Raw genomic sequence first — 144,179 nt, forward strand, 5'->3', positions numbered from 1 at the left:
CTTTTGATGGTTTTTGTTTATGTATTTTTTGCATTTATGCAACTCGTTACAATTCATTCACGGACTTGCCTCTTTAAAGGGTCCGAATTTGTGCTTGTCAATCCGTCATCCGTTTTTGTTATGATCTATTTATAAAACTGCTCGAACCTGGTAGAGAGCTACCCATGGAGTGAAATCTCCAGCCTAGACCGATCACAAGAAACGTGTTTTATAGCCCTACAGTTAATTAAATACAATATCTATAAGATATCCAGAATATGAGTAAATAGGCACTTAACATCTACATCAATTTCACGGGTCGGGTTTTAGGTTTTTGAAAAATTGTCGAATGTCAACGTAAATTTCGTGAGAGTTTATATAGATTTTTTATACCATCAATGCATGTTGCAAGCTTTGTGTTTATGTCCCATGCGTTTCCTCCTTTTTCTGATCTGTGTCTACCGGCGGTTGGAATATGGTTGACTACCTCGCATTCTGAATAACAATATATCACTTGTAAAGTGCGCAAGGCCGAACATACGTTCCCCTAACAATATACAATCTGACAGATGGAGTACATACTGAAGTAATTGTTGGTTGCCGCAAAGTGCACCTGCTTTTAGAGCATCGGCCAAAGTCTCCAACTCCACTATGCGTCGGCCCGTGCGCCATGAAGTGTCCTCTTGTTCTACATTGCCATAAATTGGGGATGTGCTAACCTCTTCATGACTTGATATAAATTGTCTCCGCCGAGACTGTAACTAACGTTATATGGTCGTCACACATTGGCACATTATGTGATACATCGGCGCTGTCCTTGTTTTCAATGGACCATCTTTAATTTATGTTCTCACTTCATTGGAAGCATAAGCCTCACCTAGTCTTTTAGTTTTACAAAACTGACCCCATTACCTCTTGACCGCATCGTGCTGTAGGCCTAAACATTTATCTCCCAGCTGACTTGAAAATTAAACCAGATGTAACTATTCGTGAATATAGTCAAGGGCCCGGATCGCCGGACACCGGATCGCCGGATCGCCGGACTCATGTCTGTGAGGTCACAGAAGGGTCGGTCTACCTTAAAAGTGTAAACATGAGTGTTACATCATTGTATCTTTTGAATATGGGTTCTCACTGCTACTTTAAAACGGTACTTGATGCCCCCCCCCCCCCCCCCCTTTTTTTTTTTTTTTTTTTTTTTTAAATATTTTGACAAATTCTCATTGGTTCATTATTTGTTACATACATGTATCTTGTGTTTTATTTGCTATTTTTTTGTTTTGTAATATTGAATATATATACATTTATTTGTAATCAACAAAATTCTACTTTAGTTTCATATACACCGGTTGTGTATTATGTATTGTAACTGGTACTTTTTTACCAGAAATGTATTTTGTATACACCGGTCAACCCAATCGGAACTCCTCGACTGTGCTAAACAGATGTTGCGTAGTTACATTCGAGGAGTTCCGAGTGCAAGTCATCCTCGTTTCAACTCGTCTTTTTATTTAGGTAGTTAATTATGTATTGCATTTACGTTATACTACTGTTAGTATTGTAAGGAACTCCGTGAATTGATTTATATTAACTCTGAGGATATCAGTCATTCATGTAATAAAATATCAAAATTTGGAGTGATGTAAGTTTGTTTATAAAGTTGAATTAGGTTTTCAGTTAACTGTGTATATGTAGGAGCAGTATTTAACATCTACTGATGTTATGCACATGAACAATAAATCATCAGCTCTAAAATCTCAAGGAATCCTTTAGCATGTTGTTTTATTTACGAGAGCTATTGAATGATAAAAAGAATGACCTACCTTTTGTTTCTGGTATGCTAACCGAACAGTCTAACTTTGTGTTACCTATTTCTCGAGAAGTACTGGATGGACATTTCTCAAACTTCAGAAGGAAGATAGGCATCCGTCTTGGATTTTGACAGCTGAAACTTTGTTATTAATACATTTCAGAATGTTCCACATTATCAAATGATTAAGAGGACAAGTTTAAAGAAGGGAAAATTATAGAAAAGATGAGTCTTTCGTAAGACTGATAAAGATCATTCAGTGGTTGGCACAAAGATCCCTCTAGTCTATAGTGCTATATTGTACTTCATTATTTTAATGATATTAATGGTAATGAGTATTAATATTAATTTTGTACATGTATAAGGAATTATCCTTCGCCATCTTGGGACATTCTATTATTATGATTCTTGTATTATGTATTGATATATACCTATATGTTATATGACATTTGGTAAATAAAAAACTTGAAACTTGAAACTAGGGGCTTTTATTTCTAATTGATGTGCTAATGCGACGAAAACATATGTTTCTTGCATCACCAAGTTCTGTTCATTACCTGATTAGGTTTTGTTGATCATCGGTCAAGGGCAGGCTGAAAGTCAAAAGTCACTGTTTACAACTTGAGATAAATAAAAGCTTGTGTTCCAAGATATCTCATAAAAATATACTCAAGTTCTTCTCCTATTTAAATGGTGGTCATTGTGGTCAAAGTTGGTCACAGATCACAGACTTTACTGAAAAGGTGCACTCCACTACATGGATGGGGTGAATCCATGCTCAATAAAACTTTACCAGGTGCCAGTTGAGTTATGTCTGTAGGTCAAATTTTGTCAAAAACTAGATGATGTTTTCTCTTTATTAGGTAGTGTGGAATAGCCACCTATAGCAATTATCGCCGTCTTTTCTGGAAACAAGTTCATTCGGGAATCTCAGGAAAATGAAAATGTCGCTGATCTCTATGATAAATCTCGATGAGTTTAGGATTTGACAGAAAATGTTCCTTTAAAAAAACTAACAAAACACTATCTCCTTCCACGAAATATTTTTGTATTTTAGTAATATGATTTACGCTTTAATGTGTTTTAAGACAACTGTTAAAGATAAATGAATTATTAAAAAGCGTAAAAACCAGACACAATGACTTGCTTTATCATTAATGATAATCAAACATGCCTGTTGCCTGGTGTGTGAAAGGGGAGGTAACTCGTTAACATTGTAGTTGATGCGACATCGGAAAGTCTCCCCCTGTGTTGATAATACTGGCCATCAACCGTCAATAACTTGCAATCGATAAGTGAAAACTCCGATTGATGTTACATTTGATACTTAAAATAAAAGTAAAATACTTCTGATTGGTTCTGGAGTCATTTCACAGATATAGGCCTACAAAAATGGCGGTGCTGATTGAGCTATTGAAAAGATTTAGACGAAACCTAATGTTACCTTATTTTGGAAATTTCGATAGCAATAAAGATGTTGCATGTTTTAAACCAGTCAATAGTGAAATGCTTGTACAATGCATATAAAATTAACATTTAGGTTTATAGTGTAATTAAAATGCCTTATAAATATACACATGCTCAAAATATCCTGCAAATTGGTGAGTTTAGGTTGCAAATATTTGATACTTTCTTTGAACAATGATATATTTCTTATGGAAGGCTGATATTTGTTTAAATGCACATGACTTTTTAGTGTTCTTGTTTGCCAGGAGTCCTCATCAATTTAGAAAGATGGAGTCTAGAATTACCTTCTTTACTTATCTAATCTCATTCCTTGTTCATTTGGTAATTTCGATATCTTTAGCTCACCTGATCTTTTCTGCCGTGCAGAGGCGTCTGTCTGCATGTTGCAGTGAAGGGTTACCAAAGTGTTCAAATGCTTGGTCTTTACCTACATTTAAGGTCACAGAGGTCAAATATACTTAAATCTTTAAACCACCTCTCAATAATCATGAGGCCTAAAGACTTGATATTGGGGAAGTAGTTTTTTTCGAATGACGGGTTACAAAATTAACTTAAAAATAGATAAATCTAGCCTATTCCTCTAGTTCCTTTAAGTGGTTATCAGTTAAGGATTTGCCTAAATGACCAATATCAACTTCAAAAGTTGCATTCGAAACAGGTGAGGCCCATTGGGTCTTTTGTTTGCTGTTTGATTCAATTGTGTAAGATATGAATAAACTTGTTGTTTATAAAAAAAAACAAAAAAACATTGGTACACAGTATAATGGTAACAGAAATCTTTTATTTCAATGTATTGATGTTGTTTCCCTTTAAGTCGCAAGTCTTTAAACATTTCAAATCAAAATAAAAGAGAATTGAAAGAGTAAATATTTGATTTAGATCTGTATTTTCCTAATTCAACTTCCATTTAATTTCATACAGTCGTGGCAGATTTGACGGTCTGTTCAAGATGAATTTTTCCAGCTTCCAAAGACTGTTTGACTTTGAATACTACCTTTGGAAAATATATGGACAGATACCTTAGGTCTTTATTCACCTAAGCCGAAGAGTTTGTCCACAGACAGTAAAAAGATATATAGAAAAGTGAATCAAGGATATACAGAGAAGTGGAAACCAAAACTTTATGAGCAGTCATCAGATGGTATGGACAAAATTATCAGTTTGTTCCAAATATTGTGTTCAAAGTAAATGTAAACATGTATGAATGATGTGTGAATGTTTATGTTTGAGTTATCTCCCTTAAATGTTAGTTATACATGTATTTTTTTCATTCCATAGTAAATTTATATATTGATTTTATATTTATACGATCCAATTGCCACCATAGGAGAAAATTTATATAGGCTTGGCCTGTTATTTAATCCTTTTGACTAATACCATCAAATGTCAATAAAATTTGTTGAAATGAAATGTAAACAATATGAATAAACAATTTATAACAAATTCTCCAGAATTATAGTTGGTCATGATCCAGTGCTCAACCCAAACATTATGCAGCAGAAACGTAAACCATTTCCGGGAGTATCTTCGGGTATTGTCAGAGAAAGATCAGTGGATTGATACCATGATCTGTATTAAAACAATATGTCAATACCAGAAAATCATATGAAATTGAGAATAAATATTTGCACAGTGTTGTCCCTTATTATCCTCTTAATCATTTGATAATTAGTTAAATGTTCATACGAAATACAAAGAAAAATGAAAGAAGTACTCTCGGAGAAATAGCGATATCAAGCTGCAGTACAAAGCTCGCCTCACATTGTAAATCATAACAAATAATGTACAAAACATGTATACAACCCCCCCCCCCCCCCCCCCCCCCAAAAAAAATCATTCAGTTCAACTACGGGATGTGATAGCCTAACCCACATGGTCCCTGTTGTCAAATATCAGTACCCTTAGTATAGTTATCAAGTGATGTGTTAATGCCTTTCAACACCTGCACCAAAAACTTTTGTTTTTATTTATATTTCTTTCACCATTTGCACCGGTTTGTTCGGTTTTGGAAGTTACTATGATATATATATATATATGTTGACCATGGGCTAGGAGTTTGTGCTAAGTTCTTGTGTTTTGATACGACGAATTTCACGGAAACTGTTCCTATATTTTCCCTAAAAGTCCAGAAGTTAATTCCCCCGAGCCCGTTGATTGGTTCATTTTTGTCAAAACTGAAATATATTTTCAAAATGAACAACAAGGTTTACATGGTTGTTAATTGTATATCTTGTTCTGTTGAATGTAAAATGTATATAATAATATCAACTTTGTTGGTTGTCCTTTTGAAGATGTTTCTTTTTTCCAGTTATGATCACATAACAAACACTCTGGATTGTTAAGAATTATCTACACCTTGTGCAGCTTCTTGCGATTCCTTCCTACTGAAATAATTATAGAGAAACACTCCCGGTACTATTATGGCTAGTCCTGCTAAAGTGAAGCCTGTTGTTGAGTTCATCACTGGACTCCAGCTCAGAATATCTGTGGCATCGTCATAGTGAAACAGTGTCCAGAAAATAGTTGCTGCTGGAGTGATGATAGCCTGTACGATGACCGCGAACACGGACCCTTCCGCGTACTGAATCAGTAAAAACTGAAACAGGTTTCCGAATACATAACCAATATTAAATATCCAGGCTTTTCCAGCTAGTCCGTGGCAAGAACTGGCTGAACTGAATAGACAGGAAAATCCTTTCCCGAACTTCGTGAAGAATTGAGAAGCTGAATCGGTCTGTAAAATAAAGACATTAAAGGCAATAACAAAAATATTAGTCTATGTTCAACAGTCTTGTTGAATCATATGTACGTACTGTTAAATACCAGATAATTAAAAGTCAATTAAGACATTTCTAACTTAGTTTATTATACAAATTGCAAGGCTGATTCTTTTTCTTTATTACGAAAAATAAACCAAGTAATGAGTGGTTTGTAGAGCGATGAGAATATCTCCCATCATTCCTTGCGCAATTAAGGAGCCCGCAATGCACTTTGGGCTGTATTAACCGAATATATTGCATTACCAAAATGTAATATAAATAACTGAATTGTCAAACTGATATAAATTATTAGTACAAAAACTTTTCCTACCATTCCAAATCCTGGCACAAAATCAGTCCAGAAGAAAAATACCATGGTGACGAATTGGAATATATTGGTCCATGTTATGAAGCCCAGAGACTCGCCCTGAAAGTAAACGATTTTTAGCTTTCCCTTGTTTGTGGCATCGCCAGTGTGCATTTTCTGGTCTTTGTTAACAGCTATCATTGTGCAATATATTTCGGCTAGGTACTTGTTAACATTCGCATATACCCAAATACTTAGTTAAAGTGACAGTTTCCTGTAAATTATAACTCTTTATATACAACGAAGAATCAGGGTAAAAAATCTAGAAAATGAAGTACATAATAAGTATATAAATCGGTCTTCTTTAAAAGGCCGACTGGTCAGGTTACAAATTTGTTGTATAAATATACATGTATATGCAAAGTAAAAGTATGATTTTTATAAAGTGGCAAACTGAACTAAAGGTCCCCCCTCCAATACACTCAATATTGCATGTACTACTTTGGTAAGTAATAGTTGTGATTTTTTCTGAACGAAAAACACGAAAAAGGAGTTAACATAGCGTTTAGGGAAGCGACAAACAATAACACAATGTCAATAATTATAAAAGATATGATTACAATTCTAAAGAAATTCTAAGACAGTATAAAAGAAATGTGTCGGTAAATGTCTAGATATTTTGCTCTCGATACACGTCTTCAATGTACTATTGGAATACTGTCTATCAAAAGGGAGGACATCCTACAGTAAGTCATGAGAAAGATTTCAGACATACGTGACAGACCAATTGCTCGGCTGATGCCTATCCAGTGAAAAAGGGGGGGGGGGGGGGGGGGGGGGGGGGGGATCTACATTTTAACAATACAGGCCAGTATTTTCATGATAGTGCCATTTGATATGATGTTTGACATTTTAACAATACAGGCCAGTATTTTCATGATAGTGCCATTTGATATGATGTTTGATGATCAAAAGCCAACTGGAAATAATCTAACAGGCAACCGCTTAACATCTGTATAATTATGTGTACGTGTACTGATAGTAAAACCTCTTTTCTTGCAAAATTGGCGTAGTTTGGACAATATAAGATAATTAACTGAATGTTTACTTTCAGATCATAAAAAGACGTTAAAATCAATTTTCGTGAAAAAAACGAGCTTTAAGTGAGATGCTTTGCATTTAACGCGGAGATAATTTGAGCAATACTATTTTTTTTTTGTAATTTTTTTTAAAGCATTTTCATTAACAACATATGATGTACATAATAAAATAATTCATTCAAATTCCCTTCCGTTCATCATCATCATCATCATCATCATTATCCAGCAAACAAATCATCATCATCATCGTCGTCATCATCATCATCTTTCATCCGGACACATCATCATCATCCAAAAACACATCATCATCATTATCCAAACACATCATCATCATCATCATCATCATCATTATCCAGCAAACAAATCATCATCATCATCATCATCATCATCATCATCATCTTTCATCCGGACACAACATCATCATAAAAAAACCCACATCATCATCATTATCATCATCATTATCCAAACACATCATCATAATCATCATCATTGTCCAAACACATCATCATCATATTTCATCCAAATACAAGCATTCTCATCATCATCGTCATCATCATCATCCAAACACATGCATCATCACTATATTTCATCCAAACACATCATCACCATCATCATCATCATCATCATCATTCAAATACATCGATCTTAATTCTCATTCATATGTTGCTTTTTTATGAGAGAGAGAGAGAGAGAGAGAGAGAGAGAGAGAGAGAGAGAGAGAGAGAGAGAGAGAGAGAGAGAGAGCAATACTATTTAATAATTTATTTGCTATTCCATTATTTCTTTACTATTTCATAATGTCTTTGTATTACATAATTATGGACCGGGAATTTTACATCGTAGAGAAGAAATCACAAGATTGACAGTCGGCTGTTCATAAGAGGTATACTTTTTGATTTTTAATGAAACTTGATAGATTGTTGTGATATACGATTATAAGGTGGTGGCTAGGTTATTTACTTTGTGACAGATAAAGGTGATGAAGTAGGTTATGTGACGGTGTCTTTATGTACCAATAAGTTATCTGACTGTTTACTATATGTATGCCTATGCTGTCATTCACTATGAAGCTACTTGATCTTTGTCACAGATACAGATATAGCTGGTGATCGATATAAAGTGATTGGAATCGTAATTAGGTGACCTCGTATCAAGTTAACATTGACAACAAGAAATTATAAAGCAATGAGAAATGAGAGCTTACAAAATCACAAATCTATTCTATCATATATTCTATTGCTGATAAAATATTAATAATTTGGAGTGTTATATATTGCTATGTAACAGCAATATTTCCGTCTTTGTTTCATCTTTGGTTATTGGGCATTAAGCAATCAGTCCATACAACCGGAGCTGCTATTTTGGCACTAACAGCTTACACCGGACATTTCTTTTACTGCTGAGTCGACTGGAACACAACGGAGTGTTTTGTTTTAAGGAAACAACACAGTATCTGTGCCGGGACTCGAACTAGTGACCCTTCGGTCACGTCACCCTGCGTCCTACCACTAGACGACTATGCCTAACTTTCTACTACATCTTACTCTCAAATTATAGCTAACCATGCAAATACAATTATAGGGTGTGTCTTTTGTACAAAACTTATAGAAAATTATATCTTATTATCAAGTCTACGTATTGGAATGTAAGTCTCTATCTAGACACTTATTGTAAGCCTTATTAGAAAAGAAGTTTATTTCTGAAGATTATTCCGGGAAGTTAATTTTAAGAGTACAGTAAAAATTGTTAATTGCTATTGTAATTGAAATGCTACACGACGTTACAAAAATCACATGAAACCCACTTAATTTAAATGCATCGTTATACTGCAATAGAAAAGCAAGATTACGATACACAGACATGAATACATGTTGGTTAAATTGTCATTTATACTACCTATAGTGTATACGGTTATTATTTAACTGAAATTTAATGATAGACTCTGTGTAGGTGTATTTTCATGTATTACTAACAGCTTAGGAGTATGAGAACGATGGCCGTCGAACATGTAGCAATCTGATTAATATCATATCATGATCTTGACTCAGGTTCAGTAAACTACACTCCTTTATGTCTTCCAGGTTGAAGGTGAAGCATCCGAAAGATGTCTCAATTATACATATAAAATGATGCTTCATCAGTACGCAGTTAAACAAGCTTCCTTACCTTTTGAAGGAAACATTATTGGAGTTGGGGAAGTCTTTGTAAAAACAATCTTTGAAACTTTAAGTTATAGAATGGAGTTAAAAATAAATCGGAGAGGATACTTGACTACAGATAGTCGTTGTTTCTGATCAATTCTGAATAAAAACATATGAAATATCTTCTTACCTCATCTTTCTTTAATTCCTTTTCGCAAAACACATTACTCAGACCCATAGGTAGGAAACCAATGGCAAAGCAAAGGGGCCAAAGGATTCTCTTCAGGACTGACGGTGACGATCCAGTGTCGCCGTTTCCAGATCCGTCTAGTCCGAACGTTTGTGGTTCAGTGCTTACGAACAGTCCTACCAAGACCACACACGTACATAACGCCTTGACAGTACTTATACCTAGGGCAAAACATATTAGTTTGGTTATCATATTCTGTGTATGTTGGACACAGAAGTATACTTATACAATATACTACTTTGTTTATTTGTTTAAAGAAGCCCGGTGCGTCTGAGACATGTTAGTGATGATAAGGGCCTAAATCAGTTTACATATTTGACATACAGCATAAGTAACAAACACTAGTTTAATGTCATGCATACGCAATAAAAATGCTTGATGGGAAACAAAACAAACAAAAACAAAAACAAAAAACATAAACATTATTAGAATTTTATCATTTCTATCCGATCAAAGTTAATATCTTCCAACTGAAACAATTCTACTATATATGAATAAACAAAACAAAAAATAAACAGTCTGGAGAGCTCCCAAGTTGGAGCGAAAGCGCTAATATGAGTCTGTGTCAGTTTTTACTATTTTCAATATAATGTATTTGGTGATTTACCTTTCCGAAGGATGATGAGACGACACACAACTGTATATGGAATGACTGTCGATGCTAATATCCCCTGAAGATAGGGAGGCGTCCTATCCGAGGGACTCGCATTCACAACCAGTATACCATTTAGCGTGGTGAATAAACCCATAGCTATAAGAACTTTCCATGATGACTTTGGTTTCAAACTGGCATTTGGATCGATCTTGGTATATTTCACAAGGAGGGTCAACACAGCAAATAAAATTGAAACCGTGAAACTTGTGTTGATAAGCAGAACAAAACTACCTCCTCCAACTTGATTCATTGTATCAGCATAGACTGGGAGGGAAACGTTCATCATTACATTGGTGATAACGTTAAGGACGGCTATTATGACGTTCCGAATGGTCGGTGATATTAAAGGCCGGTTCTTTGTTGGTGGTTCATATTGGTCTCTGGAATCATCGTAAGACCCAATATTAACCGAGGCTTGATTTCCTCTACCAAGTAAAGAGCGATTCTCATCAGTATCATTACTGAGGTGCGACATGGCGGACATACACAGTGTGTTACTCGTTATCATGTGAAGTTGTGTTTCTCTTTATATGTATAGAAACCACGTGGTTGTCCGTATTGAATGATATCCCATATTTTGACTCTATCACATGATCTATCGCACGTGAATGACCTACTAACAACGTGAAAATCATACACAAGATAATCACCATATATTTACTGATTACGTTGTGCATTTGTCTTTAATCCGTCTACTTTGAATACCTCTGATAAGATTCACTATCCTACACAGTAAAATGTATTTGTTCGCGTGACGACGCTGAAGTGGTTTTACTAATATGTATGATGTAGATATGATATGTTAGTCTGTTATGTATATGATGTATAATATATAGATAAAAATGATACTTGACATATTACTTGAAAATGACAAACAGGAAATGATCTGGTAATTTTTCCTACTTGAAATTCTTCACAAAGTATTAATGGTCCTTGATGATTATAGGGACAATTTAGTCGAGAATACTTTTTATAATTTAAGTAGAGTCGTTAAAATATATATTTAGGCAAAACAATCCGCAGTCAATAGTTATATCTGTTACGTAGCCAATGTCCATATGGGAATTTATCACACAGTCCGGCCCACGGTCATTACAACTAGAATAAATACATGTATATAGTGTAAACACCGATAAACGATATGGTCGACGTTCCTGACAATATATATAAATCATGGGCTTGGTTTCATCCTCATCCTTGTGATTATAATGATATTTCTCACTTAATAGAACATTCCTTTTAATTTCAGTCCAAGTGAATGCCAGGTGTTGATGTGCTGGAAAAGTTGTTTACTCATGAATTCTTTGTAACTTCCTGTTTACATATAACTTACATTTTAAATAATCAGATAAGACGTAAAAATGAGATAATACGTATGCTTTTATATTTCTGAAAAATGCGATGGTTCACGAAATTAAAAAGTTGGCCAGTCTATATTGTATACACACTAAAAACCCGAGGAGTTCCGGATGCTGTAGATCCTGATATCACGTAACATTTCGGCTAAATAAATTGTAATGAAAATGAAATGTAAATGTTGTGCAACTAGGTGTTGTGCAACCCTAGTTGCAAATCAGAGTAATATATCAAGGATTTTCGTATGGCTGATAATCCAATTAATCATTATCAATATTCGTATGAAGATACAAGGAAATCAGCGCACGTTTTCGATTCTCCTGAATACTTGAATGTTTTACCAGATCGATTTCAAAATCATAATTGCTGTACTTCTTAAATGTCAAATCTCAACATGAGGACGATGGTAAATCACTATATCAAATGTAGAGTTTATTGGACTTTTGAGCTACAAAGTCGGTCCACGGCGCAATATTACGATAATAATTATCATTTTCATATGGCAAGTGCTGGAAAATATAATTAAATAACAATATTTTAGGTCTCTGGCTGGACATCCATAGGAATTGGATGGCTTGTATCTTTATTATAACATGCATTTTAATTATCTGATTAGGTAACATCCAATTTCTGTGACTGATCTAAATATGTACATACATGAATCATGATTTTACCGAAATCATTTCTGCATTCTTTACAACCTGCGACAGTTTCTTTGTATATTCACAGAAAATCTGGAATCAACACGCTTTGTAAAATATTGAATTAAGATATAAAGAATCATTGGCGTAATATACTGTACAACAAGTTGTATCCAAGTTTTGTTTTATGTTTTACAACCGGATAACCAAGAGCGAATACCCCAACTAGCTGAAGTTAACAAGCCTTACATTGTTGTGTCCAATTTGTATTGTCTTATGCAAAGACATTGTTATTGATTTTGTACCTCGGCCTAGCGGCGATTATCATTTATCCAAGATGAAGGATATATCCCGTAGGTTTAACACATTTTCTATAATTTTATAATTTTACAACTTCATTCGCATCATTTATTTGCCCTTGTGGGCCTTTTCATTTTGGACGTTACGAAATAAATAGTGATGTCAATCATATTTGTTAATCTTATTATCATAATGTCAACACTGCAAAACTAAATTAGAGCACATTGTCTAGACACCTGTTGGAATAATCATAACCCCAATTTTGTCCCGACGGTGTCTTGTGAGTGTCTAGACGTGTGACCTGACCGTCATTGTCACCTTGTGAATATATCCTTACTTTATTGTTGGACACTAGTCTCTCTATCAAATAGCTAAATGACTTGACTGGCTCAATTTGATCAGTTTTCATGAGCCTAAAGCCACATACCACTTCGACAAACAACATTTTACAGTAACGTCAGGAAATGTATAGAGAAATCTCACTGCAGTAGCACTTCGCCAAAATCTTTGTGGAAACGTTTCGACATGGTTCGTTCCATTAAACTGTAGTTGAAGTTTGTCTTGTCCATGACGGTTTTAATAACTGACTTGTTTACGAATCCGCTTCCATTTGTTTATTGTTGGTTGGTTGCTATTGTTTATCTTGTTTAGGTAATTATAATTAAGTTGTAGTTTGTAGCGTCATTTTTATGACGTGTCGTGTAATGTCACAGGTATTTCAAAGATATTAAATGGTGATTTATTTTTTATCATTATTTTTTAAATACAAAACAGAGAGAAAAATCAACGCTTCGTAAAAAGCGGGAATCAGTAGCACGTTCCGTAACGCCATACCCTGATGACTCTACGCTTGAAAAGTAACCTCTCCCAGAATGCATTGCGGTTACCCTTCACAATATTTTAATGAAACATTTCCAACTTAATTTCAAAGTACAAATTCATAAGTTAAAATGTTCATAATGAAATATTATGAATTTCTTATATTTCAACACATCTGGAATATTCCCACTGGTGTATATAAGAAAATTCTCAGAGCTTGATCTGACAAAAGCGGATACTTAAAGCAAGGGTTACCATACAAGCTATGTATACAGTACCATGTTACTGCCTACATTTATTTTAAGTTTATGATGGGACAAAAAGTAATTTGAATCCTTTATTCTGTTCCAACGAAAAAAATGCAGATATACTAATGTAAAGGGCACCTGTTTCTCCAGCATGAAATGTGTACATTATAAAGAGCATGCATATATATGAACAGCAGTTAATGTTGGCACTGTGGAATCTGACTACTGTCGGTGTGTTGTTCGCTAATTATTCTTTATCTTAATTTTTTTAATAACGATAGTATATTCCGTCACACCTTCTCCGTTTTACTATATGCTAGATTAAAATTCGGTAAAAATGACACCCCTGGTGTTCATTCTGTATTTAAGGAAAACCAGGGGTGGCATTTTTACCAAATTTTAATCTAGCTCCCAAAAACGTCTCAAAATGTGCTATACACACTAGGGGAGATCCAAATACATAGAATTAACTAATTCTCAAATCCCTGTGGTTTCAATATGGATGATTAGTCGGTTCCTGTCTCTATACCCAAACATTTTGAAAATACAACTTGTAAGCTAATTTCGAAAATAAGCTAAGAATTTCAATACTGGAAAGCTATCTTAAATAAAAGGTAAGATAGTCTTCAAAATAAGCCATATGCTGTTTTGACAAGATAATAAATTCAATCTCGAGAGCACACATACAGTAGAACGTTTTTATCTGAACTTGTACCGAGGTTGGCGGCGGGGGAGTTGACAAACTCCATACAGATATCAGTTATCTAATCGCTTAGAGTAAATTTAGACCACGTGCTCTGGACCTTGTGTCAAAGTTACCACATGTGACCACTAGGGTGTCAATTATATATAGGTTATGAGTGGATCTTCGAGTCTACACTAGATAGGCTCTGTAAAGTATGTTAGGGGTATTACATTGTACATACATATGTAGTACACATTAATAAATATTACAACCGGGCTTTCATGTGGAGTCGACACCCGGCCGGTATCGAGAAGGACCACCTAGCCGCGCCCACGTTCCGGATGGATGACCAGACTCACCTGAGGGGGACACAGGCACCGGATGCACTCGACCACTGGCCCCCTCACGTCGCCTCAACACAGCAGCCGCCGTGAAAGTAGACGCAAAATTTGTAAACCAAACCAAACCAAATCAAACCAAACCAAAACCAAACCAAACCAAACCGCGCTTGTCACCTGTGGTCTGACCTGATCAAATCTTCAGCTTGGTCTACGTTGAAATTTACTGACAATGAATTTATGAAATACTTTATCAGAATTGATATTTGTTCATGTATTGTTGAACGACCCATCAACAATGAGAATACCTAAGGCAGAATAGGACCAAGCCACAATGTAAAAAAGGTAAAAAAACAAACAAAAAACAAAACAAAACAAAAGCAAATCGCACTTTAATTCGGCCGGTTGATGAAATATAAGCTATAAGAAAATATATGTAACAAATGTTCCATGATTGAGACTAATCATTCACGCAAACAATATTTGATGGTTGAAGGTTGACTACATCTTCGCGGAGTGTAACGTAATCAGAAGCCTTGGCTATATAGCTAGCGAAGAGGGGTTGATTACAGCCATGACAAAAAGGCGGATGTTTTGTAAAGGCACAATGTTTCATTGGTATGTGATGGCATGAACTACATCATTATGGTGTTCCATTAGGGCCAAATTTCTAATATCGCTCCTTCGACCTAAACGCGAAGGAGCGAAAACGCTATATTTAGCAATTCAAACAATGGCTGACTATGGGATATTTAAGCATTATTCTCAATTCATTTTTGGTTTATGAAGTCAAAGACAAAAAAATGGATGGGCATTCTTCATAGACGCTTCAAAAAACGGATGGGCATTCGCGTCTATGAAGAATGCCCATCCGTTTTTTTGTCTATGACTTCATAAACCAAAAATAAATTGAGAATAATGCTTATAATTTTATTGTAATAACTAAAAACAATGCTTATTAGACATAAACCATCATTTATTCAATTTATTTTAACAAATTAATAGATTGATGTGTGGCGCATCAATATTACACCAGCGGTTCATTGAGGCCAATAACTGTGCCGCTTTTAAAATTTCCCGCGAAAACGATCATGCCGAACCGGTTTGATCCAGTTCGCACTAGTCTGAGGACGCAGTCAACAGTCACTCACGGTGCTGTAGGCTAACAAATCAGAAACACTGGAATGTTTGTTTATATGTAAGAGCCTTGTGAGGAAAATTAAACACTCAGTTATTGAAAGATGAGTTGGAAAACATCCCCGATGACAGAACATTGCTAATCGAGGAGGCGCATGAGTTGGACGGTATCAGAGGCAAGTTGTATTTTCCGCGGCCACAAGTGGGCCTACGCCATTTTGATTATGGCCGCAGTTTTGATTGATTATCGAAGCTAAAGTGTTGCTGATTACACGTTTTTGGTTCGCAGAACATTCTCGACTGTAGCTTCTGATAGAGCTTTCGTATCTCCGATGACTTTATAATCGATATTCTGTTCGATAACCAATCCGAAAATATCCGACGTTGAACGACACATTGATAGTCGCAAGCAGACGACGTCAAAAGTAGTTCTACGTGTATTACGTCATTAAAAATGACGTAAATTTTTTCGGGCTATGAAGAAATAACCTTAATTTTCCAACCAATAAAAATGAGTGTAACAGACGAAATAAAATTATACATGTAAGTCTTCTGTGTCCTACATTAAAATTTAACATTAAATTCACAAACAATGTTTTCTTAACAATCATACTTGCCATTATGTCAGGCGTTAAGAGATATAATTCAATATGAACGAGCAATGGAACCGGAACTTATCTATTTGCTGACGACACGAAAGCATTTAGAGCACTTAATGAACAGGATTGTAAAATTCTTCAGCAAGATATATTTTCGTTAAACAAATGGTCAGAAACCTGAAAACTACGATTCCATACAGAAAAACGCAAAATGATGCGTGTCGGATATACAAACATGGATCCCTATAACTACAAACTGAAAGAAAGTGCTCAACACTTAACATTTATTGATTCAGAAAAAGATATCGGTGTCACCATATATAATAAACTTACATTCGATAAACTTATCTGCGAAAAGGTTAACAAAGCAAATTCTATCATGGGAGTATTACGGAGGACAATGGAGTACATGAACCCCTACAGCTTTAAACTGTTATAAACGGCTTAAGTAAGACCTCGCATCGAGTATGCGGTCCAAGTCTGGTGTCCTCCTCTGGCGAAACATGTAGAAACAATAGAGAATGTTCAACGTCAAGCAACAAAACAAGTTCCTGGTCTGTCTACTCTGTCATATTATAAACGTCTGCAAAAACTGTCACTACCAACGTTAGCATATAGACGGTCTCGTGGAGACACGATTGAGATCTATAAAATCATCTACGGAAAATATGACGGGGAAGTCGCAAACTTGTTTTCCGTAAATGTAGGGCCAACACTCGTGAACATAACTTTAAAATACATAAAGGATTCTCAAGATTAGATGTCAGAAAATATTCTTTCACGCAGAGAATTGTGGATATGTGGAATAGTCTCCCATTTGATGTTGTAAATGCCATATCAATTAAGCAATTCGAATATAAACTTGATGAACATTAGAAAAATCAGCCACAAAAGTACTGTTTCAAAGAGAAAATCAAGCTGTGAACTAAACAATTATTTATTATTTCAGTAACTTTATTACGAGCTGACAATCAAAGGATGTAAATCCTGTACTTATTTTATGTATGCCGTCAGAATAAATCTATATGTATCTATGTATCTACGTATTAACATACTTACTAGTGACGATGCTGATATTGTCATTTATATCAAAGTTAATATTTACGCTTGTCATATTATTACACGGATCAAATTTCCGCGATCACGTCTATGAGCGAATGAGCGAAAATATCATCCCCGACGGAAATAACCGGCTATACGGTAGATCGATATATCTGAACAGGCAATGTACATCACGGGGGGGGGGGGGGGGGGGGGGGGGGAATTACACGTTATGTCTGAAGTTTTTGTCTAGACTAGACAAGCTTAGAATGGCACTGTACAACATGTGAGGGAATTACAAATTGTGATATTTCCGGGTCTGTCCACGTCTGACCTTTTGGAAGAAATACAAAAGTCGTGAAACAGCTCTGGCTAATATCATGGGTTTTCTTAACCCGGGGAAAACCCACGTGGTCGGACAGGTGTCCCATACATTTTCACGTCCGATCGGTGAATCCAACCCCGGCTCCCTGGACCAAATTGTATTTCTACTGTGCCACCTGACCACACCTAATAAAGATACAATTTTCTCTCACCTCACCCTGGACAGGGATATCCGCAGTTTTACAGGGGTGATATTTTCTTGTGAGATTTTCTTATCTCACCCTAGGGAAAAGACAAGCTACACGTGCTCTGTGAACGTGCTCTTGTTCTCGATAGGGTGACGTCACTATGAACTGACCCGGAACGTTTGAATGCTAAATATCAATATTATTCACAAAAGAAAATAGAATAAGTATTAATTATCAGAGTTAACTGAGTGTTTGGTGTTCTTTTTGACAAGCTAATCGGAACTATATTTTGTATGAAATCAACATAGTAAGGTGTAAAGCGTCTGCTGCAGCCTTATCACAACTGCCATCCGCCGTCCACCTGTTGTTGTTTACATACGTTTGTATTTGGTTCACATTACGATTGGAAAACAGAGTAAGAGAAAAATAATCGTTCACCCCTTTTTTGGATGAGATAGGGGTATCTCAAGCCTCGGAGGGAGATTGTTAAGTTACCAAACACTCGGCAAGCCTCGTGTTTGGGAATTTAACAATCTCCCTCCGAGGCTTGAGATACCCCTATCTCACCTCAAACGGGGTGAAAGATTATATTAGTCTTATGGGACATTCATATATTTTGAACTGATCATGGATTCACACAGATAAACGAATAATTACGGCATCAAGTAACAATTTTACTACAGACCGCGTCACAGGTCAATTGTTTTTTGCATTGTTATTGTGTTTCAATAGCAACGATGTTGAATGGTAGCAGGTGATGTAAGGAGAACGGTAATGTCTGGATTAGATGATGAAGGACAGCCGATGATATACGAGATCAATGTTTACATGTTTAGAGGTAAAACACACAGCGATGATTGGGATAGGCGTATCGGTGTCACAGCAGCTACTTAAGGGGCTATGTGTGAAGTACGGATTGGTTTGGTTTTATATGGTTCAACGTCTGTGCGTGAAGGATACAGAAACAGTCAAGGTCATATGAGGACGGGCGTGAAGGATACACAAACAATCAAGGTCATATGAGGAAAGGCGTGAAGGATACACATTAACAGTCAAGGTCATATGAGGACGGGCGTGAAGGATACACAAACAATCAAGGTCATATGAGGAAAGGCGTGAAGGATACACATTAACAGTCAAGGTCATATGAGGACGGATGTGAAGTGTACAAAATCAGTCAAGGTCATATGAAGACGGGCGTGGAGGATGCAAAATCAGTCAAGGTCATATGAGGACGGGTGTCAAGGATACGAAAACAGTCAAGGTCATATGAGGACGGATGTGAAGGATGCAAAATCAGTCAAGGTCATATGAGGACGGGCGTGAAGGATACACAAACAGGTAAGGTCATATGAGGACGGGCGTGAAGGATACAGAAACAGTCAAGGTCATATGAGGACGGATGTGAAGGATGCAAAATCAGTCAAGGTCATATGAGGACGAGCGTGAAGGATACAGAAACAGTCAAGGTCATATGAGGACAGGGGTCGAGGAAACGAAAACAGTCAAGGTCATATGAGGACGGGCCTGAAGGATACAGAAACAGTCAAGGTCATATGAGGGCGGGTGTCATGGATACGAAAACAGTCAAGGTCATATCAGGACGGATGTGAAGGATGCAAAATCAGTCAAGGTCATATGAGGACGGGCGTGAAGGATGCAAAATTAGTCAAGGTCATATGAGGACGGGTGTCAAGAACAAAGAAACAGTCAAGGTCATATGAGGACGGGTCTGAAGGATACAGAAACAGTCAAGGTCATATGAGGGCGGGTGTCAAGGATACGGAAACAGTCAAGGGCATCTGAGGACGGGTATGAAGGATACAGAAACAGTCAAGGTCACATGAGGAAGGTTGTCAAAGACACAAATGAACAGTTAATGTTATATGAGGACGGGCAAAAAGATACACTAACAAAAATATGTATGAAGAGTTTTTTTATTTCAAATCAGATTTAAATGTTTAAATGCGGAACTTATATCGATTATAGATGGCGTGTGAAAACATTGCAGTTGCTAAAACTGCCTTCAGTCACATAAGTGTTTGTAACACGGGTACCACAAGAAGAGTTACTGGCGGAAGGAAGACTAGTCCAGCTTTTACATTAGACCTGCATATTTGAAATCCAATCTGGCTTCTCAACTATTTCACTATGACATGAAATGATCGGTATTGCAAAACTTCCCTGATGATGTCACGCAATGTGACTGAGAGGGAGATATAAGTTGGCGGATATTCACTGAAGAAGATAGCCAGGTATTTTGAGTTTTACTTTAAAATTGATACTCATGTATGTTTTAATTTAAGGTTTAAACGCTTTACATAACTAATCAATGTTGCAAACGACATGCTTTAACTATTGTTTTATGTCTAGTATCGTTACTATAGAGTCGAGAATGAACATATCAAGCATACGTGTATTTACACATCATGTTGGGATAAACGTGACCGGTTTATTTAAAAACTCATTACACAAACATCATTGTTATAATCAGTGTTATAGAACACTAATATCATTGTTATAATCATTGTTATAGAACACTAACATCATTGTTATAATCAGTGTTATAGAACACTAATATCATTGTTATAATCAGTGTTATAGAACACTAATATCATTGTTATAATCATTGTTATAGAACACTAACATCATTGTTATAATCAGTGTTATAGAACACTAACATCATTGTTATAATCAGTGTTATAGAACACTAATATCATTGTTATAATCAGTGTAATAGCACACTAATATCATTGTTATAATCAGTGTTATAGAACACTAATATCATTGTTATAATCAGTGTTATAGAACACTAATATCATTGTTATAATCAGTGTTATAGAACACTAATATCATTGTTATAATCAGTGTTATAGAACACTAATATCATTGTTATAATCAGTGTTATAGAACACTAATATCATTGTTATACTAGTAATCAGTGTTATAGAACACTAACATCATTGTTATAATCAGTGTTATAGAACACTAACATCATTGTTATAATCAGTGTTATAGAACACTAATATCATTGTTATAATCATTGTTATAGAACACTAACATCATTGTTATAATCAGTATTATAGAACACTAATATCATTGTTATAATCATTGTTATAGAACACTAACATCATTGTTATATCCAGTGTAATAGCACACTAATATTATTGTTATAATCAGTGTAATAGCACACTAATATCAGTGTTATAATCAGTGTTATAGAACACTAATATCATTGTTATAATCAGTGTTATAGAACACTAATATCAGTGTTATAATCAGTGTTATAGAACACTAATATCATTGTTATAATCAGTGTTATAGAACACTAATATCATTGTTATAATCAGTGTTATAGGACACTAACATCATTGTTATAATCAGTGTTATAGAACACTAACATCATTGTTATAATCAGTGTTATAGAACACTAACATCATTGTTATAATCAGTGTTATAGAACACTAACATCATTGTTATAATCAGTGTTATAGAACACTAATATCATTGTTATAATCAGTGTTATAGAACACTAATATCATTGTTATAATCAGTGTTATAGAACACTAATATCATTGTTATAATCAGTGTTATAGAACACTAACATCATTGTTATAATCAGTGTTATAGGACACTAATATCATTGTTATAATCAGTGTTATAGAACACTAACATCATTGTTATAATCAGTGTTATAGAACACTAATATATCGTTGTATATAAAAAAAGAGTTATGAAGAATTTGCATCTAACAGAATAGAAAACAATGGATTTTACAAAAGATAATGTTTTATGTAATAGGGTGGATATTTATCATATAAGATATCAATTCTTTCAAAATCAATGTAAATGGTGAATGTTGTAAAAATACATAGGTATGTTCCAATGTAATTAATAATGTTAAAAATCATGAAATTTATATAGATTTCTTCTATATTATTTACAGATGGCATTTGTGTTCTTATTTATTTTGACAATTGGAGTATGTACAATGAAAACCGATGGATTAAAATGCGCATGTGCAAAATTCAAAACACCAGTGTTCATTGAAAATGATGACGGTGACGAAAAAGAGAACAGAGTACAAAATTTCCTGGCGACTGGTCAGTGTTTGGAAATGATTGATAAACCACGACGATTTTGGGTTGCTGTGCTGTACAAAGGAAAGGTAAGGTGTATTTCTACATTTACCGCCTCTAACATCACAGCAGCCCCTTAGAATGATAAAACAGTTGTATATTATATTATATTATTTATTCAGCGTTAATTATGTACATAACTTAATTAATACTCAAAGATATTAGTTACCCCCATGTTTATTGTATAATCATAAGGTAGGAGTTTTAAACCAGACAACAATTGTGTTTGCTATTGTCATTTCTTCAAAATTTGTTATCTTAGAAAATTGACAAAGTGATTACCCGTGGGAATTCCCATAAAAAAACCTGGAAAATATGTAAATGATGAAGTCAGCCTTCGCTGTAGTGATGAATTTAAAACTGGAAAGTATGTTATATGATATCTAAAGCGGAAGTTAAGCCATGATCGTAAATGGATATAAATAACACGTGCTGTTACCATATACCTATCTCGTGTGTCTCCTACGTACAGAAGCCGATAAGTGTCACATGGTGTCATTACGATATAACATTCCCGTAATTACGACATAGTTATCTATCAATTAATTACGACTTAGTATGTTGTAATTACGACATAACATTCCCATAATAACGACATAGTTATCTATCGATTAATTACGACTTAGTATGTTGTGATTACGACATAAAATTCCCGTAATAACGACATAGTTATCAATTAATTACGACTTAGTATGTTGTAATTACGACATTATAAAGTTTACTTCATGTGGCGTTCCCGTATTTACGTCATCTAATAATAACATCCTTATCTTTCAGAACGCGTTTTTGCAGGGTAATGAAGTTTTAGCTTGGGATTGTGAAAATGGTTAGTAAACAGAGTCCGATCAGACACAATTAAACTACTACAGAAAAAGAAGGGATACTTTCTTTAAACCACGCCCCCCCCCCCCCCCCCCCCCCACACACACACACACACTAGTGACTTCTCGTTACATCAGTACGTCAGTCTACCATGTTTTCTATTGTGACATCTTATCATGTCCCGACAATTGTCCCTTATGATGCCTCATAAAAGCATAATACTCAGTACCAAAGATCAGATTTCCGTGATATTAATAACATTAAGTTCACGTTAAGGAAAATAAACCAATACATAGAAATACGAAAACTGCTTTACTCAAGTTTGAAGAATGTTTACACGTCCCATTCACAGGTAACTAGATAACTGCCCCTCTTCTTTTATAATCTGTCGAAAGTAGGACACGAGATTCTTTGTGTAATGTTGACTGTGTCTCATAGAGCATGACGCTGTACCCTATATGATGTCGGAGATATATAGTGACAAGAGAAATCTGATTTCATCCTATACTACCTTTGTATCTTTAAAACAGCTACATCGTCGACAGTGTATACACATCTTGTCACAAAAATGTATAAAATGTCACCTTAGCTATTATGTGATTATGATAAATACCAATAAATTTTGTCAGAAGAAACACAACCTATTAATACAATGCTGTTATATTGTTTGACGAGAACAATTAATTCATAAAATAGCCCTCCACCTCTGGGTTGCGAGTTCGAAACCCACGTGGGGCAGTTGCCAGGTACTGATCGTAGGCCGATGGTTTTTCCCCGGGTACTCCACCTCCAAAACCTGGTTCGTCCTTAAATGACCCTTAATTAACATAAAGTGCATAACTTTTTACATAATTTTAAATCTTATACCCTTTTTTTTTTATATATTATCTAAGTGAAAATCTAACCATTTAGCCCCTTTATACAAAAACAAACAAACAAACAAATTCATAATGAGAATGGATTATAATAATTATATGCATATGCATGATTTCACATTTTATGATGATGTACACGGAATGAACCATGAATATTTTTCCACATTTATACAGATTTGATTTCGTTCACACCAGAAATAATGGACGCTATATATAATTGCTCCGACGGAAAGCGTCGTAAGTCCGTGACCGGGTGGAGTTATCTCCCTTCAGACGATACTTACCACGATGAACATGACATGCCACTATCTTCATTGCAGGTAACGGCTTTAACTCATTTAATGTTGATATTAGTTTTAAACTAAAATATATAGTTTTTAATCAGATAATGTAGAATGTTTTAATTGCCAATCCATTATTTTTGAAAATTAAAAAGAAAAAAAAATTGCTTGTTTCATAATATAATGCATTATTGTTAACGATGTTATCTGTATCAGGGAATACTTTTATACTATTTAGCATCTTGTGTTTTTCCTCTTACACGTGTTTGTTTGTTTTTATCTCTTCCTTAAGTATTAGTTTTCTCTTACGCAAGTTTTATTTTCTCTTACGCAGGTTTTTTTTCTCTTACGAATTTTTTTTTTCTCTTACGCATTTTGTTTTCTTACGCAGGATTTTTTTTCTCTTACGCAATTTTATTTTCTTACAGAAGTATTTTGCCTTGATTTGATTTCAGTGCATTCCATTCGGCCACAACATTTACGAGAGAAGTGATATCAACACTTCACTACTCCTATGTTTTGTGTTTTCTATTGAAGGATTTTAGAGACGGTACCCAACAATACGTCAGTGTCTTTATCCGGGGAAATATCGGGAATAAACTACGGGAGAACTGTATGTATACCGGAGCTCAATCACATGTTGAAACGCTTTATCATTTTCAGGGTAAGTTTATCTTAATCGAATACTGTAGACCATATCGTTTTCGCGGCGTTTAATTTTCGCGATTTTGAATTCTTAGAAAAATCTTCGTGTGTATCAGTTGTGCTTATTATTGAAATGCTACATTGAAAATAACGTCAAGAGGCACAATTTTGTTATACAGCCACCTTTGTCTTCTAAACATCCCTAATATAGGCCACACCAATCTAAATAGCCAAATGTTTATATTTTCAATCCCTGTCGTTAATCATGAAGAGCAAGAGCGCTCACCCTTGCGCCCGCAAATAACCATAAAGTTGTCGAAATCATGATAACATCCACATAGGAATATCGGAAACCCAACATATTACACTTATAGTTTAACTCAAACGCACAAAAACAAAGAATCTTGGGACAAGATGTAAATCACAGCCATATCGCATTATCATTTATCAGAATAATTTAGTTATAAAAAAAATAATAAATTGATAAATAAATGAATAAATAAATAAATTATTGTTTTTATTTCTACAGGTAGCCAACACCTATCGGCATCAGACAGAAAGCATTGTATATGACGGCGGTACTGCTGAGACGTCATATCAACTGACAGTGGTGTATTAGTATCTAGATATGACGACGGTACTGCTGTGACGTCACTGACTGTGGTGTATTAGTATCTAGATATGACGACGGTACTGCCGAGACGTCACTGACTGTGGTGTATTAGTATCTAGATATGACGACGGTACTGCTGGGACGTCATACCAGCTCACTGTAGTGTATTAGTATCTAGATATGACGACGGTACTGCTGGGACGTCACTCACTGTGGTGTGTTAGTATCTAGATATGACGACGGTACTGCTGTGACGTCACTGACTGTGGTGTATTAGTATCTAGATATGACGACGGTACTGCTGTGACGTCACTGACTGTGGTGTGTTAGTATCTAGATATGACGACGGTACTGCTGTGACGTCACTGACTGTGGTATATTAGTATCTAGATATGACGACGGTACTGCTGTGACGTCACTGACTGTAGTGTATTAGTATCTAGATATGACGACGGTACTGCTGTGACGTCACTGACTGTGGTGTATTAGTATCTAGATATGACGACGGTACTGCTGTGACGTCACTGACTGTGGTGTGTTAGTATCTAGATATGACGACGGTACTGCTGGGACGTCACTGACTGTGGTGTGTTAGTATCTAGATATGACGACGGTACTGCTGTGACGTCACTGACTGTGGTGTGTTAGTATCTAGATATGACGACGGTACTGCTGTGACGTCACTGACGGTGGTGTATTAGTATCTAGATATGACGGCGGTACTGCTGTGACGTCACTGACTGTGGTGCATTAGTATCTAGATATGACGACGGTACTGCTGTGACGTCACTGACAGTGGTGTATTAGTATCTAGATATGACGGCGGTACTGCTGGGACGTCACTCACTGTAGTGTATTAGTATCTAGATGTGACGACGGTACTGCTGGGACGTCATACCAGCTGACTGTGGTGTGTTAGTATCTAGATATGACGACGGTACTGCTGGGACGTCATACCAGCTGACTGTGGTGTGTTAGTATCTAGATATGACGACGGTACTGCTATGACATCACTGACTGTGGTGTATTAGTATCTAGATATGACAACGGTACTGCTGTGACGTCACTGACTGTGGTGTATAAGTATTTAGATACGACGACGGTACTGCTGTGACGTCACTGACTGTGGTGTATTAGTATCTAGATATGACGACGGTACTGCTGTGACGTCACTGACTGTGGTGTATTAGTATCTAGATATGACGACGGTTCTGCTGTGACGTCACTGACTGTGGTGTATTAGTATCTAGATATGACGACGGTACTGCTGTGACGTCATACCAACTGACTGTGGTGTATTAGTATCTAGATATGACGACGGTACTGCTGTGACGTCACTGACTGTGGTGTATTAGTATCTAGATATGACCACGGTACTGCTGGGACGTTACTAACGGTGGTGTATTAGTATCTAGATATGACGACGGTACTGCTGAGACATCACTGACTGTGGTGTATTAGTATCTAGATATGACGACAATACTGCTGGGACGTCATACCAACTGACTGTGGTGTATTAGTATCTAGATATGAATCAAAGAAGAGAAGGAAAAGTCATGGAATGTGGAATTTTCTAAGAATGTGAAATATTGTTTGTGGATTGGTTAGCTTGTGTTGTAGAGCCTACACGAGTTATGTGTTACTGGATAGAGTATACCAACTGTATTACGGTTCTCACTTGACCTACCATCAATTTTAGTCGATTTTAATAGCTCAAAGAGGCTAATGTTGACTTGTTTTAATACGTACCGACTATAATTAAAACTTTGGCTTCACTTGATTTGATTTGATTTGATTTGATTTGATTTGATCAGTGATCGGCGTGTTACCCGGAATACCAGCAATGGCCGACTGTGAGTTCGAGGGGAGGACTAGATTCAGATTCAGTAAGCTAGAAAAATTCCTTTATTTAGCGACAAATCAACGTAATAACGCCATTTAATAGTTTAATTTACTATATGTCAGTCTATTTATAACGTACATGCACTATTGTGTACTGTCATAATGATGTTATGTTCATATTTATAATATATAAATCGTCATATCTAGATACTAATACACCACCGTCAGAAACGTCGTCATGTGTACGTACACATATATGTGTATATTAAGCGTAATGGACATGTACTTTTGTGAATTGTGTCATAATATATTACATTGTATTGTTTTGTAATGTCTCTCTGATGTGTTGAAAAACACAAGGAAATAAAGAATCTGAACCTGGATGTTTGTAAATACCTGTGTTAGCATGACGTCATATCAATCAGTGACGTCATCAATCAACTATAATAATAGTGGCATAAAATCAGGGGGGGGGGGGGGGGGGTCATTTTATATAATGAAACAACTATACTGAACCCAAGCTATGTTTTAGGTTTAAATACGCGCTTGTTCTTTAAGAAATTAAAAACACCGTTGGAATACTGCTGTATACATTAACTTACGTCAAACCTGAATGCATCATCTTATATTTATTTGCCTACTACAGAAAGACAGGTGTGCTTGACAAAATGACCACACGTGTACATTATCGATTTACCTGGGATTTAGGCCTGTGGGAAAATGACAACGGTGCCATGTGTACGATAAGGCCAACGTAAACCTGTACTCATATACATCCAACATGGCGACTATACATCTTACACGAGTATTAACATTACTGCTGTGGTGCACGTACTCCAGTAAATTAGTGTCTGCAGCAGAGTATGACGATTTCGATTTCGATGGCTTACCAGGTGTCCAACACGAGTTTAAAATCGAAGTACCGGCAGGTGGCGAAGAATGTTTTCATCAGAAAGTCGCCGAGGGGGCCAACTTACATATGTCATTTGAGGTTTGTGTACATATTATGTTAATCATACATTCTATTTTGTTTCTATACAATATTTAGGTTTCCAGTGCCCATATTCACGTACATACCGTATATATTCGCCCGTAAGATTAGTCTAAAATTGTTAGAAAAACACGTCGGAGTGTTCGACCGTTCATCGAGATAACTTCGCCAAATTAAACTGAATTCCATTTACCTCTCTTAGATTTTGGGATCAACATTACATATACTGTATCATATCTTCAATAGACTTATAAATGCATTATTTGTAATAAACAGTTTTTTTTTTTTTTTTAAACTTCTTCATTTCATTGTAAAACGTAATTTATACAGGGAGGACAATATAGAATTTAGATTTGGGCAACGTGGAAATTTAAATATTCTACGCTCGGCTTACTAAATACGTACAATGGTGTATAAAGCTCGTGTTTACAAATACAAGTCTTATCTCGGAACCGCAGAACCACGCGACTAAATTTCCGTCATGAGCCGACTTATAGGATAACAGCCGTGATACGTAGATATGTTGTTGACTCGATATTGTGTGTTGCTGACGTCAAGCACAGATTACGTTGCTATGACTACTACGTTTTTTTTTCGGAATCGGCTTCAGACACGGTCTGTTTGCACCGTCAACTACAAACAATGTTTGGTCACGGTCCTTGGAGTTCACCGTGACAATAATTATAATATAAAATTAAGGCTGTATGCTACATCACACAATATACACTCAACTAGCCCGCACTCTATTCTCATTGAAAAAGGAGTCAATATGAGGAAAACGAAAAATCCGAGAAAAGTCATCGCTGTTTTTATTGTCCTCAAATTTACAGCCGGATGTTTTTGTACTGCGCTACATTACGAGAAACTATGACACCTCATTATTACATTTTTATGAGAAGTACGCGTAAGTCGAATCGTATTAAGCATCGAAATATAGATATTATTGATATCGACTTATAATAATCACGCTTGTTGGCCCGGATGGAAGCACGCTTATTAATTACTTTGGAAGGAATCCGGAGTACCCAGAGAAAATCCACATTGTCGGGCAGGTGACCCACATACATTTTCCCCGTCCCATTGTAGAGCTGGACCCGGCCGCCTAGGTGAATTTGTGTGACATGTATACCACTGTGTCTCCCGACCACCCAAAATATTCCTACTGCGTCATCGCATTGTCACGCTGACTGTAACAATGACAATTTGGTTATGCTGTTATACTGAGAGCTGCGGACAATGAAAATGTTCTGCTATTCTGTTCGAGAAACTGACTCAAGATATCCTCTTGTTGTAATAATATCTTTAACAACTTAAATAACTAATGTACAGGACATTTAATACCGGGAACTATGTATTCACTTTTCCCCTTTCCGTCTCTTGTCAGTTATCAAATTCTTTGTTGTGATTCGAAGATCTTTTACAAGTTCCAATATTTCCATATAATACTTTAATTACTTTAACGAATATCATCCTTAACGAATATGGCAATAAATGTTGATATGACGTCAAGAATATGAATCTAAACAACTCCACGAATTGTTCTCATAATAGTTTGAAAAATAACATTACATGGGGCTTGCCATAAATCTCGTTTCATTCCATCGGCCATTTTCTGTATTGATGTTAATTACCACACAAATGTACACTTTAAAAGGATATTCCGGACAAGGTGTAAAATTTCGGTTCTGTAGTTCAATAATTCGTTGAAATTACTTTTAAAAGTATTGTTCTTCGGCGTCAAAATAACTTCCCTGCTGTCAGTGGGGACAAGTGAAATGTAGACAATAGAAGTACGTGTAGACCGTTGAAATATAACACACTAATCACACGTACATGTAGGTAGTAGCTGTTGATTAAATATCGTAATTAGCGTTATAAGGTAAATCAAAGTAGATAGTTTTGTTTAATCACAAAACGCATGCTCAGGTACAAGATGAAAAACCGTCTTACGAAACCTAAACTTGTCTGAAATATCGCTTCAAATTGTTTCAAGTAAACAACTACATGTTTACTTTCCTAGGAAAAAATGGATCAGAAAAGTTGTATTTATATATTAAAGTAGGAAAGTCTTTTATCGATGACCGTTTTGTTTGAACGAGAACAGGTATGTCTGTTTTAAAGCTGTTGCGGCAGCTGTAGCGAGAACTATTGATTCTGAATCAAACACAGGTGCTTATCCTTCAGGTAACAAATGTCGCCGTAATTCTTGTTCCTAATTGAGAAGCGATTTGTGTGATTTGTTCAAATTGATTTTTAAAGCATTTATGCCTCCAAAGGAAGATACGTATGTTTTTACAGTTGTAGGTCTCGCGTATGACATCTTGAATTGAAAATTTTGTGAAATACTATTGGAGTGTCAAATAAATGATTTTTATCGGTATTTCATGTGAAATTTAAGGGAAACAGAACGAGAGCGATTCCTTAGCATTGTTGTATTTACCGTGATAAGTTAAAAAAAAAACTTTCATAAAAGAAAGAAAAAAAATTCCTTTGTATCTGTACAGATAGTGAATGGCAGCTTTTATTAGATTAGAATCCACGTGTGCTTAAATACCTACCTAAAAAGGTATGTCATTAAAAAAAGATCATAATCGCAAACACTCCATGTAATGTCGTGTTTTGTTTAATACCATCACAAGCACGATTATTAAAAAGGCTTTTCCTGTATGTTTTCCAGGTTTTAAGGGGAGCAGATCGTTTGGTAGACGTTTACTTAAAGGACCCTTCGTATTTAGTTATATCATCCCATATAGCTCAATCTACGGGACAGTTTGACCTACCCACGCGCATACCTGGTAACTGTTCATGCACGCACATGTATCTTGGTATCATCACAATGTCAATAGCGCATGATTGACGCTGTTTCAATCAAATAAATCGATTTATTATTCCTTATTGAGACATTTTATGAATAATAAATTGAAGGTGTTCATCTCGTTGTCAAACACCGTAAACAAAAATAGAATGAACCAAACTAGAGTATTTCCCTCGGAATTATGTAGAGATATTCAAACTTTTTCGCATATTATTATTTTTTTTTTGTTGTTGCTATTTTTTAGTTTTTAAAATTTTTAACATATCTATACATTAAACATGACATAAGACACTTAAGACACGCTTTCAGCACATTCATTCATTATCATATTACATCTAATGCAAATCAAATCAATACCTGGATAATAAATGTTAACAACAGCCAAACAAAACATATATAGACAAAACAAAAACAAACACAGAAAAACAAGGTAGGATTGTTTCTTCTAAATTTATATCATCAGGTTTTTTGTAATTTAGCATTTTACTACGATGTCCGGGCATGCATTTTCAGTGTGACAGCACTATAAATGTACCTGTCAGTGACCCGTCATCTGTATACACCACTTTCACATGACCTTTTCTGTTGCGGGTACATGTGAACCTGCGCAAATATATTCCAGACTATATATGTGGGGGGGATATACATACATGATTATCCCTCTATCAGTCGAGTTAAGAAAAATTTGTTTGTCATATGTCTGAAGAACATCCGTATGCTAAGCTGTGAACAACATGATGCTTTGTCAGCTTTATACCAGAGTTAAAAACAATATAAACAAGCGTTAGTCAAGAATTAGAATGTTGCCATTTAAATTCAAATGATCGTTTTTACAATACCAACTTAAATTTGTAAAACACAGCTAACATGCATATGTCATTTAAATAGACGATATTGCAGAAACCAACATATTATTTTCCCTTTTCGAATTAAAATAAAAAAAATAGTCATTTGTTTCCTACATGACTTTTGAGGTAGTATGTGATAAAACGGAACAGTTCTAGTTAAGTGGCGCGAGATGAACACTCACTAATTATGCTGATTAATGCTATCTTAATTAAAACCGGTCTACTCGATTGAGCCAGCGTTGATTATATGATGTAATCAGGTTTAATCTACAGCATGTGTTTATCAATTTAAAAATTTTCATGTGGCCCACATCTCTTGTAAAATGATTTACACAAATATAGTAACACTTTTAACTTATTTGTTAGATTTTGAAAACAATGGGAAAAAATATTGTTTTTGCTTTAAATATACAATTTCAACATGTATGATAAATATTTCACTTAAAATATTTTTTATAACAGTTAATATATCAAAAATGAGAGAAGATATTTAACACATTTACGATGTGAAAATTATTTAATATGACATTTGGGCCATTTGAGTATATAAGCTACTGTGTTAACTGGTTTTCGGTATTCCCTCGAGTGATATATACTTCTTGGCTTTGAACAACATTTTGATATATGTTAATACAAAAACGGTTATCTGAAAGCAATATATGACAAATCATTACATCAGATTGTAGCAAATTACCTTGACTCTAGACATTCATAAATACTAGTGTTTTTTCCTGAATGTTCAAATCAACCTTTATACCAAGCGTATCAGGAACCAGATTAACAAGCTCGCAGCACAGGGACTTGAGAATATTAGTTACAGCCTACAGGTATGTGGACCTCCTTTAGTGTGTATAGCACATCTTGAGACTTTTTTTTTGGGGGGGGGGGGAGGAGGCTAGATTTAATACGGTAAATATGACACCCGCGGTGTTCATACCTATACACACTAGGACTAGGGAAGGTCCTAAGTACATGAAGACTGTAACTAATTCTCAAGTCCCTGTGACTCGCAATAACACTGTACCATATTAACTGTGCATATATGTAGTAACTTTGTACATGTTAGTGTTATGTATGTATACCGAGTTAAGAACGTGAGCCGCATTCCAATTGTTTACCCAAATGACAGAGTAACAATAAATAAATAAATAAATAAATAAATAGACGTTCCAATATACAAGCATGTCCGTTTTTTTTTTTTACAAAAAGCTAGTCTGTCTCACAAAATATAAAGCGAAAGGGCTTGAAAAAACATGATATATTTTTAAGTGATCTCAGATAGCATGACTATTTAGAAGGAATAATGAGATAACGTTTGGTGAAAAAAAAATGAAAAATGAAAAATAAATACAAAAACAAAAATTAAACCAAGAAAAAAGAAAACATAGATAATACCTTATTATGACGTCATACGTGTTCATGACGCCTTTATTCGAATCTTCAGGCTATATTTTCGGCTGTTAAAAGGATGAATTTCGTTAATCGTCGATATATATAGAAGCATAATTTAAAACATTTTGTAAGCACGATTTATAAAATTATAACGTTTATATAACATTTAATTTATTCATTTTATAAATTTCACTTCCTCTCTTCCAATCGTCCTATTAATCCAATGTTTCACGCACGCTAGGCCCTTTACGGAGAGTATTTTTTATAGACAACTGTATTACACGATTCAGTATATCAACATGTTCTTGTTCTGTTGAAAATTATAAAATTAATAGAATTATTGGGCTATTGCGCCTCCATTTCTCCATATTAAACATTTCTATTTTTAGTTCTCTGTCACGCCCGATGTATCAACAATTTAGGCCCTTAACATTGATTGTTTCTATATTTATTCTATCTAAACTATATATATCTATTGATATGTATCCGTAGTGAGCTTTGACACCAAACATGGTGTGTTGGGACTTCATATATTCATTGTTTGCATACCGTAGATATGGTTATTTTGATTTCTGCACAAAACAGCGACAAATATAAAATTTACATATTGTGTTTATGTGTAATTATTTACATTTATAAACAAAACAAAACTTTTTTTGTACAGAGCTGCCTATCTAGACATGGTCTAGTTTACAATACAGCCCTTTTAAACATATATGTTAGGACATTTGACCGATTCTGTTGAGCATGATTACAGCAAATGTTTCAAACTTGTTTTCTTTGTTACCTTGCTAACTGGAACTCCTTCATTATCGAAATATATCAATTTACTAACGCCGACGTGGGATTAACAGTGTGGAAAGTAATGTGGTTCGTGTATGTGATAATATCTATAATAGATAAATATCGTGAATCTATGGGGTATTTTAGCAGATCTCTTACTGGTAAAAAAGTCTGTTAATATGATAATACTATTATCTGTCTATGTGGGAGAGGTACCTCACCTATATATTTACTAATTAGAGTGACATTTATCCTTGTCAAAGTCAAATCGTTTGTCAATGACACAGAATTATTATTTTTTTTTTGCGAAATATCGACCGTAAAGGACGATGAATGGAATATCTGTGGTTATTTTTTAAAAATACGTTTTTGACATGTTTTTTTCTTTTGTGTTTTTTTTCTTTCTTTTCGTGTTTATTACAATGCTTTGTAGTGTCGTCATCGTTGTCATTTCCATTTTCAGTATATGGCTTTACTTGTGTTGGCACATGTCTTGTCAGTGAAGCCTGCTTACATTTCCTTTTACTTAAGCTGTGTTTTATCGAAGAATTAATACCCAAGAAGTACTATTTTATTTAAACTTCTGTCAACCTCACCCACTTTTCCGCGAAGTTTTCAGAACGCCGTAGCATCACAGGAACAAATATTGAAAAACGTTGCACTTTTATGTTCAATTTTCAAAAGATGGCGATGTCACGGCATCCTCACGGCGACCATTGCGAGATATTGCGTTCCCACAAAATACAAGCTGGCGATTGTCTGCTGATGAAAGCGGCAATACTTCGACCTTCTGCCGAGGTCCACATACTGTCGATCTCAGAGCCTCATATGCCTTGGAACCAATCTCGTTGATGGCGTATAGCAATCATGGTGAAATGAGGAGGACATGTAGTTGATGGGGTTGGCTCACATCACACTGACAACGCCCTGTCAACGCAGATAGACGCGGTAGAAGCCGTGGGAGCGCAATGATCTCCGCAACAGCTCCATAGAGCATTGAAATAAATAACAATCTGTAAGCGCGTTGGATGCGCCATAGAGCGCGGTTTAGATTCAGTGACATCCCAAAGGACTTCTTGAGATATACTTACAAGCACTCGCGATAACCACTGTGTCCGTACTACGATCACGTGCATCCTTTGAGCACGCCCATGGACCTCTTGCGGTGCTGTATCTGACCTTAGTGGGCTTCTACGGTGACCTTTGGCGTTCCTCGTAATGCAAAGCAATGGCGCGTACTTTGTGCATGCGTAAAGCGCGTCGTCGCATGGCGTTGTAGGCGACACCAGCGCGTCAAACACGATGTGCAATATGAGCTTCAGAACATCAATATTCTCTGGTTGAAAATGACTTGCTCAGGACGTTCAACTTTTGCTGTTTTTTTTTCTGCTTGTTGAATCCTTCTTAACCAAAGTTTCCTCTGGCCCTAACACCATGTCTGGTGTAGGTCCAGATCGCACTACTATATGATAACGTGGAACTCTCCGACAACGTTTGGTATCGCTAAGATTTTGGTGTAGACAAAATAAATATGGCATGTCAGAACACCTACGTTACACATACGGATAAATGGATTATTTATTTGTCAAGGAACACTCACTATTACCGATATCGATGGTTTATTCCGGAAATTATATAAATAGCTGAACATATCTACCACTTCCACCTCCATATCATTATACACTCATCTTTCTCTTTCTCGTATGCGACATTTCTAAATATAACAATTTTGGTTTTCACATTGTTAACTGTTGATTTTCATTTAGAAGAATAATCATTCAGATTATATAAACTACTCATTACTAAGCCATTCGCATACATAAACAGAAACAAATCAAACTCACCAAAGTCACAATCTGTTGCACAATTTTCGATTTATAAGGTTTCAGAGTCTTAAACAAAAACTAAACACAACAGCAATTACTTAATGACCCGTAATAGAAGACAAAGATGGCGATCCCCGACTAGGCCGACCAGCTCGTTTAGTCGTCCACTGCATGTTAACTAATGCTGTAACACCTGGGCCCAGTTGTTCAATAGGTGATTAGCTTAATCACTTGATTAGTGAAAATTTTATTTCTCATTTTTTGCAAAACCTGTGAGTATATCATCTTTGAATTATGCCAGTTGGAAGATAATTAAGAATTACTGAATTTCATAAAGTTTTGTCAAACAAGTTCTACCAGAAATTATTATATCAGGATTTGAAAAATGTTGTTCAAATGTGATTAGCCTAATCACTTTTTGAACAACCGGGCCCTGGTCAGACTTCTAAGACTTTTATGTCACATATTTAAGCTTCATGAGTTTGAGTAATGCCTTTACGAAAATAGTTATAATTTAACCATTAAAAAAGAAGCTTCATCTTTTAATACGAGGGATGATTGATATGTTGTGAGCCTCGTATTGAAAGAAGGTACTCAAGGATGTTCTTTTTGAGTCCTACTATTCTCTGACTATATAGGGCCGTGTACCCAAGGCCTGGTCTCATTGGGTTAGTTTATATCGAAGAGGTTGCACACTAAAGTAAACAAGACAAGGGACTTTTGCAAAATTGACAAAAACGGTTAGGGTTAGGGTAAAAGAGGGTGTTATTGCCATGGCTGCTATTCACGATTATGGTTTTAAATTGATTGAGCATCCGCCGTATTCACCTGATCTCGCTCCGTCAGGCTTTCATCTATTTTCTAAACTGAAAACAGCTGTTTCAGGCACTCTAACCTAATATAAAGTAGACGACTTTCTGAATAGCCAAGAAAAGGAGTTCTATAAAAGTGGCATTGAGACCATTAAACACCACTGGCATATGTTGAAAAGTAAAATAATATGTCCGGCAAAATTCAAATCCTTCAATACGAGGCTCACAACTTATCAATCAGCCCTCGTATTTGCTTTGACACACGATTGTTTAATCAAAGGAATTTTTTTCTATTTGAACCGAAACTAACAATCAAAGATCTGGCACACATTGAAAATCATGTATACGTCAAATCTAACTAATTCAGCAAAAGCTGATTTCATAGAAAAACTCAGGAAATCAATTAAGAAGAGCCGTATCACTCAGATTAAACTTACCACCAATCACGTGACTTGTAATGTACATGTGTGTAACTTTACGTAACCGTGTGCGGTGGTATTCAATTTCAGGTGTTAAGGAGTAGCGGGGAGAGGCTGATTGACGTGGTAGTAAAGGATCCAACTGTCTTTATCGTGGAAGCGCACTATGCGAAATCGGAAATCACTATTCAACATAAAGTAGCACTTGCCGGTAACAAAATTAATATTCATGATGTATTCATACCAACCAAGTTGCTATACATTTTATTGTATATTACGAAAGTTTTATCAGAGGAAATTATTTTTTCAAAATTAACCGACGAAACATCAAAGGTCATTATGAAAACTTGGCTAATTTTGTTCAATATTCAATTGTTTACTGTAATGTTATGATTAAACAAGGAAGTCCGTTGCATAAACATTATAAATGTGTGGGAGTTTTAACTATATATACATGTATCAAAAACAAAGAAACCCACAATCTGTGACGGGCATTTTATGACGCAATATCTATTTCTATGTGTCCTAACTTTGGTAATGTACAGATTCACCATACAAATGAAATAACATCTTAATTGTGATGATTTGTCAGGATCGGTTCGCCCTGCTTTTACACCTCTCCCCTGTCTGCGCTAGTCGACAAACCCATGCATGTGTCTCCGGTACTACTCCGCCTTTCAGATTTCCTAAATATTGTTTGACGATCGACAAAGTTTTCTCCGAATGACAATTGTTTAATTTGCAACAACATGAATGTAAATGAGAGCGAGACTTACCTTTAAGAACCACTGTGGGAAAAAATGAACTGCCGGGGTACACACACCTAGTGTGAAAAGAAACAAAATATTTTTATATTTACAATCTCAAATGTTGGAAGTAAGAAACGCTTGTTTGAAAGCATAAAGCGATATGTAATGAAACTACATCAATGATGCCGACAGAAAAAATATCTACATATATTCCGATGTCGTTTTCAAGTTAATTGTTTGAATTTGTAGTTTCTTTCCTGAAGTATTGTCAAGTAGAAAAGAAAAATATAAAATCATGGTTTAAAATGTAATTATCAATGCTACTTTTTTTAAACTCAAATATGAAAATGGAATAATAAAAGAAAGTTACGAACCTGTACTTTTGTGATTTTTTTTCTTTATTTTTTTTTGTTAAGACTTCAAATCTACCTTTTGTATATGTAAACTATTGTTTCAGTATCATGGAACTTCTATATCTGCAATATAATTAAAATCTAGGTGGTCATTCTGACTACGTTACATGAACAGCTAACGACATTGCATAAGGGGTCACGTCAGGATGACCTTTTGGATAAACAAATTAAATTACTACTTACAGAATCTTGGAAATGTGCGAAATAGCATGACTAGAGCGCATAACTTGCATAATCTGTCAATCTGTTTCAAGTAATTTCGTCCAACGAAGCATATAGCTATATACATGCTGTACCGAAATGGTTAGCTTCAGATGCATGATGTGACGAAAGGAGAGATCCATGTCATCGAAAATTGACAATTCGACCTGGAAGTGAAATATTAAGATTACAAAGGTCATCCTGATGTGACCCCTTATGCGATGTCGTTAGATTTCATGTAACCTAATGAAAATAAACATCTATATTTTAATTAGATTGCTATTGTTGTGTTTACCTAATTAACGAATAGCATTGTGATTGTGCTTGGTGGTCTCGTTGGGCTTTCCATAATATAAAACATTTTAGTATCAGAATATCAATATTAATTTTGTCCAATCAGCAAAGACCATCGCATGTATCATTTAACGAGTCAATCTGATAAGGTATCTCTTATCTATTTTAGGTTCTTAATAGTCACTCTGAGGAGGTGAATGTTTTTCTTAAAGACCCGGATGATGAAATCGATCATTTTAATAGCATATTTGATCAAAATAAAGGCAAGCTTGCAAAGAGTGTTGAAGTCCAAGGTAAATCTAGAAGGTGGCAGTTGAATAATGATTAGTTTTTAACTTTATTTGAATTATTACGTTCATCTTTCCTTTTTAATCTCGGTCATGCAAGTTCACCTATCTTTTTATCTTTTTTATTTTGTTATTTTTATAGGTTTTGTTTTTAAATCCCAGTTTCATTCCAGTCAATTTTGCGCTTGTTAAGAACTACATTTCTATATTTTTCTTTATCTCTGTATTTCTTTTTGTGATTTTTAGATTATTTTAATTATTGTATAACAGAAACAGAATAGAACCCCATTGTTAGCATTTTACTTCATCAACCATACATCTGAATGCCGCACACATGTGTAAAATAAATAAAAGAATTTTTTTTTATGAAAGTGTCACAGTAAAATACAATTCGCAATTAAAAAAATTACAAGTAAAAGCGATCAACACTCAGCCATAATGGATTGACTTATAAGATACTATACAACACTTTAACTCATAAAATTTTTCATAATCAATTGACATATTTAAGATTAATTCACTCATACATTATGACTAAAAAAGTATCAAATCAGAGCATCTTCACCGTGTATTGTACATGAATATCAAACAAGAAAACATCCTTCATTACACATACATGTATAACTTGAATTCTGTTCTTTAATTTACTAATATATACAAATGATTATTAAACCCCACGGAAAAGTTTTCTTCTATTAAAGAAGTCAGTAATACAACTCGCAATTGTTAAATGGAGAACACCATTTTCATTGTATTTATAACTGCGTAGCGGATTCTTACAGAAGTTTGCAAACAAAATTTGTTTCATACCCCGATGAAACTAAACAAAAATTGACATCAACACTTATAATTAATTTTTGAAAATGATTTTCTAATTTCAAACATGTTTTATGTACAATTTTACTGGTTTTAAATGGGATTCTTTTTCTCAAATGAATACGCAGCGTCAATTGTCGTATTGTGACGTCACATTTTTCGCGCCATTCTCGGAATTTCTTTCATAGAAGAATGAAAAGAATTTTTCGACCAATCACATTTGAGTATTTACCATGAAAACAAAGAAAAATAAATTATTAGAAAATGTTTCTCATCCTCCACATGACTTGTATGTGTCCAGTCATTAGAGTCATCGATTCCCCAATGACCTGTCAGATTAACCGCCGGCTATCATACTGACATTTATAGGGGGTCGTACGTTTTTAACCTTGTTCTGATCCCCTTTGTACATTTAGAATATGTTTAAATCAATATATACTCAGAAAGTCAATGCTCGCAGACAACATTCAACACGTATAGGCTACCATTCCTTAGAATGTACTATCATTTAGGAAGTCTTCGATCGTTTCTGGTAGGAAAGATGATACGATGTAAGGTATTTATTGTTATTTTGTTTGTTTTTGATTTTTGTTTGTTTATTTGCTTTTTGTTTTTGTTTTTTTATCTTTCAGCTTACTTTTCTCCATTCGCATTTCATTTCTGTTTACGATATCGCCTTATTCATCTTGAAAACTGATAAATTTGGTTGGACATTTTAAAATCTGAAGAATTATGAAAAAACATATCTCAACACTTTACGAATCTAAATCAGCCATGATTACAAGACAACAATAACGTCATATAAAACGTTTTACATTATCTCCGGGTGTCCTATCTTTAAAGTATATTTCCTGAAATAAGGACGAGTATTTATACATGTATATATGTTTTACTGTACCTGTTTATTCATGTATATTTACATACAGCCAGCTATCTATTGTGCTTTGTTATTGCTAGTTAACTGTTGGTTAAGGTTTCCGATTGCTAGTTAACTGTTGGTTAAGGTTTCCGATTGCTAGTTAACTGTTGGTTATGGTTTCCGATTGCTAGTTAACCGTTGGTTAAGGTTTCCGATTGCTAGTTAACCGTTGGTTAAGGTTTCCGATTGCTAGTTAACCGTTGGTTAAGGTTTCCGATTGCTAGTTAACCGTTGGTTAAGGTTTCCGATTGCTAGTTAACCGTTGGTTAAGGTCGTGCTTATTGCCTGCCAGTGATTCTTGTAGTTTGGGACTCTATCTATTTCATATTTGACAATATTTGTATAACGTACGCTTATAAATGGTACACAGTATATGTCTTCCAATGATAAGTATTTAATGATGAATATTAAACGTAATATATACTTATATTATCTATAAAATCATTCTTAGGTAACAACAGTAAATACAAGTCAATTTTACTAACAGATTAATCTATATACCATAGATCAAAGTGGAGCTGTTTATGTAAATGAGATGAAATAACGCGGTTCGAAAATATCTTTGGGCGTTAATTGCTTCAAATATCTTTGGGCTTCATAGACGAGCAGAAGGTACACAAACATGTATCTAAATGTAGCTGTAGAGTAGACGACCCTGGAATCTTGTTAATTGGTTAGTGGGTTGAAGACGTCCATGTAGACAGTGATTATAGACTACATAACGTTAAGGAATGGAACTCTGATATTGTTAATTGATATTTTTCACTTATATCATTCTGGTGAGGTCAATATAGTGTCATACCAACCTGTTAGAATAAGATATTGGATGATACCGAGCCCGAGGTCAGTATCTAAGCTTATAGGATCCACGGAACCAAATGATTTCCCATAGACGGTAATGTTAACGTTTACCACTGTACTGCTTAAATGGAGTTTTCAACACTGGTCCACTGGCCATAATTTTGAAGAATGTCATCTCGGAAACCTGTATATAGAATGATTAAAAATTCTACCTATATACCTAACTTTTTTTATATGGGGGTCACCATCTTGTATTGAATTCAGCACCAAAAATTCATCTAAATTTATAACAAAATACACACTTAATTAACTCCCCCGGACAAAAACAGGCTAGGAAAAAAATAACTTTTTTTTTCTATATATTTTACATCTACATGTATTGCCCAGCCCACACATAACACTTTGGAAACCTCTCTCACCTAAGTATCCAATCAGTAGGCCCGATGCATTCACCTTCCTGTTAAATCTTCTGCCCAAACGAGGAAAACCCACAATCTATTTTTTGATTTGGTTCTGTGGTTCCTCTACCAGGTTGGTATAACACTATATTGACCAAGTCAAAGGTTTTTTATTTTTATATTAGATACAAAATTTTGTTTGAAAAATAATGGAATTACATTGCATCCATTGTGACGTCACACTAATTACGACGTCACAAGCGCAATAATGACTTGGTGTTTCTTAAAATAGAAACATCAGGTTAATATAACAAAAGATTGACCTCCATGTGATTATGTTTAAACCAATGAGAATTGAGAACATCATATTTCACGTTAATTATTATAATATGTTATTTTTTATTTCTGCAGGTGTTTACACCATTTGTATAGACAACACGTTTAGCAGGATGGCCTCCAAACTGGTATATGTGTACTTAATTACATTTGTACCGTCGGAGTGGACAAAATACGTCCAGGAGATCGAGGATATGAATATGGCTGTATCAAACTTCACGGTTTGTCTGTTTAAAACTTTAAATTTGACAAAAAAATTTTTTTTTAATGTTTACATCTTTTAATTGTTTTCTGTACATCCCCGACAAAGTAGCATAATTAACACTATTACTATCCTTCGGAAGTTTGAGCTTCTCTTTATAAAAGATAAATCAAGCGATACATAATTGATTGCGTCCTAAAAATGCAATCTTACTCCGCCTCTGTATAGAAACATATGCGATCAATTTAGGAGGCTGTGCTTTTCATTTATCTGTCTCTTTAGTGTTCTATACCGTAGATGCAATTTTCTGCGTTTTTGCAACACTCATTGTAAAGGTATGCTTTATCGTGTGTTTATGATATTAGGCATATCTCCATCATTAAGAGGTTTTCAACGGTCTGATATTGTCGAAATCAGCTTCATTGTCAGATGAATTTGATATTACCCGTTTTATGTTTTCTGAAACGCTAACAGTGTGATATGCCCAGACATTTTCGTGTATGTTTACCTGTAAGATGAAGTTTTCATGTAATATATGTTATAGGATATTTGTTCTGCCATTTTAGACAGATAACAATAAATATGTTTACCAATATGTCTCAAGTAAAATATACCACATGTCCCATATAATATGTAGCATATATCCCAAATGATATAAAACATATATGTCCAATGTTATATTTAACATATGTTACATATATAAGATATGCCAAAAGTAATTTATAAAATATGCCCGATGCAATATACATGTATAACATATGCCGAATGTAATATATAACATATGCCGAATGATATATATAACATGCCAAATGTAATATTTAACATATGTTACATATATAAGATATGCCAAAAGTAATTTATAAAATATGCCTGATGCAATATACATGTATAACATATGCCAAATGTAATATTTAACATATGTTACATATATATAGAATATGCCCAAAGTAATTTATATATACAGTACCGAATGTAATGTATACCATATGTCGGATGTAATATTTAACATTGGGTCCATGTAATACTAGTATGTAACAAATCCCATGTAATATATAGCATATATCCCATGTATGTCATACACAACATATGTCCCATGTGACGTATAACAAATGTACCATTTAATAAAACATATGTCCTTTGTAATATATAACATATATACATTGTCATACACAGCAGGTGCCCCATGTTATGTATAACATATGTCCCATGTAGTATATGAAATATGTTCCTTATATTAAGCAACATCTGTTCCATGTTTGGGTAGCATATTCCGCCTGTTATATATGATTTGTTTGCCATGAATATGAAGATTTACGCAACATTTTGATTCATCTACAGTGGTAATAATCTTAAACTATACATACAAGTTAGGTATTGTAAAAATAGTGTTGTGAGCTTCTGGCCCATTTTTATCATCTATTTAAACCATACTAATGCTGAATGCAGTGAATTCTAATCACGTTGATTGTTCATGGAATTGCTTTCGTTTGCAGCACTCTATATCCGAAGTTCAGAAATCCCTTGAAGAGGCCAAACTACACCAGGCCAGCAGCCGTATGAATGTTGTGAAGGACTGGTATCTGATTATGGGGAACAATGACTACATCGTAAAATGGTCTATAGCTCAAATAGGTGTTGTTGTTTGTTCTTCTGTCTTTACTGTCTTCTTTGTCCGTAGATTATTTAAAATTCAAAATGTCACACCATCTCAAAAACCACGAGCATAATACACATAGTTTTTAAAAATTATCCTATTTCTTTTGTTGTCTTTTTTCATTATCCGGGGTATCGAACAACTGTGATACTCACTCCCGTGGTCGGTACACCCTGAAGTGGAAGGATGCCCGAAGTTGGTTCCGAGTTCCGAGTTCCGTTTAAGGTGGGAACTGGTTTCTAGTTCCGTTGATGTTAAACGGAACTCGGAACTGGCTTCGTTTTACTTAAAGGACTCGCACAACTAAATCAGCCAATCAGCTGGTGTTTCACCTGAACCAAGTCCCTGAGGAAAATGTGTTTCTTAGGTTTGTAGCTGTTTTCCTGAGTAAATAACAAATGAAATGGGTACTTTCTATATACGAGAATAAAGTATAGGGTCTTGAGGTTTGGAAAATTAAAAACATACACTCCTACTGAAAATAGAATGGCGTAGGATTCGAGGTGTAAAATGGCGGGAATTCCCGAGGTGGGGGTACCCCAGTGTACTGTTAATGTCAGGGTTACTGTCTTGCGAGTACCCGTGTGCTCTAATATGCCATTAAACCTATACAATAACAACATTTATCCGATAGAAAAAAACTTCAAACTTTAATTTGATGTAAGTTTCACATCATTTGAACTTCAAACGAGCGAATAAAGAGATGAAGTCACTAGTAATAACATATAGTAAATTATTTAGTTGTGTGAGTCCTTAAACGGAACTCGAAACTCGGAACCAACTTCAGGCTCCCGTAGTGTAAGAGGTATCGAACTTGTACACGTTTCTACACCACGAGTATAGTGAGACATGTCATAGACTCATGAAAGTGAAAAATCGTCTAAAAAAAGAAAAACAAAAAATTGATAACTATCTTAACTTATAAGTTATAAATCATATCGTTGTTATAATGCTATATTTGCACTTTTTGATCTGATTCCAATTTTGTTTTAAAAGTATTAAAGTATTGTGTGTCTTTGCGACAACAATATACACGTATTAGTTGACAGTGCCTGTTGAGAATGCACCAACTGGCTTTTCGAAATAAAAATAATCTGTTTGCTTTCTTTAAACAAAAGATGCATTGTATAAACAAATACAAGGCAATTTAATTTTTTTTCCCCATTTAATTCAAAATGTACAACAAATGAAATCAAAATACACAAGAGGTAAACAATTGACTTGTAGTAACCCTATAGAATAACCAATATATAATCTTGATTGTGATAACGTGACGAAAGTTGTAGGAGACAACTGATTAATTTTACTGTAATCCGCTCATTGGTAAATCATTGAAAAAAAATTATCTTTCGGTAATTGTGAATCATCATTTCTTTTGAACTTCATCTTGGATTTACGCTTTGCTAAACCTCACAAGAAATCACACAAATTCAAGACACACTTAAATTAAGGTCACTACTTGCAATTTAGCCATCAGAAATCGGTTTTTCAGTTTCCGTGATATAAAAAAACGTTAAATCCCATTCGTGTTACACGTAACAGGTACGTTATGTTAAGGCCATCAAATCAAAATACAATCGTGAAACCAAGCATCGTCTGTCTGAGAATGTTAATCTGAACAATATCGTTCTAGTTTAGTTAATAAAGCGTTAAATGTTTGAGTTTCTCTGTGACAATAGTGATAAAGAGAATTATGAAAATAGAGATTCAATGAAATCGACCAAAGAAACACTACATGACGCGGTTTTCTTATTACACCATGTATACCCTTGACCTTTGACCTTTGGGCATGGAAGGAGTTCCAGGCAAACACACTCACTGTGTGTAGATCGAGAACTGGAGATAAAATTAGGAAACGTGGCGATAGGGACTGACAACCAAAGGGGGATAATTACAATATCCCACCCTGTAAAAATGTCGTTGAGACAAAAAATATCCAAACCGAATCATAATGGCAATGTACTTAAGGATGTATGTATGCTGCGATTTTGGCTGTACAAAAAGTTCCGTCATGTGAATTAAATCATATTCATATTTTGTGCCGACTTTTATTCGGACGTGCTTAATTGAAAACGACATTTTTTTCAAAATCTATCTAACATAAGGACAATAACCACAGTGCAGATTTGAACCAAAGTGCTTCTTAGTGTGTCCGCAGCATTAACACCGTCCGCAGCATTAACGCCGTTTGAATGCTGGGCGGAAGCTGCGCAGTTATCATCATCTTTGTAATCACCCACACAGGAAGCGAACGCCATAACGTGTGGAATATAGTGCTGCTCGTGTACTCCCTGGAAAAGATGTGACATGGGCCCTCTGGCATATATACCGACATCTTCCCCGGCGTGTGTCTCATAAGCCAGAGGAACAGCGGACTGTGTAGTGAAGTCTTTTATTACTGGGGAAAAAGATCAGATAATAGCCTAAAATAAAGTTTATGAGATTAATCATACAATGCGATGTACGTTCTTCATGTTTCTGAGATGATGGCAATTATTTCTAAAAGACTGAAAATCACAGCAGCAGTAATGACAGGTGATATTAAAGCTAGAATATTTGTCGTTTTTAATTTTGATTATCGTTTACAGTGGATGATCATTCGGTGCGGGATGAGGAAAATTATTTTTGTGACTCCTACATAATCACATGACGTTAACGTACACATTTTTTTTCAAGTGCAAATGATTTTGCTGATTGAGCTCATTGCAATTTCTATATATTGTTCGCACTTACAGTGTTTTATTTTAGTGAGTGGCACAGGGTCTTGATAATATGTTACAGTCTATAGGTATTTGGACATTCACTACTAGTGTATATAGCCCAAATCAAGATGTTTAAGGAGCTAGATTAAAATTCGGCAAAAGATATACCCGTCTGTGTTCATTATAAGGACATTGGTATGTAGTGTATGTCCATCAATCCTCTGTCATGTCCCGTCCCGTCCCGGCCCGGCCCTTGCCCTGTCCCTTTCTGTAACCGTCCCGTCCCATCCTGTTTTCTGTCCCGTTCTTTCCTGTTCACTATGCTGTCCCCTCCTATTCAGTGTCCCGTCCTTTCCTGTAACCGTCCCGTCCCTTCATGTTCACTGTCCCGTCCCTTCCTGTTCACTGTCCTGTCCCTTCCTGTTCAGTGTCCCGTTCCGGCCCTTCTTTTAACTGTCCCGCCCCATCCTGTTCACTGTCCCTCTCCTTCCTGTTCACTGTCCCGTCCCTTCCTGTTCACTATCTCGCTCTTCCTGTTCACTGTGTCGTCCCTTACTGTTCACTGTGTCATCCCTCTCTGTTCACTGTCCCGTCCCTTCCTGTTCACTATCTCGCTCTTCCTGTTCACTGTGTCGTCCCTTACTGTTAAGTGTGTCATCCCTCTCTGTTCACTGTCCCGCCCCTTCCTGTTCATTGTCCCGCCCATTCCTGTTCACTGTCCCGCCCCTTCCTTTTCGCTGTCCTGCCCCAACTGTTCACTGTCTCGTCCCTTACTGTTCACTGTCCCGTCCCTTACTGTTCACTGTGTCATCCCTCTCTGTTCACTGTCCCGCCCCTTCCTGTTCATTGTCCCGCCCCTTCCTGTTCACTGTCCCGCCCCTTCCTTTTCGCTGTCCCGCCCCTAACTGTTCATTGTTTCGTCTCTTACTGTTCACTGTCCCGTCTCTTACTGTTCACTGTCCCATCCCTCTCTGTTCACTGTTCCGCCCCTTCCTGTTCACTGTCCCGCCCCATCCTGTTCACTGTGCCGTCCCTTCCTGTTCACTGTCCTGTCCCTTCCTGTTCACTGTCCCGTCCCTTCTCTGTTCAATGCCCCATCCCTCTCTTTTCAGCGTCCGGTCCCTTCCTGTTCACTGTCCGGTCCCTTCCTGTACACTGTCCGGTCCCTTCCTGTACACTGTCCCGTCCCTCCCCGTGCATTGCTATTTTTGGACGACCTCCTGACGGATTTGTTTCATATTATTATAACACCAGGTTTTACCCCTAACCATATATTGAGGGAGTCATTGATCAAGGTTAAAGCGATAACTTTTCATTCTGATCCCTTCTGAACGGAGCACGCTGTGGCCTGTCCTTTTTCTAATTAAAGTCAACCTTGGGAACCCTCATCTGATTTAGTTGATGTTCACACTTTAGTATCATAACACCAAGGCCTTTGCATAAAACGTTGACATTCGTGTCTTTCAGACATTGTTTTAGATTATGGAAGTTTTGTGTGTCTGAACCTATCATCGTCTAATCTGTGGCTGAAATTTGGCTGCACCAAATTAAGTACGCTGAATGTATTACTAAATAGCGCAAAAATCTTAAACCACGCAGAATAAAAAGATAAGCTACAAAGTGCTATTGAGACGCCGATTGTTTTTCCCTGTAAAGTTATCAATCAGTGACAAGCGAGTAAGTGCAGATTAATGACGTCATGACATATAATGTTCGAATTCCAGGACATTTGATAAAGGTTATACCAAGTATGATTTACAAGTTCGCCAGATTGTTACATTAAAGGTTTTTTGTTTTTGTTTTTGAGTCTCGTAGATCATGTTAATACTTATATATGATACCTACTTGTTTTGGTTTCAGTAAGGTTTGTCCGACCTCGGTAGGCTTGGTTATGAAGGAGAGCGTCCATCTCTAACCCTCCAGGGCCGTTTGTGTACTGGAGAGTTGTGTACGTTTTGTTGTCTTCCGCAAGCATGTACCCACCCTTCGTGTCATCAACCAGACCTTAAAATAATATTATTGTTATTCCCAAAATACACGGTTACTGTAATTGTTAAAAGAGTTGTAGAAATATTGTGTTTGTTAATTTCATTTTTAAGCAGAAAGAAAACAGGTTGAGACTTTGTCGATTAATACATTATATACACTAAACTATGTCTATAATCAAGATATTTTTTTAACAATTTTGGTTGGCGGAATGGAAAACCGCTGGAGGTTTTATCGTAAAGACAGTTAGGTGACACCCTCTCAGCTCATCTTTTTATCGATTTTTAAATAGAATTATGGTTTCCTTTCTATTTGAACCGTTTTTCAACTTATATATGTGTCTCCTCGTGAACTCTGTGACACTTACCAAGTACGGGATCAGGTCATGAACTCTGTACTACTTACCACGTACGGGATCAGGTCATGAACTCTGTGATACTTACCACGTACGGGATCAGGTCGTGAACTCTGTACTACTTACCAAGTACGGGATCAGGTCATGAAGTCTGTACTACTTACCACGTACGGGATCAGGTCGTGAACTCTGTACTACTTACCACGTACGGGATCAGGTCATGAACTCTGTGATACTTACCACGTACGGGATCAGGTCGTGAACTCTGTACTACTTACCAAGTACGGGATCAGGTCATGAAGTCTGTACTACTTACCACGTACGGGATCAGGTCGTGAACTCTGTACTACTTACCACGTACGGGATCAGGTCATGAACTCTGTACTACTTACCACGTACGGGATCAGGTCATGAACTCTGTGATACTTACCACGTACGGGATCAGGTCATGAACTCTGTACTACTTACCACGTACGGGATCAGGTCGTGAACTCTGTACTACTTACCACGTACGGGATCATGTCATGAACTCTGTGATACTTACCACGTACGGGATCAGGTCATGAACTCTGTACTACTTACCAAGTACGGGATCAGGTCATGAACTCTGTGATACTTACCACGTACGGGATCAGGTCATGAACTCTGTGATACTTACCAAGTACGGGATCAGGTCATGAACTCTATACTACTTACCATGTACGGGATCAGGTCATGAACTCTGTACTACTTACCACGTACGGGATCAGGTCATGAACTCTATACTACTTACCAAGTACGGGATCAGGTCATGAACTCTGTACTACTTACCACGTACGGGATCAGGTCATGAACTCTGTACTACTTACCACGTACGGGATCAGGTCATGAAGTCTGTGATACTTACCACGTACGGGATCAGGTCGTGAACTCTGTACTACTTACCACGTACGGGATCAGGTCATGAACTCTGTGATACTTACCACGTACGGGATCAGGTCATGAACTCTGTACTACTTACCAAGTACGGGATCAGGTCGTGAACTCTGTGATACTTACCACGTACGGGATCAGGTCGTGAACTCTGTACTACTTACCAAGTACGGGATCAGGTCATGAAGTCTGTACTACTTACCACGTACGGGATCAGGTCGTGAACTCTGTACTACTTACCACGTACGGGATCAGGTCATGAACTCTGTACTACTTACCACGTACGGGATCAGGTCATGAACTCTGTGATACTTACCACGTACGGGATCAGGTCATGAACTCTGTGATACTTACCACGTACGGGATCAGGTCGTGAACTCTGTACTACTTACCAAGTACGGGATCAGGTCATGAAGTCTGTACTACTTACCACGTACGGGATCAGGTCGTGAACTCTGTACTACTTACCACGTACGGGATCAGGTCATGAACTCTGTACTACTTACCACGTACGGGATCAGGTCATGAACTCTGTGATACTTACCACGTACGGGATCAGGTCATGAACTCTGTACTACTTACCAAGTACGGGATCAGGTCGTGAACTCTGTACTACTTACCACGTACGGGATCATGTCATGAACTCTGTGATACTTACCACGTACGGGATCAGGTCATGAACTCTGTACTACTTACCAAGTACGGGATCAGGTCATGAACTCTGTGATACTTACCACGTACGGGATCAGGTCATGAACTCTGTGATACTTACCAAGTACGGGATCAGGTCATGAACTCTATACTACTTACCATGTACGGGATCAGGTCATGACTCTGTACTACTTACCACGTACGGGATCAGGTCATGAACTCTATACTACTTACCAAGTACGGGATCAGGTCATGAACTCTGTACTACTTACCACGTACGGGATCAGGTCATGAACTCTGTACTACTTACCACGTACGGGATCAGGTCATGAAGTCTGTGATACTTACCACGTACGGGATCAGGTCGTGAACTCTGTACTACTTACCACGTACGGGATCAGGTCATGAACTCTGTGATACTTACCACGTACGGGATCAGGTCATGAACTCTGTACTACTTACCAAGTACGGGATCAGGTCGTGAACTCTGTGATACTTACCACGTACGGGATCAGGTCGTGAACTCTGTACTACTTACCAAGTACGGGATCAGGTCATGAAGTCTGTACTACTTACCACGTACGGGATCAGGTCGTGAACTCTGTACTACTTACCACGTACGGGATCAGGTCATGAACTCTGTACTACTTACCACGTACGGGATCAGGTCATGAACTCTGTGATACTTACCACGTACGGGATCAGGTCATGAACTCTGTACTACTTACCAAGTACGGGATCATGTCATGAACTCTGTGATACTTACCACGTACGGGATCAGGTCATGAACTCTGTACTACTTACCAAGTACGGGATCAGGTCATGAACTCTGTGATACTTACCACGTACGGGATCAGGTCATGAACTCTGTGATACTTACCACGTACGGGATCAGGTCGTGAACTCTGTACTACTTACCAAGTACGGGATCAGGTCATGAAGTCTGTACTACTTACCACGTACGGGATCAGGTCGTGAACTATGTACTACTTACCACGTACGGGATCAGGTCATGAACTCTGTACTACTTACCACGTACGGGATCAGGTCGTGAACTCGTACGGAATCGCCTCAGTACGAAGTATTGGATTGTCTCATGAACTCAGCGCTACTTACCAAGTATTGGATTACCACGCGACGGATAACCGGATAATACGAAGGTGTGAGAGTGGTCAGCAGTGACCACGATCAGAGTATCATCTTCATTAGTAAGGCTGATTGCTGTTTCTACAGCCTTTTCCAGAGCCAACACGTCATGGAGGGCCCTTTCCGCGTGATTTTCATGGTGGGCGTGATCGATCCTACCTCCTAAATAAACACGATATTTTTGCACACTAAAACAAGTACATAAAGGGAAAACATATAAATGAAGCAACGAATTTTCAATTATTTCTAGTATTTGTGATATAACCTTCATTTTTAATGATTATCGAATTTAAAGAGCCAATCTAATTAAAATCTAGATGGTCATGTTTACTACGTTTCATGCACAGGCGCTTGCATATATAGAAAATATCACTTTCGATTTTTTTTCATATGACAGCGGTATGTGTAATCTGTTAACCTGAAGGTTGGCAACTACGCCACGAGCGAAACGGCACCCCATCTCACTTCAACCGGCTAAAAAACACATTTATTCAAACTGACACGGCGCACACTATATGCGACCGTCATCAGAAAACATTCATCTTTAACCTACCGTGCCACTCAATATGAATTGTTACATCCAAAACACAATAATCCGTGAAAACATCGCCGAATTCCTCGCTCAGAACGCCATTTCTCAAACGGCTCCCTGAGCCTGTCCAGATTCTTCATTTACATACAGGGTTCAAGGGTCATGCGATTATATGATCGTCAGTCGTCAGGTGTACTTTTGGGGGTCATCTCCGCATGCATTTTGTCCGCAAAATGCTTCGGCTCGCTGAAGAGTTTCGTCTAAGTTACGATTATTTGAAGAGTTTCGTCGATGAACGATGATTTATAAATTATTCGTTATTTTGAACGTTTGATTACCATGCACCGTATATGACAGTACACAGCAGGCGCGGATCCAGGAATTGGAAAGGGGGGGGGGGGGGGGGGGGGGGGGCCAGTAATTTAGTGGTAATGTGGTAATGCGAGCGCCATAGGCGGGAGCCGAATTTTTTTTTGGCGAGGGGTCTGGGGGCCAAAATTTCGGAACAAAATTTCGGAAAAATGAAATGATTAAATGATTATAGCAAATTTTGCAATCTTTCAAGAATAAGATTTTCGATAAGTGGAAAGGGGGGAGGGGGCATATATTGATTCACACAGAACGTCACTATCGTATCGTTTTCTAAATAATGAAATAATTGTCACAAAGGTAGAACAAAATGCTTATTTATTGATTAACTTTTGTCAGTTTACTGAAATCTGGACGAACAAAAAGAAAAGTGAATCACGAATAAGACTGTCATCAGGTTACTGGAACGTATACATGTGTACCAACATTACTTACTTCAGACCTGTTCATTTATTTCTGCACATTTTACAAATATCATGTCGTCGTCAAATACGAAAATCATACTTCAGACCTACCAAACGATTTGTACGTTGTGATCTATGATCCATCATCAATTTATTTTCATTTCCCACAATGTTAGATTTAATGTTTGCTAGAAGTTCTTCGAGTTCAATCCAAATTTTATGAGTTCATCTATCACTGTATGATTATAGAAATATTGAGTTCCTTCAGTCATTTTGTTTTAAACCCCTTTTTATTCAAATTTTCGAAACAGTATTACTTTCTTACGTTATTTCGGTTTTAATACACTCGATATCATCAGTTTGCCCCTTAGTTTTAGTGTCTACAATCAGGGGTGGACACAGGATTTTCAAATAGGGGGCGTGCGAAATTAAAAGGGGGGGGGGGGGGGGGGGGGAGGAGTGTCCGCCGGTTCTCCCCCTGAAAAATAGCAGGTTAATGCAAAATCCTGCATTCTAGTGTATTTCACGATAGATTCATACCTGGTGTGTTTTATAAAAACAAGTATATGAGAGATGTTTTTAATGATTTGATATTGTTATTTCGCTGATTGATACGGGAATTCGTTTTTTAAGATACCCTTACTTTGACAATTTTAGGGGGGGGGGGGGGGGGGGGGGGGGAGGGCTTTAAATCCACCAGTGACAATGTCAAAGAGTTTAACGCATTGTAAAATGTATTCTTTGTAATATTCAATTATCCATTTATTCCACTTTACATCGCTCGCATATATAAAATTTAAGTTATTGATGAATTACCTTATTAATTGAGTGTGTAAGCATCAAATGCTACACTAATAATAATCAAACTGGCTGAAGTGCTTACAGAATTATGAAACTGAATTAAAATGAGAAAGAAAAGAGAATACTTGAGGGGGAAGTAGTGGTTATTTTGTGTCAACGCCAGACTTTTATAGTATTTTAGGGCTAACGCCAGAATACCCAGAACAACCTCTTATTCTTATCGATATTGTGTGTGGTATACATTTTTAACTAGTCATGTAGGGGTCAATTTTTTTAAGAATTGAAGATTGGCATAGCCCTAAATAGATGGCAAGTACAATAAAAAATCAAAATATCAAACAACTTTCAGCTATTACCCCATCCAAATTTTAACTTCGAAAAATTTAATTTCAACTGATACTGCTTGTTCATGGTATACGTATAATGTCCCGGCCCTGTCTTGAACAAGTTATTGAGCACCGTTATATGCAATCTTTTTGATTGAAAACGAAGTTCAGCAACTACCGAAATGATGCAGTTGAAAAAAAGGAAAGGACGATCTCATCACTGCATGGCATTAAAACATGCTATCTTATTAGTCCTTGATATCGCAAACGACGTCCTGTGCATGCACCTGTAAAATAAAGTATGCCGAGATGACCCCAAAAAGTGCACCTGGTGACAGTCGATTATATAATCGCATGACCTTTGAACCCCGTATGTAAATGAAGAATCTGGACAGGCTCAGGGAGCCGTTTGAGAAATGGCGTTCTGAGCGAGGAATTTGGCGATGTTTTCACGGATTATTGTGTTTTGGATGTAACAATTCATATTGAGTGGCACGGTAGGTTAAAGATGAATGTTTTCTGATGACGGTCGCATATAGTGTGCGCCGTGTCAGTTTGAATAAATGTGTTTTTTAGCCGGTTGAAGTGAGATGGGGTGCCGTTTCGCTCGTGGCGTAGTTGCCAACCTTCAGGTTAACAGATTACACATACCGCTGTCATATGAAAAAAAATCGAAAGTGATATTTTCTATATGCAAGCGCCTGTGGTTTCATGAACATCTAACAACATCCCATAAGGGGTCACGTCAGGGTGACCTTTTGGATTAGCCAATCAAATGACTACTTCCAGAATCTTGGAAGTAAATTGTATATGTCCGAATTAGCAGGACTAGAGTGCATAGCTTGTATTATCTGTCAATTTGTTTCAAGTCATTTCGTCCCGTAAAGCATTTAGCTATATACTGTGCCGAAATGGTTTGCTTCAGATGCAAGCTGGGACGAAATGTTTTGCTTCGATGACATCGCAAAAATGCCAATTCGCCCAGAAAGTGGAATACGCACATCTCAGAGGTCATCAGAACGTGACCCTTTATGGGATGTTGTTAGATGTTCATGTGACGTAGAGAGAATGACCATCCAGATTTTAATTAGATTGTTAAAGAGCCAGTTTCAAATTAATATCTTTATCTGTTTAAAATGGAGTAGTATAGAAAATCCATGTATGCGACTGGCACCATTATTTCTGCGTCAAATGTTTCACTTATAAGATACATGGGGTTCGCTTGAATAGTGAAATTTATTTGTTTACATGTTGGATTTATCGACCAGTGAGTAACCAGGGTCATTTTGAGGCAGGATATCATTGTAGTAGTTGGTGACTACCTCACTCAACAACATGGGAGACCTACCGTTAAGTTATTAAGTGTCTTTCTTGCCCAAGGACACAACCACGACAGCACAGCCCGTTTCTCAGCTTCCCGAGAAACACAAACCGACATCATGGGTAGGGAGTGTCGAACAGTGAATAGGGAAGTTTGTAGCATACAGTGTTTTCTTTGTTATGACAAATACACATCATTCAATTCAAACTGTTTTTGATTTGTTATACCTTCGACAAGTAAGAAAAATCCTTTGTCTTCGTTTTGTTGTAGTATTTGAATGGCCTTGTTCGTCATCTCTGCGAGGGAAGGCTCGCCAGCTGTTTCGTAGTTAGGATCCTTTCTGTCAACTTCGTATTGCATATGACTTGCTTCAAATAATCCTTAATTAAGGACAGGGAAAAAAGTAATTCAAAAAAAAGAAAGAAAAGAGAGAGAGAGAGAGAAAAAAGAGGGAGAAAAAAAAAAGAGAGAAAAAAAAAATCCTCAAATATATTTTTGATCAATTAATTAATTATTCAAAATGTTGATATCAGTTGAAAATGTTTCATTTTATCTTTGAATTGTAAAATTAGTAAAATAACTGGTATTGATTGTCACCGGTTGATATAAGACCTTCGGGTCACTACATCAATTGTGAATCGATTAGATGTATGTACACAACAATTTGTGCTGTTTTGCCAGATCGGTATGCCTGATTTTGTCCAATGTATTACATGTAAAACTTGTCCTGTTACGATTTCTTCCGAAGAAGAATGTTATTGTAACAATGATGTACATTTAAATAATTCCCTAATCCGGGCGGCAGTCCTTAATACACTATCTATATCTCCGTTTTTATGTTCCAACAGGCATTTCTGTTTTTTTATCTCTCTCTCTCTCTCTCTCTCTCTCTCTCTCTCTCTCTCTCTCTCTCTCTCTCTCTCTCTCTCTCTCTCTCTCTCTCTCTCTCTCCTTTATTCCACTATTAACATTAAGAAACTACCTTCAAAATTTCCATTATGGTATACATACAAGTAAAACCACTAAAGACAATAGAAATACATGTATCACGTGACTGGTTTACGCTCGCTGATAGAACACAGATCCCTTCAGTGCCCAAAATTTCATTTGAAGGGTTTCGTATCGTCACAGCAAAGTCACCGAAATGATATACATTTAAGCTATAGTCACCAAAATACTTTTTCTTAAATAAATTTATCATAATTGCCTTTAAGTAAAATCCAAATAACGTAGGTTTTTCTTACCCATGAGGTATTGCGTTTTTTTCGGGTCCACTGAATTAAAGTCGGTAGCATTCCATACGTAACGATGTGAAAGGTTTCTCTTCTGTTTGTCCTCGATCCATTCCTGTTAAAATTGGTGATATTGATCAAAATCTGTTTATTTTAATCAAACAATTTGTAACATGAGAAGAGGAAAAATGCATCCGCGATGCCGGGACTCGAGCCCGGGACCTCCTAACTCTAGACGGACAGTCTAACCATTTAAGCAACCTGGCCACCGTCTTTCGGCCCAGTCCAATTCCGCTACATTTCTCCCTCCTTCAACAACATCTTCGACCTCGAAGACACACACGAGACCGTACACTATCTCCGTGGGTATTTCGTTTGGGGCCAAATGTAACAAAAAAGGGAAAATGCAGCAACCAGACTGGGTGTCGAACACAGGACCTTCGAACTTTAGACGGGTGATCTAACCTTAAGCTACCTGGGGACTGGAGTTCAACCCGGTCAAGTTCCACTACATTTTAATATTTTAACAAACTCAAGACATACTGTGAGGTCTTAATTACTTAAGACATACTGTGAGGTCTTAATTACTTAATTATATTGAGATATCTTAATCACTTAAGAATTTCAAATCGTACCTAATTGAGTAACACTATTTTTGGAGAAAGTATAAAGCACTTTTAACAATTTTTTGTTTTTATAACTCGGAGATATTTACGTTAAATACCGGCTCGTCACTGTTAGACTACTGACGTAAAATTATAACATAAATATGTCAACTCACTACAGCATTGATTAATCAAATCGCTGTTAAAATAAGTTGTCATACTGGTTATAAGCCTAGGTGTGTCAAAGAACACATCTGAAATGACACTTTGAACTGGTCAAATATTTAATATTTATCAAAATATCCATTGGTCCGGAAATTGTTACGTGCTTGCATTGGATTTCTTTCGTCCTTTTGTCCGGGAAATGTTACAAACCTGTATATAGTACCGTCCGTCCTTTTGTCCGGGAATCGTTACAAACCCTGTATAAGGTATCGTCCGTCCTTTTGTCCGGGAAATGTTACAAACCTGTATAAAGTATCGTCCGTCCTTTTGTCCGGGAAATGTTACAAACCTGTATATAGTATCGTCCGTCCTTTTGTCTGGGAATTGTTACAAACCCTGTATAAGGTATCGTCCGTCTTTTTGTCTGGGAGTCATTACAATCATGTACAGTGTATTATGCGTCCATTCGTCCGGAAATCGTTACATACGTACCTGTATCAGGTTGCGTCCGTCCCTTCGTCCATCAACTGACACGTTTCGGTGCTCCGGATCAATAGTATCGTTTGGTACAAAGTACTGTCTTCCGCCTCCCATAATAACCTTCAAAACAGTGAGTTACAATTACGTGAGTACGATTATTCGAAAGAGGCGTGGAAATTTATGGTTATTTTGATATTTGATTAACCTAACGTTTTGGCTATTATATTTGATTTACCTTATAATTCCCACGTGAAGTGGTTTATTTCAATTGAAACTATGAATACGAAGTTCTTTAAATTGATATGTTCCTTCAAATTCTGATTCATAACCATCAATACTCAAATATTTGTTTTTGTTGTTTGAGAGAGAGAGAGAGAGAGAGAGAGAGAGAGAGAGAGAGAGAGAGAGAGAGAGAGAGAGAGAGAGAGAGTAATTTTAACATATGGAACATATTCGTATATTTCTTTACATTTCAAAACGATATCATGCTACTCGTTAAATTAGTTTTCATTGTAACAAGGCTATAGAAATATTATAATGATAATATTCCTTATATATATTCTATGAAAAAATGGCCATATGACTTTCATCGTTTCCTAAGGCACTTCAAAGGTAGACTGGTCCAACATCTTCTGTAATGCAATTTACATGTATTTATCGGTGTCCAGATAAGTCATGGTGTAAACATATGAGATTTTCACCTTGATGTCTCGATTTTCCTCCACTAATTGTTGAGCTATGTCCTTACAACCTTTTCCAACCATATCTCCCATTGGCGCGTCCCCTTCCCAGTCCCGATTAGCAATGTGAGCATAACCAGCGGCGGGGGTCGCATGTGTGACGCGCGTTGTGGTCACCACTCCGACACTCTTTCCTTCAGATAACGATAAAAGCGAAGATGATAGCACCAAAAAAAAACCCAAACCCCCCAAAACCCCAACATCAACAACCCCAACAACAACAACCCCAACAACAATAACAACAACAACAACAACAACAACAACAACAACAACAACAACAACAACAACAACAACATCAACAACCCCAACCCCAACAACAACAACAACAACAACAACAACAACCCCAACAACAACCCCAACCCCAACAACCCCAACAACAACCCAACCCCAACAACACCAACACCCCAACAACAACCCCAACCCAACAACAACATCAACAACAACAACAACAACAACATTAACAACAACCCCAACAACAACAACAACAACACCAACACAAAATTTAAAAAACAAACAACAACAAACAACACAACAACAACAACAACAACAACAACAACAACATCAACAACCCCAACCCAAACAACAACATCAACAACAACAACAACAACAACAACAACATTAACAACAACAACAACCCCAACCCCAACCCCAACAACAACAACAACAACATCAACAACCCCAACCCCAACCCCAACCCCAACAACCCAACAACAACAACAACAACAACAACAACAACAACAACAACATCAACTACAACAACAACAACAACAACAACCCAACCCCAACAATCAAACAAAAGAATAGTACTAAAATTCAAGTAAACACCAACATATGATCATCATCATTGAATAAACTTTCAATTTCCAGAGAATTCTGTCGAACACTGAGAGAAAAATCCTCGGGGAAGATTTAAGTATCAGATATTCTAACAGCTGCTGGAGTTTCCTCAGGTCCTGACACCAAAACTTGAATGACCCCGGTGTCGGGGCCACAGGAAACTCGGGCTAAACATTCTCGAAACAGCAAGGGTAAGATGTCTGTATATCTATTTTTGTTGACATAACGTGCCTAAGGTGTTATAAACAAAGTCACTATGACATCAATAACATTTTTTTTTCATTGTTTATGACAAGCTAGCGTCCTAAAGTATTTCTGTATAGATTCTGACATGTTTACCTTTATCCATTGACCAGTTGTATATTGACGTCAGGTGTGCGCCCTTTGATTGCGTACAATTTCCTTTCTCCACTCTTGCCTCCAGTCCCAGCATGCCCATATTGGATTTAACACCACAAAGATACTGAGTTCCGGTTCCGGCGGAATCTGGGGTCTGGTGGTCCTGATTATATGTCTGGCGACAAGTAAACGTTCATGATAAATGTTTGAAAGAAAAACTTAAACTACGATGTTTTTTGCATCATTCCCATTCATGGTTCAGAGTAGTGCTCAATGACGCCATCATACAATTTATCATATTACAAGTTAATGTATATATTGAACGATTAAAAAAATTAAAATTCATGCTATTTCAAACTGTTAAATAAAAAACCCCATTAAAAAACCCACACACATTCGGGCCAGGCTACATAATTCAAACATCAATATATCGTACGTAAGCAATGGAATGAGTTTTAGTAACGAAGACACAATTACATTTTATGTATGTAGTATGCTATTGTAGAAGTATGCCTTCCTGCATAACAAACTCAACATTTGGCCAAATCATCCAGATTGTAGATATAATTCATTGTTTTCCGTTACCACTTTCAACTTATATAACTTTTATCAATACTGTATATTAGTTGGGGTGACAATGTATTTACCGTAAAGTTAGGCCCATAACCTCCTGATTGATACTATTTCTACTCAAATTCAACGTCAATGGTACCAGTCTACGTTATTACCCTCTATATTTGCTGATGCCGAGGCGGCCATATTGAACTACCCCGCCAGTAACTCTTATGTGAAAATCACCTTCAGTAACAATTGGTGTGAAATAGGCCGACCTCACGGAACACAGACAGATATAGCGAGATTATGAACATAACTCCATTGTTTTACCTGCAGGTGTATAGCGGAGAGCTGTAGAACACACACTCGGCAGGTTTGACTATGTGATAATTCACCTCAATGCTTAAGATCGTTTCCAATTTATAAATAATCCCAATTAACAGATGATCACGACATCATACACTTCTGTTTAATATACAAGATACATTTGATATTCTACAAATGAGAAACTAGATCACTATCAACGTATACAAAGAAATAATTTAAAGCGACTAAAATTAAAGATACGAAATTAGTACAAACTGCCTGGCCAAGATGTGTGATAGGTCGACTCGTCAGTAACCTTGTAGTGCTATCAGTATATTTTTGCTCGACTCTTTAAACCCATTGATAAAAAGCAATACAATGCGCTTTATTGATCACGGAAAGATGTATGAACATTAATTCGTAAGTACAGAAGATGAGTATTGAGCTGTAAAACGCCTACTTGAGTAGTGATAGCGACAGACCTAAGCTATCTGGGCCATTTCTAAACATAAGGAAATAAATATCCTTTAAATTGACAACTGAGTAAATAGATATTCACGGATATTAAGCGAATTAAAGAGCTATTATTGAACTGTTATCGGGGTGATATTTACATAGATGTAAACCGCCGTCTAGACACAGCTCTAGATATCGGACAAATGTTCCTAGAATGGAACTTTATATTATTTATACGGAGGTTAACGTCCTCCAGAGTCATAAACGAACTAAACACACATAATATTCGGACAGCATATTAATAGTGGACACTTCGATACCACCTAAGCAGAACACACAAAAGATAAACCCCACTATTTATGAACATATATAATCCAAGTGGTCGTGTAATCTTTCTTGTAATAGATACCAGGTACTTAATAACGCCAATCTGTCATTGGACTGTGATAGCGTCTAGGTGGTTGGTTGGTAACGTGTACCAGTTCTTCATTATTTGTATAGCTATACTTAATATTGGTTTTATCTCAGTGACAGTAATATCTACTCTATTGAGGAGAAAGCGTGTACCCGTTCATATGGTTCGCGCATGTTGTTTTCCTTTAATTCATGAAATCCCATAGCACGGCGGCAATATTTTATGATGATTATTGATAGAAATGTAGTTTCCAATCAATACTTCTAATAATTGTGTGTGCTTTTCACAAAATAGTTTTGTACTTTTCTATATCAGACCAGTTAAAAAAATTACTGTGAAAAACTAAAGACATCGATCCTATAACTGAACAGAAAGTTCTTTGCAGAAATAACTTGCTGTAATTTCCGATATTAAAAACGGCGTTTTATTTTTATTGTCTTCGTTTTTTAACACATACTCATAGCAATATAAATGGCAGTTTTAAATAATGATAGATATTAGTAGGGCTTCAAACACAGGGTACTGTACAATAGTACAACTGCTTATCGTACACTCTGTTTATGGTACACGCTAAAAGGAGAACATAATTTCCCATTATTGTTTATACACATATATACAGTATATTATATTCACATGAAGGTCAGTTTTACTTTATCAGTATTCACTATATATCAATGGATTTTTTTATATATATTATTTACAAAATACAAAGAATACATAAAAATGAAACTATAATTCAAATTTAAAAATGATTGAACGAGGAAAAAATATAAACAAATATAAACAGGTTCATAAAGTGGTACAACCAGAGCAAGACCAGGTGCTTCGGAAGAGTAAGCGTCTTCTGCTTCAGTGACGTCACCCGTCACACAAATCTGGGTCAAATCTGGGTCAAGTCACAATAAAAAAACAACAACAAACAAACAAAAAACCGATATTCCGAACTATGTTACTAACTCTCACGCCATGATTCTGTACAGTATACCCATCACAAACATTTCACACACATAATAGTTTTACAAAGAATATTCATAATCACTTAATACATGCCGCACATCTGCATATTAAATTATTAAAGCATTTAATACGCCCTTAAATTTTGTACAGACTGCTTCTCGTGAAATTATTAAAGATAATAATTGACCCTTAAATTAAAGAAAAGTTTACACACCCTGCTTAGTGCTGCATTAGGGAACTCGTCCCAGACAAGCTGACCCTCTTCCCCGGTCCTGTTCTTTAGTTGACCTTTCAGGATCCTCGCCGCGGTAACCGTGGATATTCCCATTCCATCGCCAAGGAAAAATACCACATTTTTAGCGACAGCTACGTTTGGTTTGAAATTCAGTCGCCTATTAAGGTCTTCTTTTGCTATGTTCCTCCAATGGAGTGGCGCTAAGAAAATAATAAGATAGTTCGAATTAATAAAAGATTTATTGCCAGTTAAACATTTTTTATCGCCAAACGTACTGCAATGTGAAACAAATACACTAGAGAACCGGGTGAAGCAATACGCACTCTATGATGCCAAATCAACTTAAAATATGGGGAAAATCATAACTTCATATTCTGAAAACAAATCCTCAAAAGGAAGCTACCAAACGTTCACGCAAAACCGCTTAAATCTGAAGCAGAAACCCTCAAGCCAATGTACGAAGGGCAACAGCACTATCCAAACTTATCGAATCAAAATGCCACTCAGGTGGAGCCTAAGAAGTTTCAAAGAAACCGTTTAAAATTAGAGAGATCTCCGAACAAGAGTATAATACTGAAATATGAAGAGAGTAATACCATGATTGACAATTATCGAACCGAAATGCCGCTAGAGAAAAAGATAAATCACGAAGATAACGCCCTACGAAAGATAGCATTTAAAACATGATTTAGGGGGTGTTTGGATTAATCAGAACGACACCACTACATAAACTACCATACGAATAAAGACAGTAACATTTTAGAACATTTTTTATTCGAAATGTCCATAAAAAGACTGAACGATTATGAGACAGCCAGTCAACAATGCTATAAGGAGATCGATTGAAAAAGAAAGGACAAAAATGTTTACGCCAGAAAAAAAGAACCGAAAGATCAAGTCATACCACAATAATCGAGTCGAATTAATTTCAACAAGCCTATAAAATAGATAGGTTTCAGTAGAGATATAAATTGAACTTGGTTTTTCTAGGTTTCAGGTCAAAGTAGGACCTTCGCATCATTGGTGATCGCTTTGTAGACAGCACTTATGTTAATATCCAAAGATAATGACAAAGAGTAAACATTATCCAAAACATTTATTATAATAAACTTCAACTAAAGCAAAAACATTGACAGTAATAATATTTATCTCCTCCTGGAAAAGTACAGTCACATTGCTTGTACTTAATTGTCTGCTTATAATTACCTACATCCGATCATTAAATACACGTTTAGGCCAAACTGTTATGCTAACAATGATTTACGTAAACATTTTGTTGCTGAGGGACGAACATGTCGCTCTCTCAGTTTTAATAACCATCTGTGTTCGATGACGAAAAATGAAGATCATTTTCATATTGTTTTTATTAAAATTCTCCAAAAATCTTTCCCAAAGCTGATATAACACAAAAACAATCAACATCAGTTAGTCAATATATTGCTAAAACTTGCTCTCAATCCAAACCCCCGGTTGATAGATTTTGTACTTTTTTTATACCTACATTCATAATTTCGCGGATTTTTTTTTTATTCTTGTCTGTTGTTCTACCAGAAAATGTCATTGTTGTTTCTAAAGTAAACATATCGGAGAAAGCAAACAAAAAACAACATAAAAAAGGGAAAATAAGATATAATCAACTTTTAAATGATAAAATTGAGGTATTGAGAGATAGAGAGAGATGGTTTACATTGGGATGAGTTGCTTTAGTTAAACAGTGATATCTTAATGTAAACATGGAATAGTGCAGTTGATTTAAGCACGCAAATCCAATGTCTAAGCCGTGCTGGGTAAAATTAAACTGGAACGGTACATCCGAGACCAACATTATTCAGTCGAGGACCAGGTAAACTGTAAACAATGGACACGTTTTCAGTACGCAATGGTGTTTGGTCTTATGGATAGGTGATTTTAGAATGGTATGGGTATTGAATTGAATGGTCTGTTATTTGAATGCTTGTTGTAACTCTTACAGTCGTACTAAGATATATCCGATACTAAGTAACATCAATGTAATACGCACGCGCTATTTTACCCCGGCTACCCGTCTCGTGTAAATAGAGCATGCAAAGATATTGAAAAAAAGATAATTCTTACACTAGGTACACACAAACAAACAAAGATGGACAAAACTTGAGTCGGGAAACGTGACTTTAATGTTTCAATGATATTTAATCTAACATCAAGAACAACAGAACGTATACTATATATAGATTAGCGAATGTAAAGACGTCCGTGCTATCTAAGTTTATACGCAGCTAAAAAAATTACAAACATCTTGATGAAGACTTCTTTTAAGAGCGTTTGATAAAGAAATGACTGTCACGCTGTGGTGACAATACATCAAGGTCATACGGTATGTCGATTTCCTACTTATATCATAGTACATGTACATACATATGTAATGAATACTTGAGGATAGCTTTATAAATATCGGCATTAACTCTCAGTGAAATATTTATGTCCAATACCTGATTGCCAAGGTCCGTCTCAAATTGTCCATCTCAAAACAGTAAATAGGTATTATATTTCTTAAAACATCTGACATGCTTAGTCAGTCCAATCATCACGATGGTATATCATATATCAATGAATGTAGCATTGCAAATAACAAAAACATACGATAAAAAATCCCAGTTTGTAATTTACCTTTCAAATGCAAAAATGAAATCTTAGCAAGAAAGAGAATCTTACAAAACATGTATGTATTATTTTAAAAGATATCATAGATAATTACATTATACTGGACAAATGTGTTTTGTCATACGTTGAAAAATGTTTAAAAGCAATGGAACTCAAGCTTTGTCATAAGTTATATATATATATATCATTTAATATTTCATTCGACATACATACTTTCCTGGTTGCCACTGAAACGACTGTCCGTCATCGGTCCATTTTTGTTAATTGGCACCTTAAGTCCGCTGCAAATGGAAAATAACGAAAAGAAGCTAATAGCCTTCGATAAGCTTAGCACAGCCATGACTAGATGTTGAAGTCGACTGTTCCTGATGGTAGTGTTCCCCCGGAATACCCGGGACACGCACTAGGCCGAGGTGTAAGTGTCCTAATGGCCTTGAAACCACGTGACATGACTATGTAGTTTAAATGATATGCGATTCAATTCTGCATAACTACATGAATTCGTCACATATACTTATGAAACTAGATAAAGAAACGACAGGTAGTATAATATCTGTAATAGGGAGATACTGCTTCGATGGTTGGTTATGAATAAAACTTTTTAAGCAAAATATTTAAGATTTATCTTTATTACATTTTTACCAGTGAAATATCAAAAATTATTCAATTCTATAAAAGTGATATTTTTAGTGAAAAATATCATATCACTTTTGCTGATTTGACCAATCAAATTAATGATTAGAAAATACCAAAATAATTGACCAATCAGAAAGCCCGACATATATGTCAGCACCTGGACAGGGGAAACTACTTTTTTTGTATGCAAACTTTCGCTGTAGGCCTAGTTAGCATACGGGGTAGGTTTTTCGTTGATAAAAAATGTAATAAACAGAATATCTAATAGTGTCTTCAGTAATACCAAATATATTTCACTCGTGTGGCTAATATTTTGATATTTTTCACTCGTGCTGCGCACTCGCAGACCTCACCTGAACCTTCAGTAATACCAAATATATTTCACGAGTGGGGCTAATATTTTGATATTTTTCACGAGTGCGCAGCACGAGTGAAAAATATCAAAATATTAGCCCCACTCGTGAAATATATTTGGTATTACTGAAGACACTGTTAGATATCCTCTATTTCCGTTCTTTTCTATGTTTTATAAACTCAATATATAATGAACATATTTGCAAAAGACAATTCTTAGTTCAATTGATGCTTTAAAGAAAGTAACTCAACTTGATACTCCAAGCCGAAATCGTTTGTTGAAAGTCTTGTGGTGTGATAAGATACAGACGTTTAAAGTTTTTACATATATTGTATTACACGTAATATATCTATGATTCATTGTTGACTGAAGAATTCAATTTCCCTGCTAATAAATAAAACACAAAAGACGGGTAAAATATCACTTCCGAGGTGTAATATCGATCTGGGTGGTAGACTTTGAGGTTTAGTAATCTAGGTTTCGGGACGTGGTATCAATCTACAGTCTAACCACCTACCAAACATCCAAGCTATGTCTGACCTGATATTGCGTAACGTATTAACAACCTTTTATTTCACCTTCAAAACGACGTGGTTATTGCTTCAATGTAAAGCTGCAATTTCAACAGAGAAGATTAAGGTTGTGGCGTTTTGTAATTTAATACCAAAATGTGTATATCCTAACAATCCTATAAGCAGTAAGAAGTGATAAAAATACAAAATAAACAAATCAACCTTGCCCCCGTTTTCCTATTAGATAACATAGTTTGGACTAGCAATATATCTTCATTTTTTTTTTACTTATTATGTGTATAAATGAGAACAAACAGGACGTAAAATAAAATATACAAATATAAAATACTGTTAGTTTTGTGACCATTCTTTGATGGAGAAACGCAGAGCTTCTGGATTTTTTAAAACTAAATTTTAACCCTTTGAGGCTTAATATTCTAACCCTGTGCTGAGAGGATCATATCCCCGTTTTTTAACCTCAAAGAATCAAATATTTGTCAAGGCACATATTACGGTAAGCATTGGTATTCTACGTGTTCAAGTGTTTTGTTGTCGTGCAATAAACGATCGAGTTACGTAAGACGAAACAGGATATGGCCTAGTTACAATACATAAAGCTTCAGTGCAGAATTCCTAAATCTCTAACGACGTATGGTGATGTCATTGCCAGGTCTAGACGTTGAAAGGAAACATGCTAGTAAGTACCCTGTTTAAAATTGCGAAAACTGCGCAGTGTATCAAGAAGCAAACAGTGAGTTAATTGTATTCAGTCTAATCAGGAAGCATTTGCATACTTTAGCTAGGCTCATTGTCCTACTAGTGATCACCCGTTTACAATAACACATTCCATCATGGGGAGTGCGGATTAAAAAAGAAGAAGAAGTTACGTTCACTCTTTGAAATATTTGTTGTATACAGTTGTTTAGTAATATATATTTGATGCCTTTTATCGGAACCCTTTTGAAATTTGAACAGTAGTACAGTTTTCTCATATTCATGCGTTTCGCAAAACACAGTTGGTACACTTATACTAAAGAAACGAAAATGATTACCATATTTTAATATTATCAAAAATGCATGTCTTTTGGAATGATTATGAATATGAAACTGCATCATGGCAATTTTTGTCATTTTATCAGTGATGTTAGGGGCGACTGAAAAAAACAAACATAGGCCGAAATACGAAAAGGCGCCTTGATCATGTGTCGCTGAAATTTATCCACCTTGAAGTCAAGTTGGCACAACCACAGAGATAGCTGAACTACTACGATACATGTCTTAAATCGAAGTCAAGGTGCATCTTCGTTGTGACCTCGAGTTTACGGGATCGGGTATGAGGTTAGGTTACCTCGGTAAGGAAGTTGTGTTTATTTAGTATGCAAGGTAGTAGCGATCGAGCTCACATGTATATGTAAAGGTAGGTTAGAAAGTAGCACATGATATAGTTCATATACCCCGTGACTTGTTGGATCGTTTTACTGATATCAGCTAGTTTCAAAGATATGCGTGTCACATTTAAAACGCAAAGGAGATCATGCCAGAATATTATTCTGCGATTAAATGTATCGAAGCATGTCCTAGGGTCATAGTGCACTCCATCACATCCAACCCCGTTTCGGATATTTGTTGTACATCTGTCGGTGTCCACCGATATTAGAGGTCACTTCAGAATCTTTTTTTTTAAATTGATAGAAAATGTCGAGCAGAATGGTACTACCGGATATCTCTCATGACCAATGGACAATTCATTAAGGGCTAGTATCTTTGTCGAATTGACAAATGTCAAACAATAAAAAAAGAGAAGTATATAGTATATCCTTTTAAATCCCCGAACTTGCTTATGTCCAAAATGTATTATGGTACCTGCTGAGTAATCTGTCCGGTCTGAATAAAACAATGTAATAAAAGTTCTACCAAACATTCTTGCAACGGACGATAACTCAGTGGTCTTAATATTCCTGAAGATAGTTTTCAATGCAATATGGAGTACGAGTTTAAATAGTAGAAAGCATTGTTCAGAAAGAAGAGATATGGTCCCTTAAGCAGTCTCCTACGAATCTTGCACCAAACGTGCAGGACAGGATAGCTGGCGCTCTAACCGACCGAGCTATCGCGGCCCCCAATATACAAATGATATATTATTTAACCTGATGTTCACACCACATGGAGTCCTCCCATATCGACGTTGTTGCGTAAACAAAAGCTAGATAAGTTAAGTAAACGGATAAGTTTCAGTTTATAAACATTATGCATAATTCAGTAAAATGAACATATTACACAGTATGCCATTACTCGACTTGGAAGACCCGAAGTTGACGTCATTTTCGGTATTGATATTCATACGCAGTTCAAAAGTTAGTCGCGTGTTCCATGTCCGCCGCTGGCATTGTATTTTCGTTCCTTCTTCCTATTACATTAACATAAAAAACATGAAATAAATGGTACTTTGGCATTTTTATCGCTGCACTGATACTTCCACTAAAGAAAACATCTTTGTTGGCAACTATCGACAATGCAAGCATGTACTTGTTCATCATTCTTTATATATTTAATGTCCCTAGCAGATTCATTGTCTCCTGAAATATCAAAGATGCATGAGAAGCTATCCAAAATGGTTATAGGCATTGCAGTGTCATCAATGAAAACATTATTTTTCTAACACGGATACATATGCAAATGAAGTTTGATGTCTTAATTACATTGAACCTATCTGCAAACTTGGAAAAATGAATAAACATACTTTATGGAGCTCCATTTGGAAAACGTTATATATTATGATATTTTTGTCACAGGCTTATACAAGGATTATTTTTTTAAAAAGATAGAGGGGGATTAATGATGAATATAAGTGATGAAATCAGACTTCTAGAAAATAATATTTTCTGTTTATAGTTTTGCGTTATATATTTTAATTAATCTCCGAGACTGATTTACCATTTCAAAGCAAACATCTAGTTTATATTAACATGTTATGTGTGACTGTCTGCTAATTCTAAGCCAATTGGCCAATCCTAAAATTTCCTACAGACAGGATGTTGACCACAATGATGGGTCCCGATAATTAAGATATTAGCCAGACATCGTTTAGTTATGTTTTTCACAAGTCCAAAGTGATACATACGTGATGCAAAATTGCAGATGTTATAAAACTACACAAATTATGCAACCATCATGCTGGAGAAAGGGACAATAAATTGTAAAAAGGCATGTAATTAAATGAATTTGACAATAGATTCAATTGTTATTTTTTTTCGTACAAGTAAGTCAAAATAAGCTTGGGCGAAAGATAAACAGTCAAAAGGGAGGGGAGATCACCCAATAGATAGATATTGGATATTGAAATACGTGGGTAACCTCTGAGCCGGCTCCACTATTTAAGGATTTAACTGTCTTTTTTTGGTGTCTATGGTCGATATAGATGCCAGAGCTTTGCAAACAAACGTCATATTGTGCGCTAGTTTAATGCTTATATTTACATTCTCGACGTATTCGTTTTGTTATTTTTGAAAATTGAAATTGAGTTAGCATAAAAATGCCAATATTCAGCGATTTCGTCAATGGGGTTCGACAAATAGAACAGCCTATTTTTCAAAATTCATTTGTCACGTGTAGATTGGCAAACAAAAAAGTGCATTGAAATAATACGAAAAAAACAAACTCTGTTCAATTCTCTTTATTATTTGTGTAACAATATTGTATAAAATGTCTTTTTGATACTTTTTAATTAACATAAAAAACGATTTACGTTAATTACAAGTAGTTCCGGTGGGTGAATATATTCATGCGCGGCATGGATTGTTGTCACGTTTTGGGTGTCAATTATGGTCACATAGATTGCAAATCTTTTTACTAAGTTTATATCGTGGCTTTGCCACCAAAATGTAAATATTCATAATTCAAAAGTGGAATAAAGGATAATCTTTGTCACATAAAGTCCGCCGACAGAGCTTAACACCCACTAAGGTGAAAGGAATGAAAACGACTCATTCTGTGTAAACCATTCGTGCTATGTTTTCTTGGGGTAACCCAAATTGCCTCTTACTATCTGCTTCGATATATTCTTTCCTCGTTCCTTCATTCCATGGCTCAAGTCATATATCATCCTCTTACTACTGCCTGCTAACAAATGAAAAATGAAAAGGATAAAATATACGCTATTATATTGAAAATAAGAGATGTTTTGCAATGGAATGCAATGTGATATTTAATGAAAATGGCATAAAGAAGCCGTCGTTGGCCTCATCAAATGAAGCAGTATCTTTCTGTTTTAGCTTATTACATATTAACACAATAAGAGCATCATGTGACAGGGCCACTGACAGACACTTATGTAGTGCAATCATACTGAAATGCCACGATATATAGCATGACCTGCATCGTGTCACATTTTTCAAGCTGACCTTGATTAGATTATTTTCAAGAACGAAAGCTTTTTCTAAAGCAAAATTAGTTTATTATCGCCTTGTACCTATATCTGTGAAAAAAAAACTTCCGAGTTGAATGTAAAAACTCGTATTGAGTTACACTGTAGGTTAACGTTACTTGACGATGGTCGTTTATAGTGATCGCCGTGTCAGTTTGAGTAATTGTGTTTTTAGTCGATTGAAGTGAGGTAGGGTGCATGACGGAATTGCCAACATTGTGGTTTTCACAGTGCACGGACCCCTTCCATATCAATAATTTACGTGAACATTTTATACGCATGCGCATGCATTATATATCTGTCTATACAGGTTTTTATTTCAATTGTGATTGCAATGTATATATTATGTCCGCCACATTATACATTCCGTATTCTTATGTAAACAATATTGACCGCTCAATCGTATTAAGCCGCATAGTTGTGCGATACAAGCGCACATCGCATACTTGTGCAGACGATGTGCGGACGATGTCTGCAGGGTGCTGTTGTCGCATTGAGCGATTGAGCGATGCAATAACTCAAACTAGCAAATTATATAATGTTATTGAAAACATACCTTTTAAACGCTCCCGAAGATCACCAAATCGTATGATAAATGTCAAATGCAAATTGGAACTTTCAATTGATTCAATTTATTTTCAGAAAAGGAAATACGCAATGTGTGCGAATAAATTGTTCTGAACGAAAGTTAAATAAATTGATAGAGAATGTAGAGAATTGGTTCAGCCGTCATGTATTTAGAAGTTGTTGATGTTGATATATGACAAAATTGAAAGTTTTCACAATAAATGGGTCACCAATTAGCAATTAGTCACCAATCTTCTCTGTATGACTGACATCAACTGTTTAAATGACACAGGAAACGAACCACGGCATGTCGTCAAATATACATGTACATTTTTAATTGGAACAATTTTGAGAAATGTTTCAACCAGTAAAACAATAAAATCAGCTTGCGCTCGCGCATGCCCTCATGCTCCATATTTAAAACAAATGTCACCCATAAATTTATCCCGTGTGATCACTGATAAAAAATTAACTTAAGTATATTTTGGGTTCCTCCACTTACGGAACATTTTATTGTCAGTACGATAAATGTGATAAAGAAACACATGATTTTCATAGGTACACAATAGCGTTGTTTCATCAAGCTTTACAATAATAATAAACGGTAATTTATTCCATTGATATGATAATAAAGGATGGAAATAAACAAATCATATCTATTACCATACTCATTTAGAGTGTACACTATCATCTGGTAACAGTTATCAATCAGCTGTACGTCGCATTGCTTAGTGACCAAAACATGCTGCATATACAACGATTTCATCAACCCTGATCAATCTGCATCTCTTAACGTCACCAGTCACACAATATCAAAACAGTTCTGGAATGTATATACTGGAAGAAGTGTGATCAAGTGAAATTGATTTTTCCCACAATTCAAATACCCCCTCTAGTTTCAAATTACAACATTGAATACAATTCTACAAAGAGGATTTCTGATATGCACCCAGTATGCATTACAAGGTAAATTCAAGTAGATTTTTTCTTGGCGCATTGAAAAATATTCTTCTAATAGTTACTGAGACGCGCAATTCTATAAACAGTTGCATCTTGGTCGAATAAACAACTGGAATAAGCAATTTCGAGCAAGGTAATGACTTTAAATCCATGCTCAATCGAAAATATTTATCTATAGTTCCAATATTATAAATGCAAACTGTGTAATCGGTCAATATCCAGCTAAAAACAATTCAATGAGGGGTTAGACAACTCATACACGCTAGATTACAGCAATATAACAAATAGAGGTATCTCCATTGGTGGATAAGGTGTGGAACCTATAGAGTTAAAATGCTACACAGCGATCAATTGTGCATTTAGGGAAAGAGTATCAATACCAATGACAATCAGTTAGTAATAACACATCCGATATCACATTACATTTAATTGTTTCTAAATAGGCCATTAATCTAGAGCGTTAATCTCTTAGGCAAATGAATCATGATGTTGACCTTTTTTGAAAAACAGAAAAGCATTATATGACGCCCTTTTAGATTTTCATTGATATATGAACTGAAAGAAAACCAATATATGTTCAGTCTTAAAATCAAAACAATACAAGAAAACTCTTTCAGGAAGAAGTATGCATGCTGTATTTCATTTCATGAGATAATATTACTAACAGTGGACCCCTGCCAGTCGGGGTTGTTTTCACTTAGGTCTATTGACAAGGGAACATTGGGGAGCCCACTTATAAGGTTTGCTGTATCTTCCTCATGTTGACCTTATGTGGTGGCTAGATGTGCTTCTTCTGTCTGCGTCTCATTGACACCGTCTTGATTAAGCGTCATCTTAGCAATAAATTTCATTTTCTCAACCATTGCTTCGGTCAACTGATTTTCTATTAGACCCTCTTAATGGAAATATATCAACTCCGTCATTTTACCGCGTAGACCAACATAATTATGATGCATATATTTTGTTTTTGTTCAAATCTTTCAATGAAAAATGACCAAATCACTAACAATGATATAAAAATAAGTATATATATATATTAATAATGCCTGGGGGAATACAATATTTGAAACTGAAAAAAAAAAAAAAAAATGATATAAAAATCCATATACATGATTCACTTTCTGACTTGAATATTAACACACCATCCCCTATCATTTTACGTTCCCCACTAACCTAATTGTAACCCGAATTTATCTTCCAGTGGAAAACGGCATTAAGGATATAATCCCTTTACATGTCAGCTTTGTCGGGCCGTGCATGGAATTAAAGGTCACTGAAAATGTCATGTTATTAGCGGTCAATATGTACATAAACGTAACTTGTTAATTCTCGTGTTGAAAATACATCGTGACTTTGCACAGTTATTTAGTATTAAATAAGGAATTGGCAACATACAGAAAAATAAAATATTGGGGAATCCTTAGTAAATTAATAATCCAAAGTAAAAAGGTATACTTGTAGGTACTAACCACAAGAGTAAACGTAGTGTGATACTTTTGCTCATTTTGCCGATTGGACGGAACGCACAAAACATTATTGACTGATAGACGGTGTTTACTTTGTGTGACAGATGGCCATCTTGTTATTTCGTTTTATTACAGTACAATTTATCTACACTATTTATAATTTTCGATATATTGGTACCTTGTTCAGATTAAAAAGAAGAAAGGAAATTATGACAAACAGACATTTCTCTGTTTTTGTCTTTAAGTCTGTGATCTCTTTCTAAAATTTTATATAAAGGATTCCATTATCATTCCTAGTCATGAGAACAATATCTTTTGAGTGTGATCGACTGGAGCAAACATACAGCCGTCCTTAAACTTTGACGCATGTTTACAGAATGGTCCCTATTCATCGTGCCAGAATTCCATCGGTAGGTTTTCTTTATGCATATGTAGTATAATTTTGTGAATGATCAGTATATTCGCATATTTTGTCCATATATGACACCTGTTAAAAATTTCAAATAGGACATCAAATATGACGTTAAGGATACCCATTACAAATTAACAATCTTCAGGATTCATTTACTTGCAGTTCTTTTCTGATTTCAATCTCATTTGTTGATTTTACTGAACCTTTAAGTAGTTACAAGGAACCAATATAAATTATCTATAAACAAAGATTTTATTCATAAATGAAAGAATATGAAATACCTGGCCCGGTAATGCCTTAGTTGGTATCAATCTGTTATGTAAAACTCATACCATCGCGTTACTGCGATCTTAAAATAATCGATAAAGTGTTGATGCAATTTTGTAGCATTGTGTAAAAGCTCATTGCATCAATCTTTGACATTCTGTTCAGACCCGAATAGATGTTTTTGATAGCATACCCAACGACAGAATGAAAGGACAGAGCGTTAGTGATAAATCTGCTCAATATAGAACCAAACCTACGGATAACATGACAAACTAAAGCATAGGGCTGAAAGCAATTAGTTCATAATTCATAAAAAAATTTTATTGCCTCCAATGTGCTCCCTTTGGTATTACAGAAACCTTTTTGTGCTCAGTTGCTTATCAAGGCCAATTGTTTCATGTATGATTAGCTTAACAAACCATTATCAGACAATTAAATAAATAACAATGTAAAATTAATAAAATATATTTCAACATTAAGGAAGGTGTTTGTTGTCAGTGTAAGCATATTCTGGTATATTTTAACTTTATTATTTTGGAACTTATCCCATATTTTGTATTATTGTTGATAACTGGTTGTTAAGATATACAAACAGAACAACAAAGCTACATTGTCTTAGTCAATATTGCACCATATTTAATATTTAAAGACCGCCTTGACTTTTGAAATAGTGTAATCTGATCTCTAAATCAAAATAACAAATGAAATGATAAAATATTCAATTAGATTGAAGCACGGGAATAGTTTACCCCTTTTGATGCATCAAATGTCTGATGATTTTTTATTTTCTGTATCTCCATGCTAGAATTTCTCAAGTTTAACACCAAGCATCCGAGACAAGCCCAACAAAAGAAAAACATCCATATGATGTAGTTCCATTTCATTGAAAACATCTGTATGATGCTGTTTTATTCAAACATCTGTATGATGTTGTTTTCTACAAACATCTGTATGATGCAGTTTTATTCAAAACGTCTGTATGATGCTGTTTTGTTCAAACATCTGTATGATGTTATTTATTCAAAATATCTCTATGATGCAGTTTTTTAATAAATCTATTAGGCTTATATTGTACTATAATATTGATTTCCATTGATGATTCACTACATATTGAAACAGCCAGTATTTTATTATCACCTCAAATTTGCATCCTGGCTCTTTCCTCTTTTCATCTTTTGCATTTGGTTTATTTTTCACCTAGGTAAGTGCGTTGTGAAGTCAGAAGAAGCCTTCGCTTGTTGATATACCTGTTGTGTCCGTTTTCACAACCATTGTTATGATTTTTAAGAATGTGACGTAATCCGGAATTAATCTAGATTTCCATGGCTTATGTTGTTGCTGATGCAGAAGATTCCATGATAGATATCCTGTATAACCAGCTCATACTTTAAGCTACATTATCAACTTAAAAAACGAACAAACCCCTATATAAAAATGTGAGCAATGAATATTGCGAAGCATGTTGTGACGACAAACTTCATATGGAGTCTGGTGAATGTGCAATCTGCTGGCTTTGGAATTTTCCATATGCTTATGATGTTCATTCAGCCAGAAACATTTATAAAATTCGTATTGAGAGGGGTAGTATTAATTGGAAGTTAAAAATCCCGTAAAATAAGACCTTTTATGAGGGTAAATATCGTGACTAAATACTAATTACCAAACCAAATTGTGACAGAGATCCAGAATATAAGGATCCGGATTAACTGCCGCTAATGTAGACTAAACTTGAAATTAAAAATGAAGAACATATATAAAAAGATAAAAAAAAAAAAAAAAACACAACACAACAACAACAACAACAAAAAACAACAAAAACAAAAACCCATAACTATCACAAAAAAGACACTGACACCAAGCAACATATTCAAATGTATTTAATGATCACTCGGAGATAACAAAACGATAATAACTATCGATGATACTGACGTATTAATCACGCAGTGGGGCAGTACTGGACAATCTGTCCATATCGATCTACACTGAGAAATCAAGAGTTTCATGTATCATGCGATCACGTTCATATTAACATTATATGTATACATAGAGAGTCATATTTAATGTGATCACGTCTAAATCCGGAATTCAGAAGCACAGAAACGTCAATCACTAAATCCAATACCGGTCGTGATATTCGAAATTCTATTCACATGAGCTTATGTTTGTAAACATTAGCGGTTTCACTTTTCTTGAAAAGTTAATTTTATATCACAACCCATTCACTAACCGTGAAATAATTGTCATTCATTTCAGCACACCATTCCAGCACACAATTTCAGCATACCATTTCACCACTGGTCTGTTTTCGTGTCAAATGATGTACAGTGGAAGAGATTTATAAATAATAAAAACATAATTATTGATAAAAAACAATAACTACTCATGTGCAACTCAAATTAAAATAACTTCTTATATGAACAATTTAATTTATAGATCAACATATACAGATTAGATTAAAACTGGGCTGTATTATCATATATTTGCGTCGATTTCAAATTCGAATGACTTGGTCAAACAACAAAGCATGCTGTGTCAATAAAGTCAAAACATTTAAATGCGTTATTTTAGTCATATAGGACGAACAGTGTTTCTTAATGTTTGCAAGCAAATGTGATATCCCATTCCACTTGACGATTCGCACTGAGAGCCACATAAAAGTGACAAACGGCGAGACATCATATTTTCACAAACAGCACATAGCAGACGACAAAATCCACGCGCCGCGCGTTTCTTCCGCATTGTCACTCCGGTGTCCATTTTAGATAGTTCACTTCGTTTGAAATTTGAAAATGCAGTGTGTTGCTGGGCGGGACTTGGTACCTGCATGGTCGATACATGATTTAGTTTTACCGGAAGTGTCCCTTGTAGTAATTCTTCGTCGGCCATATCACTTTGACTTTGAACAATACTGCCAAACAAAGGCACCAATATCACAAAACCCACAGTAGATGCTAATGTCTTCATTCTGCAAGAAGACAAGAGAGAGAATTGCATAAATAAAACTTTGATGTTACCAAATCGGATAGATAAATAAAGTTGTGGTAAAAATCCGTTAAACTGTATCGTACTGCTGTTCTGTCGTCCTACGACTCGACAGTGATACTATCACTAAGTGTTGGGGATACCGAGGAGGCGGCGGAGAGGTTCGAAAGAAATATCAAAATACAGGTGGAGCGTTACAATAGTTACAGCCGGTTAATTTTGCGAGTGATAATTTCCGCGATTTTCATATAAAACGAAACAATAACATTTTAAAGATTTTTTTTTTCTTTTTTTCCCCACAAATTTAGCAATCTGACTGTAAGAGGGTAAACGATTTCTTAATATCGCGAGAACAGCTCCCGATGTGGAATAACTACTTGGAGGCGGCGGAGAGGTTTGATAGAAATTTCAAAATGCAGATGGAGAGTTACAATAGTTACAGCCGATTACTTTTGCGGTTAATAATTTTGGCGATTTTTATATAAAACGAAAAATCAAATTTTAACGAATTTCTACAAATTTAGCAATCTGGCTGTAAGAGGATAACCGATTTCTTCATATCGCGAAAACTGCTCTCGATGTCGAATAGCAAAGTGTTAACCTTTACAACCGACATGAAATCCAATATTCCGAGTGGGCTTATGACAGTTAAAAAGCATAACAGTCTTTCTATGATTTTTATCACGGTTAATATTTATCCTTGTCTTATCATTTCACAGATGAGTTTTTTGCGATCATGGCAATGCCCCGCGAAATAGCAAAAACATTTTACGCCGTGAAAATAAGCAGCTACACAATATGAGATTCAAAAGACCGCCAAGCACGAGCACATTCCGAATCGTGCCACTATTGATAATATACAGTTGTTTCATGCCTTATAAGTCAACAGTCAGAACTCATCCCCTAAGGTGTTGGAACCAACTCTATAATTTTTTTCCTGAGGCCGCTGGCTGAAAGGAAACAGTTCATCGAGTTGGTCTCAACACCGATGACTGTCGACTGATAAGGCATGAAAAAACTGTTTTGTTACCTGAATAATCCACAAGATCCGCTATATTATTAGACTGAACTAGCTCTGCGTAACAATTCCTCTACGGACTGTTTAGTTTTGGCTTTTGTGCATTTTCGACTCCATAGTTGACCTTTCATTGGCCTCGCAGTGCACTGTAACTCTTACAGCTCCTTTTATTATATCTTTATATCTACATTTGTCTGGCATTGTCACTATATAGTCTGTTTGAGAGCTCTGGCGTTGATGTACGTTTAAATGCCATCCATCACGCGCTACACTTATCATCGTATTAATACAACATAAACCGGAACTACAATATCCAGGATAATTAAGTTTAACGACTAATTATTTTGTCTACATTATTTGTTATAAAAAAATATGCCATTTGCACATTACGTTGGTAACAAAATGATTAACAAATTTGAGTTTTTTTTTTAAAATTTTCCATGTACTATTTTGTTTGCCAAAAAGCACGCGAACATGTCCCGGCTGTTCCAGCGACTGACAAAAAACCTGCTCTATGTCGGTAAGGCGGTAATTATGAATTCTAAATATAAATTATAGCATTTGAAAAATAAAAAAGTAAAAGGAATATAAATATAAGCGTTGAACTGTTTTTGTATGGTATTTATGATCTATTTGAATGCCAGGGCTTTGCAAGCAAACAAATCATAATGCGCTAACGCACATTATGTTGTTTGCTTGCAAAGCTCTGGCGTTCAAACAAATCATAATGTTAACGCTTATTATATTATTTGCTTGCAAAGCTCTGGCATTTAAATATATCATAAATACCACACAAAAACAGTCCAATACTTAAGTGTTAGCCGAATCCCTGTTTTCAATTAGAAACACTAATTTCGAGGAACTCTTCTGACTTCGAATTAGCAGCCATCCTTCGGCGTTTCTATGGATGCTGCTTAAAAATCACAATCAACAACATCACTTCACTACAACCATTTGAATTGTTTAGCGCGTTCGCCCAATCAACAGTCAAAAGTATTCACTGGTCAATATTTTTTGAGCAGTGACAGATTTATTACGATTTTCTAGAGTTAGGTAACAAATGAACTGTTAAAGCCCGAAAAAGCAGAGAAACAGTGTATACAATACCTGGCCATTTGTGTCCACGGAAAAAGAAAATTCGCATCCCTATTAGCAAAAAAGAACAACTACAAGATTTCAGCACGTGAACACATTTTCAGCTAAGTTACTTTGAAGAGTTTTAAGGATATTGAGCGTAACATGCATACACAGACAGTCACAACTCATTAAAATATCACTCGCAAATAAGGGGATTTGAAAAATAAAGTTGCAGCCCTGTTTTCAAACTATCTGAGTTAGCAATTTACTGTCTCTAATCAGGACAAAGTTTCAAGTGATGAACAAACTGTATCGCAATTCATATGCTAATTAACAGCAATACAATTATAAAAAAATAAAACATATCAAGGAAAATGAGCTGATTCCAGAATGTAAAAATAACATAACTAGAAACTAATCATTTGAAAATTATCGGTGCAATAACTGTCAATTCAAAATTTTGAAAATATTGTAAATTATTGAAAAGATAGATGATTACAAACCTGAGAGTAATGAGGACTTTTTAAGTAATGCACTTATCAAAAGTAAAAGTTAAACTTAAACATATATATCAGACGGTGGCGGTTATTATACCCATCAAGTTTAAAGAAAATCGTAAAAGTCTGAAACAACTTAAAACGTTCATATACAGTTTCTAAAATTACCACGCTCCGGTTAGTCTATTATCGAAACGATTGTATCGTTTTGTCAAAGCTTTCACGGGATTCGTTTAATATAATTCTCACATTTATCAATAACAGAGAGTCATTAACAAAGGACATTGCGTATAACGGTTAAGCTAAATATAATCGTATGAAAAAAACAACTGTTTACCTTTAGGACTTGGACCTTGAGTAGCCGTGATAGTATCAGAACAGTACAGGTCTCTCTTGTTGGTCAACTGCTTGGAACAAACATGTTTTCCTGCTTCTCAAATGTTTCAGGTAGGAACTGAGCAGAATTAAAATACTGACCCGATGAATTGCAGGAGAGTGAGGATTAACGTGTAGATCTAACCGGCTTGTTCGGCAGATGTGTGTATTTCATATATAAAACACGTTAGCACCCGCCTCCGATGTTATCACAAGTATACATCAAAACATAACACGACATTTATTCATCCGTTCTGACTGATATATGCTCGTCGCGTGATTTCTAATTGGTCAGTTAGCCCTCGTCGGTTGAAAATTAATGTAGTTCCGATTTTCATGACAATGCCATTACGGTAGATCTATATTAAGAGAAACAATGAGCATAGGCTTAGGGCAAAGCACAGGCTAATTACCCATGGAAATATCAAAGTATATGAGACTGTAGTCAACTAACCGAATGTTTTCGATATAAAGGTTATTCGCTGTATGAATTGTTAGCCTTCTGAATAAAAGAAGTCAACTTTATGTATAACCCCAGAGTGGTTAAACATGCCTCACTGATGTCCAAACATTCATTTGAAGATGCAGTTTGCTAACCATAACCAGAAAGTTTTGCTTTAATTAAACTATAATTGACAAAATTGTTGACATCAAACATCTTATGCAACATGACTTTGCTCGAAGTAAACACGTAAAGCATTGCTTTTTTTTTTTTTAAAGAAATCATTTTTAGTCCAAGGTCTGTTTGTAGTCATTTAATAAACATAATTGTGGATCAAAACATTTACGACTTTGTTTTCCTCCCAGAATCATCATTAAAACTTTGTTTTAGCGAATGAATAACCGTAATTAAAACGAATTTTCGAATTTCAAAGGTGGAATGCTTTGCTGGTTGTATCTCGTCCGTTCGTCAGTCCTACAAACAATCTTTGTTGCTTCGCTTTCAGAAGACCTTCTTTAGGATCAGTCTGTCCCTTTAGGATTTGGCTTTGTGCTTTGAATTGTACGTCTGGTGTAGAAGGCAGTCTTTTTAAGTGGTTTACCACTTATCTGAAAGACAGATTCCAGCGTGTTATTGTCAATGGGACAACTTCCTGTCGGTGTGATGTAACTTCCGGTGTACCCCAAGATTCAACACTAGGACCAAAACTTTTCTTGTTTTTATTAATGAATTGCCAAGTCTTTCAAAATTTTCTAAAAGTCTTTTAAGTGTGTAGGGACGTTGTCTGAGTGAGAGCAGCTACAGAGCGACATAGATAGAGTGTATGAATGGTGTAACTTGTGGTAAATGAAAGTCAATGTGAAGAAGTGCTGCCAGGTCATTTTTACAAATAAAAAGAAGTGGACCTGAAGAATGAAAAGTGTGTGAAAGATATTGGTGTATGGTTGACCTTTATGATGAGTTATCATACATATTAGACATACTGTTACCAAGTCCATGGAAATGCTCGGTTTTATCGAACGTACATGTAAACATTTTACTCAAGCATCTGTTTTAAGGTCTATGTATATAAGTCTTGTTAGGAGCCAGCTAGAATACTGTTGTCAGATCTGGTATCCTCACCAATCTATTCTTATCCACCAGATCGAAGCTGTTCAGTGCAAATTTTTGAAATGTTTATGTTTTAAGGTACAATGTACATGTCGACTTCAATTCCATGTCTTACGTTGCAGTTTGTAAGTATTTAAATCTTCCAAGCCTGGAACATAAGCGAGCATTTTTAGACTGTGTTTTTCGTTTCAAATGTACAAATAGTGTATTTGACTGTTCTTTTTTTAGTTGAGCAAATTTATCTCTTAGTACCTGGCCGTACACTTGTTCCGTTCAGTTTTACTGTCAGAGAAGCCGCATAAATGTTAGAAAGTATAATGTTTTAAACAGGATTCAATGTAATTTTTACTCTTTTGATCTTGTTTCAGACCCTGACATGTCTTATGGTATCTTGCGATGGTCAAAGTACGACTAAAGAATACTATTTTCCACTACTGTGATATTTTATATTTATGCTGTATTTGTTTTCCATTCTGTAAGTGGACCCCCGGGTCTGTAGAATAGAATTGGAAATAAATAGATCAAATAGATAAATTACTAGAAGTAAAGTGTCATGAAAAAATGTCAAATTAGTTGTACAGCAAATTGTTGTTTTAATTTGGATTCGAAATTGTTAAATCGTGATTAGACTTATCACATTTTGAAGAACCGGGCTAAGTTCACAGAACACTGGCAATTTGAGAATTATTTTCAAATACTTAAAATAAAGCAGCGAGGAGCATGTACAAAGTACCAAATTTTAAATTCGAGTTTGTCTCGACCAAATGATCTCAATCACATCTCCCGCAAGGTGAAACACAAACCTATTAATAGGATCTTAGTTATCCCTGATGAGGCCCAGTAACAGCTGTATGATGCAGTTTTAATTCGTTTTGACTCTTCCATAGATGTTTTATTGAAAGGTGCTAATATCTTGTTTTTTTGTATAATCACTTGGGCCTGCTAAATTTTGAGCTTGTTCAGATATATACTGTTTGGCCGCCAACAGTCATGTTGAACTGTTAAAAGTTATCCCCTTGAAATTGTTTTAGTACGTGTTGTATCTGTGAAAACCCAATCTTGAGCCTGATAGAAGAGTCAAAATGACTTTTAGTGACATTTTGGAATCGGATGCATCGTCTAAAAAGAAGCGGAATATGATATTATTTTCAGTATGGCAGCGGCTTATGTTAAAGGTTTTCATGTTGCGGGTCGAGACCGGTGTAAATGTACTCTCGAAATGTTGGTAAAGACAAAGTCCCTACAGGTGCTTGTTTTTCCAAGATCAAAGCCATAACAACTACACAAAGGATGTTTCAGCACAAATATTGTTCGTGTTTTAAATACAATAACACACTTAGTGACCTTTAAACAGCATAAACAAATTTACAAAGACGTTAGCATCAATATACAGTTGAAAATATCGATTGATTTGCATGAAGTTGACAATAGTATAGTGTAGTGTGATGTTTTGATATTTTTTTTTTTTTTGTATTTTTAACCCATCAACAGTTGAAGTCATTTATGGCCAAACAGCATTAGAAGGAAAAGACGTTCACAAAAAGATAGCCACTAAACAACATTAATCATATAAACCAGTCAAGGCAAGCACGGACATGATTGTTAAACAAATAGTTTATGATAAAGGGCAAATCATTGCAAATATCAACTATGACTTATAAATCATCAGGTGAAGTTATCCAACGCGTAACTGTGAACGATCGATCAACAGCGAGTTTGCCTCCTATGCACATACTGTGAGTAACAGTAGATGCTGACCTTCTTGGATGTAAAAAAATTGCCAATGCCAGTCAAATATTGTTTTACAACATAAAGACAGCTTTCTATAAATTTATTATGTGTCTTTCTTGATCATTATGAAGTGCAGAAATTGATTTTTGATAGTAACAGGGATATGAATAAAAATTGAAAAAAAACAACATAATACAATGGTTGGGATAAAGATAATGTTAAAACTCCCATAAGTCCGATCTCTTTCTTACTTTGATTATAGTAATTGCCTCGTCATAGCATACATTATTTCCCTAGTTTGATTTTGAAAAGGAAAAAATGACCTGCAATCCTCGTTTTGTACTACAGATGTAGGTATGTCACACGGAGACACATTTTCCTCAATTTTTTTCCCATTGCTAATTCTTTTGATTACATCTTACGTCTGGTTTTCTACCTACCTACCATATGATTTTGTTTTAAATCAAAATTCTGTAAAGAAAAAAATGTTTGTCTTTTCCGTTCACCATTTGGTGAGTAGTATTCGCTATTTCGAGCCACTTTAAATATGCCGTGGATTCTCCATTCTGTAGGATTTGTCTTATAAAATTCTAAATGGGAAAATTCTTTTTTTTTTGAGCAACCAGAAATTGTTATTAAGGAGAAGGAACGGCACACATTATTTAAGAACGTGCGCTAGTTAAGCACTTGAAGTCGATAACCAACTTTCCATCTAACCTTCTATCGCGGTACACTCCACGAACAATCTGCAGATATAGTCGTCAGCTCTGGCCATCTAGCAGAGATATAATTATATGCCCTTTACGCATGAAAGTGTTGACCAAACAAAACAAGCGTGAATTTCTTCGGTGATGTTTACAAAGAAACATGGAGCCTTGTGTCATTTTGATGATATATGTGAACAACTTTTATCAATTGATCGAGCACTCTAAATGTTTCCCAAAGTAGTGTACGCCTCTGTTTTAGGTAAAATACTATGATATAGCCGACAAGGTACAGTAGCTCTACACTGGACGCCGTACTTTTTGTTTACTGCCAAATCAAGACTGTTTGGTAGATTTTGAAACCTCGCCTTAAATGATTAATATCAAATATAATGGCGGTATTAAGAATTTGAAGTATCCATGTAATGATAAAATCCATAGAGGTAATACAACGTGTGGGTGTTGAATATATACTGAAACGAAAAAGAAACGCAACATGGAAAATTGTGATTAATTTTGTATTAAATATACATATCTGTATAAAAATCGCGGAAATAAACATGCACCCTGCCTAACACCCATACCAATCTTCAAAATCACCCAAGTGTGACTAGAGACCTATGCACTTCCGGCGCGGTAAAAACATCAAAAACCGTGCCTGTACAAACATATGCGTTCTTTTTTCATTCAAACCAGTATCAATTCATCACTAACATTGAGCCACATCATCGCCAATACTTTTGCAAACAATAATTCCTTTTACAATTATGCCACGGTTATCAAAGGTTGATAGAGGACGTGCTATAGCGATGCTTCTGGCAGGGAACACGCAACTTCACGTCGCTCGACAATTCAGAGTTCACAAATCGACTATTAGTCGATTAGTTTCACGTCTTAACGCAACAGGAAGAGTCGATGACCAGCCGAGATCAGGACGTCCACGCGTAACGTCGCGACGTCAAGACCGGGTTCTTAGGTTGGCACACCTGCGTAACAGGAGATTAACGGCCGCTGAAATGGCAAGGAATACGATTGGTAATCATAACCGTCGAATTCATCCCCAAACAGTGATCAACAGACTGCGTGAGGCTAATTTGCGTGCAAGGCGACAGTACGTTGGTTTACCACTAACACCGCAACGTCGAGCACGTCGTATGCAATGGGCAACGGCACATATGCCCAGACGTTTTCCTATGAGACGTTGGAGGTCTATGCTCTTCACCGATGAATCTCGATTCACGTTATTTCGAGCAGATGGCCGTCAACGTGTGTACCGGCGTCGAGGCGAACGTTTTGCTGACGCCTGTGTTTTGGAACACGACCGATTTGGGGGTGGATCAGTTATGGTTTGGGCGGGAATCTCCCATGGTTTGAAGACGCCTTTGGTGATAGTCAATGGGAATTTAACGGCCGTACGCTATCGGGATGAGATCCTTAGGCCCCATGTTGTGCCGTTTGTTAGGCAGCATCATCTAACCTTTCAGCAAGATAACGCGAGACCACACGTTGCAAGAGTCTGTAGAGACTTTCTTGCGACACAGAACATTGTTCCTATAGATTGGCCTCCATATAGCCCCGACCTGTCCCCAATCGAGCATTTGTGGGATGAATTAGACAGAAGAATTCGAAATCGCCGTAACCCCCCAAATACCCTCCCTCAGTTAGCAAATGCACTCGTCCAAGAATGGAATAACATTCCAATACGGAAAGTCAATGCCCTGATGAACTCAATGCAACAAAGAATTAGAGATGTGATAACTGTTCGAGGAGGACACACACGATATTAGGGCACGGTTTCAAAACTGCTGCCATTTCAACTTGGATTCACGTAGGGTACTACCAATCATGACCTTCTAGCAACGTGACCTGTTCTTAAAAATCTCTAAACATTTAAAGGATGTTACATCAATATTCAATATTAACTATTACATATGAAATTTAAACATAATGCTCACAAGTATTATTTTATTAAACCTACAATTTGAAGTTGCGTTTCTTTTTCGTTTCAGTATATTTTTTCGCTGGAATTAGTTAACTTTTGACAAGAGTGAAATACCTACAATTTCCCAAAAAAAGTCGTGTGTTTTGTTTCTACCACAAAGGGACTGAATGGATTATTTTCATTTTCATTGCGGCCATGAATAGCACTAGCAATATACTTATTCCGTTGTGCGCTTTAACGGCCCCATGCCGTGTCCTTCCGCAGTTTTCAGACATTCTTCTCTTTTTAATCAAAGCAAAAAGACATCAAATAACATCAAATACAATAATTTTTGTTAAACCAGATTTATTGTGTGTGAATAGATGGCAAAGAGAATACAATTCAGGGACCGCGTCGACCGAGTGGTTAAGGTGTACAGACACTTTATCACTAGCTCTCCACTTCTGGGTTGAGAGTTCGTGGGGCAGTTGCCTGGTACTGACCGTAGGCTGGTAATTTTTCTCCGGCTACCCTCCTCCTCCAAAACCTGGCACGTCCTTAAATGACCCAGGCTGTTACATTGAACGTATAAAAAACGAACACTATTGACGGAAATGAAATGGGTACTATTTTCTGACGTATTGATATTTAATTGATGTATTCTCTTGAAAATCAGTACATGAAACGATTTTTTTCTTACCTATTTATAGTGTTTTCATGGTCACATGTTTGCTGTTTTTACTTAGTATGTTCATATAAAGAATCAACACTCAGAATGAAAATATAATAATATGACTCAGAAAGGGCGAGATTGTTGTATGGTTTAAATACACATGAGGATGTTGGCATATTCATATAAGGCGCAGCGTAGCGATATTGCTATATATAAAAAGTCACTAGTTAAAAGAAAACAAAAATAAAATAAGACAAAAAAAAAACAACCTAACAACATTAACTTAAACCAATGAAGACGAGGAAAATTATGGGTTCTGTATCCAGACCGGAAATGTATAGAATTGGTCTTTAATGCTCTGTGAAACGTTTTACGGTAAAGGCTGGTTGGCCCGTAATCAGTGTAAAGTGACCGAATGGGATGGCATGCTATCGTTTTGGATGTATCGGTCAAACTAGGCTGTATGCTACACCACTAACACGTCTTTTGGTCGCTGGATAATTCAGTGAATTAAGAAATAGATTTGTTAGTTATATTTCACACTTGTGTCATGCTTGTTCCTGCTAACTAGTAGAACATTCCAACACTCTACGGTTTCGCACTAAACACATGTCCTCATATACATATGTCCCTTTGACAGTTACATGAACTATATGCATGGGTACTTTTTAAAGATCAAAGAGAGAGCTATTAACACTTTCTATATTTAAGCGAAGCAGCATGCCTGATAATATAGAATACACAAGTCTGATAAATATGTCTATGTGAACATCAATGTTGACCTGTCCTTATATAAACCATTTAATGAACTATCGAACAATGAAACACATACACGTAAAAATACGTTTTTCATTTTCGAGAACGAATTACTGTATTAGCAATTGCGTGTATCAACATGTAACCTTATAAATTTAAACGACTTTTGAAAAAAACAGATGTTGGTTAAGTAAAATTTCTCTCAGCGAGATGCTCAGTATGTTGCAAAATTACAAGTAGAATAAGGGGAGTATTACACTGTAAAGGCAGTTTAAGAGTTTGAATCACTCTTTTGAATTTTCTCCCACCATCTGATAACTGGTTCCTCATTATATAATGGTCGAACTACATCCCAGGCAAGAGGTCTGAAAAGCGATGTCGGGATCTCGTACTCCCTTCCGGCGTCTCGAAATGCAACTCGTATCTTATCCCGGACAGTGACGGGTCGATCCCAGTTCGTGTGCGGGGTATCAGATGGTAAATTATGTAATGCAAAACTAATTTCCGGTTGAAATAGAATGAAGCCATTTCGAGAACCAAACGAATGACGCGAATTCGTGTCTGGATAAAATGGAGCAAAAGTTGTAATAAAATAGGTGATGTCATTAAATTCAAAGACCCATCCTCTTTGATTCCTCGTCCCGATTGTATCCATACATCTAGATCCTTTAGGGTCCAGATCAGAGAGGACTTGCAGAACTCGGCGAACACTGTCAGAAAAATGCTGTAAAGAAACAGAAATTTTGGTTATGCATAGCGTTATGCAAAATAAAATAAATAAAATTATGATTTTTGAAATTTACAAAAGAAATTTATATTCAGCTTTAACCACAACATCTCCATCTGATCTGCTCGTTTTTTGTCACCATCATGATAATACTTTAAAAACTGTGCTGCAGATGAAGTTGTGCCCAATGCTGATATAGTAGGAATCGGTTGTAACAATGACATTGTGTTACCCAACTATACGTTACTGCAGCTGCGATACGACCTCGCTAGTTACGAAGACGTGAAGGAGCTGAATAGTAACGAATTCAAAGGCAGTATACAAGGTCTGGCATACATGCTGGCCCCATTGTAACACTTAGGATTTTAAGTATTTTCTCTCTTTTCTCCTGCCCTGCAGGTAGGGCGTAAGAATTGTACCTGCTGCACCTATTGCATGATCGTAAGAGGCGACTAAATTTGGGATCTTATCTTTTCTCTTCTTTCTTAACAACTTTCTTCTTCCCAATGTCTCCCTTGACAATGCCTCACTTTTGGGCTTGAGTCGAGCGTTCGCCCCTGTGAGGAAGGATTTTGGTTCTGTCCCCTGGCCGAGACATACCAGAGTCTTTAAAAATGGTAGTTGCTGCTCATGCTTAGCGCTCAGCATATTAGGAGCAGGACGACTGGTTCGCCTGTTGTTAGTATAATTTGACTAGGTGGGGTTTCCTGTTAGGTGTCTTCGGCAGTATGCTTCAGTGAGGTAGCACTACAAATCGGCAAAAGTTCCGGCCTATCACAAGGAGACTTACATGTAACACGAACATACCGCAGCCTCCCACAACACACATACGCACTTACCACACGCATGCATGTCGCACGCAGGGGAGGCCGTCCTTAAATGACCTTAGCTGTTGATAGGACTTTAAACAAATAAAACCAAACCAAACAAAACTCTCTTTTCCCACTGCTCTGTCTTTCTATTTTTTGTTTTTCTTTGTGGCGTGTCCTTGATACCCGCCCCATATGACCTTGACTGTTGCGGGGACGTTAAACAACTAAAAATGAAAAAAAAACTAAACATTTCCCGGTTTTATTAGAAATGGTATGACTGAAATTATAACAAAATCATAGCAGAAAAGAAAGAAGAAAGATTTATTACTGAGCGGAAGTAAGACAAGTGAACACAAACCTCAATATCTGAGACATACGGGTCCAGTGGTAATTCTATTACAAAACCATCCAGACGGTGTTGTCGACACATCATGGAAAACATTAAAAACGTTGGCGATAATCTGTAAAATATAATTATCAAATCTTACTTTAATTTTTTTCTCTTGATAGAGTAACCGTGATATCTTCTATGTTAAGTACCAACATGTCTCTATCTAAAGATTTAAGAGAGATTAATAAATTATCACAATGATATACCAACACCAAGAACTGTTTAAGCTAGGTAACTTGATAACCTATATATATATCATGATGTGCATTCAACTTCCTAATTATTAAATGTTACAATGTATATACACACATATATATATATATATATATATATAAATCACGTATTTGACTTTCAAAAGGGTATCAAGTTAAACGTTTAAAGTATCAGTTCTAAATACGGAGTGTTATTTTTAAAATGTAGCTGTGAATTTAACCTTGTTACATAAGAGATTTTTGACATACACCATATCCATCATCAATCGATTTTTCTTCTGTTTTCAGAATTTTCGATTTCATAAGTTGATCCTTGATACTACCTCAGTTTAGACCTTACGCTAAGCAAGTGCTCATATGAGAAAAGTAATATTATTCTCTCGAATGGTCGAGCAAATCCATTGGTTAACACGAATGGTCGAATTAAATCATTGATTCTTTCGAATAGTCGAGCCAAACCATTGAGTTTCTTGAATGGTCGAGTCAAACCATTGATTCTCTGATATAAATTTGAGATAGTATCTTTTCATTTCTTTCTTAACAACTTTCTTCTTCCTAATGTCTCCCTTGACCATACCTCACCTTTGGCCTTGAGTTGAGCTTCTGTGAGGAAGGCTCTTGGTTCTGTCCCCTGGCCGAGACATACTAGAGTCTTTAAAAATAGAAGTTTCTACTCCTGCTTAGCGCTCAGAATATTAGGAGTGGAACGACTGGTTCGCCCGTTGTCAGTATAATGTGACCGGATGGGGTGTCATGCTGGGTGTCTTTGGCAGCATGTTTCAATGAGATAGCACTATAAATTCGAAAAGTTCCGACCTTTCACAAGAAGACATAACACAAACATACCGCAACCTTCTAAAACACAAATACGCACTCACCACACCCATGCATATTGCACACACGGGAGGCCTTAAATAGCCTTAACTGTTGATAGGACGTTAAACAAATAAAACCAAACCAAACCAAACTCCCGAATGGTCGAGTCAAACCTTTGATTCTCTTAAATCGTTGAACTATATAATTGATTCTCTCGAATGGTCGAGCCAACCAATTGATTCTCTCGAATGGTCGAGCCAAATCATTGATTCTCACAAATTGTCGAACTAAACCATTGATTCTCTCGAATGGTCGAAGTAAAACATTGATTATCTCGAAAGGTCGAACGATATAACCGATCCTCTCGAAAGGCCCAGCCAAACTTTTGATAATTTCGACTGGTCCAACTAAATCCTTGATTCTCTCGAATGGTCGAGCCAAACCATTGATTCTCACAATTGGTCGAGTCAAACCAATACTTCTCTTGAATGGTCGAGCCAAATCATTGATTCTCTAGACTGGACGAGCTAACCCGTTCTCTTGAATTGTCGAAATCCAGACACAAGACTGTAAAAGCGGTACTTGTTGTTCTCTGCTTGGTGTCAGCTATTATTTTGGCGGTAAATACTGGCTTGACCTTTGTTAGTATAATGTGACCAGGTGAGGAGTCAGTGTGATAAACAAAAGCACCGCATGCTCTTGAATGACACACCCGTCTGATCCTATCAATGATTTTGTGTTATATTTGCACATTAATGCAGAACGATGGAGCTATAACAAAGTAATGTATCTTATTTAACCGGTGGCCATTCAAAAATCAGGGGCAAAAGCTAACTAACAAGGCGAAGTTCTAAACTTGTCAAAAGTAAAAAAAAAAAAAATAACAAGCATCCATGCCAAACGTCGCCTGATTGAACTGCAGACCACTGAGGAAACTTGCACCAAAAGTGTGACCAATTGATGACGGATAGATGGACGTAGAAAGTAAACCATATTCCGCCTGTCGAATCCGGCGGGCATATGCTTAGTATAAATAGTCCGTCATTGACCAAATCATTCGTGGACACCGTCTTTGAATAGAACTCATAGTGTTAATACTACGTCAAACTATACCAAACATTTGTCCTTTTACGGGATATAGAACTCACTAAGTAGAATTCACTTACCTGTGAATATTTTCTTCTGCATTTGCAACCGGAATATGTAACAGAACGAAATAAAACAGTTAAAGAGATTTCATAAGCATCACTACAAAAATATTATTTTTAGCATAAAAATAGTTTTTTTCTGAAGGTTAAATTCGTTGTTATTCCAAATACCAAGATTCCCTTAATAGTGTCGACTACTAACAAGAAAACTGATAACACATGGAGTGATGTTGATTGATTAAAGCAATATAATCCCAAAGAAATATATATAAATGTTTTCATTTTGACCTCTTTACAGTTTTCACACTTTATATATACCTATCAAATTATCCCGAATCTAAAATTGTAGGAAAATTTGCATTTATGGAAGTAAATGGGAAATTCCCCAAAATAATAACTAGGTCCCACGTTCAACTGGTTGGTTATCTGTCAACACAAAATGGTGGACCGCCGTGAGCATGAGTATGGAAAATCGCAGACAGATTCTGCCTAATGAAAACGTAAAAGAGACTGGAATCGGCAAAACCCCATGCTTTCCTCAAAAGAATTGATCTGTTGAAAAATGAATAGACTTGAATTCCGATTTTGCCGGACGTGTATTTGATTGCTGGTTAGCTTTGTTTTTTTGTAGAATTTTGTTGCTTCAATTGAATTGTTTCTTGGTAGAATTTCGCAATATCGTTTTTTTTTTTTTATTATTTATGTGGTAGATACATGCTGTTTTGTTTGTAATATTTTCGTGGTAGGTATATGTAGTTTTGTTTGTAATATTTTCGTGGTAGATATTTGTAATTTCGTTTGTAATATTTTCGTGGTAGATATTTGTAGTTTTGTTTGTAATATTTTCGTGGTAGATATTTGTAATCTCGTTTGTAATATGTTCGTGGTAGATATTTATAATTTCGTTTGTATTGTTTTCGGGGTAGATATTTATAGTTTTGTTTGTAATATTTTCGTGGTAGATATTTGTAATCTCGTTTGTAATATGTTCGTGGTAGACATTTATAATTTCGTTTGTATTGTTTCAGACCTTGGTGTAGGTATACTTTTGATAATTACCAAGACTCAGCCCTCCTGTCCAATCCTTAGATCCCCATAACCTTGCTTTCTTTGCGAATACACATTCAGTATTTTGTTTGACCACATTGAAGTTGTCGATGCTGCGGACTCGTTCTGCGTCATACGTCACGTGGGCGGCAACTGACTTGGCTACATCCTGTTGAAGTTCTTCCGGTTTCACTTTCGGATAGAGTTCGTCAATGATTTGCTTTGTTGTCAATTCCTTCGTTGGTGTTCTCGATTCTATAACAATCTTAACGATCCTCGGTATATAGACGGAAGCTAAATGAAAAACCAAAGTGAAAAGAAGGAAAATAAACTTACTTGATCTTTTCCCTGGCACCTCCCTACTTCAAAACAATAGTTTTCTACAGAATAGTAGTAGACGTTAATTAAGGGTGGTTTATAACAATGATAATAAGATTGTAATATCTATTGCCTTCATTTGAATTTAAATTTCTTCATTAATGTCATGATATTTTATTTACATCGTCTTGTAAAACCATCCGTTTTTTCAGATAATAATGCTTTATAAAAGCATGACCGGAAGTGAAAATTACAGTAACATACTTTTTGACTATGTGTTATTTTTTTCAATTGTTTTATTTTCAACATATCAATGCATCAGAATTATTGGGAAAAAAAAAAGATTCTAAAAGCATACATTGAGCCAATAGGAAAATTGACCCCTCATTTTACCCCCTCATAACTCGAGATGGCCTCTGACCTGACCTTAATTGCTTTCCATACAATGACCACCTAACCCCAAGGTATTTATATATAAAAAATAAAACCTATCGGTGATAGCCACCAGAAGGCGAAAACTGACACCCTTCCTTTCAAAACTACTTTATTCTAAATACATACATATAGATTATCGCCTGGTTCCGACTCCCGATACAACAGTTGTCGGCCTACTACATGTATCAAGATACGGGTACTTTTTCCCTGCCAGTGTTTTCGTGTCGTCTGCGAAGACACTTTTTTTTTATTAGAGATCGCGTTGCTAGTCGTCACGCGTGGTTGGTGTCAGACACAATCAAATTTCCCGGACTTTATCCGATGTTATTTGTCACATCAACTTTTAACATGGGATACGACTTTATTTGAATAGATTACAAATTAAGTTCGAACCCAATGCCAACATTCCGTTTTAGTTGGAGTTATGGCCCTTTATACATAGTAAACTAAATGCTTCTATATTTTTTCGCTTCTGCTTGCTAAAGCAGTTTGTTAACTTTCATTATATGAATAACAGTTTGATTTGGAGTACTGTGTGGATATTCCACTATTCCACTTTTTGCTAGAGTTGTGATATTTTTCACATAGAAAATGTCACAATTAACATTTATTTGGACCATTCTTCACTTCCGCTTGCTACATCAATTCGAACTTTTTCATTATCACATTGGATTACAAATCAAGTTTGAACACTTTTGATATTCCATTTTTTTAGTTATGGCACTTCACACATACATGTAGGTATTCTCATAAAAAATAACTGTGTCCTTATGTTTCTCGTTAAAAAAAATGGACGCAGGAGACGCATTTCTGTGAAGGTCTAATATATACATGTAGTTAATAGTTATCACTGTTAATGTGATCACGGTAAATACATAGACATAAATCAATTCTTGAATAAAATTCTGTTTTCTTTTCAATAGTTTATGAATAGCTGGTTTTACTGAACACTGTTAAAGAAAGATAACTCTTATATAATTTCAGGACTCTGGGCATATGTAATACATGTACTTTTTACTTACCCAGAAAGAGAAAGAAAGCTAGCACTGCCGACAAAGATATATGAATTGTCAGAAACGAGTACAGAAACAGGGCGAAACAACAGGCCCTTACGCATACAACCAATGTTACTGTTGTCGAGTTCATTCCTGAAACGCCACGCATGAGAATTATAAATAAAAATGTGCTATATATAGATATCCATGTATGTAGTCTTAATTCCTTTACGAATATAGTCACTTTCGGTTTGAAGTACACTCAGTAAGTCTAACACGACCTGTATTTACTAATAATATACTGGTACATATCTTCCTCATATCGATACACCTGATAAGCACACACGTACGTGTGTACACCTTATGTAAATGTGTACACATACAGGTATATACGAATGACGTGTTTAGACCGACATGCTGACTCATTACCAAAGTCCCGCTGTCGGGAATAAGCTATTATTTAAATGATTCACGATAACGTGTTTAAGTGCCACCTGTTTGGAAAATAGAGATGCTAGACTTAATTTATTAATTTATTTATTAATATCACTGTATCGATTTGTTTACGTTTCCACGGGGGAGTGTACTTCCGGATGTCGTAAACCGGGCATCGATTAATGTCGTAAAGTCTATTAGATTTCTGTTTCTGTACACTGCATATCACAAAAATGTATAAAATGACACTTAACGCTACAGAAATATATCTAATAAACACCAGCAAATGAAAAAAAGATTGATAACAGTTTTCTTATAATGACCCTGTTAAGACCGAAAGTTTTAAACACAATATAGAGGCAGAACACAATAGAATTATTGGAAGCTTAAACTTTGGATGGAGGTAAGTGGTAAGTATACAATTTGTGATATTGTATACAGATATACAACAGTCAATTCTTGTTTCAAGTTAATCGATCATGAGAACTGTTTGTCGGAATGTACATGTAGCACCATAGAAAAAAAATGTTTTCTGTTAAAAAGCTAAGTAGGATAGCAAAGATTCGCACAGTGTAGAATCCTGTCCTTTTACCTTTTCTGGTGTCTATTGCTAACAGAAAAAAGAAAAGAAAAAACAAACATCAAACTCTTCTTATTTCAGCAGAAATAACAGAAAATATGCGAAAACAACTGTTCTGATAAGCCACTCGCAACAACTGATATTTCATAGCAATCTTACCTTCATAGCCTAAACAAAATATATGACTCCTTTGGTTTGTCCCCTATTGGTTTAAACAATATTTTATTTTTACCATCTACTACACACTACATGTTTCAATATATATAATTTTTAGGCATGCAAAACACGCTGAAAGCTTATATTAATTCCTCTCATCTGTTATAAGTCACAGAATTTCACATGAACACATACAAACATATTGATGAGATGGACAAATCCTGAAAATTATAGAATAAATACGACAGAGCACATTATTTGATGAAAATAAGGTTGAGCATAGTAAGATATTGATTTTCCTTTAAAAAGATAAAAACAAATAGAATACAGTGTGTACTTAGTGGTCTCAGATATAAGATAATCATTTAAATCTACTGCTGTTGATGATAAAGATCTGGGCGGAAATAAACATTTCAGCATTTTCCCTTTTATTTAGACTCTGATCAGCCCATTTGAGGACATCAACGATGTCTTATATATTGTATTCTAAAATCAAATCAGATAAGTGATGTTGTATATTGCCAGTAAAGTCACATCTTCGCTAGCCAAGGTTTCTGATTACGTTACACTTCATGAAGTGTAAGTAACCAGAAGCCTTGGTTAGCGAAGATGGTATAGTCATTACACGGTATAGTGAAAAATGAAAATTTTCCTCTATCAAAACGTACAGCGATGTGAATCAGCAATGTTTTCGTGAAATAAGTGTTGATTTAGTGAGCTTCATTTAAGTCCGAGTCTAGCATGGAATATTTGACCTTCACGAGTTTCCGTACTGAAATACTTTTTTGGAGTATGTCTGACATTGTCCTTATTAACATACTTTTGAGTACATTAACTGACAAATTTGTCCTTATATTCAATGGTAATTTATTCCAGGGGCGAATTAAAGAAGGTAAAACAGATTTTTGTATTATTATGTTTGTGCAAATTGATGTACATGTAGGTAGGATCTTCTTGCATTGTATGTATGTTTATCCCATAACTACGCTTGTTTCACAACTGATATGGCACGTGATAAAATTCGTAGCAGTGTGTTATTGTTTTTGTTTACACACCGCAGTGTGTAACCACTTTCTAAGCCTCCGATTGATCATTTGTTACCCCCAACAAATCTGATTGGCTAACCTCTGGCCTTTCACCACGGACTTTTTTTTTTACTAGTCTCACTTTTTTTGTTGTTGTCGGTCTTCAAAAGACCAACATGGACACGTTTTGTTGATTTGTCGGTGGTCAACATTAGCATAAGTGGAAATGTCGATTATCTGGAGTTTGAGACGTACGAAATATCATTTAATGATGGTAAAATAGACGACGCACAGAAGCGAGATATTGCATCAATTACAGTAGTGAACCAAAAGTGACACCCCACCTCCCCCTTGATTCTCGACCCCGATAGCCATGAATGAATTATCAAAACAATGAAAAAAATGTAATACAAAATGGTTAAATCGCTGTCTCTGTACGGATATTGTACCAACAGAAAAAAAATCAACGAATAAACAATTTCATATCATTCCACTTACCTTTATTATGAATATATATATATCCCAAACACAAAAATGTAAAAATCATTTTTGAAAATTTGTCTCGTGTCAGTAAACGGATGAGATTTCGTGTAAACACAATGACAAACGTAAAATACATATTGCTCAGCACTCCAGCTCGGTTTCCGAAATATTTGTTGAAATGCACGGTGTCTTGAATGAATAAAACTCAGAATAAACATTTAGCATCACAATAACCAGTAATAGCATACCTACGAAATCCAGGAAAGCACCGATAAGTGAATCTGACAATGATTAGTTTAATATTCAGCGGTGACGTTCGACTTCGCGATGACGGTGTCGTCTTGGAATATCTTGAGCGGAGTCGTTTAAACAAGTTACCTATTGATAAATCACACAGACACAAGGATTGTCAAACTAACATTTCGTTTTGTAAACTTATATCATTTACAAGTCGTGCATCTTAAATAGATGATAAACTTTCGTTCATAACGACCTATATTTTGTCGCGTTTACATTTATAAGTAAAGAAGTTATGGGTAAAAAAGTTCCCCTACTCGTGACGATTGTTTATCATTTTTATATTTTTTCTACCTGGGGCAGTTGCAAGGTACTGACCGTAGGCCGGTGGTTTCCCTGAGTACTCCGGCTTTCCTCCACCTTCAAAACCTGGCACGTCCTTAAATGACCCTGGCTGTTAATAGGGCGTTAAACAAAACAAACAAAATCTTACTTGTCAATCCATCGTGAAGTTGGACGAAGTGTTGACATCGTAATCGAGGCGGCATCTGCCGATATAATTTGCCGATATTGAATGATTTAAAAGTTGTAAGGTCTCTCTAGCTAGTCAGACATACTCCCCAGTGAGATCAGATAACTTGTCATATACTGTGCCCAAATTCCTATACTTTTTCGAAAATCAAGAGATACACAAATTGTCTATGATAGAGATTGGTCCAACGTTATTAAATCCATGTCTTAAAAAGAATTTGCTGTGGATAGTTGCAAAAAAAGTAAGTCATCTAGTTATGGATTTGTCCCAGTTGTATATGTGATGCATACGGAAGAGCATTAGGGCCATGAAGCAAAAATATTAAATTCATTTTTTCATGTTAATAACTCGAAATTTCGACTTACTCGAAATTTCAAGATAATAACTCGAAATTTCGAGATAATAACTCGAAATTTCGACTTACTAACTCGAAATTTTGAGATAATAACTCGAAATTTCGGCCTAATAACTCGAAATTTCGCGACAATAACTAGAAATTTTGACTAACTCGAAATTTCGAGATAATAAGTCGAAATTTCGACTTACTTACTCGAAATTTCGACTTACTAACTCTAAATTATGAGATAATAACTTGAATTTTCGGATTAATAACTCGAAATTTCGAGATAATAACTCGAAATTTCGACTTACTAACTCGAAATTTCGACTTACTGGCTCGAAATTTCGAGATAATAACTCGAAATTTCGACTTACTAACTCGAAATTTTGAGATAATAACTCGAAATTTCGAGATAATAATTCGAAATTTCGACTTACTAACTCGAAATTTCGAGATAATAACTCGAAATTTCGACTTACTAACTCGAAATTTTGAGATAATAACTCGAAATTTCCAGATAATAATTCGAAATTTCGACTTACTAACTCGAAATTTCGAGATAATAACTCGAAATTTCGACTTACTGACTCGAAATTTCGAGATAATAACTCGAAATTTCGACTTACTAACTCGAAATTTCGAGATAATAACTCGAAATTTCGACTTACTGACTCGAAATTTCGAGATAATAACTCGAAATTTCGACTAACTAACTCGAAATTTAGAGATAATAACTCGAAATTTCGACTTACTAACTCGAAATTTTGAGATAATAACTCGAAATTTCGAGATAATAATTCGAAATTTCGACTTACTAACTCGAAATTTCGAGATAATAACTCGAAATTTCGACTTACTGACTCGAAATTTCGAGATAATAACTCGAAATTTCGACTTACTAACTCGAAATTTCGAGATAATAACTCGAAATTTCGACTTACTGACTCGAAATTTCGAGATAATAACTCGAAATTTCGACTAACTAACTCGAAATTTCGAGATAATAACTCGAAATTTCGACTTACTAACTCGAAATTTCGAGATAATAATTCGAAATTTCGACTTACTAACTTGAAATTTCGAGATTACTTGAAATTTCGACTTAATAACTCGAAATTTCGAGATAATAACTCGAAATTTCGACTTACTGACTCGAAATTTCGAGAATATAACTCGAAATTTTGACTTAGTAACTCGAAATTTCAAGATAATAATTCGGAATTCCAAGATAACTCAACAGGTTTAGCTTAGATTATTTAGTTAAAGCATGATGGAGCAAGACAAAGAAACACTGGTTCGAACATACTTTAATTTAGGATTAAGCAACAAGGAGATTTTGATATGCTTAGCAACACAACATAGGATAATGATCAGCTCCCGGACCCTTAAAAGAATAAATAAAAAGTGAAATCTGTACATAGATTCCGGGTTATTATCTTGAAATTTCCAGTTGAATTTCGAGTTAGTAAGTCGAAATTTCGAGTTAGTAAGTCGAAATTTCGAGTTATTATCTTGAAATTTCGAGTTACTATCTTGAAATTTCGAGTTAGCAAGTCGAAATTTCGAGTTAGTAAGTCGAAATTTCGAGTTATTATCTTGAAATTTCGAGTTACTATCTTGAAATTTCGAGTTAGCAAGTCGAAATTTCGAGTTATTATCTCGAAATTTCGAGTTAGTAAGTCGAAATTTCGAGTTAGTAAGTCGAAATTTTGAGTTAGTAAGTCGAAATTTCAAGTTATTATCTCGAAATTTCGAGTTATTAACATGAAAAAATGAATTCAATTTTTTTGCTTCATGGCCCTAATGCTCTTCCGTATAATGAAGAGGCTAATTTCTTATTTGTTTTTTTTCATTCTAAACTGCCTGGTTTTATAAAGAATTGTATTGGTACTTTGGTTTGGTTTGGTTTGGTTTATTTTCTTTAACGTCCTATTAACAGCTAAGGTCATATAAGGACGGGCTCCCGTGCGTGCGACATGCATGCGTGTGGTGAGTGCGTATGTGTGTTTTGAGAAGCTGCGGTATGTTCGTGTTAAGTCTCCTTGTGATAGACCGGAACTTTTGCCGATTTAAAGTGCTACCTCACTGAAGCATACTGCCGAAGACACCCAGCAGCACACCCCACCCGGTCACATTATAATGACAACGGGCGAACCAGTCGTCCCACTCCTAATATTCTGAGCGCTAAACAGGAGCAGCAACTACCATTTTTTAAGACTCTGGTATGTCTCGGCTAGGGGACAGAACCCAAAGCCTTCCTCACAGGGATTGGTACAAGTATATACAATAAAATACTGATAAAATCATATCGATCTTTGCAGTTTTATTTTCATAGTCCAATCTAATTTTGAATTTTATATATTTTTACATTATTTTTATTTTTCAAAGATTTAACATGAATAAACATACATATATATATAAATCATGCCACATGTACGCATCATCATCATCGTCGTCATTATCATCATTATCATCATTACATGATAAACCATCCTTTCCATATCAACATCATCATCACCATTATCATCATAAAGACATCAATATTATTATTATCATTAACACATTATGACGTCAATGCATATTTATCATTATTCTCGTACAAGATATGTTGTCATAACATCAATGCATTGATTATTCATCCTTACATTGATTCATCCTCCTCAAATCATCATCATCATCATCATGGTCATCATCCTCCTCCTCATCATCATACTACTACTACTACTACTACTACTACTACTACTACAACTACTACTACCACTTATTCATCATAATCGAAATTTCGAGTTATTATCTCGAAATTTCGAGTCAGTAAGTCGAAATTTCGAGTTATTATCTCGAAATTTCGAGTTAGTAAGTCGAAATTTCGAGATAATAACTCGAAATTTCGACTTACTGACTCGAAATTTCGAGATAATAACTCGAAATTTCGACTAACTAACTCGAAATTTAGAGATAATAACTCGAAATTTCGACTTACTAACTCGAAATTTTGAGATAATAACTCGAAATTTCGAGATAATAACTCGAAATTTCGACTAACTAACTCGAAATTTCGAGATAATAACTCGAAATTTCGACTTACTAACTCGAAATTTCGAGATAATAATTCGAAATTTCGACTTACTAACTTGAAATTTCGAGATTACTTGAAATTTCGACTTAATAACTCGAAATTTCGAGATAATAACTCGAAATTTCGACTTACTGACTCGAAATTTCGAGAATATAACTCGAAATTTTGACTTAGTAACTCGAAATTTCAAGATAATAATTCGGAATTCCAAGATAACTCAACAGGTTTAGCTTAGATTATTTAGTTAAAGCATGATGGAGCAAGACAAAGAAACACTGGTTCGAACATACTTTAATTTAGGATTAAGCAACAAGGAGATTTTGATATGCTTAGCAACACAACATAGGATAATGATCAGCTCCCGGACCCTTAAAAGAATAAATAAAAAGTGAAATCTGTACATAGATTCCGGGTTATTATCTTGAAATTTCCAGTTGAATTTCGAGTTAGTAAGTCGAAATTTCGAGTTATTATCTTGAAATTTCGAGTTACTATCTTGAAATTTCGAGTTAGCAAGTCGAAATTTCGAGTTAGTAAGTCGAAATTTCGAGTTATTATCTTGAAATTTCGAGTTACTATCTTGAAATTTCGAGTTAGCAAGTCGAAATTTCGAGTTATTATCTCGAAATTTCGAGTTAGTAAGTCGAAATTTCGAGTTAGTAAGTCGAAATTTTGAGTTAGTAAGTCGAAATTTCAAGTTATTATCTCGAAATTTCGAGTTATTAACATGAAAAAATGAATTCAATTTTTTTGCTTCATGGCCCTAATGCTCTTCCGTATAATGAAGAGGCTAATTTCTTATTTATTTTTTTTCCTTCTAAACTGCCTGGTTTTATAAAGAATTGTATTGGTACTTTGGTTTGGTTTGGTTTGGTTTATTTTCTTTAACGTCCTATTAACAGCTAAGGTCATATAAGGACGGGCTCCCGTGCGTGCGACATGCATGCGTGTGGTGAGTGCGTATGTGTGTTTTGAGAAGCTGCGGTATGTTCGTGTTAAGTCTCCTTGTGATAGACCGGAACTTTTGCCGATTTAAAGTGCTACCTCACTGAAGCATACTGCCGAAGACACCCAGCAGCACACCCCACCCGGTCACATTATACTGACAACGGGCGAACCAGTCGTCCCACTCCTAATATTCTGAGCGCTAAACAGGAGCAGCAACTACCATTTTTTAAGACTCTGGTATGTCTCGGCTAGGGGACAGAACCCAAAGCCTTCCTCACAGGGATTGGTACAAGTATATACAATAAAATACTGATAAAATCATATCGATCTTTGCAGTTTTATTTTCATAGTCCAATCTAATTTTGAATTTTATATATTTTTACATTATTTTTATTTTTCAAAGATTTAACATGAATAAACATACATATATATATAAATCATGCCACATGTACGCATCATCATCATCGTCGTCATTATCATCATTATCATCATTACATGATAAACCATCCTTTCCATATCAACATCATCATCACCATTATCATCATAAAGACATCAATATTATTATTATCATTAACACATTATGACGTCAATGCATATTTATCATTATTCTCGTACAAGATATGTTGTCATAACATCAATGCATTGATTATTCATCCTTACATTGATTCATCCTCCTCAAATCATCATCATCATCATCATGGTCATCATCCTCCTCCTCATCATCATACTACTACTACTACTACTACTACTACTACTACCACTTATTCATCATAATCGTAACAACCGTTTACACACACTCTTAATCACCCATTGATGTTTATAATCAATTTAGATGTCCACACTTCAATGTTGTACATCATCGTCCTAAATATTATCCGACTTGTTTTGATTAAAATGAACCTGCCCAACGATGACATATTACATATCGGCTACCATAGGTAACAGCACATTTTTCTCCTTAAAAATGCGCATGCGTTTAATAAATAATGATATGTTTTTATAAACTGGGTAGTGATGGTCTGAAACGCTACAGACGTTCGCCTACCCGATAGGTGTACTCCTCGTCAGCTACATGTCAATGTGGATTTCACAAAGACATGTAAGAAAACATGGAATGGTTTCTTAGCTGTTTTAGTATTTGCTTTGCCTTACTTAGCTCTCGCTAATCAGCAAATGATGACAGAGGTACCACTCGATGGTTTGCAAATACCATTATTCAAAGACTTGTTTTCCAGAACGCTGCCAACCATTTACCAGTGTATTGAGCTTTGCTGGGCATACAAGGTATGCAAATCGCTCGCCTATTCAAAATCTCAACAACGTTGTTTTTTGAAGAACTCTGATTACTGAACCTGGACATTTACAAAGGATGATACAATTACGTTGACAAGACAAAAACTTCCACGGGTAAATATTCTTATGTAAAATAACAAATGAGATCTAAAATACAGCCTGTTTGCATACCGGTACTAGTAATTGCAATGCATTCTATAAACTACATTGCGATTTGGTGACTGTTATTTACAAAATTCTACGTCCTGATTTCTCTTGCAGTTAATTGCCGGTAACTGCCAGAATCATGACTGCAAAATTGACGAGAAATGCTTTTCCACACAAACAGGGTTCTCCTGTGTGAAGCATGGTAAGTTAAAAAAAATGTAATTAATTCACTCTATGAACTTTAACCTATTTGTCTTCAGCTTTAGATGTGTATGTTTTCTGGCATTTCCTTTATCAGTAAGATATGATAAATGTGTATGATATATATTTATTTCAGAAATTATCAAGAAAGAGGTATTGCACTTCGACCTGACTGTGACCATCTTTTTAAATAGGCTTTAGGGACATTCCCGCTAGCTTGGGCTAGTAAGATTACCTAAACGCTACTCCCCCCTCCAGTTCTTCTCAAAGAAAACCACGAGCCAGGTTATATAGCTCCAAGGAGCTTTCACTTCGAGTGGTCAATGCCACCAAATCTGAAATACGAAGAAGTAATGAACAAATTTAGCATCTGCCTTTGTCCAGTTGGCATTATCAGTCCATCATCAGCCCATAACTGCCAAATGAAAGCAGTCAATTGATTAAGTATCTCAATGTATGTGGTAAAATAGCTACAAATTATAGCAAACACATCCGTTCTCATATGTCCCTACGCTGTTGGTTTTTTTGGCTACCGTCCTCATATGACCCTAAAATTGGCGTTTTGTACCCTTCCTCATATGAATCTAGCTTTGATGATATTAGACCCATCCTCATATGACCCTTGCTGCAAGTGCCTTTTGCACCCGTCCTCATATGACTCTAGCTGCTAATGCATCTCCCATATGACCCTAGCTGTTGGTGCATCTGTCACATGGCCCTAGCTGTTGATACATCTATCATATGACCCTAGCTGTTGGTTCATCTCCCATATGACCCTAGCTGTTGGTGCATCTGTCACATGGCCCTAGCTGTTGATACATCTATCATATGACTCTAGCTGTTGATACATCTCTCATATGACCCTAGCTGTTGGTTTCAGTGAATGCTCACTACAGATGATACGTACTGATTAAACGAGTCTTTGCAACAGAATGGAGCTACCATTTAATGTCTAAATAAGAATTAATAAAAGTTTATATGTGTAGCGTTAATGTTTAATGAAACAAATAGACGGATTCGCTACGTTGCTTCTGATAGTCTGATAACAGCAGCACAGAAAGAGATACTAATCGTATATATGTGTGTTTGCACTGAGCAGTTCAGGTTCAAGTGGTATAATTTTAAGATAGGCGGTTTTGGGCACATAAGCTTACAGTACATTGTCTATAGCATTAGATATTATTATAAATTGATATTTTTCATCATTTTTCACGCAATTTCCGATATACCCCAATATCAAATATCTCGCATGCGATTGATATATACGTAAACATGTAGACAAAACAATAATGTTTGAAAGTACATTTATTTTATATTATTAATGAATTGACGTACATTGTTAATTATGAACGCATATGGTTACTGTTTCATAGTGTGATAATGATTAGAAAATAATACTAAATACTTACAAATGCTTCAGATATCAGACTATCAAAGCATGAACATGCGTCACTTTTTTTTCATAGATTCTGTTTTGAAAATATCAATTCCGACGAAACCTGTAAACATATTAAACTTGGCAAGACTGGTCTTTGTTTTGGAAGATGGGAACGACATGGCAACATAATTTTTTTCCCAAAGGAGAGAGAAAAGTTTAAGATAAAATGTTTGCTGGGCTAACTGTACAATCCAAAACGATAGCGTTAACTTACTCACAGCTGTTTACCATCGACATTTTAACTATCATTGCACAATTATAGTAATTTTGCAAGTCTCTCTTTTACGAATGTCAAATTAGACAAGAACAATGTGATATGGCGTTGTGCTTCCCTCAACACATTTTCATTTGTCCAATCTTGGCTCATTTGTTGAACGATTTCTACGAAAATTTTTCTTTAATGATGTAGTTGTGTTCTCTTGAGCAGTACTTTGGTTTGACGCGTCCAATACGCTTGATACAATTGAAACATGTGCCGAAGAGTAATAATGAATACATTTCGCAACTGTGGCAAAATGGTACACCAAAATATTGGTCAAACGAGCAAAAAGTACAGTTATTATAATGTTTATTGAATCTGTATGCTCCGTCTAATCACCATTGTGCTATACAGTGTTACCATTGGCCGCCATACCTCAATTCGTCATGTTTCGTCATCAACGGATACAGATATTTGAACTGTTATTTTATTGTTTAATGATGAAGGACGAGTTCCGATCTGGTTCAATATCTTTTTCACGGAGTCATAACAATATTCACAGAAGACAGTATTATCGAAATTTAAAACCCTTACCTTAATCCAACAGGAATTTAAAACTTGCTATCACAACAAAATACAGTCTGTATACCTAAAGTTTAGAATCTCTTGTTTACAATACATTGTTCCAGTATGACATTTGACTTCTGAACCAAGCTAATACCATCAAAACGTTACCGATAGAAATTGTTTTTGTCGCCCCGCAACGCACCTAGTCATCCTCTTGTAAACGACGTTTTGAATATCATTTTTCACGAATCTAGATGCATGACGAATCTAGCCATCTAGGCACGTGTATAAAATGAGTTGTTTGCTTGCTAGCTTGGATTATCACCCAGTGAACAGCCAAGGTCATGTTGATACGGAGTCTCAGTAGTTGGTGACTACCTCATTGAATAACACACGGTAGACACGTAGAACACAGTCACGAGTACGACAAGGTCGGCCTGTGATGTCGTGCAAGTGACTAATAAATGGAGATGTTAAAACAATGGGATAGACAAATTGCATGTATATGAAGCTGTAAGGACTCAATTTAGAGTATCTTCGTAATCTTATCGGTAACATGGACTATACCTACCCCACTGAAGTTGTACAATTTGTTGTTAATGATGCGCCTTTTTTGTTTATCAGAGCTGACTACTGTTCGATGTCCAACGCAAACTTTCCAGCACCATGATGAATGTATTTGGATCGTGGCACAGAATGTGACGTGGAATGAAGCTAAGGTATGTCATGGAATTCCGTGTTGGTCTCACTGAATGTAGCAAAGTAAACGACTAAGTGTTGTTCCCCATCCTGTGGGGTCAGAAGTGGTTTCTTATTTTTTCTTCTTACTCCTTTCCTGTCCGCAGTGTCTTCCTGTGCTTTGTTTTTTCCTGATGTTTTCTTTAGCATCCGTCCACATGTGACCTCCTTTGAATCCGTCCTCATACTAAGTCCGTTGACATCCGTCCTTATATGATCCCCTTTGGCACCCGTCCTCAAATGACCTCCTTTGACACCTGTCCACATATGACCTCCTTTGACATCGGTCCTCATATGAAGTCCTTTGTAATCCGTCCTTATATGACCCTCTTTGACACTCGTCCTAATAGGATCCCCTTTTACACACTTCCTCATATGACGCCCTTTGACATCTGTTTTCCTTTGTCACACGTCTTCATATAACGCCCTTTGACAGCAGTCCTCCTGAGGTCTCAGTTAACTTTCATTCTCGTATGACCTTATTTGACATCCGTCTTCATATGATCCCCGTTGACATCCGTCCTTATATGACATCATTTGACAACCGTCCTCATCAGGCCCCTTTGACATCCGTCCTCAAGTGACGTCCTTTCATATCCGCCCTAATATGACCCCCACCCCCATCCCCTCTTTTGAGACCCATCCTCATATGACCCTCTTTGACATCCGTCCACATATGTCTGTTATGAGCTTGCCTGTTTAATCAACTTAACGTCCTCGCAGCAGCAAGTGTTATCACTGCCATTGCTTCTTTGCCAGAATGTGTGCGGGAAAGGAGCGTTTCTGGCAGAAATACATTCGGAGGATTTGTCCAGGTTTGTTCAGCTGGCAGTAGAGAGCATGTGCTGTAAGTCATCTAATATGATATGTTTTATTTGACATTAAGTGTGCGTATTGCACATTGGCGATTAGTCATTAGTAACGAATTAACCATTTACCGACAAGCAAAACATTACACAGCTCAGCCAATATCCTTTGTTTTCACTACGACACCCAGAGGCCGTTAACTCGAATAGACACTGGAATATCTGGTTATCTCAATGCCGTTGTCAAAAATGGCGAATGCATATTTCTAAAACATTGCGCGGGAAGATCCAATTAAGTACTTAAACTAACTCTAACGAAATATATTCAGATTGCCTGTATCTCAATTGATTTTTATTAGGGTTAGATATTTTTGAGATTGCAATAAAATTGATTTGTATTATGGTTAGAAATTCTTAAGGTTGTCTGTACGTAATTTGATTTGTACTACATACAATATGTACTTGTGATAGTAAGACATCACTTCTTGACATCTAATTCATTAATTGATTAAAAAGACGTGTAACGTTGTATTTATGTGTGTCATACTATGATTTGTATGGTAAATATTGAGTTTCCGTTCCATTTCTATATATAGATGTATTACCATGCAAGAAGTTTCCAAGAAGCTTCTGGTTTGGCCTCACATACTCGAAAGAGCAGTCGGCTCTAGTCTGGAATAATTCGGGGGAAATCCTGACAACCTCAGACTTACACAAATTCCAGTCGTATCCCCCCAAAATGAACGGTAGGCTGTGTGTGGGAAGACAAGAAGTACAACTCCGGGTTATGTCCTGGGTTCCCATGGACTGTGAGGAGAACAACTTTGTAGTCTGTCAGCTTACGTAAGTCACACGCTGCTTCCAACCTTCTCTTTTTCATATTAGTAGAGTGTAAATATATCAACCATGGTTGTGAATGTGAATTGATATTATAGTAGAAAAGCTAAACTTAACTCGACCCATGTATCTAGGATTATAAATAATGTATTATGGAAAAGACAAGTTTCAGAATATGAACACTAAATTAGAACTGCAGCATCAATTGTCTGTATTGACCCAATCATCACATAGTCGATATACATAACAATTACATATATTTGATGTTCAGTGTTTAATATCTAACTCTAATTTAAATTTATTTCAGTGCCCCAAATCACTGGATCTGAACTCGTCTGATATAGACAGGTCATTTCTGTCAACTCAGTGGCATTGTGATCACTAAAACAATGCCAGTAAAAAAAGCACTTTTACAGCACAAGTAAATGCAAGAGCTGTACAATACGAGTATGCTCCCTTCCTTCATTCAAATCATATTTTCCTGATTTTCGTCTTTCAATAGAACATCTCACTTTACAGTACTCCTTTCTTTAATTCGGTTACGTTTTACAGGAAGCTACTTATGGAGAGAGAGAGAGAGAGAGAGAGAGAGAGAGAGAGAGAGAGAGAGAGAGAGAGAGAGACGGACGGCTATAGTGCGCCATAGTTAAGGACGTTTGTACCATAGTTAAGGACGTTTGTAAATTAACACGATATTATCAAGTTGAAAACAAAAGAAAAATTCTTTGTTCCCTTTCAGTATGAACGATGACGTCATCATACTTGTGATGTCAGGATATATGTAACCGCTAATTAGATATTGCCATCTTTAAAAAATATCTTGGTTTGCTGTAACCCGACCAGGGGGTTTTAAATATGGTTAAGTAGGTAGTGCTAACTTGATTTTTATTCGGTTCTAAAAACAGATTTTCAACCTTCAATACAAAAACAAACCAGGCAGGATATAAACTGTTTGGAAGCCATTATTTATTTTGTGGTCTTAAACAAAAGAAACTAACACCAAGCTTATTTGGGTTTGCGAGACGTATTTTCAAACTTGCGAAGCAACTTCTGGACATTAATATCCGGAACGGTCAAGTCATTAAAAAAAAAAAGTTTGATTTTTCATAATAACATTTTCTAAGTAGGGGTATTTTTCTGCGTCGGGCGGGTTGCGCCAAACCAACTATATTCTTAGTTTGGCCTAATGATGACATAGACGTGTTAAGTGAATACTTATAAGATTTAACAATTAACCCATAATGAGGTTATCATTATCATCTCTTTTCTCTGCTAAGTTCCAAGACATCTGCGTACTATTGGGTACTAACTATAATTAACTCCTCACCCTTATATCACACAATAAATATAAAATATTAACTGTAGTCATCCTTAGTTAATCTGATTTCTATTAACAGGTTATTTAGATTTTTAAAGATATGAATAGCTCAGATTAAGACATTCGCAGTTTCAGAATGGTTTTTTTTAAACACATATATTAGCATATTCATAATTGTTTATAAGTAGCAGTCATGAATGCTGTTTATAGCATTCAAGAAAATCACGTTTATGCTATGTATAGTAGAATATCAGTTTTTGATAATAAAAATTATCAAACTACTCATCAAGGGGCGATCCCCACCGCCTACTGACATTACGGTGTAGGTACTGTTACCAATAACTGTGTACATCTACATGTAACTGTGGTGCATTAAAAATGGTGTAGGTATTATAGAGGACTTGCTATTATAAATGTGTTTTATGTTGTGTTCTTCCGAAATTTTTCAAATGTTCTTTGGATATAAATATCTAGATAGTTTGGTTTCAAATGAATGATTATTAATGTATTCAAGATATCATATCTAAAACGAAGATAACAATGAAACTATGTACAAGGATATCCCCAAATAAACGAAATACAAATCATAACAAGATACTCATTGGGGAATAGTGTCTGCATGCCCTGGAAATAATGAAATATAATAATATACCAATGGATACACTTAAAACCCAGAGATGGATAGGCTTCACAAGATCTTACCAGGCGTCTAAGTTTGTCATAAGTATAGAGCTATCAAAACTGAAGCTATCAAACATTGATACATCGATAGCGGACACTTTTTCTCGAGTTGTCGAGATCAATAAAGATAAACTCGCGATGATGTCCGATTTATTCAATGAGCAAGAAGTTTAATTGTTTTCCTGGTTTGATTTTGTTTATTTTGTTTAACGTCCTATTAACAGCCAGGGTCATTTAAGGACGTGTCGAGTTTACGAGGTGGAGAAAAGCCGGGATACCCAGAGAAAAACCACTGGCCTACGGTCAGAACCATGCCCCACGTTGTTTTCGAACTTGCGACCCAGAGGTGGAGGGCTTGTGATAAAGTGTTAGGACATCTTTCGAATTTCTTGGAAAAGAAAGCTCTCATTACAAAAGACGTTCATTAAGGTTGGGAAATGGTACCGTAAAGATTAGAAGAAATAAAATCACACTCTTCGATGGAAGAAACATGCGTTTGTAGCAGATGTTAAACATTAATCAAAGATATTTCGATTTTTTGTTTTTGTTTTCAATATGTGTTGTAAGACTCCATAACTGTAACACATCTAGCAGTTACAAGTATCATATTATCACGCAAAGCTGTGAAGCATTCCATATATTTTTTACATTTTACATTTTACATTAATAAGGCATAATTATGAATTTCATGTCACCTTTGATCATGGGAGATTCGTGTAAAATGTCTAATTTATGTTTTTATCTGTCTTTTTTTTTTTTTTTTTGAAAATTGTTATTGATAAAACTCAATTCTTGGTATTCTGAACTGACTTCCATGATGATAAAATTAAAAAAAATGGGTTGGGATATTTACCGAAACGGTGCAAAAAGGGGATTAAATTGACATCATTTTCAGATAATGGACCCAAATACATGTATATGTTATCCATGCCCAAATGTATCATTTGTGAAACATTAGATTTTTATTTCACAGAGAAGTATCTTAGATTAATGTTTTAATCATTCGCGATTCGCGGCCTGATTGCCACTAGAGTTGAATTATTGAAATAGGCGATAATGGACCCGAAATCGATACTTTTACATGTGAATGGATCTATTACCGTGTAGTATTTTTTTGTGTGTAGAAGTCATCGGTAAAATATTCATGATTTATTTTACCTAAAAGTATCAAAATATTTGTTTCATCATTCGTGAACATATTGCTGTCGGAGTTGAATTACCGAAATGACCGATAATGGACTCGAAATCGATATTTTAAGAGATAATGAGTGAAATATTTAATAGCATAAGCCCAATGGGCCCGAATCGCTCATCTTATATCCAGTGATCTTTTTTATACATATAAATAATTAAGAGCAAATGAATCTGACAAATGTTGAACTTTTGTAATTATTTAGGAAAGGGCTTTATTAAGGTTTGCGACAAGCCAAATATTAGGTCTCTGAACCTTTTGGTAATTGAAAAGAAGTTATTTAAAGATTTCAGTCTATTTGACCCCTGTGACCTAGAATGTAGGTTAAGGTCATTAATTTGAACAAATGTGGTAGCCCGTCATCCCAGCATGCTACAGACCCTAATATCAACTCTCTGGGCCTTATGGTTTTTGAGAAGAAATTATTTAAATTGTTTAGCCTATTTGACCCCTGTGACCTTGAATGTAAGCCGTTTTAACCAAAATTTTAACCCTTTACCCCAGCATGGTATAGACATAATATCAATTCCTGGGCAACTTGGCTATTAAAAAGTGGTTGTTTAAAGATTTTAATAGATTTGATCAATGTGACCTTGAATGCAGGTCAAGGTCATTCATTTGAACAAACTTGGTAGCCATTCATCCCAGTATCCTACAGGCCCAATATTAGATCTCTGTACTTCTTGGTTATTGAGAAGAAGTTGTTTGAAAGGAAAAAATTACCCCAGATGGAGGGCCGGATGACAGACGCCGCGCCATGTCATAAGCTCTCTTACCCTTCGTGCAGGTGATCTATAAATAATTCAATACATAATTTGTGAAGACAAATATAAATATATGAACCGCTTTCTTATTGTTTTATTGTTTACACAAATAGGACCTAGAAGAAGGCAATAAGTATACGTACCGCTATCAACTGGTATGACTGTGATTATGGTACACTACACTCGCTTTGTGGATATTGACAGGCTAGCATATATTTACATACTAAATAAATCTTAGACGTATAATGGAAATTTTGTGACAGCATGGCACAAAAAGTCATCAACTTTTTGCAATATATGTACATTGTGTATATTGAAAATTATTTAAGGAAAATACTAATTCATTGCCATGACTTCAGTTTTCAATTCATCAATTCATTTATTAATCCATGTTTAAAATATGGAGTTGTGAGAATATCAGGTCTTGATAAAAGATCAAAATTCACAAATTTTCTCTGAAAATTATGCATATTTGAGCCCAATTTTTCACCGTTTCGGTTTTTTCAAGTCCAAATATCCCAATCGCATGCGTGTTCTTAATTGTACCTCGATTATTGGCATATTGTTGGCTAAGGGTTGTAAGTTCGAGAATTATTTCTATCTCAGAATCTTTGTTTGATTGCTAGAAGTGATAAACAAATCGCGTACATTTACATATTTGGAAAGTACCGTCATTGTCATGAGTTGGAGGACTCGCCTATTTGTATATTCTCGTCTTTGCCTAAATAAAAGCATGCCATATAATTTTTCATTTGTTACATATATAGTACGCATCTTCAACGCAAGAACTGGCACCCACACGTAGCCATACATAGTTACTTTAGATTTTGCAGTTTCCTCCCTTGCAACAGTAAAATAATAACCCCGAGCACTTAACAACAAGATATTGCCATTTGTGTTTGATTTATTGGCGGTTTTCGTCAATGGAAAATGGTATTTGGAAATTTGTGGCAACGATAACGGCATGACTAGTCGCCCTGACCACAAACGCCACCTTTAGCCTACAGAGTATCTCCAATACCGGAACAAGGACGTTAATACCAATCAATCAATCAATCAATCAATCAGAAGCCTAACTCTGTAGCTCCTCATGTCGATCAGCATCCGCCGTGTAACGTCTCGAATGCCGTTTTTGATACATTTCTTTCTCTTAATTACTGAAATACACACCATGTTGTTAATAATGTAAAATGCTGCAGCTAGTAAAAATGTTACTACTGCGTAAAAGGACGAAGATGTAAACAATTCGGCGGTGGCTGCGCACATGAATACACTGTAGGACCTACAAAATTTATCGTTGACCTCTAGCTGATTCGCACAATTTTACGTCATTAAAGCATTCACATTCATCATGGATACAACTTTCATAAGCGCATGCATGTGCAAAACGATCTTCTGAATATAGTTCATGACTTTGAGTAAGATTGTGTTGATATATATCGCCAAGTCTGCAGTTTGAAGTGAATGTTTTGAAGTCAAACATATTGGATTGAAAACGGAGGTAGGTGGTGCTTGGTGAACAAGTCGCAAAATATGGGCATACACAGCAATTCTACTCTGGATTAAAAATCTTTGTGATTTTTTTTTCTATTTTCGATGAGCTATATAAATTCAACACAGTTTGTTTTAAGACAGGGAATTCAACATTAAAAAGAATAATCTTTGGGTCTACAACCAACACTGCATATGATACATTGTGTTTATTAGTGTTTATTTCATAGTAAATGACAAAAGAAGACACTTTTGTGACTCGTGCCCTGACCGGGCCTCGAACTCGCATCCATGGCAACTAATCACCTAGCTTATTTTCGATTGAGATACCAACACCAACACTATGAGGACTGATAGTTTTTTTCTATTTTTTTTCTACTGCATAAGACTTAACTATCGAAATATTTTCAAATCTTCATTGCAAATTTGAAATTACGTGTAAATGAATAGAAATCAACAAACAAAACAAAACACATTTACACTTCGAAAAAAGTTACTGTTTGTATTCCGACAAAAATAATTCTAAACAAATTTTGACTTATATCCCGTTGGGTTACGTTATGATGTATATTTTAACTGAAGCAAACGAAATTCATATTTATTTTTACTTCTTACGCACATATCATTAATTATCAGACAGTGGTAAATTTTATGAAAATACTGTAGTTCGGATCTCCTTCAAAAATTATCTTTTATATGGTGCCTGCCAAAAATGGATTGAAATTATTCAAATATATTTAAATTTACATATCTTAAAAATCATATCTTAGATCGCAGATTTGTTTTTTAATGACCTTCGTCCCTATCTAGGCACTCAAAAATAGAATAAGAAGACCATCTTCTCTAGCCAAGGCTTCCGATTACGTTACACTCCACGCGTCACGTCATCAGAAACCTTGGCTAGAGAAGATGGTGAAACTCCGGTATAAAATAAACGCTAATAAAAGCTAAATGTAAAGGGAAGTAAATCCTACGTAAAATATGCTGCAATTTTCAGATGGGTTGGTGAATGGGTATATGGTGTAGGGGAAACAATACATACAGATTTATCGCTCAATTCTATATATATATTGTTTGTTTTCGAATACTTTCTTTTTTTTTTGTTAATGGTAGCATACAATTTGTAGTTTACCATGTTAAATGAATATTATGTCTAATTGTTAACCTTGATATTGGTATAAAAACGTGGATCTATATATATGTAAATGAAACTTCCACTTAATACATATAGAGTATAACATGCTAAATAAAAATAAATTTGAAAAATAATGGGTTTATTTTGTTTATTTTGTTTAACGTCCTATTAACAGCCAGGGTGATTTAAGGACGTGCCAGGTTTTGGAGGTGGAAGGAAGCCGGAGTACCCGGAGAAAAACCACCGGCCTATGGTCAGAACCAGGCAACTGCCCCAACTGGCTTTCCAACTCGCAACCAAGAAGTGGAGGACTAGTGATACAGTGTCGGGACACATAAACTATTCGGTCACCACAGCACCGGTAAAAAACACACCAAAAAACAACATAATAACATGTTGCTATACAATGTTCTTCAACAAAAATATACTGTACATATCATCTAAATAGGCATCTACAGTATCCAATGAATGCTGAGACTGTCAAAAATTAACTTTATACCTGTATTGGGTCTATGTATGTAAGAGGTGAGGATAGCGAAAATGTGCCCAAGATGGACTATGTCTTGCCCTAGAAGGATAAGCAGGTGTAGTTGTCTTTATGAAGATACACTCGAGCTTCTGGGTCCAAATGTAAATTTGCTAAGCATTTTTGGACATACATGTATGTACAGAAATTTCAAGCGTTTTGTTGAATTGGCAAGCACAAGAAATTTCTAGGCAGTCTTATTCAAGTACAGTGAGCTCAAGCGTTTATTTGCAATTATTATAAAATGTCTGAGCAATTCGGTAATAGTTGTGTAGCTGGGGAAGTAGGTTTAGGGGGGTTGTAACACACACACCATGATGATATCGTGTATCTGGGGGAGTAGGTTTAGGGGGTTGTAACACACACCATGATGATACCGTGTAGCTGGGGGAGTAGGTTTAGGGGGTTGTAACACACAACATGATGATATCGTGTATCTGGGGGAGTAGGTTTAGGGGGTTGTAACACAGAACATTATGATATCGTGTAGCTGGGGAGTAGGTTTAGGGGGTTGTAAAGCACACCATGATGATACCGTGTAGCTGGGGGAGTAGGTTTAGGGGGTTGTAACACACAACATGATGATATCGTGTATCTGGGGGAGTAGGTTTAGGGGGTTGTAACACAGAACATTATGATATCGTGTAGCTGGGGAGTAGGTTTAGGGGGTTGTAAAGCACACCATTATGATATCTTGTAGCTGGGGAGTAGGTTTAGGGGGTTGTAACACACACCATTATGATATCGTGTAGCTGGGGAGTAGGTTTAGGGTGTTGTAACACACACCATTATGATATCTTGTAGCTGGGGAGTAGGTTTAGGGGGTTGTAACACACACCATGATGATATCGTGTAGCTGGGGAGTAGGTTTAGGGGGTTGTAACACACACCATTATGATATCGTGTATCTGGGGGAGTAGGTTTAGGGGGTTGTAACACACACCATGGTGATATCGTGTATCTGGGGGAGTAGGTTTAGGGGGTTGTAACACACACCATGGTGATATCGTGTATCTGGGGGAGTAGGTTTAGGGGGTTGTAACACACACCATGGTGATATCGTGTAGCTGGGGAGTAGGTTTAGGGGGTTGTAACACACACCATGATGATATCGTGTAGCTGGGGGAGTAGGTTTAGGGGGTTTGTAAACAATATATGGGATGGGGGTAGGTTGGGGTTGTTAGGTAACAAACTTGTAGGTTAGGGGGGGTTAGGAAAAGTGGTGGGGATGGGGGTTACTGTGTGTGTGTTGGGGGTTTGTGGTTTAAACATATGTGAAGTGGTTGGGGGAAGTTTAGGGTTGAAAGTTTGGTGTTTGACCACATGTTGGTGGGGGAGGTTAGGTGTAGTGGGTGTAAACACACCATGTGATATGTTGGGGGGTAGGTTTAGGGGGTAAACACTTGATATGGGGGGGGGGGAGTAGGTGGGGTTGTAACAACACCATATGATATCGTGTAGTGGGGGGTGGGGGTTTAAACACACCATTGTGATGTGTGTTGGGGGTGTTTAGGGGTTTGTAACAACTTTATGTTTGGAGGAGTAGGTTTGGGGGTTAAAACAGGAGTGTAGGGGGAGTAGGTTTGGGGTTTAACAACCACAGTGTACGGTATGGGGAGAGGTTAGGGGTTGTAACACACACCATGATATCGTGTATCTGGGGAGTAAGGTTTAGGGGGTTGTAAACACAACATTATGATATCGTGTAGGTGCGTGGGGGGTGGAGAGGTTTAGGGGGTTGTAACACACACCATATCGTATCTGGGGATGTTTGGGGTTTAACACACCATTGGATCGTGTAGTGGGAGTAGGTTTGGGGGTTGTAACACACACCATGATGATATCGTTACTGGGAGTAGTTAGGGGGTTGTAACACCAACATGTATGATATCGGAGTGGGGAGGTTTAGGGGTGTAACACACACCATTGATATGTTTAGCTGGGGAGTAGGTTTAGGGTGTAACACACACCATGATGATATCGTGTAGCTGGGAGTAGGTTTAGGGGTTTGTAACACACACATATGATATCGTGTAGCTGGGATAGGTTTAGGGGGTTTGAACACAACATAAATGTGTAGTGGGGGAGTAGGGGTTGGGTTAACACACAATATGATTGGGGGAGGTAGGTTTGGGGGTTAACCCACATGATGTACGTGTATGGGGGGGTAGGTTAGGGGTTTAAAACACACAGTATATATCGTGTACTGGGGGGTTTGGGGGTTTGTACACAACATATGATATGTGTAGGGGGGTTTAGGGGTTAACTTGTAGTAGGGGGTTGGTTGGGGTTACACCACATTGATATCGTGTACTGGGGGAGTGTAGGGGGGGTTAACAACATTTGATGTGTTGGGGGAACGGGGGTTGTACACAGGATATGTGGGGGAGTAGTTGGGGTTTAACCACACGGGATGTTAGGGGGGACTAGGGTGTACCCGGTTATGGTTGGGGGTAAACTAGGGTTTTAAACAAAAATTGGGTTGGGGAGGTTGTTACGGATATGTATTTGTGGGTGGGGTAGGGTTGATAAGGGGATTTGTGGGGGTTTAACAGGGTTTGTACAAAGGTAGTTGTAAAACTGATGGTTGGGGGTAGGTTAAGGGGTGTAACACACATATGGGTAGTGGGGAGGTTTGGGGGTGTAACAACAATATATGGTATGGTGGGGGTAGGTTTAGGGGGTTGTAAACACACAATTGATAGTGTTTGGGGGAAGGTTTGGGTTGTTAAACAACCAGAGATGTGTCTGGGGGAGATTAGGGGTTGTAACATATGGTTGGGGGTGGTGGGGGGTGGAATGTATTTGGGTGGGGGGGTTGGGTTTGGAACTACAAATAGTGGGGGTTGTGAAAAACATTGTTGACGGTGGTTGGGGATTTAGGGGGTGTAACAACAACATATAATCGTGTGGGGGAGTAGGTTTGGGGGTGTAAACACACATTATATGTGTGTGGGGGAGGTTTGGGGTTTTACAAACATTATATGTCTGGGGAGGGTTTAGGTTTAAAAACATTATTCTGGGGGGAGTAGTTTGGGGGTGAAAAACACATTATGTATTGTAGGGTAGGGGGAGTAGGTTTGGGGTTTAAAAACTGTATGGGAGTGGGGTGGTTGGGGGTTTAAAAAACAATATGATGTTTAGGGGGAGGAGGGTTAGGGTTATCAACAATTGAGTGGTGGGGGGGTTTAGGGGGTTGTAAAACAAATATTAGGGGGTGGGGGAAGGTTTAGGGGGTGTAACACAAACATTGATACGTTGGGGGGAGTTTAGGGGTGTGTAAACACACAATATTGTTACTGGGGTAGTTTGGGGGTTGGTAACAACACCATTATCTGTGTGGGGAGTAGGTTGGGTTAAACACACAACCATGTGATATCGGGCTGGGGGAGTGGTTTGGGGGTTGTAACACACAACATTATGAATCGTGTGGGGGGGTAGGTTTGGGGTTAAACCACAATTATGTATTGGGGGGGAGTAGGTTGGGGTGTAAAACCACATGATAGTGTAGCTGGGGTAGGTTTGGGGGTTGAACCACAGACATTATGATATCGTGTAGCTGGGGGAGTAGGTTTAGGGGGTTGTAACACACACCATGATGATATCGTGTAGCTGGGGAGTAGGTTTAGGGGGTTGTAACACACACCATTATGATATCGTGTAGCTGGGGAGTAGGTTTAGGGGGTTGTAACACACAACATTATGATATCGTGTATCTGGGGGAGTAGGTTTAGGGGGTTGTAACACACAACATGATGATATCGTGTAGCTGGGGGAGTAGGTTTAGGGGGTTGTAACACACAACATTATGATATCGTGTAGCTGGGGAGTAGGTTTAGGGGGTTGTAACACACAACATTATGATATCGTGTATCTGGGGAGTAGGTTTAGGGGGTTGTAACACACACCATTATGATATCGTGTAGCTGGGGGAGTAGGTTTAGGGGGTTGTAACACACACCATGATGATATCGTGTAGCTGGGGGAGTAGGTTTAGGGGGTTGTAACACACACCATTATGATATCGTGTAGCTGGGGGAGTAGGTTTAGGGGGTTGTAACACACAACATTATGATATCGTGTAGCTGGGGGAGTAGGTTTAGGGGGTTGTAACACCACAAACATATTGATATCGTGGTAGCTGGGGAGTACGGTTTAGGGGGGTTTGTAACCACACCATATGGATATCGTGTAGCTGGGGAGTAGGTTTAGGGGTGTGTTGTAACACACAACATTATGAGATCAGTGTAGCTGGGGAGTAGGTTAGAGGTGGTTGTAACCACACGACCATAGGTGATATCGTGTAGCCTGGGGAGTAGGTTTAGGGTGTGTAACCAACACCATTAATGATATCGTGTAGCTGGGGAGTAGGTTAGGGGGTGTAACACACACCATTATGATATCCTGTAGTGGGGAGTAGTTTTTAGGGGTTGTAAACACCACCATGGTGATATCGGTTATGCGGGGTGGTAGGTTTTAGGTGGTTGGTAAATCACACACCATCCAGGTAGATATCGTGTAGCTGGGGGAGTAGGTTTAGGGGGTTGTAACACACACCATTATGATATCGTGTATCTGGGGGAGTAGGTTTAGGGGGTTGTAACACACACCATTATGATATCGTGTAGCTGGGGAGTAGGTTTAGGGGGTTGTAACACACAACATTATGATATCGTGTAGCTGGGGAGTAGGTTTAGGGGGTTGTAACACACACCATTATGATATCGTGTAGCTGGGGGAGTAGGTTTAGGGGGTTGTAACACACAACATTATGATATCGTGTAGCTGGGGAGTAGGTTTAGGGGGGTTGTAACACACAACATGATGATATCGTGTAGCTGGGGAGTAGGTTTAGGGGGTTGTAACACACAACATTATGATATCGTGTAGCTGGGGGAGTAGGTTTAGGGGGTTGTAACACACAACATTATGATATCGTGTAGCTGGGGGAGTAGGTTTAGGGGGTTGTAACACACAACATTATGATATCGTGTAGCTGGGGAGTAGGTTTAGGGGGTTGTAACACACAACATTATGATATCGTGTAGCTGGGGAGTAGGTTTAGGGGGTTGTAACACACAACATTATGATATCGTGTAGCTGGGGGAGTAGGTTTAGGGGGTTGTAACACACAACATTATGATATCGTGTAGCTGGTGAGCTGGGGGGTAGGTTTAGGGGGTTGTAACACACAACATTATGATATCGTGTAGTTTGGGGGAGTAGGTTTAGGGGGTTGTAACACACACCATGGTGATATCGTGTAGCTGGGGGTAGGTTTTGGGGGGTGTAAACACACACCATTATGATATCGTGTAGCTGGGGGAGTAGGTTTAGGGGGTTGTAACACACAAACATGATGATATCGGTGTAGCTGGGGAGTAGGATTTATGGGGTTGTAAACACACAGATGATATCGTGTAGCTGGGGGAGTACGTTTAGGGGGTTTGTAACACACAACATTATGATATCGTGTAGCTGTGGAGTAGGTTTAGGGGGGTGTTAACACAAACATTATGATATCGTGGAGCTGGGGAGTAGGTTTAGGGGGTTGTAACACACAACATTATGATATCGTGTAGCTGTGGAGTAGGTTTAGGGGGTTGTAAAACACGGTATGTAACAGCCAGGATAGGTTTATGGGGTGTACAAGGGGTTGTAAAACACTTGGGATAGAGTTGGGGTGTAAGTTAGGGTGTTATCACAATGGGAGTAGGTTGGGGGTGTAACATAGGGTTGTATAAAACAACATTATGTTGGGGGGAGAGGTTTAGGGGGTTGACACACCATAGATACGGTAGGGGAGTGGTAGGGGTTAAACAACATTGATATGTATGGGGGTAGGTTTAGGGGTTGTAACACCACCATGATATGTGTGCTGGGGAGTAGTTTAGGGGGTTGACAAACATGTGTACGGTATGGGGAGTAGTTTAGGGTTTAACACACTGTGAATGTGTATGGGGAGTGGTTTAGGGGGTGTACACACCATATTTTTGGGGAGTATAGGGGTAAAACATGTTAGTGTGCGGGGGAGTAGGTTTGGGGGTTGTAACACACCATGGATATCGTTAGCTGGGGGAGTTAGGGGGTTGTAACAACACATTTGATATGGTGGGGAGTGGTTTAGGGGGTTTTAACAACCATATGATACTGTCTGGGGGTAGGTTGGTGTACACACATGAATGTGGCTGGAGTAGGTTAGGGGTTTAACACCATGTAACGGTACTGGGGTGGTTAGGGGGTTGTAACACACACCAGTGATCGGAGCTGGGGAGTAGGTTTAGGGGGTTGTACAACACCATATGAATCGGTATGGGGGAGTAGGTTAGGGTTGTAACACCAACATTATTGTGTATCTGGGGAGTAGGTAGGGGTGAACACAAATTTGAATGGTATTGGGGGTAGTTTAGGGGGAAACAAATATGATATCGTGTATGGGGGAGGTTTAGGGTTGTAACAACACATTATTCGTGTAGTGGGGAGTAGGTTTAGGTTGTACACACTTTTGTACGTGTACTGGGGGTAGGTAGGGTTGTACACACAGTGATACGGTATTGGGGGTGGTTAGGGGGTTGAAACAACTGTGTATCTGTAGTGGTAGGTTTAGGGGTTGTAACACACACCATGATGATATCGTGTATTGGGGGAGTAGGTTTAGGGGGGTTGTAACACACACCATTATGATATCGTGTAGCTGGGGAGTAGGTTTAGGGGGTTGTAACACACACCATTATGATATCGTGTATCTGGGGAGTAGGTTTAGGGGTTGTAACACACACCATGATGATATCGTGTAGCTGGGGGAGTAGGTTTAGGGGGTTGTAACACACAACATTATGATATCGTGTAGCTGGGGAGTAGGTTTAGGGGGTTGTAACACACACCATGATGATATCGTGTAGCTGGGGAGTAGGTTTAGGGGGTTGTAACACACACCATTATGATATCGTGTAGCTGGGGAGTAGGTTTAGGGGTTGTAACACACACCATGATGATATCTTGTAGCTGGGGAGTAGGGTTTAGGGGTTGTAACACACACATTATGATATCGTGTAGCTGGGGGAGTAGGTTTAGGGGGTTGTAACACACACCATTATGATATCGTGTATCTGGGGGAGTAGGTTTAGGGGGTTTGTAACACACAACATTGATACGTGAGTGTGGGAGGTTGGGGTTTAAACACTTTGATATCGTGTAGTGGGAGTAGGTTTAGGTTTAACACAAATTATGATCTTCTGAGTTTAGGTTGTCACATAGTGGTACTGGAAGTTAGGTTGTAACACCATGTGAACGTGTAGCTGGGGAGTAGGTTTGTTTGTACACACAACTTAATCGTGTATGGGATAGTTGGGGTTGTAACACACAACATATGATATCTGTAGGGAGTAGGTTAGGGGTTGACACCACATATGATTGTTAGGGTAGTTAGGGTTGTAACACTGGAATGTTAGGGGGGTAGTTAGGGGTGTAAACTGTGAATGTTAGGGGGGTAGTTGGGGTTGTAACACACATGTGTACGTGGGGAGTAGGTTGGGGGTAACAACTTATAGTGTTTGGGGGGTAGTTAGGTGTACAATGAAGTTAGGGGGGTGGTTAGGGGTGTAACTATGAATGTTAGGGGGGAACTTTAGGGGTTAAAAGATTATAACTAGCTGTGATAGGTTTAGGGGTTGTACACAAACATTATATGTGTGCTGGGGAGAGGTTTAGGGGTTGTAACACAAACATATGAATCGGTACTGGGGAGTAGTTTAGGGTTGTAAACACAACATTATGATATGTTATGGGAGAGTAGGGGGTGTACAACTATGAATCGGTACTGGGGAGAGTTTAGGGTTGTAACACACAACTTATATTCGGAGTGGGGGTAGGGGGTAACCACAATATGTACGTGTAGTTGGGGAGTATAGGGGGTTACCCACCTGGGATAGTTAGGGGGAGTTTTAGGATTGTAACATATTAGGTGTGGGGATAGTTTAGGGGTTGTAACACATATATGGTTCGGGGATAGTTAGGGTGTACACTGTAACTATGGGAAGGTTTAGGGGTTGTAAACACTATGATTCAGATGGATAGTAGGGGTGTAACAACACTATGATATCTGTGCTGGAGTAGGTTAGGGGGTTAACACAATTATTCGTATATCCGTGTAGCTGGGGGAGTAGGTTTAGGGGGGTTGTAACACACACCATGGTGATATCGTGTAGTCTGGGGGAGTAGGTTTAGGGGGTTGTAACACACAACATTATGATGATCGTGTAGCTGGGGGAGTAGGTTTAGCGGGGGTTGTAAACACCAACACCAATGGTGATAATCGTGTAGCTTGGGGAGTAGGTTTAGGGTGATTGTAACACACAACACTTAGATTATCGTGTAGCTGGGGGAGTAGGTTTAGGGGGTTGTAACACACACCATGATGAGATCGTGTATTCGGGGGAGTAGGTTTAGGGGGGGTTGTAACACACAACATTATGATATCGTGTAGCTGGGGAGTAGGTTTAGGGGGTTGTAACACACACCATTATGATATCGTGTAGCTGGGGGAGTAGGTTTAGGGGGTTGTAAACACACACCATGATGATATCGTGTAGCTGGGGGAGTAGGTTTAGGGGGTTGTACACACAACATTATGATATCGTGTAGCTGGGGAGTAGGTTTAGGGGGTTGTAACACACACCATTATGATATCGTGTAGCTGGGGAGTAGGTTTAGGGGGTTGTAACACACACATTATGATATCGTGTATCTGGGGGAGTAGGTTTAGGGGGTTGTAACACACAACATTATGATATCGTGTAGCTGGGGGAGTAGGTTTTAGGGGTGTTGTAACACACACCATTATGATATCGTGTAGCTGGGGGAGTAGGTTTAGGGGGTTGTAACACACAACATTATGATATCGTGTAGCTGGGGGAGTAGGTTTAGGGGGTTGTAACACACAACATTATGATATCGTGTAGCTGGGGGAGTAGGTTTAGAGGGGTGTAAACACACCATTATGATATGGACTGGGGATAGTTGGGGTTGTAACACCCATGATGATATCGTGTATGGGGGTAGTTTGGGGGTTGACACAACATTATATTCGTTTGGGGAGTAGTTGGGTTGAACACACTTAGATTCTAGCGGGGGTAGGTTAGGGGGTGTAACAACATTATATATTGTAGTGGGGGAGTTTAGGGGTTACACACACCAGTATATCGGCTGGGGGAGTAGGTAGGGTTGTACACACACATAAATCTGTGGGAGGTTAGGGGTTTACACACAACATAGTATCTGTAATGGATAGTTTAGGTTTTAAACCACTTATGATATGGTATGGGAGAGTTTAGGTTGTCACACTGGTGATTCGTGTATCTGGGGAGTAGTTTAGGGGGTTACCACACATATATGGTCGGGATAGGTTGGGTTGTACCCACCATGATGTGATGATTTTTTAAACAATCGTTGGGTAGGTTTAGGGTGTAACCCAACATTATGTTATGAATCGTGTAGCTGGGGGAGTAGGTTTAGGGGGTTGTAACACACACCATTATGATATCGTGTAGCTGGGGAGTAGGTTTAGGGGGTTGTAACACACCACCATTATGATATCGTGTAGCTGGGGAGTAGGTTTTAGGGGGTTGTAACACACAACATATGATATCGTGTATCTGGGGGAGTAGGTTTAGGGGGTTGTAACACACACCATTATGATATCGTGGTAGTCTGGGGAGTAGGTTTAGGGGGTTGTAACACACAACATATGATATCGTGTAGCTGGGTGAGTAGGTTAGGGGGTTGTAACACACAACACTATGATATCGTGTATCTGGGGGAGTAGGTTTAGTGGGGTTGTAACACACAACATTATGATATCGTGTAGCTGGGGGAGGAGGGTTTAGGGGGTTGTAACACACAACATTATGATATCGTGTAGCTGGGGGATAGTTTAGGGTTGTAACACACACATATATTCGTGTGCGGGGAGTAGTTAGGGTGTAACACACAACATATATATCGTGTGCTGGATTGTTTAGGGGTGTAACACAATATGATATCGTGTACTGGGGTAGTTTAGGGTTGTACCACACATTGTATCGTGTATCTGGGAGATTTAGGGTTTAACACACCTTTGATACGTGTGCGGAGGTTTAGGGGGTGTAACACACACACAATTCTGTGTGGGGAGTAGGTTAGGGGTTGTAACACCACTTTATATCGTAGCTGGGAGTGTTTAGGGGGTGTAACCACACTTAGTATGGTGCGGGGAGAGTTTGGGGTTGAAACACAACCATATCGTGTAGTGGGGAGAGTTTAGGGGTTGTAACACAATATGATCGGTATGGGGAGTTAGGGTTGTAACACACACCATTGAATCGTGTAGCTGGGGAGGTTAGGGGTTGTACACCACATTATGATATGTGGCGGGGGAGCAGTTAGGGGGTTGTAACACACACCATGATGATATCGTGTAGCTGGGGAGTAGGTTTAGGGGGTTGTAACACACAACATTATGATATCGTGTAGCTGGGGAGTAGGTTTAGGGGGTTGTTACACACAACATTATGATATCGTGTAGCTGGGGAGTAGGTTTAGGGGGTTGTAACACACAACATTATGATATCGTGTAGCTGGGGGAGTAGGTTTAGGGGGTTGTAACACACACCATTATGATATCGTGTAGCTGTGGGAGTAGGTTTAGGGGGTTGTAACACACAACATTATGATATCGTGTATCTGGGGGAGTAGGTTTAGGGGGTTGTAACACACACCATTATGATATCGTGTATCTGGGGGAGTAGGTTTAGGGGGTTGTAACACACACCATGATGATATCGTGTAGCTGGGGGAGTAGGTTTAGGGGGTTGTAACACACACTATGATGATATCGTGTAGCTGGGGGAGTAGGTTTAGGGGGTTGTAACACACACCATTATGATATCGTGTAGTTGGGGAGTAGGTTTAGGGGGTTGTAACACACACCATTATGATATCGTGTAGCTGGGGAGTAGGTTTAGGGGGTTGTAACACACACCATGATGATATCGTGTAGCTGGGGGAGTAGGTTTAGGGGGTTGTAACACACACCATGATGATATCGTGTAGCTGGGGAGTAGGTTTAGGGGGTTGTAACACACACCATGATGATATCGTGTATCTGGGGGAGTAGGTTTAGGGGGTTGTAACACACAACATTATGATATCGTGTAGCTGGGGAGTAGGTTTAGGGGGTTGTAACACACAACATTATGATATCGTGTAGTCTGGGGAGTAGGTTTAGGGGGTTGTAACACACACCATGGTGATATCGTGTAGTTCGGGGAGTAGGTTTAGGGGGTTGTAACACACACCATGGTGATATCGTGTAGCTGGGGGAGTAGGTTTAGGGGGTTGTAACACACACCATTATGATATCGTGTATCTGGGGGAGTAGGTTTAGGGGGTTGTAAAACACACCATTATGATAACGTGTAGCTGGGGGAGTAGGTTTAGGGGGTTGTAACACACACAATGATGATATCGTGTAGTTGGGGAGTAGGTTTAGGGGGGTTGTAACACACAACATTATGATATCGTGTAGCTGGGGGAGTAGGTTTAGGGGGTTGTAACACACACCATGATGATATCGTGTAGCATGGGGGAGTAGGTTTAGGGGGTTGTAACACACAACCTATGATATCGTGTAGCTGGGGAGTAGGTTTTAGGGGGTTGTAAACACACAACATTATGATATCGTGTAGCTTGGGGAGTAGGTTTAGGGGGTTGTAACACACAACATTATGATATCGTGTAGCTGGGGGAGTAGGTTTAGGGGGGTTGTAACACACACCATGATGATATCGTGTAGCTGGGGGAGTAGGTTTAGGGGGTTGTAACACACAACATTATGATATCGTGTAGCTGGGGGGAGTAGGTTTAGGGGGGTTGTAACACACACCATTATGATATCGTGTAGCTGGGGAGGAGGTTTAGGGGGTTGTAACACACACATTATGATATCGTGTAGCTGGGGGAGTAGGTTTAGGGGGTTGTAACACACACCATTAGTGATATCGTGTAGCTGGGGGAGTAGGTTTAGAGGGGGTTGTAAACACACAACATTATGATATCGTGTAGCTGGGGGAGTAGGTTTAGGGGGTTGTACACACAACATTATGATATCGTGTAGCTCGAGGGAGTAGGTTTAGGGGGTTGTAACACAACACACATTATGATATCGTGTAGCTGGGGGAGTAGGTTTTAGGGGGTTGTAACCCACAACATTACTGATATCGTGTTAGTTGGGGGAGTAGGTCTTAGGGGGTTGTAACACATCACAAGGATGATATCGTGTAGGCCTGAGGGAGTAGGTTTTAGGGGGTTTGTCACACACACCATGGTGATTATCGTGTATCTGGGGGAGTAAGGTTTAGGGGGTTGTAACACACATCATGGTGAGATCGTGTAGTCTGGGGGAGTAGGTTAGGGGGTTTGTAACACAACAACATTATTGATATCGTGTAGTTGGGGGAGTAGGTTTAGGGGGGTTGTAACACACAACATGGTGATATCGTGTAGTTCGGGGAGTAGGTTTAGGGGGTTGTAACACACACCATGGTGATATCGTGTAGCTGGGGGAGTAGGTTTAGGGGGTTGTAACACACACCATTATGATATCGTGTATCTGGGGGAGTAGGTTTAGGGGGTTGTAAAACACACCATTATGATATCGTGTAGCTGGGGAGTAGGTTTAGGGGGTTGTAACACACACAATGATGATATCGTGTAGTTTGGGGAGTAGGTTTAGGGGGTTGTAACACACACCATTATGATATCGTGTAGTCTGGGGAGTAGGTTTAGGGGGTTGTAACACACAACATTATGATATCGTGTAGCTGGGGAGTAGGTTTAGGGGGTTGTAACACACAACATTATGATATCGTGTATCTGGGGGAGTAGGTTTAGGGGGTTGTAACACACAACATTATGATATCGTGTAGCTGGGGGAGTAGGTTTAGGGGGTTGTAACACACAACATTATGATATCGTGTAGCTGGGGAGTAGGTTTAGGGGGTTGTAACACACAACATTATGATATCGTGTATCTGGGGGAGTAGGTTTAGGGGGTTGTAACACACAACATTATGATATCGTGTAGCTGGGGGAGTAGGTTTAGGGGGTTGTAACACACAACCATGTATGATAACGTGTAGCTGGGGGAGTAGGTTTAGGGGGTTGTAACACACAACCGTATGATATCGTGTAGCTGGGGAGTAGGTTTAGGGGGTTGTAACACACAACATGATGATATCGTGTATCTGGGGAGTAGGTTTAGGGGGTTGTAACACACAACATTATGATATCGTGTAGCTGGGGAGTAGGTTTAGGGGTTGTAACACACAACATTATGATATCGTGTAGCTGGGGGAGTAGGTTTAGGGGGTTGTAACACACAACATGATGATATCGTGTAGCTGGGGGAGTAGGTTTAGGGGGGTTGTAACACACACCATTATGATATCGTGTAGCTGGGGAGTAGGTTTAGGGGGTTGTAACACACACCATTATGATATCGTGTAGCTGGGGGAGTAGGTTTAGGGGGTTGTAACACACACCATTATGATATCGTGTAGCTGGGGGAGTAGGTTTAGGGGGTTGAACAACCACACAATGAGTGATATCGGGTATTCTGGGGGAGTAGGTTTAGGGGGTTGTTAACAAACACACCATATGATATCGTGTAGCTGGGGGAAGTAGGTTTAGGGGGTTGGTAACAACACCATTATGATATCGTGTAGCTGGGGAGTAGTTTAGGGGGTTGTAACTCACCCCATTATGTATCCTGTAGCTGGGGGAGTAGGTTTAGGGGGTTGTTTAAACACACCCCATGATGATATGTGTAGCTGGGGGAGTAGGTTTAGGGGGTTGTAACACACAACATGGTGAATCGTGTAGCTGGGAGAGGTTTAGGGGGTTTGTTAATGTAACACACAACAGTATATACTCGTGTATCTGGGGGGAGTAAGGTTTAGGAGGGTCTGTAACACAAAAATTATGATATTCGTGTAGCTGGGGAGAGTAGGAGTAGGTTTAGGGGGTGTTTGTTGGTAAACACACCACATGATGAGATAGTGTAGCTGGGGAGTAGGTTTAGGGGGTTGTAACACACAACCATTATGATATCGTGTAGCTGGGGGAGTAGGTTTAGGGGGTTGTAACACACACCATTATGATATCGTGTAGCTGGGGGAGTAGGTTTAGGGGGTTGTAAAACACACCATTATGATAACGTGTAGCTGGGGGAGTAGGTTTAGGGGGTTGTAACACACACAATGATGATATCGTGTAGTTGGGGGAGTAGGTTTAGGGGGTTGTAACACACACCATTATGATATCGTGTAGCTGGGGAGTAGGTTTAGGGGGTTGTAACACACACCATTATGATATCGTGTAGCTGGGGGAGTAGGTTTAGGGGGGTTGTAACACACAACACTATGATATCGTGTATCTGGGGGAGTAGGTTTAGGGGGTTGTAACACACAACATTATGATATCGTGTAGCTGGGGGAGTAGGTTTAGGGGGTTGTAACACACACCATGATGATATCGTGTATCTGGGGGAGTAGGTTTAGGGGGTTGTAACACACAACATTATGATATCGTGTAGCTGGGGGAGTAGGTTTAGGGGGTTGTAACACACACATTATGATATCGTGTAGCTGGGGAGTAGGTTTAGGGGGTTGTAACACACACCATTATGATATCGTGTAGCTGGGGAGTAGGTTTAGGGGGTTGTAACACACACCATTATGATATCGTGTAGCTGGGGAGTAGGTTTAGGGGGTTGTAACACACAACACTATGATATCGTGTATCTGGGGGAGTAGGTTTAGGGGGTTGTAACACACAACATTATGATATCGTGTAGCTGGGGAGTGGTTTAGGGGGTTGTAACACACACATTATGATATCGTGTAGCTGGGGGAGTAGGTTTAGGGGGTTGTAACACACAACATTATGATATCGTTGTAGCTGGGGGAGTAGGTTTAGGGGGTTGTAACACACAACATTATGATATCGTGTAGCTGGGGGAGTAGGTTTAGGGGGTTTGTAACACACACCATTATGATATCGTGTAGCTGGGGAGTAGGTTTAGGGGGTTTGTAACACACACCATTATGATATCGTGTAGCTGGGGGAGTAGGTTTAGGGGGTTGTAACACACAACATTATGATATCGTGTAGGCTGGGGAGTAGGTTTAGGGGGTTGTAACACACACCATGGTGATATCGTGTAGCTGGGGAGTAGGTTTAGGGGGTTGTAACACACAACATTATGATATCGTGTAGCTTGGGGAGTAGGTTTAGGGGGTTGTAACACACAACATTATGATATCGTGTAGCTTGGGGAGTAGGTTTAGGGGGTTGTAACACACAACATTATGATATCGTGTAGCTGAGGAGTAGGTTTAGGGGGTTGTAACACACACCATGATGGTATCGTGTATCTGGGGAGTAGGTTTAGGGGGTTGTAACACACACCATGATGATATCGTGTAGCTGGGTAGTAGGTTTAGGGGGTTGTAACACACACCATGATGATATCGTGCAGTGGGGGGAGTAGGTTTAGGGGGTTGTAACACACACCATGGTGATATCGTGTAGCTGGGGAGTAGGTTTAGGGGGTTGTAACACACAACATTATGATATCGTGTAGCTGGGGAGTAGGTTTAGGGGGTTGTTACACACAACATTATGATATCGTGTAGCTGGGGGAGTAGGTTTAGGGGGTTGTAACACACACCATGGTGATATCGTGTAGCTGGGGAGTAGGTTTAGGGGGTTGTAACACACAACATTATGATATCGTGTAGCTGGGGAGTAGGTTTAGGGGGTTGTAACACACAACATTATGATATCGTGTAGCTGGGGAGTAGGTTTAGGGGGTTGTAACACACAACATGATGATATCGTGTAGCTGGGGGAGTAGGTTTAGGGGGTTGTAACACACAACATTATGATATCGTGTAGCTGGGGAGTAGGTTTAGGGGGTTGTAACACACAACATGATGATATCGTGTAGCTGGGGAGTAGGTTTAGGGGGTTGTAACACACACCATTATGATATCGTGTAGCTGGGGGAGTAGGTTTAGGGGGTTGTAACACACACCATGATGATATCGTGTAGTTTGGGGAGTAGGTTTAGGGGGTTGTAACACACACCATGGTGATATCGTGTATCTGGGGGAGTAGGTTTAGGGGGTTGTAACACACAACATTATGATATCGTGTAGCTGGGGGAGTAGGTTTAGGGGGTTGTAACACACAACATTATGATATCGTGTAGCTGGGGGAGTAGGTTTAGGGGGTTGTAACACACACCATGATGATATCGTGTAGCTGGGGGAGTAGGTTTAGGGGGTTGTAACACACACCATGATGATATCGTGTAGCTGGGGGAGTAGGTTTAGGGGGTTGTAACACACACCATGATGATATCGTGTATCTGGGGGAGTAGGTTTAGGGGGTTGTAACACACACCATTATGATATCGTGTAGCTGGGGGAGTAGGTTTAGGGGGTTGTAACACACAACATTATGATATCGTGTAGCTGGGGAGTAGGTTTAGGGGGTTGTAACACACACCATGATGATATCGTGTAGCTGGGGGAGTAGGTTTAGGGGGTTGTAACACACACCATGATGATATCGTGTAGCTGGGGAGTAGGTTTAGGGGGTTGTAACACACACCATGATGATATCGTGTAGCTGGGGGAGTAGGTTTAGGGGGTTGTAACACACACCATGATGATATCGTGTAGCTGGGGGAGTAGGTTTAGGGGGTTGTAACACACAACATTATGATATCGTGTAGCTGGGGGAGTAGGTTTAGGGGGTTGTAACACACAACATTATGATATCGTGTAGCTGGGGGAGTAGGTTTAGGGGGTTGTAACACACACCATGATGATATCGTGTAGCTGGGGAGTAGGTTTAGGGGGTTGTAACACACAACATTATGATATCGTGTAGCTGGGGAGTAGGTTTAGGGGGTTGTAACACACAACATTATGATATCGTGTAGCTGGGGGAGTAGGTTTAGGGGGTTGTAACACACAACATTATGATATCGTGTAGCTGGGGAGTAGGTTTAGGGGGTTGTAACACACAACATTATGATATCGTGTAGCTGGGGGAGTAGGTTTAGGGGGTTGTAACACACAACATTATGATATCGTGTAGCTGGGGGAGTAGGTTTAGGGGGTTGTAACACACAACATTATGATATCGTGTAGCTGGGGGAGTAGGTTTAGGGGGTTGTAACACACAACATGATGATATCGTGTAGCTGGGGAGTAGGTTTAGGGGGTTGTAACACACACCATTATGATATCGTGTAGCTGGGGGAGTAGGTTTAGGGGGTTGTAACACACAACATTATGATATCGTGTATCTGGGGGAGTAGGTTTAGGGGGTTGTAACACACAACATGATGATATCGTGTAGCTGGGGAGTAGGTTTAGGGGGTTGTAACACACAACATTATGATATCGTGTATCTGGGGAGTAGGTTTAGGGGGTTGTAACACACAACATTATGATATCGTGTATCTGGGGGAGTAGGTTTAGGGGGTTGTAACACACACCATGGTGATATCGTGTAGCTGGGGAGTAGGTTTAGGGGGTTGTAACACACAACATTATGATATCGTGTAGCTGGGGGAGTAGGTTTAGGGGGTTGTAACACACAACATTATGATATCGTGTAGCTGGGGAGTAGGTTTAGGGGGTTGTAACACACAACATTATGATATCGTGTAGCTGGGGAGTAGGTTTAGGGGGTTGTAACACACACCATGATGATATCGTGTATCTGGGGAGTAGGTTTAGGGGGTTGTAACACACAACATTATGATATCGTGTAGCTGGGGGAGTAGGTTTAGGGGGTTGTAACACACAACATGATGATATCGTGTAGCTGGGGGAGTAGGTTTAGGGGGTTGTAACACACAACATTATGATATCGTGTAGCTGGGGAGTAGGTTTAGGGGGTTGTAACACACAACATTATGATATCGTGTATCTGGGGGAGTAGGTTTAGGGGGTTGTAACACACAACATTATGATATCGTGTAGCTGGGGGAGTAGGTTTAGGGGGTTGTAACACACACCATGGTGATATCGTGTAGCTGGGGGAGTAGGTTTAGGGGGTTGTAACACACACCATTATGATATCGTGTATCTGGGGGAGTAGGTTTAGGGGGTTGTAACACACAACATTATGATATCGTGTAGCTGGGGGAGTAGGTTTAGGGGGTTGTAACACACACCATGGTGATATCGTGTAGCTGGGGAGTAGGTTTAGGGGGTTGTAACACACAACATTATGATATCGTGTAGCTGGGGAGTAGGTTTAGGGGGTTGTTACACACAACATTATGATATCGTGTAGCTGGGGAGTAGGTTTAGGGGGTTGTAACACACACCATGGTGATATCGTGTAGCTGGGGAGTAGGTTTAGGGGGTTGTAACACACAACATTATGATATCGTGTAGCTGGGGAGTAGGTTTAGGGGGTTGTTACACACAACATTATGATATCGTGTAGCTGGGGAGTAGGTTTAGGGGGTTGTTACACACAACATTATGATATCGTGTAGCTGGGGAGTAGGTTTAGGGGGTTGTAACACACAAGATTATGATATCGTGTATCTGGGGGAGTAGGTTTAGGGGGTTGTAACACACAACATTATGATATCGTGTATCTGGGGGAGTAGGTTTAGGGGGTTGTAACACACAACATTATGATATCGTGTAGCTGGGGAGTAGGTTTACGGGGTTGTAACACACAACATTATGATATCGTGTATCTGGGGGAGTAGGTTTAGGGGGTTGTAACACACAACATTATGATATCGTGTAGCTGGGGGAGTAGGTTTAGGGAGTTGTAACACACAACACTATGATATCGTGTATCTGGGGGAGTAGGTTTAGGGGGTTGTAACACACAACATTATGATATCGTGTAGCTGGGGAGTAGGTTCAGGGGGTTGTAAAACATACCATTATGATATCTTGTAGCTGGGGGAGTAGGTTTAGGGGGTTGTAAAACACACCATGATGATATCGTGTATCTGGGGAGTAGGTTTAGGGGGTTGTAAAACACACCATGATGATATCGTGTATCTGGGGAGTAGGTTTAGGGGGTTGTAACACACACCATGATGATATCCTGTATCTGGGGAGTAGGTTTAGGGGGTTGTAAAACACACCATTATGATATCTTGTAGCTGGGGGAGTAGGTTTAGGGGGTAACACACACTATCATGAGATCGTGTAGCTTGGAGAATAGGTTTAGGGAATGCTAAAACAGGCCGCCCCAACATCCAAGAACAAACATATCATCATCATACATAGAAATTGTGGAATATTATTTTGTTTCAATTCCATCCTCAGACTTACTTTATTTATAAATCGATAAATTTGTGACGTCATAGCATATAAGTGAAACAGGTGGTACTGAAAAGCCATTTAATCAACATATCTTATAATACATGTGTCCAAATCTGACCTGATCATAAACGGCGGATGTGCGTCCATACGACTATAAATGAAAGATCCTATGTCAGAGGAGTGTCTTTGGCAAATGCGAATTATAAAATGAAAAATGAATAAAGAAATTCCTCTTCTTGTAACTGATTGATTACAATAGCCGATATTATTATTTCGTTCTTTCTTGTAGGATCTTAGAGGACAGAATACCTGAACATCCAAGTCTGGTGAGTTTTTTTCGAAATAATTTTTTTAAATACCCCCACATTGAACGATTTTGATAAGGAGGAATTTCATCATCATCTATACATAGGAATTTAGATCCAAAGCCAACAAACACGAACTCTCTTCCTGACGCTGCAGCAATGTTCAGTGTCGCAACATCATAAATTTAAAGGTTACGTACCTAGTTATCGCCTCTTATTTACAATTAATTCGTAATTAACGAACACCGGGTAAGTTTTCGCGACTTTACTGACCTTTAGGATATGCTAATAGAGTATAATATGGCTAGCCGTGTTGGTGTTAGTGACGTTATTGAGTTTTGGCATGCTGGAATGCTTATTTTTAGTTTGATATTCTTATTTTGACATGCTATGATTCTAACATTGACCTTGACGTGTTAGTTTTCTTATGCCAGCATACTACTTTTGACATGCCTCCATGCTAAGTTTGATATGCTTAACAGTGTTACATGTTTATTTTGACATGCTAACATGCGGATTTTGACATGCTTATATTCTGATTTTGACAGGCTAAAACCCTAATTTTGACATGCTTACATGCTGAACAGCCCACCCCAACCTCCCAAAACAAACATCTTATCATCATATAAAGAAATTGTCGAATATGTTCTTTCAATTCCATCCTTAGACATACCAGTTGCCAGGTACTGACCGTAGGCCGGTGGTTTTTCTCCAGGTACTCCGGCTTTCCTCCACCACAAAACGCACGTCCTTAAATGACCCTGGCTGTTAATAGGACGTTAAACAGAAACAAACCAAATCCTTAGACATACTTTATTTATAAATCGATAAATTTGTGACGTCATAGCATACAAGTGAGACAGGTGGTACTTAAAACTATTCAATCAACCTATCTTTATATACATGTGTACAAATCTGACCTGATCATAATCTGCGGATGTGCGTCCATACGACTATAAATGAAAGATCCTATGTCAGAGGAGTGTCTTTGGCAAATGCGAATTATAAAATAAAAGAATGAATAAAGACATTCCCCTTCTTGTAACTGATTGATTACAATAGCCGAGATTATTATTTCTTTCTTTCTTGTAGGATCTTAGAGGGACAGAATTCCGTGAACATCCAAGTCTGGTGAGTTTTTTTTCGAATTCAATCAAAAAAAAAAAAAAAAAAAAAAATCACATTGAACGATTTTGATAAGGAGGAATTTTATCCTCATCTTTAAATGTACATAGGAATTCAAATTCAAAGCCAACAAACAACAAAAAAAGAAACCCCGATGAGCAAAGCGAATTTGTCGGCCACTCAAAACGACAAACGTTGATTTGTAGTTCATAAAATATGTACATATACATTGTATAACAAAAATGCTTAAAGGTTCCATGAAAGAAACTGTATAAATTCTACCGTCGTTTCCAAAATATTCACATTTTCCAGACTGTCTAGTCTTCTTAAACTCTATAAGTCACAACAGTTAGACCAAGGCTAAGAAGGAGTCGAAGAAACATAATTATTTTATCGCATCTCAGTTTGTTTCAACGTCGAATGCAGTTATCATTTAACCCGTTAAATACAGTTTTATCACGTTCATAATTACTTTGACGCGTTAAGTCTTTACATGTTAAACTTTTCAGATTAACCAATCAGTTGCACCCTTGCATATCAGCATTCGGGTGAAAGTTCTTCATGGAAGCGGGAAACAATATGGAAGCTTCAAGGAGAGATGTTTGGGTGGTGGTGCAAGAATGCCTTGGGGCTGTGCCAATCCCTCAGTCCCTTCGGCGATATTGTCAGTTGGCATGTATAAACTATTTGACAATGGTTATTCGTCCCAAAAAATGAAGAGTCAACATATGACAACTTGTTAATTCCGATGTCGGCGTTTGGTTTGTTTTGGTCTGCAGATGTTTTTTTATCATTATTATTTCAAACAGTTTTATAACAGAATATTATACAGTACGTGTTGACAGAATATCAACACATTAAAGAGAACGTTGATATATCTGAAAACCGATTCAAGCAGAGACCGTATCAAAATAATCAATTTGTGCAATGAACCAACATTTTCCCCCCTTTCGCTGTGCTTCATTCTTTGGTCATTTGTGTAGGTCTGAAAGAGACATTGTTGTACACTACTGTAACTTGTACAATCTGATGACGTCACATTGTTTACAGACCTTCCGAGTTGTGTCTGCACTCACCGACACGAAGGTGGCATTTTGTTCAATGATTTGGTAGTTTGTCATCTTTAAAAATTGATGAGATAATACAGAACATCACACATTATACCGTGATGAAGAGACTGTGTATTTATCACTCCAACATACATTTAAGGATTGATTGTCAATTTTGTTGCTTGCATGGACTGATGAAGGGAAGTGAACCTCGTGCAAATGAAGTGAACTGCGAAGCAGTTCATGCACCATTTGCACGAGGCTCACTTCCCTTCATCAGTCCATGCAAGCAACAATATTGACAATCAATCCTTATATTTACGTTAACCAAATTTAAAACTTCGCCACCAGATTGCAAAATTTGGTCGCAACAGTGTGACATAAGTGCGTCACTTTGTAACATTGTTATACTTATCGTACATGTGTGCACAGTAGTGGGATAGCAGACAGTCAACAATTCTCGTCGCCAAGGCAACACAAAATATAGTGCCATACACGTTTTGATTATTAACGATGTTGATACACATAGATACGATATTTTTAAGGTAAAATATTCATTTATAACAAATATTTATGATATTGTATAATAAAAACTTAGCAATACCCATATCAATACGAATTTAAAGTACAGTGTTGACAGTATAGTATGTGTGTGATTTGGTCCCTCGAGACACAGGGACTCGGTTAAAAAAATGATGTGATGCAGTCTAATAGCCGGGATACAATGTGGATTTTAGTCGCAGGTTAGCTGGTGATGTACATGGTGTTCTTGAAATATTGGATTTCATTGTCGCACTGACGTTTTGGGATGTAAATTCTGATAAGAGTAAGTAAAGAAACATTGATTTGAAAATTGGCGGTATTCGACGGCCGGAAACTTGTGTCCTCCATGTTTAGATTGAGTCAAATTACGACAATAATGTGTCCCTGTTCTCGATATAGCATACTTCTGCTACGTTTTGTGTTGTTAAATAGTGTTTAAATTGAGCTTTATTTTCTGTGACCACTGAAATGGTATTAGGCATGGCATTCGAGATAGACCTATTGCTCTACGTAGGTCATGAGCTCTGTGCTATCGACAGTGTCAGTGTTCTGTCAGATCCTGTTTTCTAAACTGTCTGCATTATACTGGCATTTCTATTAGCACATAAAGCGGCTATTCCACTTGTGTTCATATACGTTTATAACAATGTTACACAATTCACAAAGTAAAAGTGCATTCAAGTCTGAGGCGGTACAGAACTCGATCGTCATTGTAAACTCAGTGAATGTATTCACACGCCGGCAAGAAAGTGATTCGTCTCTCAGAACAGAAGCACGCGACCCAAAATCTTCAATGGGAAATGAAGTGATCTGAGTTTACTATGTTCATTGAGGCGGAGCGAAGTGAAAATGCAAATATTAGCCTGCACTTGTCGATAGTTTGTCTATCGTGGTCGGCTACCATATGATCCATCATGTATGAAAATAACCATGGAATATAGGGCTAAGAACTTGGACCAATACACAAAACCAGATGGCACCGTCGTAATTATAGAGTCAATATGAGCTCTATAAAATGGAGGGAAAAGTTTCACCTTTGTACAAGGGTGACTCTTGTGTCAGCATTACACCCCATGCCAACACGATAGCTATAGCTGACGGTTGAGTCAATTCTCTCCAGAAAGCTGGCTCTGGCAGCCATACTGTTAGTCCTTTAAATACATAGTATATATATGCAACATGGAATTCGATTGGTCTGTTATTTTAGTCATTTTAACGCGTTAAAACAAAAGCTACGACTTTTAACGCGTTAAACGAACGAAGCTGTTTATCACGTTAAATGCTAGCTAAGTAACAAATTTAACGCGTTAAAATTCCAAGAAAACATTTAACTTGTTAAGCTTTAACGCGTCTCGATTTTGACATGAACGGCCTTTCATACTGTTCTTTCAAATTGTCAAATAAACTATAAGGTGAAGAAATCTAGGTCAGAGGAATTGCGCCAGAACATGTTAAATTTAATTTTTTTCCAGTTTTTAATCACGATAATACCTGGATCAAATATAATGTAGAGGATATCACAACAATTACGAGGGATGATTGATATGTTGTGAGCATCGTATCTAAAAATAATACAATATGTCCGGTAAAATTCAAATCCTTCAATATGAGGCCCACAACATATCAAGCAGGTCTCGTAACATTGTTTAGTTTAATAGCAAGATTATCCTACAGCCATACCCATGGAAACAAATGGTGCACCGCTGTTTGTTTAAAATGAGGTTGCATTTGGAAATTGGACACGTAACAAAAACCGTATATATGACCATACATGTACACATGTGTATGCAAGACGTCGGCACTCACTCACTCACTCACTCACTCACTCACTCACTCACTCACTCACTCACTCACTCACTCACTCACTCACTCACTCACTCACTCACTCACTCACTCACTCACTCACTCACTCACTCACTCACATATTTGACTCAATGAAATATAAATTTCAATTCAACATTTCCCTGAAAATTTTAACATTCGATTTTACATAATTCTGGAAATTGTCTTTTGATCAAAATTAAGTCTACAATATATGTTCCAAATTTTGAAAACATTCCGACCCTGCATGGTAGTAGACTATACTGACCAATGCTCGAACGGGACAAGTGCTCGAACACTTTCTTTATTTTAGCTTCTCCTTTCCTAAATCGTACTTTCCGTCCGTTCTTTCGACATGATTATTATGGGGTGTAACAGCACTTTCTTACCTCCGGTAGCGATAGCTCTCTATCAAGGGCGATAATCCAAATTTGAGCAGACGACAATGGTCATCATATAGTGTACAATCAAATATCATCAAACAAGCATCGTTTCCGGAAAGGTTAGCATTCATGGAAAAATCTGTATTTTGAAAGAATTATAGCAAAATATATAATTCAAAAGAAAAGTAATGCTTCCAATGTAGATCTGACACAGTTTTGAAAAAAAAAATATCAAAATGACGGACGAAGACAGATTCTGGGTTGGGTGCGACAGGTGTGACAGCAGGTACCACTACGATTGTCTACCGTCACCTGTCCAAACAGAGCTCGACCTTAGCTTGATTGTCGACGAGTACCAATGGCTGTGTAACAGATGTAGACAAGAGGAATAAGTTTTGACATTTCTAGCAAAAAATAATAGGTATGAACGTCTTTACTCGTTAACGCCTACAATGATCTGAATAGGAAGACATGCGCCCTGGTTCAAAATGTCAGTTTCCGATGTGTTCCGATCCATTTTTATCTCACGGGATGTTTGATAATCTGAACAATATTTTTTTAAAGAAAGGATGTATGTATATTGCAACATAACCGACTTTACCACAAAAAACTGAAAACAAAAGTTGTATAGGGGTGTTCGAGCACTGGTCTGTACTTACGTAAACACCCGCCATTGCACAGGTGTCATGTGACCTGCTGCCAAAAATAAACCAACGTGCAAAAGTCATGGTGATAGGCTTGAAATTACTAACGGTAAGTCTGTCCTGTATAATCACAACTAAACTTGAACTTTTCAATAGGTATTGAAAATAAAACAACAAAAAACTATGTTTTGTGTTCGAGCACTGGTCGGGTGAGTCTAGTTAAACTACATAGCAACCCTAAAAAACAAATATCAGAATTATTGTACTTGCACCAACAACTTAACATTAAATTAAACCTAAAATGTGTAAGTCGGAAATCTTAAGAAAAATGCTAGAAAAATAAATAAAACCGACTTTTTATTCGAAACAAATATTAATTCCGGTTAATTGCACTACGCTACTCTGCACGTATCTTCCGTGGATCAACTCAGTAAGAAAATCGTAAGGTAGCGTAATGCAATTAATCGTGGGTATCCGAAGATGTCAAACCTATTGGAAATGACGCCGACGCCGACGCCGGGGTACTAAAACTATTATACCTTTTCATTTCCATCGATTCATGGTTTTATTAACCGGTGTCGATATTTCTTCTCATAATAAAATCATGTATCGACCTGATTAAAAGTCTATAATTGTAGATTAAATATACGTATATTGTGCGTTTGCATAGGGAAATTCATAGCAATATATATCAAGGTACACTGTACATTCTTATCGGTTGCTTAAGACTACCATCTTTAATTTCTTGCAAAATGTGTCGTTAGCAGGAGTCCCTCTCCCCCACCCAAAGAAATACCTCGTCATCATTCTTTGCATTAATTTATTTATAAAACTACTTCTTTGAATATAGGTGATAATGAAAGTTTCTATGTGTCTTATGTTTGTTACACAGTCTGATTTACGAGGCAGTGGTTATCTGGTAATCGATCAATGCCTACGTAAAGAGGTTACCACGCCTACAATTAGTTTAAGACAATATTTTCAGCCAATCGCCAAAGAAAAACAGACTTCAGAATTGGATAATATAAGGAATTTCATATGCGTTCCGACCAGAACCAACAGCTCACATCGAACCGTAAAACATGATGGCTGCAAGGCATAGGATTGAGTCAGAAATGTTGCTTTTTGCAGTAGCCCAGAGAAAGGTGAAACTTGTTCAAATTTTAGTGGACGGCGGAATGGACGTCAACGAAAGAGATGCAACGGGAAAAACTGCCCTAATGTTCGCCTGTATTCGCCATAGTGATTTTGTACTGGAGTCATGGGAAAGGGATGAGAAAATTGTACTGATACTGCTTGGAAACGGTGCTGATGTAAATGTTCGGGATAGGCACGGCAGAACCGCCTTAATGCATGCTGTTAGGAATTCTGCATCTGATTCCATACGAGGTATTTTAGCGGAAATGCGAAATCTTCGCACAAAAACAAGTGGTAGACAATATTTGCTTAAACAGAAAATACATTATTTAGGAAAATCTGTTTCAAAATGATTCATTCTCGAGTAGATGATGACACAGAGATACACTAAGTGCGCTTGCCTATGAGACTGTTACCTATGTAATGCCTGACACTGGAAATTGTCCCAACGGTGCGAATGGCAGTAGGCAAAGTTGGCAATATTTCATCCAAAAACAAAAAGTTTGTGCGTCTTACATTGGAAACATTACCGATTGCGCGTCTGCCAGTACAAGATTAACCAATAGTACGTCTGATAGGAAAACTACATCTGTAGCGCGACTGACACTAAATGCTTGCCCATAGTGCGTCCGCAGTGCACACTTTACTCAGAGGGCGATTGACATGGTCAACTTTACCCATTGTGCGTCTGATATGGGCAACTTTATCAATACCTTGCTGACAGTGAAAACATAACATCTAATGCATGTTTTGGCAAATTTGTCTAATGATTGATTGTTGTTTTTGGTGTTTAATCGTTTCCTATTACAGTCACGGAGGCATGTGCTAAGGCGACGCGCCTCTAATGTATTTATATATACACTACTGTATTTACGTTCATACTTTATATTATCAGATTCCTATTTGTAAACATTTACCGGAAAATATCATTGCTAGATATGTATTGATGAGCGTAATGTACAATGGGATGTTTTTGTTGTAAAGTTAATTAATAAATTTATATATAAACCCTTATACATTTTTTTGTCGAACATCTGGAGACA

At 37.3% G+C, this 144,179-nt stretch overlaps 5 protein-coding genes across 6 annotated transcripts; 2 read left to right on the forward strand and 3 right to left on the reverse strand.

Annotated features, from left to right (window-relative positions):
- Positions 1–5,077: 5,077 nt before the first annotated feature.
- LOC117314534 lies at positions 5,078–11,051 on the reverse strand. Its single transcript, XM_033868600.1, has 4 exons — positions 10,421–11,051; positions 9,754–9,974; positions 6,347–6,442; positions 5,078–5,990 (listed from the first exon to the last, which is right to left on the reverse strand). Exons 1-4 carry the CDS (start codon positions 10,974–10,976, stop codon positions 5,595–5,597), a joined length of 1,269 nt encoding a protein of 422 aa, XP_033724491.1. The 5' UTR covers positions 10,977–11,051; the 3' UTR covers positions 5,078–5,594.
- A 9,283-nt stretch (positions 11,052–20,334) lies between these two features.
- LOC117344937 lies at positions 20,335–27,297 on the forward strand. 2 transcript variants are annotated; one of them, XM_033907821.1, is made up of 6 exons: positions 20,335–20,399; positions 22,091–22,312; positions 23,061–23,109; positions 24,155–24,300; positions 24,799–24,925; positions 25,436–27,297. In XM_033907821.1, exons 2-6 carry the CDS (start codon positions 22,091–22,093, stop codon positions 25,477–25,479), a joined length of 588 nt encoding a protein of 195 aa, XP_033763712.1. In that variant the 5' UTR covers positions 20,335–20,399; the 3' UTR covers positions 25,480–27,297. The 2 variants fall into 2 exon arrangements, with proteins under 2 accessions (XP_033763712.1, XP_033763713.1); XM_033907822.1 differs by having other exon boundaries at positions 24,799–24,874.
- Positions 27,298–27,848: 551 nt separating this feature from the next.
- Positions 27,849–44,412, forward strand: LOC117344936 (transmembrane emp24 domain-containing protein 6-like). Its single transcript, XM_033907819.1, has 4 exons — positions 27,849–28,352; positions 37,338–37,458; positions 42,537–42,682; positions 44,157–44,412. Exons 1-4 carry the CDS (start codon positions 28,143–28,145, stop codon positions 44,388–44,390), a joined length of 711 nt encoding a protein of 236 aa, XP_033763710.1. The 5' UTR covers positions 27,849–28,142; the 3' UTR covers positions 44,391–44,412.
- A 1,068-nt stretch (positions 44,413–45,480) lies between these two features.
- Positions 45,481–66,172, reverse strand: LOC117344938 (alkaline phosphatase-like). The gene is made up of 10 exons (XM_033907823.1): positions 65,998–66,172; positions 63,124–63,344; positions 60,221–60,395; positions 59,006–59,178; positions 58,317–58,424; positions 57,067–57,169; positions 56,050–56,202; positions 52,040–52,231; positions 48,865–49,023; positions 45,481–46,715 (listed from the first exon to the last, which is right to left on the reverse strand). Exons 1-10 carry the CDS (start codon positions 66,122–66,124, stop codon positions 46,402–46,404), a joined length of 1,725 nt encoding a protein of 574 aa, XP_033763714.1. The 5' UTR covers positions 66,125–66,172; the 3' UTR covers positions 45,481–46,401.
- Positions 66,173–87,588: 21,416 nt separating this feature from the next.
- On the reverse strand, positions 87,589–95,939 carry LOC117345380. Its single transcript, XM_033908454.1, has 5 exons — positions 95,597–95,939; positions 93,834–94,115; positions 92,793–92,808; positions 90,566–90,668; positions 87,589–89,392 (listed from the first exon to the last, which is right to left on the reverse strand). Exons 1-5 carry the CDS (start codon positions 95,736–95,738, stop codon positions 88,940–88,942), a joined length of 996 nt encoding a protein of 331 aa, XP_033764345.1. The 5' UTR covers positions 95,739–95,939; the 3' UTR covers positions 87,589–88,939.
- Positions 95,940–144,179: the final 48,240 nt, after the last annotated feature.

The sequence above is a fragment of the Pecten maximus genome, chromosome 16, assembly GCF_902652985.1.
Source record: "Pecten maximus chromosome 16, xPecMax1.1, whole genome shotgun sequence".
In the NCBI taxonomy this organism is placed as follows: Eukaryota; Metazoa; Mollusca; class Bivalvia; order Pectinida; family Pectinidae; genus Pecten; species Pecten maximus.

Coding starts and splice junctions, on each gene's coding strand:
- LOC117314534 (XM_033868600.1), bottom strand. CDS start 10,976: ATGATAACGAGTAACACACTGTGTATGTCCGCCATGTCGCACCTCAGT. Junction 6,443..9,753: donor AGGAATTAAAGAAAGATGAG/GTAAGAAGATAT, acceptor GTTTACTTTCAG/GGCGAGTCTCTGGGCTTCAT. Junction 5,991..6,346: donor TTGTGCCAGGATTTGGAATG/GTAGGAAAAGTT, acceptor TTTATTTTACAG/ACCGATTCAGCTTCTCAATT.
- LOC117344937 (XM_033907821.1), top strand. CDS start 22,091: ATGGCATTTGTGTTCTTATTTATTTTGACAATTGGAGTATGTACAATG. Junction 23,110..24,154: donor AGCTTGGGATTGTGAAAATG/GTTAGTAAACAG, acceptor ACATTTATACAG/ATTTGATTTCGTTCACACCA. Junction 24,926..25,435: donor AACGCTTTATCATTTTCAGG/GTAAGTTTATCT, acceptor TTATTTCTACAG/GTAGCCAACACCTATCGGCA.
- LOC117344936 (XM_033907819.1), top strand. CDS start 28,143: ATGGCGACTATACATCTTACACGAGTATTAACATTACTGCTGTGGTGC. Junction 37,459..42,536: donor ACATAAAGTAGCACTTGCCG/GTAACAAAATTA, acceptor TTATTTCTGCAG/GTGTTTACACCATTTGTATA. Junction 42,683..44,156: donor TGGCTGTATCAAACTTCACG/GTTTGTCTGTTT, acceptor TTTCGTTTGCAG/CACTCTATATCCGAAGTTCA.
- LOC117344938 (XM_033907823.1), bottom strand. CDS start 66,124: ATGGCTGTGCTAAGCTTATCGAAGGCTATTAGCTTCTTTTCGTTATTT. Junction 57,170..58,316: donor ACGGACGCAACCTGATACAG/GTACGTATGTAA, acceptor CAATTTTAACAG/GAATGGATCGAGGACAAACA. Junction 52,232..56,049: donor ATTTTTCTTACTTGTCGAAG/GTATAACAAATC, acceptor GTGTTTATTTAG/GAGGTAGGATCGATCACGCC.
- LOC117345380 (XM_033908454.1), bottom strand. CDS start 95,738: ATGCGTGGCGTTTCAGGAATGAACTCGACAACAGTAACATTGGTTGTA. Junction 94,116..95,596: donor AGCTTTCTTTCTCTTTCTGG/GTAAGTAAAAAG, acceptor TTTTTCATTTAG/CTTCCGTCTATATACCGAGG. Junction 89,393..90,565: donor CGTATGTCTCAGATATTGAG/GTTTGTGTTCAC, acceptor GTTTCTTTACAG/CATTTTTCTGACAGTGTTCG.